Source organism: Pithys albifrons, chromosome 1, assembly GCF_047495875.1.
Source record: "Pithys albifrons albifrons isolate INPA30051 chromosome 1, PitAlb_v1, whole genome shotgun sequence".
Lineage (NCBI taxonomy): Eukaryota > Metazoa > Chordata > Aves > Passeriformes > Thamnophilidae > Pithys > Pithys albifrons.
In genome coordinates this window covers 26,377,320-26,513,749 of record NC_092458.1, presented here as the reverse complement: position 1 = coordinate 26,513,749, position 136,430 = coordinate 26,377,320, and the positions used below count along the sequence as shown (strand labels likewise).

The 136,430-nt window shown below is 40.1% G+C and overlaps 4 protein-coding genes across 7 annotated transcripts in view; 2 read left to right on the top strand and 2 right to left on the bottom strand.

Annotated features, from left to right (window-relative positions):
• The first annotated feature begins 14,987 nt into the window (after positions 1-14,987).
• On the top strand, positions 14,988-39,923 carry TUBGCP5 (tubulin gamma complex component 5). 2 transcript variants are annotated; one of them, XM_071547951.1, is made up of 24 exons: positions 14,988-15,228; positions 18,302-18,355; positions 18,437-18,545; positions 20,525-20,621; positions 21,219-21,329; positions 21,885-21,964; positions 22,615-22,750; positions 24,292-24,409; positions 26,014-26,103; positions 26,808-26,901; positions 27,207-27,453; positions 27,564-27,766; positions 28,400-28,515; positions 29,820-30,088; positions 31,007-31,205; positions 33,257-33,445; positions 34,039-34,221; positions 34,487-34,571; positions 34,675-34,795; positions 35,478-35,656; positions 36,050-36,175; positions 36,752-36,840; positions 37,714-37,814; positions 38,907-39,923. In XM_071547951.1, the coding sequence occupies exons 1-24, from the start codon at positions 15,068-15,070 to the stop codon at positions 38,951-38,953; spliced, it is 3,204 nt and encodes a 1,067-aa protein (XP_071404052.1). In that variant the 5' UTR covers positions 14,988-15,067; the 3' UTR covers positions 38,954-39,923. The 2 variants fall into 2 exon arrangements, with proteins under 2 accessions (XP_071404052.1, XP_071404059.1); XM_071547958.1 differs by lacking the exon at positions 21,219-21,329.
• Positions 39,924-46,738: 6,815 nt separating this feature from the next.
• CYFIP1 (cytoplasmic FMR1 interacting protein 1) lies at positions 46,739-123,964 on the top strand. Of its 2 annotated transcripts, none has more exons than XM_071547909.1 (31): positions 46,739-46,922; positions 65,322-65,445; positions 66,033-66,122; positions 67,494-67,571; positions 68,598-68,699; positions 70,858-71,039; positions 72,359-72,455; positions 72,589-72,717; positions 73,097-73,201; positions 73,374-73,465; positions 74,698-74,815; positions 75,494-75,616; positions 78,021-78,146; positions 78,436-78,602; positions 80,379-80,526; positions 81,925-82,072; positions 83,758-83,914; positions 84,489-84,585; positions 84,935-85,011; positions 85,105-85,213; positions 85,789-85,908; positions 88,525-88,724; positions 94,887-94,974; positions 106,774-106,917; positions 108,448-108,538; positions 116,286-116,416; positions 119,041-119,113; positions 120,256-120,350; positions 121,479-121,717; positions 122,617-122,764; positions 123,220-123,964. In XM_071547909.1, exons 2-31 carry the CDS (start codon positions 65,329-65,331, stop codon positions 123,382-123,384), a joined length of 3,756 nt encoding a protein of 1,251 aa, XP_071404010.1. In that variant the 5' UTR covers positions 46,739-46,922; positions 65,322-65,328; the 3' UTR covers positions 123,385-123,964. The 2 variants fall into 2 exon arrangements, with proteins under 2 accessions (XP_071404010.1, XP_071404002.1); XM_071547901.1 differs by lacking the exon at positions 81,925-82,072 and adding an exon at positions 82,376-82,529 and having other exon boundaries at positions 46,740-46,922.
• On the bottom strand, positions 101,187-105,247 carry LOC139668364 (fibronectin type III domain-containing protein 9-like). Of its 2 annotated transcripts, XM_071547941.1 has the most exons (3): positions 104,712-105,247; positions 101,697-102,427; positions 101,187-101,666 (listed from the first exon to the last, which is right to left on the bottom strand). In XM_071547941.1, exons 2-3 carry the CDS (start codon positions 102,298-102,300, stop codon positions 101,635-101,637), a joined length of 636 nt encoding a protein of 211 aa, XP_071404042.1. In that variant the 5' UTR covers positions 102,301-102,427; positions 104,712-105,247; the 3' UTR covers positions 101,187-101,634. The 2 variants fall into 2 exon arrangements, with proteins under 2 accessions (XP_071404042.1, XP_071404035.1); XM_071547934.1 differs by having other exon boundaries at positions 101,187-102,427.
• A 2,568-nt stretch (positions 123,965-126,532) lies between the features above and the next one.
• NIPA2 (NIPA magnesium transporter 2) overlaps positions 126,533-136,430 on the bottom strand; it is a 14,162-nt gene continuing 4,264 nt past the window's right edge. The window contains exons 2-7 of the mRNA XM_071547921.1: positions 132,146-132,206; positions 131,562-131,784; positions 129,887-129,943; positions 129,029-129,119; positions 128,334-128,494; positions 126,533-127,503 (exon numbers count right to left, since the gene is read on the bottom strand). Coding sequence (XP_071404022.1) covers positions 126,866-127,503; positions 128,334-128,494; positions 129,029-129,119; positions 129,887-129,943; positions 131,562-131,700 — 1,086 coding nt within the window. The 5' untranslated portion in view covers positions 131,701-131,784; positions 132,146-132,206 and the 3' untranslated portion in view covers positions 126,533-126,865. The remainder of the gene's footprint in view (positions 127,504-128,333; positions 128,495-129,028; positions 129,120-129,886; positions 129,944-131,561; positions 131,785-132,145; positions 132,207-136,430) is intronic.

The following is a 136,430-nucleotide window of genomic DNA, read 5'->3' as shown; positions in this document are numbered from 1 at the left end:
TAAAGAAATCAAAAGGGCCTCTGTGTATTGTCCATCTATGTCAGAGAGGACAAATACAGCAGAGGCCAAGAAATCTCTTGGTGGGCACAGAGGAGACAGAATACTATCACACTTCAGGTATGTCCAGGTGGGCAAAGAGGAGATGGGATACTATCACACTTCAGGTATGTCCATTCCCACTTACACTCAGGCATAACTTCAGTAATTTACTTGCCTCTTCCAGCCAAGTCACTTTTTTTCTGACTGATGAAGAACAGAGTCCAGTGCTTCTTCCTTTTTAATCACCCTTTATATAAAAGCAATCTGTTTCTCTTTGTATTTCCTTGAAAAAACTTAATTTACTGAATACACTGAGCAATATTCCCATCTCAGATGTAGCTTGTGCACTTAACCTAAGTAATTGCTTTCTGGCAGCCTTCTCTAAGAATCTGTTCTCTCTTTGATAAAGAGAGAGCATACTTCCTGTTCATGTGAGGAAGTTTCCAGTATTTTTAATTATAAGTGTCCCACTGGGTTCATACCCTTTCTCTGGAGGATGCAAGCTCCTCTTCCTGCCCCCAGGCAGGCTCTCTCTGACTCCCGCCCACATGAGAGCAGATTCAATAAAAGAGACACATATCTTGGCCTGTGCAGCATGGGCTGGGCCACTGCTGGGTGTGTCCTGGAGACCCATCTTCAGTAAAGCAAAGCACTCCTCAACTTCTGTGTGCTTCCTGCCCTCTCCCACCTGCCCCCACCCCACTATCTGTTGTTGGAATATTAACTTCATTATGCTTTGTACACAAGGGTTCAATTTCTGCATTTGTTTAAATGACCAACTCGAGGTTTTTTCATAAGAACTTCAGGTATCAAATTGTCTCAGCTGTGAGCTTCCTTACCTTAGTTCTATGATTCTCAAAAGCTGCCCCAAATTTATTGCAATTTTCTTCTTGGTCAACAACTTATTTGCATTGCTGCCTGGTTTTCTTGTTTTTCTTGCTCTTTGTTACCACCACTTTTCCTCTTTTTTTTTTGTTTTGGTTTTTTTTTCTGTTTTGTTTGGTTTGGGGTTTTTTTTGGTTGGTTGGTTGGGGTTTTTTTGTTGTTGTTGCCTTTTCATGTTTTATCTAGCCACTATTACACTGGCTTCTCTCCTAGTCTGACTAGCTTAGAAGGCAACGCTTCTTTCACAGCTTCTCCTTGCACAATTTCCTTCCAGAAGGTAGCAGGACAGAGTCTAATTTAAGCCTGTGGGGCTTAATACCTAGGTGTGAATAGTGGATATTTGTTAAATTGCTCTCCTCTGAAGTCAGGCCAGCTGAGCTATTTCCAACTCCTACTGAAAGTATTTACCACGCCAGGTGACAGTTGCCAGATGACCAGATGAAAAGTAATATAAACTAAGAAACTAGCAACTAGATACAGAAAACAAACAAAAAGAAACAGAGCAACCACAAACTATCGGCTATCTGTATCCGGGGTGATTCCCAAAGTCCTCTCCTTGTTTTGTTCAGCTAAGAGCTGCCAGGACATGTCTGCAGCTGGTAGGAGGCAGGAGCTGATTCCCTTGACAAGCTGTATGCCCTGGCACTATCCCCCAAGCTACAAGCTGCTGTTTACAGCAAAGCTTTTCTCATGAATTTCTTTGGCACACTGACGATTCAGCTGAATATAAATACACTTCTGGAGACATCCTGTATCCCACAGTCATGACACTTCAGTACTAAACACAGTACTAATTTATGACTCCCCAGTTTGTGAATCACCATCTCAGATAGCATTAGCTTGTGATGTGCCACCACACTTTGGAGAGTCCAGGCTGGCCACCTGGCGTGCCCTCTCTTAGTATCAGCTTACCAACAGACAGGTCAATTACCTTGTGCAAATGTCTCCGTTTTGACAAAGAGGTTAATTAGAATGTAAATTATGAGAATTCAGGCACATGAAGTTTCTGTACTGCAGGCCTCAACAGCTACTTATTTTACAACCATTTCAACGTGAACAAGAAATATAGCTGCTAACTAGCTTTAGGCAACCAGTAATCGTGATAAGTTGGGGATTGCTCCAATTGCAGCTTGTAGGTTCCTGTGTTTGCTGACAGAAAGACAACAAGTTTGAAGTGGCTTGTAAATTTGGAAGTGATAAAATGAGGTGTTCTTCCTTTAAAGGATTAGAGTCTCATCCCATTGTTATAATACAGAACTAAATCCAATTAAATTATCCAGGTGTGCCAGCCTCAGAAGGAAATTAATGCATATGCAACCAGGAAGACAGGAATGACTCGTCTTCAGACAAGTTAAGTACTTGTATGCCTTGTGGGACCTAGAGGAGTAAAAGTTACTAATGTATACCCAAGAAAAACCTGCAATATGCTCTGGAACCTACAACCCTTTTACAGTTTTCTGCTGTTCATGGTAATGAAAAAGGTGTTTCAAAATTCTTAGGATATATCACAGCAAATGATGGCAACACTAGCCAGCTTAAAACCTTTCTCTGAAACCTTGCAGAACCAAACATTTGCTCCGTTAAAGTCCATAACTCTCAGAAGCTCTTCACCCATAAGCATGCTAAGACAGTATGTGAGCAAGAGAATTTTTGTTATATAAAAATAATCACAGCTAGAAAAATTTTGCATAAAAAGTAGCAGAAAAAAATAGACATTAACTTTGACAGAAGCTCATCCATATCCAGCTCGCTTTCTGTGATTTCCAGATGGCATCCATATTATCACTTGTTATGGAAGTCATGTTGATGGTGTCCTAAATCTGTCTTTCAATTGTCTTGCTGTGCTTGATGCTGATGTGGGCTTGTCCTAGTTAGAATTCTTGATGTTGTAAGAAGCACCTTCTCTAAGGATTTTCTAGGAGCATTTTCTTTGGAATACGTCGATCTTTTTTAATAGACATGCTAGTGGTTTTCCATGTCCCCTCACAAAAAAGTATGAAGTCTGCACTGAAAGCATATATTTCTGAGAGAGCTGTTCTTAATTTATGAAGGTGGTTTGTTGCTTAGATATTCATTTCTCATTGCCTTTATAAATAAGTGAAACTATTTATTTCTTGTCCTTTCTGTAATATTTCTCTATTCTTTCAGGTGTTTTGGAATGCATATGGCAATATATTTTTATTTTTTTACTTGAGGAAGAAATATCTTTTGCTCTGAGTAACAATTTTAACAGATCAGGGCATATAATGAAGATAATCCAAAGAAATCCAGCTCTTCATTATAGTCAACCTCTTCATGGCTAGCAGTGCAGAAACAATACTGCAGTTAGGGTGAGGTGTGTCATACTTCTAATTCTGGAAAAGTTAGCAGTGGCAGGTGCCAAGCTCTGTGAATATGGCTTGAGTCCAAGCTAGAAAGTTCTACTTCAACTGCCATGCAGAGCTCATTGCCTTAGTCCATATGGAAACAGTCCATAAGTGGAAGGGCATTATGTAATCACACATCACCTCTATGAAGAAGCACCTCAGTATTGTATTTCTGGGCTCCTTGTAGTGCTGTGCTCCCTAGTGCAGCTAGAGTGTGGTCCAGACACATCTGCATGAGCTAGGTGTAGAAATCTAGCTGAACCTAACAGGTTCAGGTTATTCAATTGGGTTCAGAGTCATGAGAAAGTCCCTACATTGCCTCTGGACTTTGATCCCCAAAGCAATGTAGTTATACTGTCTGGTACCCAAGCTAGTAAGACATGCATGAAACCAACCTGTATGTCTGTCCCTGTACCTGCAGCACTCTTCTGTGTCAGACCAATAGAAGGTGGCAAGCAGACTATGTACCTTCCATCCATTCCTGGTGGCCTGCTTAGCTGCTCTATACAGAGCTCAGGATATGTTTTGGGAACTGCTTGTATCTTTGCTTGTTTTGCACTCATGAAGCTTGCTTCAGTCTTCTCTCTTCTGCTGCTTCCTGTTAAGCTGTTTTGCTATTGCTGTTATTTTCCTGGCTTTATCAGTAGTTCTCTCATGTTTTTACATCTTTTGCTTTTCACAGTTGCTGTTTTGAAACTAAAGCAGCTCTTCAGATGCTGAAACACTGAGTGTTTCTGGTTTTTACTGGTGAGCTACTGAAGATGTACCTGTTGTCCCTGTTGTTCAGTGAGCCTCCAATGACGTGCCACTGTTAAGACTGTTCGGCAGCCAATAGGGCATGTACATTTGCCAGTAATCGTTAGATTTTCTAGAAATGTGTTTTTGAAACACAGTCCGGAGAGTTTCAAGGCATTTTATATATCTGTAAGTAGAGCTCCATGAACCAAAAGTGTATTCACACAGCAAAATCTGACTTAATCATTCGCCATTTTGATTGGACTCAGAAGCAGTCCAACATGCCCAAGATTTTATTATCATTATAATTCTGCATTAAAATTGCTACCTAGGAACTATATATACTCCCCAAAGACCTCAAGGAACACAGGCTGTAGCAAGCTATAACAAGAACCTTCCCCTTTATTGTTTCTAACATGGGTTTTCATACTGCATGTTTGCTTTTTACTTTTCTCGTCTAGAAATAAACTTTCGTAGTTCTTTCACTGAGTGGTTGTCCCTGAGTCAATGCTTGCTCTGCTTCCAACAGCACTGAGACAGCACTGCCAGATTTCTGTCACAAAAATTCTTCAAGTTAACAACAGTGATTTTTGATGTATAGTTTGCTCAGTTTGGGCCACCTGCTAATAGTAATTTTAAGGATATTAAAAGTTCTCTTTTTACCAGACATTTAGCCAGTTTCTCTCCTTAATTTCACATTGTTCAATTCAATTTTCATTACTGGTCTGATCTAAAAAAACTTTTCAGGACCCTGCTTTCTTCTGTGTTTTGAAAAGGCCATTGCATTCTTCAGATAAGCTGATCTTGTGTTGAGGCCATCTTGGCTCCCAATATATCTTTCAGCAGTGAGACTTGTTTTATGCAATGGGAAAGACTCTAAGGGTAGAGGTGGCTTGGTACAGATGAAAACATTGCATCTTCCCAAGCCACAGAGCTACCTGTGGTTTATCACTTGGCAATGACCTGCTAAAAATATTATTATCCATTCCCAAATCCTTCCTCCTTGATTGTGTCTTTTTTGGGAATGCTGGGAGAAGTCATGGTGAGCAAATTCTGGTTAGTCTCATAACTCTCATGGAAAACTAAAAGTAACCAGATAAACATTCCTCCCCCACCTCTCCCCACATTTATATGCTTGTGATATTTCAGTCATAGATCAGCTGGATTTTGCTGGGTTTAGCTGGGACAGAGTTAATTTCCTTCAGAGCAGCTGGTTTGGGGCTGTGTTTTGGATTTGTGCTGAAAATGGTGCTAATTACTCAGGGATGTTTTTGTTATCACTGAGCAGTGTTTATACAGAGCCAAGGCCTTTTCTGCCTCACACCCCACTCTGACCCAGAGCTAGGAGGGGGGGACACAGACAGGACAGCTGACCCCAACTGACCACAGGGATACCCATACCATATGGAGACATGCTCAGCATATAAAGCTGGGGAAGAAGAAAAGGGGTTTGTTTGGAGTGACAGTGTTTGTCATCCCAAGTCATAGCTAGATGTGATGGAGCCCAGCTTTCCTGGCTGGAGATGGCTGAGCAGATATCTCTCTGATGATGGGAAGCAGTGAATGAATTCCTTGTCCTGTTTTGCTTGTGTACATGGCTTTTGCTTTACCTATTAAACTGTGTCCATCTCAACCTATGAGTTTTCAGAATTTTATTCTTCCAATTCTCTCCCCATTCTACCAGGGGAAAGTGAGCAAGCAGCTAAGTGGGGCTTAGCTGCTGGGTAGGGTTAAACCATGACATAGATGAAGATTCCTATTTCCCTGATCACCTAGATAAAAGGGCTAGTAAAACCTTCATAATTTACAGTGTTTATGCTAGCTTAGCATCTCCAGAGGGATGTATTTGCTAAATTTAGCAAAATAAAGCAAATGTTAATTTTTCTGTAAAACTGCAGTTATGATCCAATGGAAATACCACTTTTTCTATAGTGATGTACAGAAGCTGTGAGACTAAACTGCATGCAGCCACGAATTTCATCCCCACTCAGGCAAAAGGTCTGTGTGACATGTAAGTGTGGTATTTGATGTAGATTATTTGATTTTAAGAGGAAAACTCATGAAGGATCTTAGTCTCCAGCACAGTTCTTTGTACCAAAAAGAAAGTACAGAGTTCTGCTTTCTTGAACATACAAATAATCAAACAAATTGACACAGTTTTCATCACCAAGCTCCTTCCACCAAGCACGCCACAAATATCTCTTCTCAGGGTTGTATGGCTAAGTTTGCTTAGACTTCTCTGAGCTCTGACTACCTTTTTCACCACCTGGACTATCTCTCATCCTTCCAAATGTCACTGGATCAAAACAGGTCTTAGAATGCCCATGGTAATTCCTGAGAAGCTTCTGAGCAGCTGTCATTTTCCCTTCTTTTAGGCAAAGATTTTATCAGTGTTTTGGGTAGAAAGCTGTCTTAATCTTTGCTGCCAGCACAGGTAAAGGAATCTGCAGTTTTCTTGCAATTATCTCAAATGAAAAATGAAGATTGCTTCCAATTATTTCAACTTGTTTTCATCTAGTTTGTAATCATATTAAATTACCAGGTTTCCCATGATTTAGCCTATTATATATCAATTACATAATTTTCTCTCTGTTCATTAGAAATGAACTGTCAGCGTCACGGAACTATGGAATTTACAGAAGCTGAGGATCTCTCTGGAGCTCTTTTCTTCCCAGGTGAATGGCTGAACATTTTTTGTGCTGTGATGCATGACCTGGCAAGCTGTGCTGCAGTTCTAGCAGTGAACCTATAACTTATAATGATATGGAAAAAGCCTAGTGAATGTGGAACAGTGCTAGAAGATAGGAAGGGGTCCATGGCCAGTCATAGATAGGGGTAACAATGGGTACAAAAGCACAGGATGGCTGAGGTTGGAAGGTACTTCTGCTGGTCAGCTGGTCTAACCGTGCTGCTCAAGCAGGGCCACCTGGAGGTAGTTTGCCAGGATCATGTCTGAATGACTTCTGAAGATCTCAAAGGATGGAGATTCCACCACTTCCCTGGGCAGCCTGTAAGAATGGCTTGTTTCCCTTCACAGTAAAAAAAAAGTAAAAAATGTTCCTGGCATTCAAAGGAGCCTCGTGTTTCAGTTTGACCCTGTTGCTTCTGGTCCTGGGCACTCCTAAGCAGAGCCTGTCTCCGTCTTCTTAATTCCCACCATCAGGTACTTACACACATTGCTAAAATCCCCCTCAAACTTCTCTTCTCCAGGCTAAACAGTTCCAGACACCTCAGCCTATGTTCATAGGAGAAATGCTCCTATCTCTTGATTATCTTTGTGGCCTTTTGCTGGACTTCCTCCAGTATGTCCATACTTCACTCATTTTGGGAAGCCTAGCACTGGACCGAGCACTGCAGGTGCTGAGTAGAGGGGAAGGATCACCTCCCCAAACCTGCTCATAACACTCTTCCTAATGCAGCCCAGCACACCCATTAACCTTTTCATGGCAAGGGCATACTGGTGGCTCATGTTCAACTTGGTGTCCAGCAGGACCCCCAGGGCTTACTCTGCAAAGCTGTTTTCTATCTGGCCAGCCTCTACTGGTGCCTGGAGTTGATTCTCCCCTTCACACCTGCTGAATTTCAGAAGGTTCCTCTCACCCCATTTCTTCAGCTTGTCAAGGTCCCCTATGGATGACATCATGACACTGTGGTGTATCAGCCACTCCTCCCTATTTTGTGTTATCAGCAGCTTGCTGAAGTTGCACTTCCCCATCATCTAGATGGTTAACAGAGATGTTGACCAGGACTGGATCCAATATTGACCCCTGGGGTACACCGCAGGTCACTGGCCTTCAACTAGGCTTTGTGACACTGATTATCACTTCTGGGCCCAGCCATTTAGCCAGTTTTCAACCCACTTCACTATCTGCTCATCCAGCCCATACTTCAAAACCTTTTTTATGATAATCTTATGGGGAACAGCCTCAAAAGTCTTACTGAAGTTCAGACAGACATTATCCACTGTTCTCACCTCATTCACTATGCCAGCACACCTTAATAAAGGTTTGATCAAGAGATTTTGAAAGTCAGATACTTTGCTATTTCATGGATCGAAGAGTTTTACAAAGAAAACTTATATGGCCAGATTCCTTCATAAACAAGAGAAATCTACATTTAAATCTGAGGATATTTTGATGGTCCTCAAGACCCAGAGATAAAGGGTTTCTTTTTCTGTAGGAGGGAAGAAGCTGTTAGCAAACTCTTGCTTCTCTATTGAAAAAGTGACTGCATATCAGAGCAGCCGACAAAACCAAGCAACCATAGCACTACACAAGTTGTAACATTTCTGCACATAAGAACAGTGTAACAACACACTTCCAGAACGATCTGTCATGGGTGGAAACTTTAATCAGTACACTGACAAGGAAAAGAAAAATCGAGACAGTTCTAGAAGAGCAAAGTATTTTTAGTTGGAAAGGGTACAATAAAAGAAGAAAGCATTTACTTTAAAAAAAAATTAAGTAGCATATGGTAAAACTGTCTAAAGAACTTTAACGAGTGAGAAAAATGAAGAAAGCAGAATCAGAATATAAATGGCTGTGACAACTTCCACAAATTTTAACACTTGCTAGCATTTGTGAAGGTCAAGCTTACTTCCCACAGAAGATTAAAATAATGGTTCCTCAGCCTAATTCACAAGCAGGTAAGAAAACTTGGGGCCGGGGCCATTCCACTCATATTTTGCAATTATATTTTTGAAGGAAATTGTACTATATCCAATTAAAAAATCAGAGTAAAGCATCATTTCAGCAAAGAGGCAAAGATCCATTTTTGCTAAGCTACAGCCTGGCTGTTGAAGTGTAACTATTTAGTAAACACTTGAGATCATAGAATTATAGAATATCCTGAATTAGAAGGGACCCATAAGGATCATCAAAATCCAACTCCTGGCCTGGCACACGACAGTTCCAGGAATCACACCATGTACCTGAGATCATTGTCCAAATGCTTCTTGAACTGCGGCAGATATTTCCATATTCTAACAATTTGCTGTTCATGGTGAGATGGTGATAGTTGAGATACAACGTGATTTCAATGTCCTATGACTGGGTCTTCCATGAAACCAAACAGCACAAGGTATTACATCTCTACCGCTACTGTCCTCATGGGATGGATCACATAAACCCAAGCTGAACCTCATACCAAATTGTGCTGGTTTAAAGCTAAACCAGCAGGAATAATGAACCCATCACAAGAGAGATTATAACTCAGAGTTACAATTCAATAAAAATATTACAATAAATACAAAAGCACAAAAAGAAAATGGTTTTAACCACAAAACCCAGAAGCGCAACCCAGGACCCTGGGGCACAAACAAAATGGTGTTTGTTAGCTCCTGTCCTGAGACCCACAGGGTTCCCCTGAGTCCAGAATAAAGGAGGTGAAAAGCCTGTTAGTACAGAGGGTGGTTGCACTCTGGCTGAGAGTGGTGGTCTCCTCCTGTTGAGGTTCTGGTCCTCCTCTGTGTTCACTGGGTGGTTCCCCAAATCCCCAAACCCCCAAGATTATATACCCTCAGGTCCAGGTGGGAGCACCCAGTACCTTCCTCAGGGCTGGGAATTACACAATTGGCAATCTCACTCTGTGAGTCATGGGGTATTTTGGAATCATTGATGGCCCATTAGCAGACATGACACCTCAGGCTGCATGTGAAGGTGCTAATGACTTTCTGGAAGGGAGCTATCACAGCTCTTATCTCACAGGTTTCTTTCACACCCAGCTCACAATCTGAGGGGTTAGGTGTGCCCTGGGCAGCTGCTGCAAATGGTCCATTGTTAACAGTTCATGGGAAATGGCATGGAGGGTTTAGAATATACAGCTTTGGTCACACCTACACAGTGATAAACTGGTCCCACCTGCTGAACTAGGACACAAATCTTTACTGGTCTTGTACAAAAATGTGTTTGATCTACAGTTAATGATACTCTCAACTAAAGCCCTGAAATGCCTACTTAAACACATATCGAACTAACAGGAAGTATGAACCATTACAAAATGTATACCTAACAGCAGTCTCAGGAGTTTTTTAAATCTGTCCTACATTACCTTCAGTTGTGAAACTCCACCAGATGAATTGAGAGTAAGAAGCTATAGTATACTTCAATAACGACTGTAGTAGAAAGTTATCAGATGACCTCCTTCCTGCTACGGATAAAGATCAGGTACATCATCTTCCTGTTGTTTTTCAGAGGCAATTTGTTGTAAATTTTAATGTAAATTATGAGCTTATAGCCTCCTCTGGTATTCAGTCACCTGAATTGATTTTTGCATGACCATATAAAAGTAGGTCTTACTCTTTCCTAACAATTCAGCATATCAGTCCCATATACTTTAAAGTTGGTGTCAAAGGGAATTAAAGCCACAACATTTTAATGATAAATAACAGTGTTCTGTAATGCCCTTCAGCTAATGATAACTGTTTCTATAGATACACTGAAAAGTTTCAAAAGACCACCTTAAAATCTTAAGCACTTCTTTAAACATAGTGTTTTAAATATACTGTCCAGCTGTTTTGTGGAATTTACCCAATGCTTTGTTGGTAACAGAGATGGCTGATGGAAATGCTGGGAGACATGACTGGTCTTATGCATGAATGATGAACCTCCCATATCTGGCTTATCTAATCATCCCCTGCACTACGGCCATGCCACCCTGACACCCAATCCTGTCAGATCTCGGAAGTAAAGCAGGGTCAGCCCTGGTTAGTACTTGGATGGGAGACCTCCTGGGAATAGCAGCTTCTAGTCCTGAGAACTTCACTGTCACTGTCCAAGCTCGCTCGGCTGTGGCAGATGAACCTTAGGAGTTAAAGGGTGGGGCCAGTTCTGTGCACACTGTGCCTCACCTAAAAAATTCACTGCACAGGCTCGAAGGGTAGAGCCCTTCCCAAAAATCTTCATTCATGAAGCCTAGCCAGGATGATGAATGGTCCCCTGAAGCCTGATGTGTTTCTCCCCATGCATTCCTTCTCCAGCCATAGAACCCTGCTTAACAAATTGACTCATCAATGAAATTGAAAAGCAGGCGAGCAGTTGTCTGCTCAGAGCAGTTTCTCTAAAGGACACACAGTTCAGCTAAAGATTTGCATTGCAATTCCTCTTCCAACATGTGACTAGACACAGGTGTTTATATGACATTACAAAAAGGGACACATCTCCCAGATATGACCTAATACAATGAGCAAGGAAGATTTTAGCTGAAATACCTCTAGTTCATAGCAGTGTGACCTGGAAGGACAGCTGAGTGGGGAGATATAGTTACCACCTGAAAATCAAGGAATATAAAGTAAACTATTAATCTTCCTGGCCTTAACTGTTACTTAAAAAAAACCAGTTTAAGTCTACTTTTAGAGAGGGCCTTTGTGCTTTCTCCCTCCCCCAGCTGAAATCAAATACCAAGCCATGCTACTGAAAACTGGTAAAACAAAAATAGAAATGAGGCTTATGATCAGGGAAAAAAGAAAAATTTGTAGTGTTAAAGCCTTTTATGAGTGAAGCAGCGCAGATGTTATACATTTGTCCCAGCCCTTGTATCCTGTTTTGAAAACCAGCCACAGATTTCTGATTCACCAGTCACAGAAGGTGTAGTTTCACTGCCTGGGGGTTTCCAGTGCCTGGAGTGTGGTTCTTCCATCACATCTTGACACCTCCAAAGGAATGGATCAGTGAATTGATCAGGATTAAAACAGCAAAACAGAAACATAATAATAGTCCAGAATAACCTGGACTATTCCATAATTTGTTTCACTGTGCTGCACCATAGACAGCACAGCTTGAGGGTGTGGTGTGAGGGGGAAATGCACTTGTACGAGGCAGTCGGGAAGCAGGAAACCTTTCAGACAGTGCTGTCGTTAAAGGCCATGTTTCATGATCCTCAGTTTGTCATGAGGCAGCTGTTGAGATCTAAAATCCTTCTCACTGCAAAAATCTTGCTCTTTTTTTTTAAATTTTTTTCCTGAAGTGGTGTTGAAATAGGTGGCTGCCAGACTTCTCTCACCACAAAGAATGCAGGTGAAACACAGATGCACTTTTCGTGCTGCAAAGCCTGCAACTTCCCCTCTGAACAGCGACTGAAGCGGTAGCACAGGTATGCATAAATATATAGGAGACAGGTGATAACCACAGTCACATGGAATAAAGAACACTTGAAGTCTTAGTATATAGAAATTTTGTTAACATGCATTCACAGGATTCCACTTACTAGTTACAGATGGAGAGTCCATTGGAGTGTCTACTGACTGTGCAGACCTTCAGTTAACACCTAGGACAACAAATTATCATTTGGCTACATCAATAGAAGAGTAAAAAAAAAAGTCTGCTGCCAGGAAACACAGACAACATCAAGAGGAGATTTAGGAACACCATTAAAGTTTTATAGAATTTTTCCTCTGAATGTTTATTAATTTAAGGATTTATAAGAAAGGTCCTGGAGCAGAGCCTGTCTAAGCTCATGTTTATGCTGAGCATCCTTCCTGCAGGTACACTGAGGTTACTGCTTTCTTGCAGTTCTGCATCTCAACCCTAAGGGATGATGTAGCATACCTGGGTAAAAATGTACTTGTGCTTCTTGGTACACCATCACTTATAAGAATGACAATGTTGTTTTATACTAAGCACTATATTTTTACATAATTCTTCACATCATGTTGGTGTATTAAATATATTTCAACTTTAAAAGGGCATTTCTGAGACCTTCTTCCTACCACTCCTCCTGACCTACTGGATACTCCTTTCATTGTGCCAACATATTTCTTAATTGAGAAGACGAATAACAAAAAACTTGGCAGGGTGGATTACAGCCCAATAATTGCTGATGAGATCAAGCAGGACAAAGCCCAACACTGAAGGACAGGACAACTGCAGCAATGCAGGGATTATTACAGGAATTGGACAGTAACACCTCCTTCTCATGGACATGGTTAGTTTCTTTCCAGAAGGAATCTCATGGCCCAGCTGTTGTCCCTGTAGCTCTATAAAAAACACACGGAGAGACAAGAGAGCTTTAAGCTGCTCAGCAAAGGTTTAACGTGGAACTGGGACAAAGTGGTGTCCTGGCTGCACTCTCGGGCCCTGTGCACTGCACATCCACTGTTGGTGGTTTGCCCAGCTGTGCTAGAGCAGGGACTCAGCCAGGGAGGAACACATAAGCCCTTATTTCCATGGGTATGAATGTATGCATGGCCAGGCTTCGCGAACGAAGATTTGGGAAGGGCTCTCCCCATGTGGGTATGTCCTTCCAGCCTGCACAGTGGATTTTTTAGGTAAGTTACAGCGTGCGCAGAACTGGCCCCATCCTTTAACTCCTAAGGTTCATCTGCCACGGCTGAGCAAGCTTGGACAGTGACAGTGAAGTCCCCAGGACTAGAACCTACAGCCCCCGGTACTCCCAGGAGGTCTCCCATCCAAGTACTAACCAGGGCTGACCCTGCTTTACTTCCGAGATCTGATGGGGTCAGGTGTTAGGGAGGCATTTAACTGCCCTATTTCCATGGGTAATAGTCCCTTAAACATTATAATCTTAAACTGCACCAAGGGAGGTATTAGGTTGGGCATTTGGAGGAATTTCTTCACGTAAAATGGGAGATTAAACATTGGAATGGGCTGCCCATGGAAGTGGTGGAGTCACCGCCCCTGGAGGTGTTTAAGGAAAGACTGAAGGTGGCACTTTGTGCCACGGTCTTGATTTAAAGAAAATCTAAATATTCATAGTAAAGCATAGTTTTATTATGGCCTGGCCACGTCCGGGGTCATGCAGGGGGCCCATGCCTTCAAAGTACATGTCCACCAGGTATATAAAATTCAGCCCTTATAAGCAGTTAGCTCTAAATATTATCTCTTACAGGCACTTTATAGATTTATGTAATGGAATTATACATTTTGTTGTTTGTTTACTGTAAGGTTGTTTAATATTCTTCACCCCCTCTTTGTTCAGGTTCTGCTCCCCCTCTGTGTTAGAAAGTACTTCTCATGTGCTTCGAGCTGCTTCTGCATTCAAGCAACTCTTGGTTGCACATGCTCAAGTTAGCTCTAGTTCTTTATTTTAACTGCCCACCGCTTGGGCTGGCCCTACTTACAAACACATTTTGCAAAGTCTCAGAAAACTTAAGCTAATAATAAATAACCTATTTCAACTTTTAAGCCATATTATTTTGTCTTTGTTTCTGTCTGGTTGACAAGGTGGTGTTGGTTCATACTCTGGACTCCATGACTTCAGAGGACTCTCCCAGCCTAATCAATTCTGCGCTTCTGTGATCCATCAGTAGTTGCCAGTGACTGATCGCGAGTGGTTACACCCTTGTGGGGGCGCTTGGAAAGAGAAGTGCCATTCCAGTGCCGGGGGTGCTGCAGCAGTGGGGCTGTCCCGGTCCCCGAATGTCCCGCAGGGTCCCCGAGGGAGCGGGTCCAGAGAAGAGCAACAAGGCTGGTGAAGGGACTTGAGCACAAGCCCTGTGGGGAGAGGCTGAGGGAGCTGGGGTTGTTTAGCCTGGAGAAGAGGAGGCTCAGAGGTGACCTCATCACTGTCTAGAACTACCTGAAGGGAAGTTCTAGCCAGGTGGGGGTAGGTCTCTTCTCCCAGGCACTCAGCAATAGGACAAGGGGGCACGGGCTCAAGCTCTGCCAGGGGAATAAGTTCGATATCGGAAGAAAAATCTTTACAGAGTGAGTAATCAGGCATTGGAATGGGCTGCCCAGAGAGGTGGTGGATTCCCCATCCCTGGAGATTTTTCAGCTGAGACTGGACGTGGCACTGAGTTCCATGATCTAGTAAACGGACTGGAGTTGGACGGAGGGTTGGACTTGATGATCTCGGAGGTTTTATCCCAACCCAATAGATTATATGATTCTATGAGTGTCCCGCATGGCCCTTCCGTGTCCCTTGCGGTCCCCGCTGCTGTCTCCCCTCCTGCCCCTTCCCCTCCCGGCGCCGTCCGCACTGCGCATGCTCCCATCGGGGAAGCCTCGCGAGAGGCCGGTGCGGGTGGCGGTGCCTCCCTTGGGCTCCGGCGGGTCCGTCCCGCCCTTCCCGGTCCCGCCCCGGCCATGGCGGCCCCGCCGGCCTCGCCCGCGCCCCGCGGCCGCTTTGAGCAGGAGCAGGACCGCGCCGTGCGCGCCCTGGTGCGCTGCGTGACCGGCATGCCCGAGGAGCAGCTGGGCGGGGAGCGCTTCCAGGCCGCGCTCAGTTTCGCCTGGTCCAATTTCAGGTCAGCGGGAGCGCCGCGGGTGCCGGTGCCGGCGCCGGTGCCGGCGCGGGGTGGGCGGGCCGGGTCCCGCCGGGCGCCGTGTCCGGGCAGCGCTTGCGAGTGTACGCCAAGGGGCCGGGGAGTGATGCTCCATAGAATCATAGAATTCATTGGGTTGGAAAAGACCTCCGAGATCATCAAGTCTAACCCTTGGTCCAACTCCAGTCCGTTTATTAGATCACGGTACTCAGTGCCATGTCCAGTCTCAGTTTAAAAACCTCCAGGGATGGTGAATCCACCACCTCTCTGGGCAGCCCATTCAATGCCTGATTACTCTCCCTGGAAAGAATTTTTTTCTGATACCCAACTTAAATTTCCCCTGGCAGAGCTTGAGCCCGTGCCCCCTTGTCCTATTGCTGAGTGCCTGGGAGAAGAGACCAACCCCCACCTGGCTAGAACTTCCCTTCAGGTAGTTCTAGACAGTGAAGAGGTCACCTCTGAGCCTCCTCTTCTCCAGGCTAAACACCCCCAGCTCCCTCAGCCTCTCCCCATAGGGCTTGTGCTCCAGTCCCTTCACCAGCCTTGTTGCTCTTCTCTGGACCCGCTCCAGCCCCTCAATATCTTTCCTGAACTGAGGGACCCAGAACTGAACACAGTACTCAAGGTGTGGCCTCACCAATCCATCACGTTTAAATCTTGGTCTTTTAGGAGTTTTCTCTGACCCTGTAAAAAAATGCCTTTCAAAGTCTGCATTTAGGCGTCCTGAGTATTTTTTGTTGGCGGGAGGTAAGTTATGGTTGTATTTTATGTAAGGAGCAAGTAAAGAAGATTCCACTAAATGGAGATAAAACTTCTGGCCCAGAATGTTGCGTTGGTTATGAGACAGATTATCAGTCTGCAGAAGAGGATGTGTTTGGTGTTTATTTGAACTTGTCAGAAACGTGGTCATTATTCTCCTGTAACACATGTTATCTGTAGCCCTTAAATTCTATCACACTGCCCCCTAAAGTGTCCTCACTCAAGTTTTACACACTGTTTTACACACAGTTTTATCACAGTTACTGTTTCAGTCTTTTCTGTCAAATTGAGTTGGACTCCACCATCCTTGTGGGCCCTTTCCAACTCTGAATATTCTGTAAAATCTGTGAAACTTTTACATGATGTATTTCCAGCTATCCACACTGTTGCTAAGTGCTGCTTCTTTGGAATCTTCTGTGCTTGCCTAAGTTGGTGCAGCAAGTACCTAATCCATATAAATAATTCAGCTCTACATTTTTCATGCTGATGAAATCCGTTGTGGGGGAAGCAATAGCATAACTACCTTGCACCTGCGAATCCTAACTACTGATAGGCTCAAATAAAACTATTCTAACATGCAGATCTCACCCTCTGTTTTGGTCACCCAGTTGCTTGTGTAGCTGTGTGCCCTTTCAGATTGGGGAGTTGCTGGGTTTGTTGTTGTTTATTTGTTTGTTTTTAAAATGTCAGGAAAACAGAGGGAGTGGTTCAGAGTGAACAACAAACTTTGGAGAGGGAGAGTTGAGAAGAGCAAGTGTTTTTTGTGCCATAACTACTGTCCAAGAAGTGTGCATGGAACGTCAGCCTGAGATTGTCTAATACTGTATTTCCAAGCGCTGAGACCTTAGATTGTAGCAGAAAGTCTGTTTAGTTTCAAGCTGGTGAAACTTGTGGCCTGTATTGTTAAGTCTGATGATGTTTCTGTGTTGTGGTTCTCAGATCATCTGTTTATTTTCATGCAGCATGCTAGTCCTCTTTATTCACAATGTTTCCAACTTGCCTAAAAAAATTGGTAAATTTTTTTTGTGTGTGTGTTAGGGTCATTAATTAAAACTTTATGTAATAGACTAAAGAATTTTCACTCATAACTTCCCTGCAGCTTAAGTTTTCTTTTCAATGCAGATTCTTGGTTTAGTTTTTTTACTGTCTTTCCAGTGTGAGGTTCTAAATCTTCCAGTTCATGTATTTACCACCATTTTTATTTGAACTAATGATTTCTTGTGTAAACTAATGTGCAGTAATAAATTAGATAAGCTGTGTTTTCTTAACCTAAATGTCAGCTACTTGATCAGTGTTACATTTTGTCATACTTTTATTCCAAATCCTTATACAAAGCTGAAATCAGACTAATGGGTCTGTAATTAATGAAGTGTTTCTTTCTTTAACATGGGCCTATCCTTATCTTCCAGTGATACTTATTAAAATTTCTTGCTATCTGCCCTGCAGTTTCATTTTCTAGTTCATTAGTTTGACATTGAGGTGACCTTATATTGTCTTTCCAGTTTTAGTCCTTTTAGCTTAACTTTTGCTCATGATTCCCATCCAGTAGTTTTCATTTCTATCTGTGGTCACAAGTTTTATCCCTGTGTTCTATACAGTTGTAGCTGCAAAAACTACATTGATGGCACACATGTGGAATGTCCTGACCTTGTGCCCACTGCTGTCACATCTTACTCCCTGGATTTTTTACTGTCTGTATCTGAAAAACCTCTTCATAGCCTAACTTATTCTCCAAAGTCGATCTCACCTTTCATGAGTTTTTGTTTTGTCCCTATACATATACCTTTGTTAGCATATCTGTCCTTATTTTAATTAAGCTCTCTTTTCTCCTAGATGCTCTTTTACGCTATAAAAAGCAGCTTCTTGCAGGTTTAGAGGCCTTCACATGTGGCTGGTTGTTCTGCCTGTGCCAATGATGCAAGTCCCAGATAATTTTGGCGCCTTTGACACAAATGCATTTGACAACACAGTTCTTGATCTCCTTGCTCCACTTGACTTAGCAGACAGCGTACTTTAATTGTTTCGTTAGCTGAGACTGCAGTAATTTTCCATACAGCTTAATGTGCTGGTTAAATGTAACCTGCATTCAGTTTCTCCATTTTTCAGGTCAAGTGTAGTTAATCCTTCTTGAGCTGAGAGACACCGAGATTAATTTTTGTTGACACTTAATGCTGTTGCCAAATTAAATGTGCATTATTAAAACAGAAATGTTGTCTTCATGTGTGTAGATCAGCTTTATTTTCTTCCTTACTTAAGGTTCCTTTTAAACATATTCTAATGCAGATTTCTTACACAGATTTCACCGTTTTCTTGATGTAAACAGTCATAAAGTAGAGAGGACAATAGAAGGGTAAGTTTTATGCCTATATGTTAATAATGCATTGGTTCTCTTTTTTTTGGAAACATTTTTAATACTATTTTTTGTTATTAGGATACATGAGAAATTGATAATTCATTCTGACCTTGGAAAAGCTGCAAGCTGGAAAAGACTAACAGAAAAATTTCTGAACTTACCACTGCCGAGTGTTGAAGAAACAAAGGTATGTACATTGCAATTGCTGTGCTCCTTTTTCCCATCCCTCTTGCATTTGTACTGACAGTGGGGCTTCAGTTGTGATGTTGTGTTGGAAATTTCAGGCGACTTAGCAGTTGGGCTTTGCAGTTGCTGTTCAGGTCATGGATTTCCAGAAATGAAAACACATTTATTGCCCTTTCAGGGTTTCAACACGTGTAGTTTCATGAGTTAAAAGAACATGATCTTACTGCAAAGCAGATGTTTTAGGGTCAGCATTGTACAAATGCTGTAGCTAAAGTCTGGGTTAATCTAGCTTCCCATGTGTTCTGAAACAACAAAAAATTGAGCAGTTCTCAAAAGAAACCCATTTTTTTAACCTTAAGTAATACATGTGAATGTTTTGGTTTTAGTGTTTCCAGCTGGAGAACTCCTGTCCTGCAGCTTCCTTATTGAGACTGTGTATATGTTTAATCAGCAATGCTCTTTGTGTCAAATCAGTTTAGGTTATGGAGCAGATAAACGTGGCAAAAGTTGTCTCACTTGGTATTTTCCATTGTAATAATGAATTTGATCTTCAAGAACTGAAAGCTCCCACTCTTGGGAAGTTTAAGCTTGTGATTTAAGCGGTGGTGCTCCATAGAATGATTCTTTCATACAGCTGTGTGTTCTGAGTTGCAGTCTGATTTTACTTCTACCTGAACTGACATTTTACCATTCTTTGCACTGTTTTAAATTCCTTTTACTTTGTGGGGAAAACCCTGGAACCCTCAATAGCTTACACATATCTTCAGTTATTAAAATGTACTCTCTAGATTTTTGAAAAGGTTCCTTTAATTACGCTTGTTTTGAGACTAATAAAATTAAAACCAACCAAACCAACCCAAGCAAGCACTTAACGCTTGAATGTTGCAACTATCTAAGGTGTTTTATTTATTCAAAAATTCAACCAGGGTATGGCTGGAGATAGATAATATCTCATATTTGTGATGTTAAATGCCATTTAGTTTTTAGCAGTGACACATAACTGGGAAGATTATTGGTAAGTGAAATACCAGCTCACACCTGTGATTCTGCCAGTGACCTACTAGTTTTCTTTGACAAACACTTATAAAGTCAGTAATGCTCGGTAGGAACTTACTATAATCCATATATAGTTAGGTGAGTATGATTCTGTTTTAACAGAAATTTGAATTATTTTTTCTAAAATGCAAGTGGATCTCATTCGATAAGAGCTTTCTAAGTGTTTTTGTATGTGTCAAAGTGCGTAGGATGTGAATAGCAGAATCTCCATGTGTCTGGATATGAAGTCGTTGGCAGAAGAGCTCTGTAAGTTTTGTATTAGGCTAAAGAAAAATCTTTCTATAGTAAGAAATGGTTGTACAGATTGGTAAGCAGATTTTAGGGAACAGCATAACACAAATCTCTGGACATTACCAGTGTTGGCACAGTATTCTAACCTGATTGAAGGCCTCTGTTTCACCACTGCATTAGTGCAACTCTGGAATTGACAATTCATCCTTTTAAGGATTTGTGTAGATTTTCAGATGTGAGAAGATAATGTGAGCATAATACTAAAATGTAGTGATTTGAGTTAACTTGATTTCAGCCTCTGTTTGAAATAATCAGCCATGTGAGCAAGGGAACCTGAGACTTGGTTTCCTGCAGGCCCGTTGCCGGCATCCATCCGGCTCATCCACATTAATGTAGCTGTCCATTATCCCTTGTTCTGTGACTTCTACTTTCTCAGTACTTGCATCTTTTCCATATTCTCTGATTATCAGTTCAGTAAGAGGTAACTTAGACTGTGGCTACTTTTGAGATATTTGCATACTGATTGGCTAATTAGTAGACAGGAGAATCACATGGCAGATGTTATTTTTGTAATGCAGAACTGGGGATTGGGAGCTAATGGGTAGCATTCATGCAGATGATAAGCTGAGTTTTTTTCCTAAAATCTTTCAGACTACTTACAGACTTGCTTTTTTTTTTTACTGTGTCTTAAAGACAGATACACACTATGCTATATTGTCTCTTCTGTTGTGTTTGTCTGAGTCTCCATCCAACACCACCTATGTGCAAAAACCAAGAGTCAAAGAAGTGGGTAAGTTTACAAGATGTTTATATGGCTAATGAAAGATGCGGTCTGTTAATGCAGTCTGATAAGGACATTTTTCCTCTCCATTTTATCATCTCCTTCACTTCATGTTGCTTTATTGGTTGTCTTCTTTATAATTTATGCATTTAAAAGAGCTTGCAAATCCTTTCTATTCCTGTTTATGTTACATCACCTAGTTCAGTTTTCCAGCCATTGAAGTACCTTGGGAACTCTCTTTGACTTGTACCGCTCACTTACAAACGTTCTCCACCTGTTCAGTGGTGCTTCCGTGCTCAAAGACAGACAGTGCTTTCTATCCCGAGTCTCTGTCTTGCACCTCAACAGTAGATCTGTTGAAACAGCTTTGGTAATGTAAATTCCTGTGGTGCCTATATAATCAAGGAAAGGGAGATACATTTGCAGGTTTCCAGAGGGAGATCCCAGCTGCGTGCTTTCTAAAGTAGGGCTTTTTCACTCAGTGCCTGAAAATGAGGCTTGCGCTTAAGTTTGAGTGGATACCATCCCCCATTTGTTTACAGTGTTGTATCATAGACTCAAAGAAGAATATTTCAGACTAACCTAAAGACAATCTTGCATCTTAAGATTCCTTTTTGAATGATCTCTGCACATTCCCTCGGCGGTGTTTTGAATGCACTTTCAGCCCATTCCAGGAATGTGAATATGAAGAGGTTATCTCAAACAACACTAATTACAGTTGAGTAAGCTTCATGTTTAAGATATAATATGTTGTAAGTGTGATTGTTACTTTTAAAGTATTACACATCACATCATGGATATGTGGTGTCTTTTTGGAGAGTAAGACAGTCCTTGGTTTATGTTGTTTACAGTCCAGGATCCGTGTGCATATGTAAATTTTACATTTAGAATGTTTCCAATGAGCTAAACGAGACTAGTCACAATAAATGATGTGTTGCACTCTTGCATGTTTTTCCAGGATTAAAGTGTAGGGTAGTGTAACATAATACAGATAAATGTGCCAATGGCACACTGTGTTTCATATTTTGAGTGTGTAAGAGATAAAATTGAGAATTAATGAGGGATATTCGTGGTGAATGCGTCATGATTTACATGACATGTTGAAAGTGAATAACCTTGTTAAAGGAACAGGGATGTAACCTTAAGTGGAAGGGAATGCCTTTTGTTTTAGCTTTAGGGTATCAAGGTAATTTTAACTTTGGAAGTGTTTTAAGAGGAAAAAAAGTCAGAGTTATGTGATACTCATTATTTTTATATCTACACTTCTCTTAGAAAAGGAAGAAGAATTTGATTGGGGAAAGTACCTGATGGAAGGAGAAGAAATTTACTTTGGTCCAGGTGCAGACACACCAGTAAGTAATTTCTTAAGGTAAAAACCCCAAACTGTATAAACTAGTTTGAAGTATGTTAGAGACATGGTTGAATTGTCCTTGTCTGTGTGCTCTGCATGTTGATTCTTTCAGGATTCCCCAATACATTGCTTAATACAATGAAATACACAGACACCCAAGCGGAATAACAGTAATACAAACACTTTTGTTTTTCACAATGTTTTGACTTAATTCTGCAGTTTAACTGGCTGCTTCTGCTGACCCCTGCCTCCACCTGATCAGCACTTGCTGTAGTTTTGTGATGTTTTACAGATCTATGTTACCTGCTTATTGATGTTACATACAATTTAAATCAGTGTCTGTTAGATAGTTATGTTAGTCTTAGTGTCCTGTATTTATATGAAGGAAAGAAGACTGAGGTATGTTATATTCACAGACTATTCTGAGTTGGAAGGGACCCACAATGATCACCGAGTCCAACTCTTAAGTCAATGGCCCACATAGGGGATTGAACCCATGACCTTGGGCATTATTACAACCAAGTTTTAACCAACTGATCTAATCTCAGGGGCAAAGAATAGAATAGTTTATGTTTGACTTGAACAGGAGCTGAATATAGATCTGTCTGCTGTGTTGTACTGAAGTGTACTGGGGTTTGTTGCACTTCATAGGATTCGTCTGGAGAAAGTGAAGAGGAAGAAGACACTCAGCCCTTGAGCAGGGAGGACTCGGGGATTCAAGTAGACAGGACACCTTTAGAAGACCAAGATCCAAATAAGAAAACAGTACCTAATCTTTCCTGGAAAGGTTAGAATAAGCTGTAATTCTTCTAATATAGTTATAAATACTCAAATTTATCAAGCTAACGCAGCTTTATTTGTTGTTCTTTAGTGAGGTATTGTGTTTTAGATTTATAATTGTAATGTAAGGTGCAACTTAATGTTTACTACTGATGGGTTCTTTTTACAGTAAAGAATCAATATGGAAGGTTTGATCTGATTTCTGTTATTGCTAATGGAGAAGAACTCTGTTCATTTCTCTGGAAATATACGCAGATATTCCAATATAGAAATGAAAACTTATACAGTAAATGTAACATGTATTGTTAGGGATATAATATAAATTTTTAATATTAACTATGAGAATGCTGAAACAAAATTTTGTTGACAACAGAATTAGTTCACTCAGTTCTAGGTATGAAATGCTTCTGAAAAGAATAGTTTTATGTAATAAATCACTAGTGACTTACTCTTGAATAACTTCAGGGCATATTAAATGTTGCTGTATATTTTTTTCATAGAATATTACAGGACACAGGTTGCCTTGTATATGACAACTGCATAACACATAAGCAATACCCGTCTGTCTGGGATTAGGTAAAGTTCTCTTAAGAAAATCAAATTTTAGGTAATGTATTAAATGCCTGATAAAAAGGAACATATGATGAAGTTGATGATTTTGGCAGTTTATTTTCTAAAATAGCTTGGTTTTGTATATAGCATTTGAGAATTGCCTGAGACAGAAGTACCTTTTCTGAGAAAAATGTGGAAACCTTATTAATCTCTAAGCTTATAGAATTATAGTATATCCTGAGCTGGAAGGGATCCACAACGATCATCAAAGTCCAACTGCTGGCCCTTCACAGGACCATCCCCCAAGATTCACACCATGTGCCCAAGAATGTTGTCCAAATATATCTTGAAATCTGACAGGCTTGATCCTGTGACCACTTCCCTGAGGAGTCCGTGCCTGTGCCCAACCGCTCTCTGAGTGAAGAATCTTTTCCTAATATCCAACTTAAACCTCCCCTGACACAGCTTCATGCCATTGCCTCGAGTTATGCAGCTGGTCACCACAGAGAAGAGATCAGTGCCTGCCTCTCTTCTTCCCCTCATGAGGAAGTGTAGATTTCAATGAGGTCTCTTCTCCAGGTTGAACAAACAAAGTGCCCTCAGCTGCTCTTCATAAGACTTTCCCTCCAGACCCTTCACCATCTTCATAGCCCTCCTTTGGACACTCTGATAGCTTTATGTCTTTCTTTTATTGTGGTGCCCCAAACTGCACACAGTACCTGAGGTGAGGCTGCACCGGCACAGAGTAGAGCTTATTTTTCAAGACTTTTACAACTCTTAGGAGATGTGGCATTTCTATGTAAATTAATTTGTGCATGATGATACCATATATATGAGCGCAGTAAAGTGTAAATAGTTGTAAATGGTAATTCATTTGAAACTATCTGTGACGCTGCAGCTGAGCATTTATGCTTTTATTAATAACCTCTTCCTGTGTTTTATAAGCATTTCCTGCTTAAATAGAAGTACCTTACTGAGTCTCACATGTTTCGACAGTCGCTGAACCTGATGCACGCAGCTGGCTGGAGCAGCATGTAGTTCCTCAGTACTGGACAGGAAGAGCTCCTCGCTTTTCCCATAGTTTGCACTTGCATTCCAACCTGGCTGCAGTCTGGTAAGAAAAATAGTATCACTTACATATTCCTTTTGGGCATACAACGATAAATACTGACTTTATTAAACATCTTTACTGCTGGAAGCATAACAATAGCTATTACAATTAACTTTAAAACAGAACTAAAGGGATACAAGTTGATAAGATGAGCAAATGAGCTGTTTGTTGAACAAATAAGCTCTTTATTAATAGATTCTTTTAAAAATTTTTATTAAGTGTCTCATGTCAGAGAGAGGGTTTTCATCTTTCAAAGAAGGAAATCCTATTGTTGAATTTTGTTTGGCTTGACTCTTACAAAGGTCTCTGAGGAACTAATTAATATAAGTGAGTTGTAAATGCTCCTGAAAATAGTGAGTTCCTTCAAGTTTTTGTTTGTTTTTGGTGTCTCCTTTACAAAGTTAGTTTTAAACACAGATTTTATGTGGGAAAGGAACATAGACCAGTATAGTGTCGTGGTCTGCCATGGTCTTGGAAATAAAATGTGAATTAAAAAATAAAAAAGCCTGTGTTATGGGTTTAGCCAGGTGGGCCTAAATTTAGGTTTTAAAGTTCAGACTAGGCCTGAAATTGTCAGCTAACTTGAGCTGGGCTGAGCTAGCTAACAGCTGACTTCTTCTAGCCAATAATATTGTATTCCATACCATATTACATCATCTCAAAAGGGGTAAAATCCAGTGTGTGGGAGTGGTTTGGGTAGTTCTTTCCTGTCCCAAATTCTGACTTATCAGTACTGCAGTAATAAAGTTCATTTGATTTGTCTTTTGTTTCCTTAATTTAGTGGATCTCATAATCAAGAGTTATTTTAGCATAAGTTGGTTATCTAGCCACTTATGAATCCAAATTTGCAATGACTGTTAGAAAATCGGTACCACAAATAAAACAACGCTGTTTCTGCTGCAGTGTTGTTAGCAGATGTATATTATATATATATATATGAGAGATATAACCAATATTATTTAATTTCTACTTTCAAATTCTGAGCATATTTACGTAACTTTTGCCACTGATTACATTAATGAGTAAAAATACTAAAAAAGTAAATAATTGTTCTATACTTTGCTAAAATACGAAAAGTGCTGTGGAAGGTTTACAAAGAATTACATAAGACTGGATTATAAGAGAAAGTTCTTAGGTAGCTATGAAAGTTTCCATTTCTTAAGTGAACTCTTAGGCTAAAGTGTCAGTGGGTTAGGGAAATTGATATTTGACTTTTTAGCTTAGTGTTTTTCCCAGAACGTGATGATAACTTTCCAGAGCATTGAATGAAAAATAATTGAGTAATCAAAGATTGAAAATTAGAACAAAACAAAACACCAACAAAAAATCCCCAATTTAAATCTCGTACTTCAGGTATTTGCTACTTAATTGCTTGTCTTGCTATGTAAGACTATATGATACTTGAATGTTTTCCATGGTATCTTGCTTAGTTATTTGAAAACAAACTGTGCTTTTGTTCATACACTTAAAATGTCCCCATAAGCTTTAAATCTATTCAGATATGAGTAGAACGAAACAGAAGATCAAGATTATTGCTTCATTCTTCTTTTCAGGCGATTCAGCTCATATTTCAGCCATTAAATTGTTTTTGTTTTCTTTTTTCTAAGGGATCACCACTTGTACACCAGTGATCCTTTGTATGTGCCAGAAGAGAGAACACTAGTCACGGAAACTCAGGTTATACGTGAAACTCTGTGGTAAGAGCAGCATCACAAAGCTTGCACTTCAATTTTTAGTGTTTCTGTCAAGAAAATGAGAGGTCGATCTCTGAAGACATGTCTGAGGAAAGAATTATTTCTGAGCTTTTAGTTTGCACTGTTTCTAACAATAGAGATGCTGTATATGTGTGTCAATCATTCATATTTGAGGCACTGGAACAGGTTGCCCAGAGAAGTTGTGGATGTCCGTGGAAGTGTTCAAGGCCAGGCTGGGTGGAGCTCTGAGCAACCTGGTCTAGTGGAAGGTGTTCCTGTCCATGGCAGGGAGGTTGGAACTAGATGATCTTTAAGGTCCCTTTTATTCTGTCATACACAAAGAAGAAAGTAGCTTAAAACTTCTTGGTTGCATCTATTCTTCAAGTCTAATTGTTGAAAAGAACTGATTTGTTCTTATCCTGCCCTTACAGATTTTTAATACAGTGTCCAGTTTTAGAAAGTAGGTTGAGTCATCCTATAGCTGGAAATTATCTCAACTGGAAAGAAACTTTAGGAAATTATGACTCAATGTCAGTGTTTTGTTGTTCTTGTTCTAGCAACAAGTTGCAGTACCAATAGCATCATGCTTGATCTGTGGTCTCCTCTTATTCAAAGAAACTTTAGGCAAGAGAGAGCTACTTCTTTTTTTATATATAATTATAACTGCAGTAATAGGGAAAATTACTACTTTTTTGTTTCTTTTCAAGGCTACTTTCAGGAGTGAAAAAGCTTTTTATATTTCAGCTGAATGATGGAAAAGTGACTGTGCGGAATGATATTACTGTAACTCATTTAACCCATGTAAGTTGTTTCTGAATCTCAACTGAATATATCTGTCATTAGAATGATGGAAATTGGGGGAGTAGGAAATTAAACTGCTTGTGATAAAATCACATTTCTATAGTTGCATTTTGGCTAAATTAAGGGCAGGTGGCTTAATAAAACTGAATGGGCTGTTCCTGTATCTGGGAATGTGATGAAGTGGTAGTGATTGCAGAATTGTATAGTGATTTAATTCATAAAAATAATATCATAGTTCACATTTTCAACTTTATAAAATACAGTTTTTATTAGATTCTAAAAAGTATGATTTTTTTTTATTTTAGAACTGCCTGAGATCGGTATTGGAGCAGATAGCAGCATATGGTCAAGTTGTGTTTAGACTACAGAAGTTTATTGATGAAGTGTTGGGACACAGCCCAGAAAACATAATGCATGGAACAGTTTCCACTCCGAAGAAGACTACTGAAGCCCCGTTCAGAACCTACCAAGCTTTTATGTGGGCTTTGTATAAATATTTTATTAGTTTTAAAGAAGAACTTACTGAAATTGAAAAATGCATAATCAACAAAGGTACAGTGCAAGGGAAGTTTTGTAAGAGGGGGACACACAAATTGGCAACACTGATAAAATATGCTTTTCTGTTGGATATTATTTTTATACATCTTGGGGTTTTTTTCCAGATAAAACAGTCACACTTTCAATAGTGATAGATAAGCTGTCTCCCAGACTGGCACAGCTGAAGGTACTTCACAAGGTTTTCAGCACAGGAGTAGCAGAAGTGCCACCTGACACTAGGAATGTTGTACGAGCATCTCATCTGCTTAATACCCTCTACAAAGCTATTCTTGAATATGACAGTGTTGGAGAGGCATCTGAGCAAACGGTAGGGGAAATAATTCCTTCCTTATAACAGAACAACACACTAGATTTAGTAATTAATGCATTATTGTTTTCTGACATGAGTTCACTCCCCCTGGATGAAATTGGATTTATGAGAAGATCAGCAACAGTGGTTTTTAGGACCGAGGGGGAGACCTGTGGAGAATCAGAGGCCAGGAAGCTGTTTTGAAAGAGGGAACTTGAGAACAACTTTCCCTGCTATTTCTACAGCTGCATAATTCAGTTAATGCTGAAATGCAGGGATTTGGATTTTTACATTAACTTGCTGATTATGCTACTGACAGTATAGTCCATGTCATTGTTTTCATGTTGTTTGTGTTATGAAACGACAGAGTATTTTCTGACTGTCCCTCACTATGAGATGTTAGAGTGAAAAAATGCTGCTTGGGTGTAACTGTGATTACAAAAGTAACAAGGAGAAGCATGAACAATACAGGCTTCCAGTACAACTACTAAAGCTGTCATTTTTAGTGTAATGTTTTATCTTTAAAATCCTTAAGTGTAGTTATGTATATCTTATGAACTGTGATTGCACAATTAAAAGGTTAGGCTTACTCATACTGCTTTGAAGCTTAGAATAAAAACATTCAGCTGTTTCTTTTTCGTTTGAATTCAGGTATCCCTTTTGTTCTCTCTCTGGGTTGAAACTGTGAGGCCATACTTACAGACAGTGGATGAGTGGATCATCCATGGTAATTTGTTTGATCCTGCAAAGGAGTTTATTATTCAGAGGTAGGGATGCTGATACACACATAATGCTCTGCAAGTAAACCTGTTGTAAAACCTACGGTAAAAAGTCAAAATAAAAGTAGCTTTTCACATTTGTCATTTTGCTGAAGAATTAATTTCTTAATCATACTTTCATAACTTGTATCTAAGTTCTCATTAGAGAAATTACAGTAGATAGGGAGCTCCACCAAGTATTGTTCTAGAAAAGAAATCAATTCTTTGTTCTTTTCTATCTATTGTAAATAATGATCAGGCTGACTCTTCCTTTTACAGAAGTCAGCACTTTTTAAAAAGTAATTAACTATTTTTCAAAATCAAGATGTGCAAAAATTACAAAATTTACTTTTTAAATCTTCTGTTAATCTACAGCTGTTAGGAATCAAATGCTATTTAGAATTAAAATACTCCTTGCTTCCAACCTGTGGTAAAGTTAATATGGCGTCTGGAGTTACATCCTAAAGATTATTTGAGCTGTTAATTTTTCTTCTGTATACATGCTACATTTTACTGGTCCCTTTTTTGATAGCCTGGAGTGGAAAGGAAACAGAAATTAAGAGTTCTGGTTTGTAATTACAAATCCATTTTTTCCTATCTGCCAAACTTAATTGAATCTTTGTCTGTTAACACATGTCATGGTGAACATGAAGTTAGTCAACAGTCTAGTACTGTTGTAGTAAGTCCTTAGTAGCTGATATCTTTAACATCCTTATTATGTTCTCTTTTTGTGCTTCTACAGTTGTGTTTTCACTGCTACAAACAGGGCTGATTATTTGTATATATGTTTCATTTTAATTATCTAATTTAGGTGGGTTTTCATCTGTCTTCAAAGACCAAATCGTGTATCTGATGTAAACAAGACAAAAACCCAAAGTGCATTACAAACTGGGTTTCACCTACTGTAGAATTTTTCAGCTTTCCCAGTATTACTTGCTTCAGTTTTGGGTTTTAAATAAATCTACAAGTCAACCACTCATCATTTTGACATTAAGAATGCACACCACTGTGAATAGTTAACTTCCTGGACAAATTTAATTATAATTACTCTATTTGCCTTGTGGGGTTTATTTGATTGTACAATAGTTTTATCTCCTGTGAGATGATTGTTACCCTGCCAAAGCTGTCATCCATTTCAGAGTGTCTAGATAGTTTGTGATGTGAATGAGCTAATTTTATATAATTTTAAAAGTGTTTCATAATTGTTCTAAGAGAAAAATCAAAGCATAGAACAAAGATGATATTTATCTTCTAGTAAAAAGATTTCATCTTTTGAAAAGGAAAATACTCAACAGCTTTTTATTTCTTTGCAGGAACAAAAATGTTCCAGTTAATCACAGAGATTTTTGGTATGCTACCTACACATTATATAGTGTGTCAGAAAAAACAGAGAATGAAGAGAAGATGAGCGATAATGCCAGTGCCAGCTCTGGCAGTGATCAGGCCCCTTCAAGCAGACAGCACACTATGGTCTCTTTTCTGAAACCTGTGCTAAAGCAAATTATCATGGCTGGAAAATCCATGCAGCTGTTGAAGAATCTTCAGTGCAAAGATGGCTCTCCACAGCAGGTTGCGTCAAGAGGTGAGATGTCAGATTAAACACTACCATGCTTTAGGCTAACAATAGATGTGTGTCTTTGGTAAGAGGGTTCCCCTGGCTTTAGAACAATAGAACACTTCAGTATCAAAGTTGATGACTTCAGGTCTCATGGAAAACATTTTTCAGTGCAAACAAGTGAAAACAGCAAAGTGAATAAACTTGAGAGTTCTGTTTTCTTTTTACTGCTTTAAATTTTTCTTCGCCTTTCATATGCTTGCAAAATAATTTTTTCTTTTTTATGAGACAAAACCAGCTTGTATGTTCTAACAGGAAAGCTGGTGTTTTTTAATAATTATTTTCCATTACTAAGGTGTTGAGTAATTCTGACATAGCATGTGGAAGTTTATTTTTTTTAAAAGCTTACTCATAAGTAGATGAAAGATGTTTGGATCTCGAGGATGTAAAACATAATACAACATCATAACCAACATTGGGGAGGTTTTTGGCTTCTTTTTTTAAAGGAAACAAAATAATTTTTTTCATTTTGCTGCTCCTTGATGTCTAAAAGTTGAGATAGTTAAATTATGTTAGAGGCTCAATTGGGTTATTTCCCCCCTTGGTGTGAGAGTATCATCTGTTCTAGTGAATAGAGTAGGGTTGTTTCTGGTGCTGAAAATTAACTGCCTTTGCACCTGAAGTAAGAAGTCCTTTATCTCAGAAATATTTCATATTTGAGACACCTATTCTGCAATCCATTTGAACATGTGCATGAGCTTAGCATTGGACTAGTGCTATCATTTTAAATATGTATTTGAGGGTTGGTTTTTTTCTGAATAGTAGCCTAAATTTTCTATTTTAAAAGTTACCTAGTGAGTGTTGGACTGTGGAGTTCTTCTTTTAGTTCAGATGAGGTTTTCTCATAGAAGAAAATCTTACTGCAGAATGTGTTTCCCAATCCAGATGCTGAACGGAAGAGTTTATACACCATGTTCTTGGAATCGGTGCAGTCTCGCCTGCGGCACGGGGAAGAGCCTGTTCCTGATACTATTAGAGAACAGCAGGCCACAAAGCAGAGCCTGATAAAGATGCAGTCCATAGCTGAAAGACACTTGGAACTGGATGATGTCCATGACCCACTGCTGGCTATTAATTTTGCCAGGTAAATGAATGATCCTCCTGCTGCGTATTTGAGAGCAGTGTGCTGTCTGGTGACATTTGGCAGACCACATTTTCATTGCTGCTGAAAAGCAAGTGTGCTGGTTTAAAGGCGAACCAGGAGGGGAAATGAACTCGCCATGAGAGAGATTATAAGTCAGAGCTAAAATTTAATAATAATATTACAGTAAATACACTGACACAAAAGGGAAATTGCTTTCAACTCACAAAAACCCAGCAGTATAACCCAGTGTCCTGGGGCACAAACCCAAGGGGTTTTGTTAGCCCTTGTGCTGAGACCCCTGTGGCTCCCCCAAGTCCAGAGCAAAAGGAAATGAAAAACCTGTTAGTGCAGGCGAGGGCTGTAGTCTGGGTGAGAGTGGTGGTCTCCTCCTGTTGAGGTCCTGCTGCTCCTCTGGATCCGACAAGAAGTTCCTGAGGTCTTCTTACCCACCACTTATGTACCCTCAGGGAGCACCCAGTCCCTCCCCCTGGGTGGGGACTCACACAATGGGTGATTAACTCTGGGAGCCAGGGGGTATTGTTGAACCGTTGATGGCCCATTTGCAGCCACACCCCCTCAGGCTGGATGTGAAGGTGATAATGACTCCCTGGGCAGCTGCTGCTAATAGTCCATTGTCCTTGGGGATTGACTAGAGGGGGTAGAATACACAGCTTTGATCACCCCACACACAGTGTTAACTGGTCCCTCCTGCTGAACTAGGACAGCAAGCAAGTGCACAGTAATGAGGAGCACCAGCAATCAGTGACAGAAACTAAACAGGCACTCCCCTTGTGCTTAGTTAAAGCAAAACAATTAAAATCAGTGAAGAATGTGCTACTCAAAATTGGTAGCATGGAAAGTCTGAGTAGTCTTTATCATAACAGACTTTTAGCAAGTAAGTGGTTTAACAGTGAATGCTATTGTAAAATGTGAACTTTTAAATGAGTTTGATTGGAATTTGGATACAAAGGCCTTGATTTGCACCAAGTATGTTCTCAGAAGAATGCAGCTTCATTTGTGCGATGCTTAAGTCATCCAGCTGTAAAAACCTTCCAAAATTCCTGTTAATTGCATATTCTTCATTCTTTGTGATAATGGAAGTCCTATAGAGGTTATAAATGTCTTGAAAATTAGCTGGATGTCGAACTCTGAAAATCTTATTTATTTTGTATTTACAAATAAGAATTTATGGTTTTCCTAAACACTGATTGCCAATATACATGTTCTTGTTTCAGTCCTAGGAGGAAGTTGTGTAAAGAAATCATAATTAAGACTATATTATTTCCCTTGTTCATTGGGACTATTCTGTTTGTCAAAACTTCTATATTAATTAATTCAATGTCTGAATCATCCATTTTATCAAGGCAATAACTGCTATGAGCTGGGTTTCCTCTAACAGTGGGTTCAGCTGGCAAGTGGCTTTTTACAAAATATTATAATAATTTGATCCTTTCCGTGAAAAAACAATTAAATGTACCAAATGTAGACTACAGAGAGTCTCTTCCCATCATAATTTATAGGGACACCATAATAAAGATACCTCAGACCAGTTCTCCATCTGTGGGTTGGTTTTGAGGTTCTTTTTGTTTCGTTTGTTTGTGGTTCTGGTTTGGGGTTTTTTGTTTGCTGTTTTGTGGTTATTGGTCAAATTTTTACTTTGTTTCTTTAATTTTATTTTTCTTTCCTGGGAAGCTCATCTGACTCCTCTACATGCACAACAGAGTTTTAAAAGTTCTTAGGAAAGTGGTTTTGTTTATTAACCTGTATGATGTTTGAACTTGATGTTGTTCAGAATTGTGCCTTAAGCACTTGTGATTATAACATGCTGTCCATTTTGGTATTTTTGTGTCTGGTGATACACAAACAGTATGATGGGTAAGTTAATAGGCTTGTTATGTACTCTAGTTATGAATCAGTTTTTAGTACTTTTGCACCATATATTTTAAAGCAGAGGATCCAGTATGGATTAAAATCTTTGAAAGTATGGCATTGTTTTATATAATGTATGAATAATGAACCTTCCTCCCTAAGGAGTTTGTTTTATTTTGAAGACTATATTTGGAACAGAGTGACTTCCACGAGAAGTTTACTGGTGGGGAAGTGTCTGTGGATAGATCCTCAGAATCTGTGACCTGCCAGACTTTTGAACTGACCTTGAGGTCTTGCCTTTATCCGCACATAGACAAGCAATACTTGGAATGTTGTGGCAATCTGATGCAAACTTTAAAGAAGGATTATAGGTAAGAAAGTAGATTTGTTTATCTTTTTTCCTTATTACCAGTGGTATACCATCACTAAAAGGAGCAATTTTATGTTGTGTTTCTACTCCAATTTGATAACTGACAATAAAATCATTAAGGAGAAAAGGGGCATCTAACGTGAAAGACTCCTGGGTGCAAACTTGGTCTAGCTTATGTTGACAGCAAAGCTATCATTTGTCATCAGTGAATGTTCAGTGGGGAAGTTGTTTCAAACAGTACTGCTTAGTAGTGTTGTCATTTTAAGTTCTAGGGAGAGGGACAGGATTTCTAAACTATGCTGTTTCTGAGAATTACCTGCCCTGTAAGATGGCTGAACACTGCAAGCAGGCCTGTTGAAGACAATGGTGCTGTTTGAGCTCACAGGGAAAAATGCCTTGGTTATTTTATTTGAATGTGTGTGAAAACTCTCTGAGGCTTAAACAAAGCATTCCCTGTGGACTTTGTTACTTTTGTGTCCCATGCTGAGTTCTTATAGTGAAGAGTATTTAAGATTTTTGTTTCTGTAACAGTTGTGGTTTGAGTTCACTTGTATGATGAGACTGAGAAAATGTTATATGTTTGTTCCTGTTTAGACTGGTAGAATATTTGCAGGCAATGAGGAACTTTTTCTTACTTGAAGCTGGAGATACCATGTATGACTTCTATACGTCTATTTTTGACAAAATTAGAGAAAAGGAAACTTGGCAGAATGTTGCTTTCTTAAATGTTCAGTTACAAGAAGCAGTTGGACAACGCTATCCAGAGGACAGTGCAAGGTAAAATGCAAACCACACTTTTGTTATGTTTGTTTCACACTTACCTATATTAATGTACTTAACTTGCATAGCACAATACTGATTATTGTGTACTCATTAAAATAATCTGTTTAATGAAGTTTTGAGCTGTTGTCATCTTTTCTGCCCAAATCCTCCAGATGAAATCAGATAGTTGGTATTTTGCAATAAGAAATAAAAACTAATAAATCTAACTACTAATTTAAAACATACTCTCACCAACGACATCACTTGTTTCCTTGCATAGGTTGTCTATATTGTTTGAAAGTGTTGATACAGCAAAGAAGAAACTCCCTGTCCACACCTTAGATGGTCTGACACTGAGTTACAAGGTAGTGAGTTAATATGGTTATAGTTCTTATTCTGGAACAGATTTGAAGTGTTGTATTAAAATGACTTATATTTTCCGTCTTGATTATCCTCTCTTCTTCTTAGGTTCCTTGGCCTGTGGATATAGTTATAAGTTTAGAGTGCCAGAAAATTTACAATCAAGTTTTTCTGCTCCTACTGCAAATAAAGTGGTCCAAGTATAGTCTGGATGTTTTACGATTTGATGGTAAGATCCTCTTCAGTGAAAGATACTCTATAAATAAACTTGGTTTGTGTTCTAAGGATATAAATAGTCTTCTGCTTTCTGCAGTAAGTAGTATAAACTAGTTAGAATTTTGATTCATTCTATGAAATAGTAATTTCTATTAGCATTGCAAATTAGATATGTTAAGCTGGGCATGTTTTTCACTTTTCAGCCTCAGGGACAGCACTATGCCTGCATTCCCTTGGTTTCTGATTCAAGTCTGTTTAGTTATGTTGGAAACTTGTTACTTCATTCTCCAGACCTTGTTGCTAAAGAAAGTCTGTCTACCACACCCTAATGTTTTGCTTTATGTATAGTCCAAGGTTTTATGAGTAATACCTTTGCAGACAAGAAAACAAGATGAAATAAACACTCTGAGATAAACTGTTTGGGGATTACAGAAAGACATTTCATGGTCTTTCCTTCACCAGGTTAATGTGTATACTCTTCCTGTCCCATATAAAGTGGATACAGACTTCATGTCTTAAAAGAATAACTTAGAAAGTTGATGGGTTCCTCTGTGATTTGAACATCAGTTAAATAATTATCTTCCTAAAAGTATGTGGGTTTCTACTGTTTAGACTTTATGGGTATGACTTTGTGCTTAAGTCTTTTCCCAAAAAAAGCAATACTCTTGATTTTTTTTCTTAATTTTTTTTTTCAGAACTAGTCTCTGCTGCAGAAACCCCACAGGTTAAGGAAGGAACTTCATTAGAACAAGGAACACTTCCTCTATTTGGACCACAAACAGAAAGTATAAAACAACAAATACATCGCATGTTCCTCTTAAGAGTGAAACTTATGCATTTTGTTAACAGCTTGCACAACTACATCATGACAAGGGTTTGTTTCCATCACAATTTCCTTTATATTAAGAACTTGTAACTGGAGATGCAGTATTAATTTTCCTTTAAAACATTAAAAAATTAAGGAAAATTAAATGCAATATCCTCCTGCAAAATTATTTTGAGCTTGACATGTTTCAATTTTAACTTGGCCATTTTAATTCAGTAATTCTAAAAAAATATTGTATTCCTGTTTATATGAGGAATGTTTTTGTGTAGTAAGAAGAGCTCGAAATTTTTGCTGTTGATTGTAATTTGAAGACTGATTGAAAAATTCGAGAGGGAAAAGCAAATGAATCACACAATTTCAGGCTCTTAAAAATATATTGGAAGAAAGTCGTAATCAGTTGTGTGCAACACTGAATTTAATAACTGTGGTCATCTTTTTAAGATTCTTCACAGTACGGGCTTGGAGTTTCAGCATCAGGTAGAAGAAGCGAAAGATTTAGATCAATTGATAAAGATTCATTACAGATATCTATCTACAATTCATGATCGCTGCTTACTGAGAGAAAAGGTGGGTAAAAATCAGCATATTTGATATGTTGAGTTTAGCAGAACAAGGAAGTAGTTCAGTACTAATTATGCTGTCTATTTTACAGTTCATACATACTAAGCAATATATTGGTAGTCTTGAAGAAGTGGTAACTTTTCCAGAGTTAACACAGAGATCCAGTTTCCCTTACTGGTCTCAGCTCAATTTGGTCAAGGGAGAATAAAAAAATTAAATCCTTTATATTGGTTGGTACATGACTCATTCATTGCTAAGAGATGGGAGGTTTTGTTCAAGCTGAGGCTTGGCAATGTAAGGAGGATTATACATAGTGGTATGGGCAGGAATGGACGATATAGTATTTTAACTTTTGATTCCACATCCTGTCTGTGCATAGTCTGTATCAAAGTAGTCAGATGCAAAATGAATTGGAGAACAAATGCAAAACACATCTTAAATTTGGAAGAATCATGTTGAACTTAGGAGACTATTTTACAGATCAGATTAAATGGCATGTGATACCTGTGTAGTGCAGCATAATAATGAACATTATTATGCTTAACAATGAATTTTTTACTTGTTCCTTGTGTTTTAATTTAGGTGAGCTTTGTGAAAGAAGCTATCATGAAAGTGTTAAATGTAGTGCTGATGTTTGCAGACCGTTGGCAGGCCGGTTTGGGGGCTTGGAAGTAAGTACACCTGCTTACAATCCTACATGGTCATAATTTTGAAGCTCTGAGTATGATTTTGTGCCTAGAACTGCACATGGCACTGTAGGTGAGGCCACACGAATGCTGAATACAGTGGGATAATCACCTCCTTTGGCTGTGCTGTGTTTGACGCACTCCAGGATGGGGTTTGCCCTCCTGCCTACCCGGGTTCCCTGCTCACTCGTGTTGAGATGCTGCCCACTAGCATCCCCAGACCCCTTTCTACAGGGTCACTCTCCAGCCTGTTTATACTTCTGTTTGTGCAGCCTGCTGCTTGAAGGAGGAGTGATTGTGGGCAAGTCTCCAAGGTGCTGTGTCAGGCACTTGATACATGGTTCTGCAGCCAGCTGGTGTGGACTGGCTCACTTCATGTTTTTCAGGACTAATTCTTTTCGGCACAGATGCTACCTAGAACTTGGAGTCCACTCTCCTGTGGCATTAGGAAGTTGCTATTTTTGAAGTGCTTTTCTCATTCCAAGTGTCAGAAATAATTTGTGACTGCCTGTTAACAAAGACTGAAACTCAGGGCATGTGGTTCTGTGCTCATGGATATGACAGGAGAAAGTTATAGCTGGTGTAGTGTCATCTGTATCATCTTGGGAGAGGAGAAAAAGGAAAGGAGTGATTGTTGTGAACTGTGTCATCTCACTTGACTGACGAATGCCAGCTAACAGAGTCCAAAGTGGAATTCAAGAGATGTCTGATAGTAAAGCAGTAACTGAAATACTGTAAGTTCAAGCCTGAATTCTATGTAAAGGGTACTTTTGCCATTTACTGTGAAATTTCAGTCATATTTTGAAGATAACATAGTGACTGGTCTGTTAAACATTCCTCTGTTAAACTGTTCTATAGGATGGAATCCATAGAGAAGATGGAATCTGATTTTAAGAACTGTCACATGTTTCTTGTAACCGTTCTCAACAAAGCTGTCTGTCGAGGCTCTTTTCCTCATTGTAAGTCCATTAAGCTTTACACACACCTGCACTTATACAAGTTTGCTAGGAATTTATTTATGTTTTAGTCTGTGTTAATGTTTGCCAGTGCATCTTAAATGTCATTTTGTGAGTTATTCACAGAATAACATGAAGACTTATTTCTTACTAAGATGAAGTCATTATTTTTTTAGAGTATTTGTGCCAAGTTTTTTATGACAGGTCTCTGCAGTTCATCTGCTTTCTTGATGAGGGGAAGCTGATGTAGCCAAGCAAGTGACAAGCAGTTTTCTAAACTAATGAAACTAAGTTTTGGGGTCATAGTAGAGCATGCTTCTTGTTATTGAATGACAGCTTTGATATATCTTGAGCAGATAAAATTTTAGTGTTATGGTGCCTCAGCTGCAACTGCATAGAGCTGTTTGCTCTGCCCATCTGTTGGAAGTTACTTCCTTGGTAGTAGAAACAGCAGAAATTGTTTGTCTGTCCTTCTACTTACAACCTGGTATTAGCTTAAATTGTTAATCAGTGCCTGTTTTGTGTTAAGGGGGCCACTGCTCAGTGAGGTGAGTTGGAATGTAGATGTACATTCTAATAGGTTTCTAAGCACATCTACAGATGGTGTAGGAGACATGACTTAGTGGTGGACTTGGCAGTGTTAGGTTAATGGCTGGACTTGATTTTAAGGATCTTTTCCAACCTAAATGAGTCTGTGATTCTAAAACAGGTAATATCTGACATCACTGCTTACTAAGTCTACAAGAGCTTGTCTGCAAGAACCATCCGAGAAAGGCTTGTTGTATGTGACCCCCAACAACCTTTAATTTATTTGTGTGTGTGTGTGTGTACAACAGAATTTCAGACAAAGGATCTAACTTCTTACTGGTTCTTACCACGTGAAATAACTAAGGGATAACTGATGGTGAATGTGGTGAAAGATTGTCTAAACTGTCACAGACCCATGAAATGTCTTACTCTTTTAAGTCCTGAAGTATTACAATTGAAAAAACAAACCAGTACCTTCGTTTTTAACAACGGAATTGAATATTGCAATAAGTATTTGCAGACTGCAAATGAAAATATTAACTACTTTTTTGTGGGTTTTTTTTACAGTGGAATCTTTAGCTTTGTCACTGATGGCTGGCATGGAACAAAGTTAATACCTGAGTGTTGAATTAATGAAGAACTGAAAGCAGTATTTATGTTGAAATTTCCATGTTAAAAAACTGTAAGCATTTTGCAATTCAGTTTAAAATGTGTATAGCTAAATGGTGCTGTGTAAAATATTTTAAAATGTAAATATTGTACAGATATTTAAGTGTATTGGTTGTGGCAGTGTATGTATATGCTTCAACATCAAAAAACATGTATAGTGTAAAATCCATTTCATGTAAACAATCTTACTTAAAAATGCATTAAATATATTTCATGCTGAAAGGAGGAGTTATTTTTTTATTTAATTATGAGTAATTTATGATTTACTTTTTCCATTTTTCAGCTGTGAATAAGTCACAGGGCAGCATGGAGTAGTCTGACTCAAGTCTTAGTGTTTGGAAGGTTGGTTGAATTAATTATTGGCCTTTTTTTCCTTTGAGAAAAGGCTAAGCAGCATGCATCTTACTTGCTTAGTGGCTCTTAAGAACACTCTAAGAAGACTGTTAAAATAAGCTGATGTAAAAAATACAGGGTTCACTTATCAAAATGGGTTATAGTAGGACATAAAATACCAGAATTTTTTATGTTAAATGTTCAAATGCTTACTAATATTAGTGGTAACTCTCATCAGTTTAAGTCATCAAGAAGACAGTGTGTAATATATTAATTTTAACTGTTGGATTGTTGAGATGTTTCAGTGGTGGTCAGATATGACTTGACCTTTATCCTCCTTCTAAGCTTTTTGCACACAAACTTTGCATTTATTAGCTAATCTCTTGTAAAGCAGTAGACTGTGATACAGAGGGTACGTTTCTGGAGAACTAAATGTGGAACTTGTTCTGCACAGGATGGCTTGCCCTGTCTCCTTCCCATTAAAGTTTCTCTGTAACTCTGGCATGGGTACACCTGCATTAAAAAAGATAAAAATCAATCATAGCTATTTACCTATTGATTTATTTGAATAAATAGAAGATTTAATAATTAGAGTGTCACTGTTGTGTGTGTTTCTGCTGAAATTCAGTCAGTAACTTAAGGTTTGAGGCCTGTTTCTGCATGGTAAATGAAGTATGTTACTACAAACTGTGAGACCGTGTGGCTCATTATAAAACTATTTTTTTTCAGCTGTAAGCTAATAATTACTTTATATGAAACTGAATATTTTGGTTCTTGTTTGAACGGGAGATGTCAGAAGATTCTTCCAAGTTAAAGCTGTGAAATGTTTTCAGGAAAAGAATTTTTTAAAAAGTGTAACCCTGAGAAACTTTCTGCTGCCCTGTAACATGTTCTTTTTGGTTTAACTGAGTGGAAGTTTGGCTTTAGAGAGTGTTATGCTTGTATTATCCCTTGCTACCGCAAGACACACATTTCCAAGTGGATGTGTTTTGTGGGAAGTGGACACCTATTAACCAAAGTAATTTGTACTTCCAGTTTGCCGTGACTGGTTCTCATTTGAGATTCCATATTACTTATTGCTAGCAGACAGTATGTCCATTATTAACTGTTTCTTGCTCACTCAAGAGTACAATTGAATAACATCCCGACAGTTTTAAAAGGCATATTTGTACTCGGAGTTTCAGCACTTCCATGCACTAGTTCATTACTTTTTGACTATCCATGTGTCTTGTACTCTCTGCTCTTAAACAATTGAATGCGGTTGCTTTATTTTTCCTTTCTATACAGTTGTTACCTTCAGTGAAATTGCTGCTTTTCAAAGCCTTACCTTGAATTATATTAGCCACATATGGGAGGAAAAAAAATCCTTCAATCCTTTATGTTGTTGAAACAATAATTCCTGGTAAATCCCTTTGCAGATTTTACTTATTTTATGTGAAAGACCCTGTTCAAGTAAAAGATTTTGCTGTTTCACCTAATTTCCTGCTTAGGAATTAATAACCTTGCATTCTGCAGAGAGACTTCTGTGCACCCTGCAGATGAGTGGTGCCTGCATGCCATTTATTGATTCAGCCAGCTTCCAATATTTGCACATCTGTCATCACAAAAGCAGAGTGGAAGATCTAGCTCTGGCAATGTTTCCCGATTCTAGTCATGGACATTTAATTTTCTGTGTGTCAGTAGTACTTGACTGACAAATCCCTTTGAATGAATCCATCTGACAGCATTCCTTTTTCTTTAGAACCACAGAAAAACAAGTCCTGTCTTTCAGCGGGCATGCCCTGTGATGCCACCAAGACCTTTTCATCAATCCCCTGGCAGTTGTTAAAATGCCTGTTTACCTGTTTGGAAAAACAAAAGGGTTTGGGGAATCTGGGGGTATTTTAGCTATTGATCTACTCAAATTTCCTTGTATCATTTTCTGTTTTCTTACAGACCAGTGTTGTTACTTTGATTCTGACGCAAATCCCTTCCTTCTGGACAATTTTTGACCTTGTTTTCAAATTTCTGTTTTCATCAGTTACTTCTGAATTGATTTGAATCTTAACTTTTGGATACTTTTCCTCTTTGTTGGAGGAGACATAGCATTTGAGTATGCTTTACTTGCACATCTGGAATTTTAAGTAAGCAATTCCAGAAATGCTAGGAAAGGTTTAATCTATTGCATGTGTGTATTGATTTGAAGGAGTTCCATCATAGTCTATAGTTTTGTAAATTGTTGTGTCTAGCTAAAAGAAAGCATAAAAAAATTGCCCAGCAAAGCAGCGAACTTTCGAAGCTAAGAGCGTGTAAAATTCTTTTGAGAACACATTGGATTATTGGATACTGTCACAGTTTCATGTATTCTTCATTTGCACCTTTATTTGTTCTCTTTTGCTTCTGAATGCAGTCTTATCAAAGTTGCAGCATAGAAGCCCTTATCTATCTGACTCGCCATTTTTTTTTTTCCTGTGGGCTTCTGTAATTGTTAGGCCATGTTGTAGCACAGGTTTAGTAAATTCTCCAATGCTTTCTTTGCTGTTTAGTTTCAATAACCCCTAATTAACCACTAAGTCCTTGAGAACCTTTGCTTGTGTCGAGCTCTTGATATCAAAAAGTTAGCAACCAGTTGTTGATTGCATGGTTTCTGAGGTAGCACAGATTAAAGATGCCAACACTGAATTGCAGGCTGATTAAAAATATAAAAAAATCCCTCTGATGCTTTTTAATCTTAGTAACTATAAAGATTGGCAAATTTTTTAGCTTTCCTTATGTACTCCTTTGCACACTTACCGAAAAACCTTTCCTCATTGCTTCTGTTGGTATTTACTGGATGGTGTAGTGGTTTGTTGCTGCACTCTGTATTTATTGCTGGGAAGGATCACACGTGTGGGGGCCCAGAGAGCTACTGAAGTTACCAGCAATAGAGGGGCAGGGCTGGGGTGAGGAGTGAGGGGGCTGAATTGCCTAACATACATGCCCTGATTTCTGTACTGATGTCCTCCTGCATGAGCAAAGTGGATATTATTTACAATAGAATCAAGAAAGGATTAAATGCATGCTAATGTCTGTAAGGGAGTTGGTGGGTAGAGTGGTGCGGTTTGGCAGCAGGCTTGGAAAGCAGACTGGTGGACATGGACCTATTGTACACATAAAGAGTTGAATCTCAGAGTTAGCAAAGAACTTTGTCTGGCGTTTCAGGGAGCTGGAAAGCAGAAGTAGGAAACCGTGCTTGCTCAGATCCATTTCAAAAAGTGTCATTCAGCACTGGGAGGGAAATTGGAGCCAGAGAGCTGCACGCAGCACGTGTCATCATGTGCTAATTAGTATTTATGAATATGCAGCATGCCTCCTGTTGTCAGCTGTGCTTTTGGCACCACATGTGCTCTTCGGGGTAGGAATCTGGCTTTTCCTAGAGTTAAAGGTAGGTATGGGTGACGAGATCATTGCTTTTATGTAAGGCCTTGTGAAGTGGAGGGCTCATGGTAGGAGTTACATGTTTAGGTAGTAGCTGGCCAGGCTTCCTGTTAGGGGCAGTTTCTCACTTTCTGAGCTGGCTGCTCGTTGAGACCTCTGCTGCTTTATGCTTGGTCTCTTCTGCTTCAGCTCTCCCAAGTGTTGTGCCTTGGCATAGGTGCCTGTCTCCTGAGAGCTGAGACAATGGGTTTTCTCTGTAGTGTATAAGCATGTAATGGTTTTGTAGCCTTCCTATGCTTTTAACCTTTTGCCATGTCTAACATGAAGTCCATGATGCCTTCTTGTCCAGTTCTTTACAACATGGACAGATGGCTGAGGTGTTTCCATAGGTTGGATTTAATTTTTAGACTGGTTTATAGACAATTATCCAATTTTTTCTTTGTAGTTTTGCGTGATGCCCTATTCTTGGGATCATTGCAACCACTGCCTGTCATGCTTTCATAACTAAATATCTTTCTGTGTGTCAGGTCATGACATTTTCCGCTGTTATCTTTCCTCCCTCTGACAATGAAAAATCTGTGAACTTGGCAGGTAAAAAAAACAGCTAGGTATGCTGTTAAGCTTAAATACCAAAATATCTGCAAACCCAGAGGGTAACATCAGCATTTCAGACAGCAGACAGCCAGTGGCAGAACCATAAAATTCCTGTTGAAGCCCTTAGGCTGCCATGGAATTAAACTCTTCTGTGTATTCCTGTGGGCTTCTGGAAAAGTCTTTCTTTCGTTGCTTTGGGGTAAATACTTAAAAGCCTAAAGCAGGAAATTAAAAATGAAGTGAAAATAGTTGGAATTCAGGAAATAGACCTGTGTCTGACTGTGGCTAGCATAGTACCTTGAACAAAGGCTTTGTCTACAGACAATTGCATTAAGCTTGTTACTACTGTATTGTCTGATACTTGTGTTGTTTAGGTGTAGGGTATGTAAATTGCTAGAGTGTGATACATTAGTGCTACAGGCCTTGCTTAAGATTGTTGACAGGCATGGGTTAAAATCAGGTTAAAATAAATTCCAGCTGAGAAAGGGCAGTTTGAGATCCTAAGTTTAGCCATTGGCCTCATAAAAACCACACCTAACTTCCAGTGGGTAGTATATCAGTTAATGTCTTGATTGGGAATACACAGACATTCTATCTTTAGCTAGACCCAGAAGGTCTGTGGTCAGTGTGGCAGGGATTATTGAGGTAGGTGAATACAGGTCATGGTGACTTGCCGAACATCCTTAATCAAGAACTGTTATTGCAGTACTTAAGTTCCACTAAAGGAGTCATGAGGGCATTACAGAATTAGATCAGGCAGCCATTAATGATGTGAGATGGGCCCATTTAAAATAATAAGCCTGCCATATATTGTATGAGAACATAGACATCCAGATGGTAAAATGTGATTGCCCTCTAATTCCTATATCAAATACTAGGAGAAGCAACACAAATCTTGAGTAGCCGTGTATCACAATCAAGATTTTTTTATATGACCTTATGGGTTGTTATAAAGTGCAGTATGGAATGCTAATAAAAAGCAGATTGCTCTAGCAGTGGGGAAGCAGCTCTTTCACTCAGTCATTTACTTTAGATGGAAATGGCAAGACCTGGGGCATCAGCCAGTCCTTAGGACAAGCTGTTACTGCCTGGACAGTACATGCTGGTTGGCAGCCCTCTCGCTTTCATGCAAAGCAGCTGCTCCTGGCACCAGATGGCTTTTGGCAGGTATGGGAGCTGCAGTGGCAGTCTTGCATGGAAGAGAATGGCAGACTGAAACATTGCCCATCTGGGGGCAAGCTGCTGTTGTCAGATCTCACTGGGAGCATTCGTCTTTGCTGTCCTTGCTGCCCTGTTGTGGGCCAATAGCAGATGTCTCATTGCTGATGTAGGCCGAGTGGCTTCATGAACACAAGGCTGTTCTGAATTTGCACTTGCTCTGGACAAGGAAACAAAACCAATCCCGTATGATGAAGGTGAGTTATTCTTTACTTTAGCAAGCTCATTGTCCCAGGCAGAGTTTGCAGACTAGGGCACAGGATGGGTTGCACTTGAGAGAACCACCTACCATTTTAGAAACTGAAGCGTCCAGCTCTGGTTGTATTTCACAGTTTTGTCTGAACTAAGAAGTTAGAATGATAAGAAGCTGTAGTGGTTCAAATTAATTCTTTTGGTATGAGCATTCAAAGTGATTATGAAAATATACAGACAGAGAGGAATAGCAGCCATGTTCTAGAAAATGAATTGTTTCATAGAAAACTGTATTGTAGTACTGGGAAAAAAAATGACTCTGAAGATGTGTCAGTGATAAAATGAACTGGTAACACGAACATTTGGCAACAATGCGTAACTTCTTCGCAAGCTGTGGAAATTATTGATGGTATGGAAAGGGTGGAATAATTGAATTAGAGCACAGTTGAAATACTGAAAATTGGGGGTTTAGCACCTTATCCCTGTGTTTCAAAGGTTTTCTTGGGAAGGCTATTACAAAAAAGTTATTTAAAGAAACTTAATACATTGCAAACTTGCTGGAAAGAACACCAACAAACAGTAGTTGAAGTAAAGGACTAATTATTCTATTCTCAGCACAAAAACCATTAGTAGCACAGTGTCCCAGGAACAGCTGTTGAAAACAGAGACATAAAATTGCTTGCTACAGCTCTACTGTGTAATTTAATGATGAGTAGAGAGGATTTTCAAGAGTAAATAAAATGTTGGATGCAACTTTAAACAGCCAAATACAAGCAAATAGACTGAGGAAAAATTGTTTAGGAGCTCCCATGCTCTTGGGTGACTGTATCCCCTACACAGGGTAGTTTGTGGATTCTGTCTGCCATAAAATAGTGGATGGAAAGAACAATCTTGGCAAACTTTAGTGAAGAAGAGCTGGCAGTTTGATTTTGTGGTACAGCAACAATTCATGAGATGGAATCTTGACGGAATGAAAAGTAAAACTGAAGTTTAAATGGGACAACACTACATGGAAGAGGTAAGAAAACTTTAAAATGAGAAAGCACGTATGCTTGTGCTTTCACGAAAAGTAAAAGTGAGAGGTTGGCAACAGCCTGGCTGGTTTTTTTATGGTTTTGATCTTAATGAACTGTGGTTATTTCACACACAAAACCCACAGGCATGAGCGCCCTCTGCAGGACATTTAGAGGTGACCTCATCACTGTCTAGAACTACCTGCAGGGAAGTTCTAGCCAGGTGGGAGTTGGTCTCTTCTCCCAGGCACTCAGCAATAGGACAAGGGGGCACGAGCTCAAGCTCTGCCAGGGGAAATTTAAGTTGGAGATCAGGAAAAACTTCTTTCCAGAGAGAGTAATCCGGCATTGGAATGGGCTGCCCAAAGAGGTGGTGGATTCCCCATCCCTGGAGGTTTTTAAACTGAGATTGGACGTGGCACTGAGTGCCATGATCTAGTAAATGGATTGGAGTTGGACCAAGGGTTGGACTTGATGATCTCGGAGGTCTTTTCCAACCCAATCGATTCTATGATTCAAAGGGGCTTCGCACGGTATCCCCTTTGATTCTTTAGGGTTAGTTCCCTCGTTCTTATTGCTGGTCTATTTCCCTCGCTCTCGCTCCCAAAACTGTGAGCCGGAACAACCCCCGTGCCCTGTCGGTGCCGACCGCGCTGCCCGCGGAGCGCTGGTTCCCCCGCGGGGTGCTGGGGCGGGGCCGGGTGCGGCCCCGGATTGTGTACAAATAAGAAATATGAGTGGGCACCGTCCTCCTGGGCGTGGGTTTGTGATCCTGGAGACACATTTCCCTGAGCGCAGGGCGCAGAAACAGTCGCTTTCGTTAAAGGCAAAGCAGCAGTGCGGGACTCGGCTCTGCCGCCTGCGGCGTTCCTGAAACGACTCCCGGCTCCTCGGGAGGAGAAGAAGGAGGAGGAGCCGGAGCCAGAGCCTGCCGGGGGCGGGAAGGGGCGGCAGGTTTGGGATGAGGCGGGAGGAGGAGCTGGAGCGGCAGGAAGGGTGTTTCCCTGCGCAACTCCCGGCTGAAGTGACTCAGACAGGAAACTCCGTGCCAGGCGCGGCCCAGGAGCGGAGCCGCGGGGCCGAGCGGAGCCCCCGGGAGGGCGGACGGAGGGACAGGCCCTTCTCGCCGCCGGGAGCGCCGTTCCCGGGAGCAGCCGGCGGCGAGCGGGTGAGCAGCGCTTCCCGGGGCCGGGAGCGGCTGCTCCCGCAGCGGGGCTGGGTGGCTCCTCCCCGAGCACGGGCGCTCCATCGGCGGGGCCGGGCGGCTCCGCGCCCCCTCTCGCTGGGGACCGCGGGTCCCACGCGCGTATTTTGGGTTATTTATGCCCCCTGCGCGGTGCTCGTTGCTCCCCCCGGGTCGGGAGGTGCCGGGGAGGCTCGAGCGGGGCTGGGCGGGCGGCCTGCCCTCGGGGGGCTCTCACGGGTGCTCATCTGGAAGCCATCCCAGGCTTTTCCTTCTGGGTGTAAGGTTTGGTTTGCTCTCTGGTGCGTAGCCCGTGTGTCTGTAGCACTGGTGTGGTCGGAGTTGTGCTTCCTAGGCTGTCCTGGGGCGGGTTGGGTGTGGAAAAACGCTAAAAAGCTCTATGCAAGTTCATCCCACTCCTCAGAGGAAGGAGCTGATATACAGAGCCTATCTAAGGACATGGAGTAACTTCCTCGTAAGGAAGTTGAGACTTACCGAGTTAAAATAACTGTGCTATAGTGAAAGCAGCAATGTAAGCTTGAAAATCCCTAGATGGATGGTGTGGTACCCCATTCCTCCTCCCTGATGAGCAAAAAATGAAGACAGGTACACACCTCATCTGCGTGAGTATTCCTGTAGTTCATCAGCATCTCTGCTAATCCTTTTTGCCTCTCAGTAGGCTTTCATTGCCTTGATTTTTATTCCTGCGCCGTTTGATGGCAGGTTTGAGTAGCATTTAGACATGTAAATAGTTGTTTGTGCCAAGAAAGTTGTTAGGAGGAAGTTGTCTTTGTGGGATGTAGCCAGTCTGCCTGAAGTGCTGGCTGGAGAGCGTGTGTATTGGAGGCGAAACAAAGCTAGCTGGAGGAATTTCTTCTTAATTAGAAGGTCGTACCAGGCTTTGCTGTAAACTGTGGGAAATGGAAAGCTTAGGCTAATGAGTGACTCCAGCCCTTATTACATTCCAGTTACTTATTTGGCATAACTTTATTATAATAAGCTTACTAAACATACAGCCATGGAGTGTTGTTGGTTAGTGTGTTTTTCACGATGGAATTTCTAATAATACTGTAATTCAATTCTGCTATCTCTGTATTACATTTATATTAATTATACTTAAGCTCTTTTATGGTCGTACAGAGAATGTCTGAGCTATGTGCTAGAAAGTGCATTGCTAGTCCTTACTTAACTTCTGATTCTTGACTTCATAAAGTCCCTCTTTTACCTTTAAAAAGTCCTATTTTTATTTTTTTAACATTTGTAAATGCAGAGTTTCTTCTGATCTCATGTAAAAGGCTCCTTAGGCTTTCCCGGGCAAGTGGCTTGTGAAGTCTGGCTGGTCTAGGCATCCAGTTGTCTCTGTAGTGGCCAGGAAGGAAAATGAGGCCTTTGGAACAGTGTACGGCAGAAAGGCTTAGTCCCACTATCGTCAAAGCTTGCTTGGCTTGCCCTTTAGGAAATGTACAGCAGTCTTTCTTTGCAGCAGCTTAGTCTTATTATTTTTGTTGTTTTAATAGGGGCTATACAATTGGTGGAATATCTCTAATTGCTTTGGTTTTCAGATTGTCACACCTAATTTATTTATTTTGAGAATAAACCTCTCAGACCCCTAGAAAAGTACCCAACTACTCCCATCCCTTCCAGCTGCTCTGCTGAAGATGGGCAAGGCTTTGTTTTGTTTAGTCGTCTTGGGTTTGTCAGTTTCTCTGGAGGATCCTGATGAGGAGAGTTGGTGTTTGAAACGTCCTCAGCTCTGTTAACTTAAAATTGCTCCCTTAACAGATACCACAGTATTTACAGTGGAGCCGAATTACGTAAGTTGTTAAAAAAAACCTAAAAATCTGTGTTATAAGAAGGGGAATGTTCCTCAAACAATCCAGACTTTTCAGTTCTTAACTCCTGAATGTGTGACTTACAAAAAAGCTGGTAGCCCCTTAGTGATGTACCTGTAAGATATCCAAAGCGTTCATTAACAAAATTCTTGTTTCTTCAGCTTACTTTAGATGGAAATTTTCCCCTGTGCTTAAACCAACAAATTCTCTTGATCTGTTTTACATACTTTTATAGTGTAATTAAATAATTACAGATATCTGTTCCAGCTACATGTTTTATGTTAGATGCTGTCTGATATACACCTTAAGTTTTGGCTAGTACTTTGTTTATTCATGCTTTGAAAGAGTTGTCTTGGAAGACAGCTTGTTCCCATGAATAAGTTTTAAAATTTTGTCTTAATTCTCTTGTCAGAATCATCTGATTTTTATTTTTAATTTTGTTTCTCAAAGATTTCCAAGATACTCGGGTTGAGGTGGAAAATTCAGAGTGGTTGGAACTGAGCTGCAAGGCTGGAACAAAAAGATGGAACAAAAAATTCCCACAAAAGTCTTTTTTGTGGATTTGGTTTTATTCATCCTCTGGTCTGAAAGCTGCTAGAATTTCTTGCAATACTATACAAGAGAAAATTAATTTTAGTGTAATTTCCACACCTATTTATGTACACATCAAGAAGGTTTCATTTTACAGTTGTTACTCTGTAGGTTCTTAGGGCAAGTCCTTCAAGTGGTTCATTTGCTGTATCAACAAGTAAAGTAAACTTGAATGTTGGGCAGCAAGTTTTACCCTGCTGAACTGGAAGTCAGCTGTGCAATTGACTTCACTGCTCTTGAAACAGTGACTGTGAGTTTCTGAATTTCCATTGTTTATATATTTTGAAATATTTTTAAATAGCTGCAGTTACTGTGGCAAGTCCCAACTTAACAGGCAATCATGCTTGAAGCAAATTAGGTGCCTGTTTACCTGGGGATGCTGCAGGACTTGACACAGCCCAAGCGTTGAATGGTCAGTGAAGTATTTCGGGTGGATCCATCCATGTGTGTGGGAACGTGATTCATTGAAGCAGTCCTGAACTTCCCTGGGACCTTGTTCTCAGGGATGAAGACAAAGAGGGAGTAGTAAATGTAACCGATTTGGAAATGATATTAGAACATATACCTTGTTACAAGTGGCCTCTGACAGACCTTATTCATAAAGGACTTTTGTTAGTTTTTAGCTACATTCTTATTTGACCACACAACAAATCGAAGCCTGTATTTGTTAGTTTTGTGCATGTCTATGGAACTGAGACAGCAACATGAAAGAAGGACATTTCCACATTGTGAAATATGACTATATACCTACAAAAAATTACTGAGAACTTAATAGTGCTTTATGTTTTAAGCTACAGAGTTTAGTTTAGGATTCTTTACTGCCCATTTGCCCTTAGAAGCTGACGTTTGTAGGGCTCAGGGGCACACTTTGCTGTGTAATACTAATAATGGAAAGTCTATTGATTTGCTTTGTTAAAGTATAATTCCATTAATCCACATCACTGCCTTTCTAGTGGTCAAATTAATGTATGATGCATGGGTGAGATTTGCTACAGGAAGACAAAGGGTGCAAAATAGCAGATACTCTTTATATCTCTTGGCACCAAAAATGTTGGAATCTTTTGTGTAGCTCCTTATCCTTTGTAAACACACTGGCAAAAATCCTGAAGCTTGTTTTCTTCCTAAGACGTAAAAGATTTTCTCTGTGTCAGTATGTACTGTTTAATCTTTACCTCTGTTATGTCTATAAAGATATGTGCACTTATCAATATGTATGTTTGGAGAGAAAATCCCTTTTTCACACAATTCAGTGTTTTTGGGGAATGGCAATCTCAGACTCCTAACTGTAAAATCACTTATGGTAAAGATGGGTATGGCACTAATAATTGTCAGGCGTTTGCCATCTCAGTGGAAACCTGCCTTCCCTCAGGCTGTCCATCAGCAGACAGCAAGTGAATTTATAGCTGTGTAGCCTTTCTACAGAAGACCGTTGTGGGAGAGGTGATTTAAGGTTGTAGGCAGCAGAGCTGAGAGCAGATCGGGATGGGGGTGTTGAAAGGGGAGCCCATCTCTCCAGGCCTTCCCAGCTGGGAGATGGTGATGGTCCCTGCTCCTGAGGGTAGCTAGGAGCAGCACTTGTGCCCTGCTGCCATGTCTCTTCTCCACAGCTTCTGTACCTGTTTCATTCTGCCAGACCGTTGCTCCGCCTGGCAGGGACCCCAGTGTAACATCAGTCTAATGGTGAGCTCAGGAAGGGCTCTTGGGCTGGAAATCCCTTCATTGCTAAATAAGCTGCTTGCTGGGCACCCCCTGTGTGGGAGATATCCAGCCACGTGTGGATTTGCAACCCTCTGAGTCATGCTGTGAGGTTCCCATTAAACTGTACTCAAAGAGAGAAGTAAAGGTGAACAGTGGAAATCCTTCAGTTGTGTGGTTGTTCTGTGGTTCTGTGTGTGTGTTGCAGGGACAGCTCCTCTGGCAGAGGCACAGCTGAAAGTGAGTGTCCTCCACAACAAGGGGGGTTCTACCTCTTAATTTCAGTAAAGCTTTTCTTATGTCAGATAATTGGGTAATGTGTGAGGAATTGGCACTACACTTCTTGCTTTCATTAGAGGTAAATGCCAGGGCAGCAGGCTGTGGTGCCCTCCTTTTCCTGGCTAGTGAGTGCTCTTAGCTTAAAAAAGCAGTTAACTCATGGAGTGAACTTGTATGATTTCTCCTTGCATGAACCATATATTGGGAGTTTTTCTCAGAGTAATGGCGTGCTTCTGACCAAACCTCTCACAGAGCTGGTTTCTGCAGCCCTATTTTCAAGGAATGTTGATCTGGAGGTAGTAAAATGACCAAGAAGCTTTTTAAAGCCAATAATTGCTCATTTGGAGAACAATAATGTCATTCCCTTTCCCTTCACTGAAAGGCATCTTGAGTATTCAGGCAGTATAGACTTATGCTTACTGGATGGCACCCTCTACAAATGATTAGTGGAGTTGAGTCTCAGTGTTGTTATGAATTAATATAGAAAATGTTATTAAGTAAAAGAAAAAAATGAAATGGTGCTTTTGGTTTTAGAAACAAATAGATTTAAGAACCAGTTCTATGGTTTTGTGTTAGGACATGAATCCTGAGAGTTGATATGCTAAGTAGGGATTCCAGCTGTGCAGATAGTACAAGATGCTTTTGAGGATGCTTGCTTTATGCACTGCATGTATACAAAAGACTTCCAGGGTTTAGATAAAAATATTGTAGTGCTGTAGGTCACTTTAGAAGGGTTTAATTCTGAGAGGGACACGGACACTTTGTTGGCAGGAAATAAACATGCTGTTGACCTGAACTTATTTATAGTCTACTTTCACAACTCTAATTATTTTAAGTGGGCTCAGTGCCATAAAATCAATAAGGAGAGTACACTGAATTAGACATTCTAAATGTGAAGTTCAGGCAAACTGTCATGACACGAAGTTCAAGATAGACATGGATGCTTATCGGATGATATCGGAAGTAAAGCTTTGGATTAATTTTGTGGAAACTGCATATTTTCTTGTATAAGGTGTTACAGAGGATAAGCTCTTTTAGAGGAAAAATAGAGCTTAAGAAACTATAAGCTATTTACTTATTTCTGTTTTCTCTTCTACCCTCTCCTATAGTATTTCCTTTATTTTTTGAGAGAATGATTACATAATGAATGATTCTTATCTGATCCACCCTTTTCCCCCAGAAATGCACATACTGGTACACTTTTTCAGCAGCTTCTGAAGCCTGTTATGTGTGTTTGTTTGTTTAATATTGAAATTTTGCTACATTTTACACAATTCTTGTGCTAATTTGGATATTAAATAAAAAGCTACTGTTAGGCATGGATAATACAAATTTGCCTAAAATCTCTTCCAACTTATTTTTCAGATGAAACAAAGCAATTTTTTTAACCAAATGTGGGAGAGTTGTATTGTTGATTTACCAAGTATTTAGAGGTAGAGGGAAGGAGTGTGAATGACAGCAGGCAACCTCTGTTTTAAAGGGTAATTTTTATTGAAGCCCTTACTCACTTTTTAAACTCAAAATAAGACACTGGCAAAGCCAGAGTTTCAGCTGCAGGCTTGCATTGGAAAAAACTCCCTGGATGTAATTAATGCCTGTCATGTTACTGGGGGGCATGTGCTGTAAGATGGAGCTGGATGTGGAGGCATTGTGGGAAAGGGGACTTGGGGGCTTGCCCGTGGCTGGACACCTGTCCTCAGCAGTGGTGCAGTGGGTGTCCTTCCCTCAGGCAGGGGTGTTGCCAAGCAGACTCCACTGAGAAGCTGTGGGACTGACCCTGGAGCAACCATCTCTGTAACTGGGCTGTACCCCTGAGAAAAAAAATGTTGCTTTTCTTTATTCCTCTCCAGTCTTGTGAAATGAAAGTACAGTTCAAGAGCTCACATGCTTCATCAGGAACTGTAGTGATAGGACAAGAAGTAATGGATTCAAACTGAAAGAGAAGACATTTAGGTTAGAGATATGGAAGAAATTCTTGAGTATGAGGGTGGTGAGGCACTGGAAAAGCTTTCCCAGAGAAGTTGTGGATGACTCTTCCCTGGGAGTGTTCAAAGCGAGGTTAAATGGGGCTTTGAGCAACCTGGTCTAGTGGCAGGTGTATCTTACCACCTCAGGGGGTTTGGAACTAGATGATCTTTAAAGTATCTTCCAACTGGAGCTGTTCTATGATGCTAAATAAACAGTTTGTCTAAGGCTGAGGGGTTATGTTGTTGCTTAGATTGAAATCTGAAGACTCCAAACCCTTGTCTTTGTCTTTGTGACTCATCTCTCTCACCCCATTCACTGGGGTGCTCAGTGCTCCATCCACAGCTCCTTTCAGCACATGCACACAGACATGCCCCTTACACCACATACAAAGGGCAGACAACCAAATCCAAGTTGAACAGGCACGAACTGTTTGTGACAGGAGTGTTCCTGCAGGATGAAAGGTGCTGTGTCTGAGCCATGCCAGTCTAGCTCCGTGTGCATGTGCTGTTTTGTCTCCTTTCTGGGGTGATTATTGCTCTTGCTGCTTCCTTTCTCATTCTTTGCAGAATGTTTACACGGAGAGTGTTATCTTTACTAAGAAATGAGAGAGTTTTTCACTACTGCTAAACATGCTGTAAGCTCTGTGCTTCAGTGCTTGGCTTCCCTGCTGAATTTCATCCTTCCTCAAAGCACTGCTGGGCAGCATTGCTTCCTAACACACCCATGCAGCGGCGGGAACAATCAGGAACAGAAGTATGGAGAAAATGCTTGTTGAGGACAGCTGCAGGAGATAACAGCAGCATGGCATGAACGGCAGCAGACTAAGATTAAACAGAGAAGGGGAGGAGTAAACTGAATGAGGAGAAGAACATGTAAAAGAGAAGGGGAGGGAGTTAAGAAGAAATAAGATGAAATGGTGCAACTGAAAGAAGTAGTATCAGTATGAAGAGGTTGAGGCAGGTAAGTGTAGCAAAACAGATCTCAGCACACCAATCTAGAATGAGACAATGCTTAAATCTTTACTTCATTTCAGCCTTAAGAGAGGCCAAATACTGCAGAAGGAGGTTCATTTTGTACATAAGTTTAATTAGTTTGTTCAGAACTAACTCAGCTCTGTAAGAGTTAATTAGTAAATCAGTGTAAACCCCCTCAGCCATCTAGGCCTACCAACAGCAGATTTAAAAAATTTTATATTTGTGACTTATGTCCTGGGCTTCAGACTTAGGTACACAGATACAGCAAACCAAGGAAAATACCTCTGTGAATTCTTGTAGCACAAGTGCCATTGCAGGGGTGGTTGCATGCTGCAGAATAAGTTCATGTGAGTGGGGTGCCTTTAGACGAGATTTTAGAGGCTTAGGCTTCTCCCATACCATCATAATGGATTCTCAAATAAAACAGAATTTTGAAATATGTGCATTGTCTGCTTGAGATTCTTACATGGGGATAGCATTTGACCCTGTATTTTAACATCAGGAAGCTTCATCTCTCCTCCAGAGCTTCAAAATGTGAAATGATGCTGCAGATGCATAGTACTGGCCAGGCTGCCCTGTGAAATACCCTGGTCATTACTTGCTGCATCGTGCAGATACTGCTGCTGTAGAATTAGTATGTGCTCCTGCTGGCTGTTAACACAGTAGGAAAAGATACACTGACTCTTGTGATGACTGGCTAGCAAAGATACCCTGACTCCAGCTTTGTGCTGTGATACAGGAGTGCAAGGGTTGCACCATTTTCTCTACTTGTGGCAGAGTTGTCTTACTGATGCTGTAAAAAGGAGTAGCTAGTAAACTTACACCTGGTGGTAGGCATCAGGAAAGGTGGTTCTGTCCTGCTGTGGCTCACCAGTCTTGATGCTCTTCATCCAAAGAGCCTGAAACTCCCCATTCATAACCTGTTGTGATGATAATAGACTGTCAGGCCTTCCTTTTATTAGAAATGTTCTTGGATTCATGCAGGATGTTGGAAGGGAATGCCTATAGTTACTTGACAAGTGTCAGCGATTATCACCTGAGTCCTGGTGGTGAGTGTGTCAGCAAACCATTTCAGCTACATGACAAAATTGTTAGCAGTGCTGTCCTCCTGGCCTTGGCTGTCCTGCGGCTGGCAGGGAGAGACAGTACTGACTCATTAAAGCATGGCTTTTAGTTTGCATTAATGGTGCTGTTGTTGCTTACTGATACTGTCCAGAATTCACTTTTCCAGGTGATAAGAGTGGTATATCACTGAGCACTTGGACCTTGTTTGCACAGTCATAGCTCAGGCACTGTTCATATAAAGAGGTGGAAAAAACGGGAATTGCTTGTTGTGATGTTTACCTGCAGAGGACAGAAGCTGGACAGGCAGTAATGTGGGTTGCATGAAAAATTCACATATGACTGAACACAAAGAGCTTAAAATTTGGGAAGTTGAGATTTAAAAAAAAAAAGAAAAAGAAAAAGGAAAGAATTTTCTGCACCATTAACCTCATATTTTTCCCCCAATCTGTGCCTGCCTTTGAAAGCCTGCTTTCCCAGGTGCAACCATCCAGTGGCAAGGCAAAGCAATTATTGTGAGGCACACCACCCTGTAGGAGTCTAATACTAAATTAATTGTTTCCATTATGTGTCCATTCTTCTGGGACTGTGATACTGGGTTGGGATGATTCAGTGCTGGAATTTTTGTTTTTCCTTTTTCTCCTATTGAGTCTTTTTTTTATTCTAATCACAGATGTATTTTTGAAAGCTTAACAGTATGTCAAGTCTGTTGCACAAAGGACTGTCAGCTGCTGTTTTCTTTCTTCTGTCTTTTACTTTAATCAGGCAGGCCAGTAAAGGATGTGAAAAGCATTTTTCTTTGCTCCTTTAACTTATGCAAATCTGTTGCTTAGGAACAAAAAGGAGCTCCAGTCCCAAAAGGAACGTCTTAGTGTGATCCACTTGGCAAAAAGGCAGATTGCTGTCCAGAGCACAGAAAAAGAGCAAGCATTCAAACAGAGGAGATCCAGTGTGTTGCTGTTCTGTGAAGCACTTTAGTTGTTGCGCTGTTAAAATGTTTTCTGAGCAGTCTGAATTGATAGGTAAGCAGTTGAACAGCTGAAGTGTTTGAGAGAGCTCTTGGAGGTTTGAAATAAAAATTAATATTATAGTAATTGCTGTGCTGTTCTTGGAAGAGAAAATCCGTTTCTTTTATTAGTTCTTCCCTTTACAAGGACGCTTTGTGACTGGAGTCTCATGGTTTAACTTGAATAGAAACATTAAACAGAATATTGAATCAAATTTTCTTAATAGAAAAATTATTTAATTGATTTTCTGCAAGCCAGTAGCTTAGAAGAATGAGACAATGCAACCGACAGAAGAAACAGAAAATGTGTTGCTATAGGGATAAAACTTAACTTCTGCTGCTGTGCACACCAGTTCTATTCTTGTGGGAACACTGTCATCAATTTCTGTGGAGTTTACTGAGATTGGTCCCAACCCCAGTTCAGCAGGCCATTCGAGCATCTTTTGAAATATATCTTCATTTGAATTTCTTTCCTTCAAAGCATAGGCTGCAAAATGCCTTTGTTTCTCCTTTTTAAAAAATTATATTCTTTTCTTCTCCCTCTTTAACTGAAGTACATAAAATGTTTGTGATTTTCATCATAGAATTCTGTCCTCTTAAGCAGGGCAAGCTTCAACTTATGTATTTATTTATTTCATTCCTGTTTAAAAAACAGGCCGAACAAGTCATATAGATACATTTCAATTAATGGATCGCACACGAATTTCAATCTTCAGTATTCATGCCAGGCTTGAGACTGTATTTTAATTTAAGATTCAAAGATGCTTTTGCAGACTTAAGAAAGAAGAAAGTCATTGTCAAAGGAAGTGCTGTTTAAAGTGCAGACATGCCTCCCTTTTGTCTTATTCTGAGCCTGGGAACATGTACAAGCACTTGGAGATCAAATATGTCTATTTAAAAGCAAAATATGTCCAATGGGCTGCAAAAAGGCATAGGGCATCTCTTCCCAACATAGTTTTTCAGTCAAATGAAACTGTTCTTATCTGCAAAGTCAGAAAATATTCTAAAATGTCTGTAATCCAGCAATTTTTTGTTAATAATTGAAACTCCACCTTAATTATCTCACTCTTTGGCATGGTCCTTCTCAATTTTTTTTTAAGAAATAATTTTTTCCACTTAACATTTCAGTGTTTGAGATCTTTTTGTTTTACGTAGAGCTTATTCTTACCAAAATCAAATCCCTGAAGGTCCCCAAACACCTCTGCTTTCTTGGGCTGTGTTCTCAAGCTCATATTTGCATGTGTTTTATTGGTATTGGATGTAGGTGGTTTCTAGAGCTTACACTGTACTGGGTTTGAGGGTGGTGCCAGTGGTCTAAATCCCAAGGTCCTGAGTTCGAGTATCAGTGGGACCGTCCCCTGGCAGTTCAATCCCTCCCTGCCATCCCATCCCGTCAAATCTCGGATGCTCAGCAGGGTCAGCCCCGGTTAGTACCAGTACCGGGTGCTGTGACAGTCCCGAGGACTTCCCTGTCACTGTCCAAGCTCGCTCAGCTGTGGCAGATGGACCTCAGGACTTAAAGGGTGGGGCCAGTTCTGTGCACGCTGAGCCTCACCTAAAAATCCACTGTGCAGGCTGGAATGGCACACCCACGTGGGGAGAGCCCTTCCCAAATCTTCACTCATGAAGTCTGGCCATAGAATACTCTTCTGGGTGCAGCTGAGCCCCATTCTGTGCAGCAGGAGGTGGAGTGTTCTGTTGTACATTTGCTTGCCCCACTTGTGCAATTGCATGAACACATGGCTGAACGTGCTGTGGTCACTTCTTCTACAATGGGGAAAGAGAGAGAAACTGTACTCGAGCGGGTCAGGCTTTGCTGATCCCAGCTCAGAGCGTGCTGTGCGGCCCCTGGCTGGCAGCTGCAGCTCAGAGCTGCTGATCCAGCCCTTTGTGACTGGGGGCCCCAAACTCTCCTCTCAAGTGGTGGGAACTTGCCCTGCAGTTGTGATGGCCATTTTAGGCTGTTTGTATAACTATCTGCATTATTTAATAGATTAATGCTTCATTTAAACTCTGAGTTTTCTTGGAGCTTGTGATTAAATGAGTGAAATGAAAAGCTTTGGGGAATTTCATAGTTTTTCTGTTTCTTGTTTTGTTGGGGCAGTTTATTGCCTCCCTTGACATTCGATCCCATCAGATCTCGAAAGCTGAGCAGGGTCAGCCTTGGTTAGTACTTGGATGGGAGACCTCCTGGCAATACCAGGGGATGTAGGTTCTAGTCCTGAGGACTTCATTGTCACCGTCCAAGCTCGCTCGGCGGTGGCAGATGAACCTTAGGAGTTAAAGGGTGGGGCCAGTTCTGCGCATGCTGTGCCTCATCTAAAAAATCCCCTGCGCAGGCTGGAAGGGCACACCCACGTGGGGAGAGCCCTTCCCAAATCTTCGTTTGCGAAGCCCAGACATACATACATACCTCTTGTTTTGTTGGTTTTGGGTTGCTGAAATGTGTGCTCTGCTGTCACTGCCATGGGGATGTTCATTCAGGACCAGATGGGACATGCCTTGGTTTTCAACACCCTTTTTCAGAGTCAATCCAAAAAGTGGAATGAATGATTCAAGGAAAGTTATTTCATCCACCCCTTTTTTCATCTACCCCTACTAGCTTGCTGAAGCAGCTTCATGCCGGGGCAGCATAAGGACCCAGCTGAACAAAGGCACTTGTTTTGCTCTCAGACTGTTGGGGACATTCTGGAAATTCAGCTGAAGTTAAGTTGAACATAGTGCATTCTTTTATCTCGTTGTCTCTTTTATAGCTTTATTTTTATCAGAGGTTAATGATAGAAGAAAATCATTGTCACTGAACAGTTGGGCTGCTACCCACATGAGATGACCCTTATCAGCCCTGGGTGGTGAGGTTGGTTGCTGCACAGCCACGTGTGATATTGGTGTTGGGGAGAGACATCATCCATAGATAGCATTGACTGCTCACTCCTCACATCTTGCCCTTGCTGTGGTACCAGCAAAATCCTCATTCATTTCCCACAGAAGTTTAACTTTCAGGGCACAAGATGACCATGTGGTAGGAATAGATAAGAGTTACATCCATCACAGAGCTTTCCAGTATGCAACAGTATGGCAAAAGATTGCTGTAATCTGTCTCCAGGATGTTGCCTGCTGTAATCCACCATGTTTCAAGTGGGAAGACTGCTGTCCTACCACTCTGATGGTCGTGTGAGGATAAAACCTTAAAAGATTTCAGGGTGAGGGTGCTTAGGTGTTCTCAGGGTGTCAACGCTTTGAGTGAGTGATGCCAAGAAAAAAAAGGTCAGCTATGGGATTTAGATTTTAATTATTTTTGTTTATTTGAGGGAAGTTTAACATTGTTGCTCCTATTTCCAAAAAGTAAAGCAAGGATTGCCATAAAGTAAATGCTCCTGCTTACTGTGTCTGAATCTTCTGAAGAGAAGTTGCTTCCAATGTAATTTGATATTCTCTACCTTTTTTTTTTAATAAGTAAAGGACTGAATTATACTGTTTATCTGTTTTCTGTGGGAATGTTCACTTGGCAGTCAGTGCAGGGGACAGCGACAGTTTGCAAATAATTTAAATGGCATATGTACTTGTACTCTCCAAGGACTTACTTCCCATTCTTTTCAAGATACTCAATATACCTTTCACTTTATTTAAAGTGTTTTGTGGTAACATGATACCATCCTTGTTATCTCCCAGTCTTGTGTAGCACAGCCATAAAATCACACCTGATAATTTTAGTGGTGAAGGGCTTTATTTTTCACCATTAAGGTGTAGATATCAAATCCAGTTGTCTGAGGTTGAGCTTTTATGTTGGGAATCAATGTCCTTTTAAAGCTCAGCTGGATATTCTTAAGACCATTAGAGGATGTTTCTGGAGAAGTCTTGGCTAGAGGCTAAAGAGGAACTGTGTGGTAATTTCTGCATTTGTATCAAGGTCTCAGTAAGGCTACAGTTACCTAAGTTCATTTGCTTTACCCATGTTTATTTTTTGACTTGATTGCTAGCTAAAAGTTACATCTGTTGGGCTGTGTGCATCATTGCTGAATATGTATCTCATATCATCAAGCATATCTTTCTTGTTCTATTTATAGGCTGAATGCCAGACTTGTGTTTTGATCTTCTCTTTAGTAAATAATCTGTCCTACTTGACTCTCTCACTGAAAGAAAACTTAGAAACTTGGTTTTCTAGCTACTTAACTCTCTACAATCTGGGGGAATTTTTTTCTTCTGTGGTCTTGAGAGCAGAATAGTGTTACAGTAGTCCTCTCTCTCACAGTGATTTTGAATTTAATGCTCTCTTCTCTATTCTCTGCTTTGCCAGTCCTTGCCTTCTGCATTTTTTATTACTTCTTATGGTCAGTTTTGTATTTTTTTTGTCCAAAACACTTTTCGCCATAATTTTCTTCAGTTCATATTTTTCTTCCAGATGATGAAGCTTCAGGAGGCAAAAAAGGAAGGAGATGCATGCTGTTTTCTGATATGCTTGGAATTAAGAATATTGATCTTCTGCAAAGACTTTGACATTATTCTGTAAGGATGGAGATGTGGAAACGGTGTCTCCACTAGGAGTAACAATTGTCTCCTCTAAATACCAAAGCAGTGTTATGAGCAGGGTGCTGCTTATCACACAGTTGCATGGCTGGGAGCAACAGCAGAGAATTAGGACATTTAAAAAAGATTGACAACTCTTTTTTTGTGAATATGTTTCAATAGTATTCCAGTTCTGAAGTTAAATCAAGATGTAAACAATGCTAAAGGAGAGGAACTTCAAGATCAGTTGCCTTTTTTTGCTAGATTTCTCACATGGACAAAATGTGACAGAGGCAGCCCAGTGAGGTTCTCCCAGCACAAGCTCTTCTGAGCAAGTCAGGGCCACCTGGTTCTTACCTCCTTCAGAACTGAAGAAAAAGAAGGATATCTTAGTTTAAGCTACTCACTGGCCTTGCACTAACGTATTTAAAGTTTCCCTGAAACACCCTGAGACTGATACCTCTGATTCTTGGAGACATAGTGGGACTTGGCACTGTAAGGCTGAAGCTTGTTCAGAGACAAGGATTTTCTTCCTTTGAAATCCAGAAAAAGGAACTGAGAAACAGCACAGATGTTGCTTTCTCCTGCTTAGAAAGCTGGTGTGTGCTCATCAAACACCAAAATTTAGCAAAACAGTTTGCTGGTCTATGTGATTCTCTCTCCTGAAGGGAGGATTTCAGATAATGAATGGTTTTTAGTTAAGTTGTGTATGACCAGGAAAATGTGTTCTTGGAGTACATTTTGACTTTAGTGCTGTGATGATGGGTCATGGCACAAAGATACCAAAAGGTAAAAGAGGATTATTTCAGAAGTAATTCTTACATGTCTTCTACCTGAGGAAATCTGTCCTGGGTAATCTCAGGTAGGGACAAAACTTAAAACACACTGCATTGTAAGAAAGAAAGCAATTCTCACAGTAAATTTGAGTAATTTACTAGTATATCTATAATGATCAGTATGACAGCAGCGTTTTTGTCTATTCTCATGTAGGTAAACTCCTAATCAGAATATTTCTTTTAAAGCAGGTCTTTGAACTTTCATATGTTCTCTGCCAAAAAGGAATCTGTTAAAGTATTATCTCTCCTGTCCAGTCATTTCAATTATTAAATAAGGCAAAGTTTTGCTTCTTAAAGAGGCAAAACTCCAATTTTGTCTTGGGAATTTTAACTTTCTTAAATTAATTTTTCTGATCTTAGGGAGAAAAAACCAATCTGTTTTTTCTAGCCCTTCATCACTGTACATTAGAAACAGCTGTTATCTTTTAGAGCTTGTTTTATCAAGAACAGCAGCATTTAAAAAAGGGGAAAAAACCCTCTTGAACTTCAAGGAAATCTTTCCTGTCTTGGTCCCAGGGCTTTCACATCAGGTAAGGAGGAGGCATGGTCTGTGCAGTGGTGTCACCTGGCTGGGGTACATTGTCTCCTGGCTGACACTGTTGAGTGTAGCCAAGCTCCAGCTGTCCCCTCACTGTTGCTGCTGTCAAACCTCCACCACTTGCTTTTTGGGGGGCAGAGGGGAAGCGTGAATTGCAACGTTTTCAAATGTGTCAAAGCTGGGCAGGAAGGAGCTGCTTCCTCTTTCAGGTCTTGCCAGGTACCAGAGTGCGAAGTTTGGAAGAAGAGGAGCATTGAACTTGGCCACCAAAACACCAGGCCTGTGGATGCTTTTGACAAAATTGCAAAGTGGAGCTGTCAGCGAGCAGCCTCAAAACAAGAAGATGTAACTGCACTGTAAAATTTGTACCCACTGGCTTCTTTTTCTAATTTGAAAAATCTGTTTTTGGGAAATCATGCTGAAGGGATTGGAAAAATGTACCTTCCCATACTTCTTTTCACAATCCAGAGGGCAGCAGGAAGCTTTTGTTTCTTACTTGTGTCTCTGGTCTGATAGTGAGGGTTTCCCAGACTTTTGGTATTAATTAGCTGGCAGTCTAAGTCAGCTGGAATTTTGGTTTCCGTTTTTAAATTATTTTCCAAGTATTAAAAAACAAATTTCCACAGATAGCCTGAACATAGAAAGCTGATGCTGGAGGAGCACTCCTGGCCAACTGCAAAATACTGAGGCCAAAATCATGTAGGTGTGCTTTCTGAAATAGCATGTACGTGGATTAAGGGCCACAGCTTCAGAATATTTGCTTGTAGTGCTGAGGAAACCTAAGTCGGGAGTCTGGCTTTTGTGAATGCCTGAGTCTGTTCTGCAGCAGGGGTCCGAGTCATTGATGGATCATGTTTTAGGAGGAGAAGGAAGATTTGTGGATTGAGGAAAGGATGTCGATACTTTCCTTGCTCTTGGTGACAGCTCCCCTTTAAACAGACAGGTGCAGTAATTTTCGGTGTAGAATGGCCAGAAATTTTTTCCTGTGGGTTTTGGAGCATGTTGTGCTTTCTTGGAGCCAGTGCTTTGTGGCCATTTGCCTGTCCAGTCAGGGAGAGTGCTGTGTGCCCCTTGGTCCCACCACCAGCAAATCCCAGAGCAGCTGCACAACTGGGTGTTTCTGCTTTGACAGAGAGGCTAAGAGCGGGAAAAATTCAAGCTGGAAGGAGCCTCTCAGTTAAACTAACCTATGTAAAGTGTCATGCTGTTTTCTTTTTCAGCTAAAGCTTGATTTATAGACGCTCAAACTCATATATAGAGTACCTATAGATACTCAGGCTCATCTGTAGATGTTCTGACTTCTTCTCCCCATATCCTCTGGGGCAAAACTGTTCAGTTTGACCTCCTTACAGGACTTTTAGCCCATCTGTGGAATTTTTGTGGTGTGTGTTCATTTGTTTAAGGGAGGATGCTGTGGCTTTTGCCAGCCTCTAATTTGAGAATAATTGCATTTCTTGTGTTGGAGCTCGATATGGGTGTAGGCAGGTGTTGTGCAAGCATCCTAGTGCAGGTCTGTCAGCCAGCACTCCTGTCAGTCCAGTTCTTCAGCCTTTTTTTGGAAAGGATCACAAATTGCAAAGTATGGATGTTTCTTTAGTTATTGTAACAAAAACTTAGGCTGAGGCTGGAAGCAAGGTTTGGGCTGGGACTTTGGGAAACAGGCCCTGGCATCTTTCTGTTGGTTGTTGTTTGTAAAGCTGTTGTTGAGCTCTCTCCATATGAGGTGTGTTAGCTTTGCAGCAGTGGCTTGGAATGCAGCGTTGGTGTCTGGAGGTAGAGAGGTAATTTGTTCTGGTTGTTTCCTTTCCTTTGGTTTGGGTTTTGGTTCTGGTTTTTTGTCAGCTGAGCCATTCTTTGGAGGTAATTTCAGTGTGGTTTTCTGCCGGAATTTGTAATTAGACAAGAGAAAGTGAGGAGGCCAGTAAAAGTGCAATGAGTGGTGTGATCACCAGCCTATACCAGCTGTCTTGTAGTGAGTTTTTGTCAAAGGCCCACTGGGATCTGCTTGTACTCTTCCTGTATGTGCACATGTCACGGCTCCACTGGGGTGACACATGCAAAGCAGGGTCCTACTCCTTTGGGATATGGATGCTTCAGTGTTTCTTCCCTCCTGGTTAGAGCCAAGGGCAGTGCTTATCTGTTCCTTTGACCCTAAGTGCATGGTTTTGCTCTGATAAGTGGTGGAAAATATCTTGCAAAACCTGACAGAAAAAGAGAGACAGCTTGATTAGAGGTGTTACCTTAAAAATAATTTTTTTTTCTCCACTGATGAGCATGAGTAGATCATTATACAAAAGTGGGTGACTGAGTTGTTCCACCCCACACTTTCTTCAAAATTTCATAGAATCACAGAATGGGTAAGGTTGGAAGAGGCCACAGTGGGTCATCTGGTCCAAACTCCTTGCTCAAGCAGGTCATCCTAGAACTCTTTGCACAGGATTGCATTCAGATGGTTCTTAAACATCTCCAGTGAGGGAGACTCCACAACCTCGCTGGGTGATCTGTTCCAGTGCTAGCTCACTGGTCACAGATTGCCCTGATTTCTTCCCATTAATGTTCTTGGTTCAAAACCCCACGCACTGGCAGCAGTTGAACGTGTATGACCCTGAGAGGTTTTGGACTTCTCTCCCACTGACTACCCAAAGCACATCCAGATGTCCTAGAACACAAAACACTGGAGACTGCTGTCACCTTTTGACAGCCTGGTCTCCTAAAGATGGTCTGGGTGTAGTAGTTGTGCATAAGGCTTTGAAAGCACATTGCCTCAAAACTGAGTGTTAGAGGTCATCCTTCCCTCTTATTTTGGTGTATTTCTGGTGTGCAGCAGTGGGGGAAGAGAAACATTTCTCAATTCCTAAAAGTAAGGACAAGGCTTTTAGTTCCAAAACTATTTTTAAAACGTGTATACTCAAACCAGCTGAGTTTCTCTTTGACTGTTTCCCTTCCATTATGGTTGCAGGGAAACTTCTCATTTCCCACAGTATGAATAGTTCCCTGCTCTTCATATTACTAATTTGTTTGCTGTGTATGTAGTAACACATACAAAGTTACACGTATGTGTGTATGCATGTCCATATGTACGTATATATTTTTTAACCAGGTGCAAAATGACTGCTCAAGTAACACTGGAGGATGCCTTGTCCAATGTGGATCTCTTGGAAGAATTACCATTGCCAGATCAGCAACCATGTATTGAACCCCCACCATCATCTCTTCTTTACCAGGTATGTTGTCATTGTAAGAAAAAGAGTTTTTCCATTTCCCATTGCTGTTAAGAAAGACTATGTGCTTTTTAAAAAAACCCCAACCAATCCAAACCCAAAGTATGTTAATATTGGCAATTCATATGTGCATTATTTTCATGGAATCATAGAATTGGGTTGGAAGGTACCCTAAAAATCATCCAGTTCCAAATGCCCTGCCATGGGCAGGGATACCCTCCATTAGATCAGGTTGCCCAAAACGCCTTCCAACCTGACCTTGAATATTACCAGGGATGGGGCAGCCAAAACCTTTCTGGGTAACCTGTTCCTCACCACCCTCACAGTCAAGAATTTATTGCTGACAACTAATCTAAACATGCTCTCTTTTAGTTTTAATCCATTCCCTCTTGTTCTTTCACTTTTTACATACCCTTGTAAAAAGTCCCTTTCCAGTTCTCTTATTGGCCCCCTTTAGGTACTGGAATGTACTGTAACGTCTCCCAGAGCCTTCTCTTCTCCAGCCTCACCAGTGCCAGGTCTCTCAGTTTTTCTTCATAGGAGAGGTGCTGCTACCAAAGATACAATTCTGTATTTTCCTTTCTCTGCAGCCAAACTTCAACACTAATTTTGAAGACAGAAATGCATTTGTCACTGGCATTGCAAGATACATTGAGCAAGCCACAGTCCATTCTAGCATGGTAAGTAGATGTTCTAGTATACACTTTTGTATTACTTGGAATAAAGGCAGAGGAATGTGTCTTCTTGCAGTTCACTGTAAGAATTATGTTCACAGAAAACAGGTTACTTAACAACACTCCCAGGAGGAAGTAAGAAGAAAAAATGTGCAGCTTTTCTTTTTTTTTCCAATATATTTAATTTTTTTTAAACTGCCTTTCTTCTTAATCCGCCAGTGTCATTCAAGGGTTCCTTGCTTTCCTTGTGCATTTTCCCAGTGTTCTGGGGCAAGTTAGTTGTATTGACAGCTACTACTGTAACTTGAGTGAAAAATTACCTCCATTCACCCAAATTTCCGCTTTTTCTGTCAATTTAGTGGTGTTGAAAGGTTTTTGTTGGCTTCCTCACTGAGGAGTATGTATGTTAGTGGTTTATGGCATTCTTTTGTGTAAGGTATTCTGTGGCTTTTAACAGTTCCACAACAGACGATAAGAATTCATGCCAGTAATTCCATCTCTGCTGATGGTGTAACGTTTTAGGGATACAGAAGAACTTCAAGGCTGCCACTCTTGATCTGTACTGAACTTGCTATCATTTCATGGCATTCTTGGAAAATGAGGAATAATATGTCTTGGAATTCTAGAAGCCAGTTCACAGTTGGTGAAATAAACAGATAAAGCACTTGGCTACATGCTACTGAAAATTATGTATGTTTACACTAATCCACTTTTAAAATTGTTTGGTGACTCCTTACACTGTTTTGATTGTATGGATATTGTTTTACCTCTCTTTTGCCATGTAAGAAAGGATACTGCTCTGCATATGTGGACTCTTTTGTCCTTGACTATTACACCTGGAGGCCCTGAATTTAAAAAGGAAAAGACACCACCCCATCACCTTCTCCCCTCAGATTACCCTTTTTATTTATACTTATAGACCACAGTGTCTTTGGTTTTGGGAAGAAAGATCAACACAAAAAACATCTGAGGAGATGATAATTTTTGTCATTAGATAAGCATAATTGTTACAGTTGTTGATTAATGATCTGATAGGTATTTATTGGCTTAAGTGGGATGATTATGCAAATTCTCTCCAAATGAGGTGTATATTAAAACAGATGACTGAGAATAAATGGAAATTTTCCCTGTTGGATTGTAGGGAAACTGCACATCCATTGCACACAGTATGTCAGCTGAGGCTATGAATTATGCTGATGTTGTTTTACATACATACAGTATCATATATCATTCAGCTTGCAATATATGTGTGTTTGTACATAAACAGTCTGATAAGAGAAATAGGTTTGTTTGGACAAGGGTATGTAATGACAGAAGGCACAGGGATCTAGCCTTTTTGTATTATGATGCCTAATTATACGAGTGTCTTTCCTACAGAATGAAATGCTAGAAGAAGGACAGGAATACGCAGTCATGTTATACACATGGCGAAGCTGCTCAAGAGCCATTCCTCAGGTAAAGGATGAAAATTGTCCTGTCATGAAACGTATGGACTTCTGTCCTGTTTTATCGCGGAGCTGCACAGATGAGCTTTGTCAGTGAGCTCCAAAATGGAGTCTTCTTTGATTCCTGAATTGTGAAGCTGGGCATGTCATAGCATAGTGTCTTTTAGCACCTGGGAACCAGTTGGATTTTATTTTTTTTTAGTAAGTTGCCTGTAGCAATACTCCATGGGTTTTGTGTCAGTCTTACTGGTTCAAGAGTAGTATAGCGGTAATGTGCTTTAGAAGGAAATCTATTGATTGTGAAATCTGTTTGAGGTCAAAATTTCATTTAAGAGAATGGACCCTTCCCACTCCCCAGTTTAATACTTAAATTCAGAACAGGTTTAACAACTAGTATAATATGTAACAACATTCAGGTTAAACATTTAAGTTTCTAAACGTCTTAGGTAGTTACTTTCTAAATGTCAAAACTATGTAGTGTTTTCTTGGTCTGTATACAAAAATAAAACACTGAGAATAAGTGAGAAGTCAGCTTCAAGTGTCTGGAAATGGCTGTACAGATGCGGGATGGGAAGAGTATTAACATGCATCAGAAGACCAAAGAAATTTGTTAGCATGAGCTGACTCCTTCCTTTGTAAAGAATTTGTAATTCAATCATTTTTGTACTGAAATGCAAGGAAGGCATATCCTGTGGTTTAAATATTTAGAGTAGAAGTCAGGTTATCTGTTTTAATTTCTAATTCTGGCCCTATGTTAGTGCATGATTTTGAGCAAGTGGCTTAATGTGGAAAGAATATTGTTCTAACCATACGGAAATGTTTGACAACTAAATTGCTTCCTGTGAGGTAATAGAAAAATCTTAAGGGTTTTTTTTACATGCAATTAAGGTTAGAAGACTAGCATAAAAAACCAAACCTGGAAATTTTTGTCTTAAGTTTGACTCTTTGGAACGATAATGCCTTTTCTCAGGATCTTAATTTCTGAGGCTTTATCAGGGAAGGTTCCGAGTGTAATAATGTCTTTAATTATCCTCAGGTCAAGTGCAACGAGCAGCCTAACAGGGTAGAAATTTATGAGAAAACTGTGGAAGTTCTGGAGCCAGAAGTCACAAAACTGATGAATTTTATGTATTTTCAGGTAAAAGAAATGGAAACAAAGTTTGTCAGTAGGCTTGTAATTTCACATTCATGTTTTGTATACTGCATATTGTGTGCCCAGATACTGAACCTAGTCATTATAATGCAGAAAAAAACTACTGTATTCTCTCACAGAAGGGCAAAATTTCTAGTGCCTATCTTAAAAACTTAGGCAATCTTCTTAAAGACTTTCAGCATAAAATCAAAGATAATTGTGTGTAGTCCCTATGCAGCACATGGGGACAGAGATTTGGCACTTTGGGAAATAGAAATATAATGCATTTTACATGTATACGTAAAAACTTCTCAGAACAGAAATGATTTGCTGGAGAATTAGGAATCCACAAGTCTGGACAACAGAGCAGCAGGTGCAACTTGGCTATGGCAGTTCATAAATGAGGCAAGCTAACCCAGTTGTTGTGACCTGCCAGCCACCCCAGCTGGAGAATAGCAGTCTGTCTTGCTTTCTCCTCCCTTCTGGCAGCTTGCCATCTATTTTTCAATGGACTGAGGATGTTTCCAGGCATTATTCAGAGCTGGAGCAGCTAGAGCCTGCGAGGGCCAGAGCACACAGGAAGAGGAGGCTGAATGAAATGTAGTATTTCCTGTAATCATCCCCAACCAGGGGAGTACAATCTCCTCTCGTTCAAGCAGAGTAGTGCTCTAACAGCAGAACAGATTCCTATTTACATTTGAAGTTGGTGTCTCTTTTGTATTTGTAATTTCCAACTGAAATGGCCCTGGTTTGGAAATAACCCCTCAAATTAACATGTGCTGGGATGACTTTGAAAGTTGACATGTACGGTGTGCTGTGGATGTTTTTTGTTTGTTTGTTTGAAGGGAATGTACCTATAATCTGCCTTTTAATGCATATACACTTCCTCACTAAAGAGCATGAAATCAGTTGTTTTGAAGGGATTTTAAACTTCACAGAATTACAGAACAGTTTGGCTTGGAAGGGGTCTTGAAAGATCATCTATTCCAACCCCCCTGAAGTGATCTGGGGTATGTTCAACCAGACCAGGTTGCTCAGAGCTCCATCTAACCTGGCCTTTGAACACTTCCAGGGGTGGGGCATGCGTCACCTCTCTGGGCAAACAGTGCCTCACCACTCTCATTGCAAAAAACTTCTCCCTTATACCCAATCTAAATCGACTCTCTTTTAGTTTGAAACCATTACTCCATGTCCTATATTTATTTATACTTTTATATATGGGCACAGTGGCTGGAGAGCAGCCAGGCAGAAAGGGCCCTGGGGGTACTAATTGACAGGAAGCTCAACATGAGCCAGCAGTGTGCCCAGGTGGCCAAGAAGGCCAATGGGATCCTGTCCTGGATCAAAAATAGCATGGCCAACAGGACCAGGGCAGTGATCCTTCCCCTGTACTCAGCACTGGTGAGGCCACACCTTGAGTATTGTGTTCAGTTCTGGGCCCCTCAGTTCAGGAAAGATATTGAGGAGCTGAAGCAGGTCCAGAGAAGAGCAACGAGGCTGGTGAAGGGACTGGAGCACAAGCCCTATGGGGAGAGGCTGGGGGAGCTGGGGGTGTTTAGTCTGGACAAGAGGAGGCTCAGGGGTGACCTCATCACTGTCCAGAACTACCTGAAGGGAACTTCTAGCCAAGTGAGGGTTGGTCTCTTCTCCCAGGCAGTCAGCAATAGGACAAGGGGGCACGGGTTCAAGCTCTGCCAGGGGAAATTTAAGTTGGATATCAGTAAAAAAATCTTTCCAGGGAGAGTAATCAGGCATTGGAATGGGCCGCCCAGAGAGGTGGTGGATTCCCCATCCCTGGAGGTTTTTAAACTGAGATTGGATGTAAAGGAACTGGAGTTGGACCAAGGGTTGGACTTGATGATCTCGGAAGTCTTTTCCAACCTAATCAATTCTATGATTCTAATCTGCAAAGAAGAACCTTGGCTCTTGTGTCAGGCAAACTCTGTGGCAAAGACTGCTGGTGGTACCTGTAGCACACATGAACTACACAGAGGTGGAGCTGAGAGGCCTGTACTGATGCCTTGCTAGTTTTGGGTGCTTTGAACATTTTTTTGCTTCATTGAAGCGCTCTTCACTGAACCTGCTCTAGACACATGATGAAACTTTTTCCCTGGAATTGTCATGGCTTTTACTCCCTGTTTCTTTTCTCTTTTCCCCACCTTAGAGAAATGCAATTGAACGATTTTGTGGGGAGGTGAGACGCTTGTGCCACGCAGAGAGAAGGAAGGACTTTGTGTCTGAAGCATATCTGATCACACTGGGCAAATTCATCAACATGTTTGCTGTATTGGATGAGTTGAAAAACATGAAGTGCAGCGTGAAGAATGACCATTCAGCCTACAAGCGGTAAGTGGCAAGGAGGAACAGGAGCCGGGCTTGTGCTGCCAGGGTACAGGTCTCCCACCAGGTGGCAGTAGGTGCTCTTTTCTGGAAGATTTTCTTCAAAATTACTCTCTTGTGTGGGACAGATAACCTTGAAACTGCAGTTGAGCCGTTGAGTATGTCTGTTTTCTTTGTGCTATTCTTCCAGCAGCAAAAGGCTTTTCTGCCTTTTGATGCCAAGCTTTCAAATACTTATGTCTTGGTGTATGCATATTCTTTGCTTAGTAAAGCTTCTCTTTTTGAGAGGAAGCTGGTAATTTTCTGGTCACTTGTGCTACTCTGTTCTATTCTAGGCATCCACTTTTGACATTTATGGTTGAGAGTTGTTACACTTGTTCTTAGGACATTTCAGCTTTGCTGTTTAAGTGTGTTGTGACTGTGGGTGTAGCAGGGAGGGGAGGGGGTGGGATATCAGTAGCCAAGTTTTGTAATTGAGCTACCAGATGGTATCAAGTATCTTCTTTTGAACACAGTGGTCAAAGCAGTAGAGGAAGGCAGCGTTTATGCCAGCTATAGCATCTATGGTCTTTCATAAAGAAAACTATTCAGGCACTGACTATCCAATTTTACTTATGAAGCTTCTACTTACATGAGATTTAATTTCTACCTCCACCCATTGTATTTGTTGTGCCTGGAGACCTCCTAAACTTACCTGGTTTGCCTTTCTTTTTCTTTGGAAGTATGGTTCTAGAGGTCAAACTCTTGTTTTCTGGAAAGCTGACTTTTTCTGGGTTGTTGTGTTGCTTGGATCTATAGAGGCACAACTGCACCCATCAGTTGAAGAATATAGCCAAAGTCTTTGTGTTTTATTGGACCTTTTAACTAGGATGTAGTGGGGGATTTGGGGTAGTAAAACAGTTTATTTAGGGTAAATTAAGTCCATTTCTGTCCTAGTGAACTTTTCACTGCTAGTTTGTTTTTTTTTACTGTTTTCTTAAAACTCCTTCCCTTTTATGAAGCAGGGTCTTGATGCAGTTTTGAGTCCATAGCCTGTGTTTGAATAATTCATTGTTATAAAGCTGTGGCAAAAAAAGTACTGGCCATGCCTGCCAAGTTCTCTTTCTGCTTTATTCAGGAGGTTGGAGGTGGGAGGTGCACTGAGGCTGACAGTCCTTTATGATGAGTGAATGATTCACCATTGTACTGGCACTTAAAGATGGTGTGGACGACTTACAGTTCCCGTGTCATATCCAGGGATGGGTGTGTTCCTGTTGAGTGGAGATGGGTTTGCTTACAAACAGTCCTGGCCAAGGGAAACACTGTTTTTATTTCTGTTTTTAAAGAGCTGCTCAGTTCTTGAGGAAAATGGCAGATCCTCAGTCTATTCAAGAATCCCAGAACCTCTCCATGTTCCTTGCCAACCACAACAAGATAACACAAGTAAGCTTTAATTGTATTTTTGCAAATTACCTAATGCTTTACAAAACTATAAAAATAAAACTCTTCCCGTTTGGTAGTAGTTCCCTGGGAAGGATAACTAGTTGAGTAATATCCTTTCTTCTTTTTTTTCCAGTCTTTGCAGCAGCAGTTGGAGGTGATTGTTGGCTATGAAGAGCTGCTTGCAGATATTGTGAATTTGTGTGTGGACTACTATGAAAACAAAATGTATCTAACGCCCAGTGAGAAACATATGCTTTTGAAAGTAGGTTTCTTTTGGGTACGAATTAAAAAGGAGTGGTGAGACAGTAGACAGATGTTTGAATTCCTGATTGTTTGTGGGTTTGTTTTGTGTTTTTTTAGGGAACCAGATTAACCAAATACCTCAAATTACTCATTTCCTCCCACACATTGTCTTTATTATATTATATGCTAGATATATTTATAAAACTTCTAATCCATTTTTGTTTTTCATAAATTGAAATTGACCCAATTGAACTGCATTCAATTCTGTGGAATTACATTTCTATGAAGTATGACAGCAGAAAGGAACTGCTACATTTTAGTTTAGATATGTGGCAAGTTTGTATAAAAAGCTTTTGGAAGTCCCTTTGTGGAAAGGTTTGATTTTTTTGCTTTTCCAGGTGATGGGCTTTGGATTATACCTGATGGATGGAAGTGTCAGTAACATCTATAAATTGGATGCGAAGAAAAGGATAAATTTAGCCAAGATAGACAAGTACTTTAAGGTTGGTTAAGATGTGATCTTAATATTTGATTTTAAAGGTAATTTCCTTTGCATTTTAAATATAATTAAATAGAATGAAGATTGCTTTTGGATTATAATAGGGGTATATAATGGTTTTCTTTCAATAAGATGTGTTAATAATTTATCTAATCTGATTTATTCCCTGTGTACAGCAGTTGCAGGTTGTCCCACTGTTTGGTGACATGCAGATAGAACTTGCAAGATACATTAAGACCAGTGCCCATTATGAGGAAAATAAATCCAGGTAAGAGGGAGAAAGAAGCAGAATGGAGCATCTGTGCTGGGAAAAGTCAGACCCTTGATTATTTTCATAAGCATCTGTGGGTCTGTGGTAATTAATGGGATTTTCAACTGGTTGTGTTTTTGGTGTGGCTATTTCACTATTAATGTAATTCATGCAATAGATACAACTGAAGAAACAGACTGCTTAAAGGCATTTCTATGCTACTGAGCTCATGCTTGAGTCTGTGACATTTCTTATCACTGGAGTTGAAAGAAATTATTTTTATCTTATACTAATTTCATTTTTATTTTTTCCTTGAAATATGAAACTTTCTGTAAAAGAAATGAAGGATTTTACTAAGCAAGGTGAGCAGTAGTAGTGCATGGGTAAAATAGGCATGTGCACATTGTACATGGAGAAGCAACTTAGCTTGTCTCCCCCCTCTTTTTGATTTGTTTTGGCTAGGTGTGCAGCACAGCAAAATGTTTGGAAAATGCAGCCAGTTGTTGCATAAGTGGGTCCATGGTTTATGGTTATCGCTTTGTTTTAGTGAATGTTTCTGTGCTGCTCCAAGGCCTTCCCTCCATGCAGTTACATGCATTTAGAATGTTGTGCTTTGCATTTGAATTCCTGCAGAAAAAAAAAAATAACCTGCATGTAATTGCTAAGAGAAAATCAACAGCAATGGGCCTACTGAACTACTAAAAATATGAGGCTACTTAACATGATGTTCTTGGTAGCATGTTTTTTGTGTGCCTCTTGATAATGTGTTAATAGTATTTTATAATGCCTTTTTTATAGTTGGGAGCATATTGTACGCTCTTCGTAGTTAAATAAGAAAAATTATCCAAAGGTAGCTAGCTGTGTCTTACAGCCAATATCTATACTTCTGCCCTACCTTGCAAACCTTTCTGGTCTTGTTCCTAAGTGTATGATGGTTTGTATTTCATAGCAACAGCCTTTAAAAAGAAAAAAAAACCAAAACACAAAAGAAAAATTTCGATTTTTTTTCTAAAGACTTGGAAGAAGTACTATTTGAACTCGGAAGGGCTGGTCATCACTAAGGGATTGTGCAGCCTTAGAGTTAGAAATATGAAGAGATGAAAGACGAAAGGCCTAAAATAGCAGAGAAGGAGGATGCAAAAAGAAACAAACAGAAAAGTAACGCATTGTGGATCTTTCTTTGCAGTATCAGTTGTGCTGTTTGTTGCCAAAACTGATTTATGTGACAATTTTTTTGTCTTCTGAAACAGATGGACATGCACGTCTTCCAGCAGCAGTCCCCAGTACAATATATGTGAGCAGATGATTCAGATCAGAGAAGACCACATGCGGTTCATATCAGAACTGGCTCGTTACAGCAACAGTGAGGTGTGTGGGATTAGAGCTACATGTGCATCTTTCACATCACTCACTAGCAGTTATTGTTAAGTATCTGAAGAAGAAAAAACCTCAGGCTAGCAAAATGACAAAGCTTGGACACTTGAGTCAAAAGAAGCTGGCTGCAGGGCTAGTGTCCGTTCTCTGCATTATATTTGCATTATTTAAATTGAAATAATAATGACACATCATACAAACTACAATGCCGTTCTGCCTCTTTCCCTCTATATTTCTAGGATAAATATCCTAGAACTTTTGCTATGTCTTTTAGAATATGTTGTCTAGCCCTTACTCCAAATAAGTGCATGTAACAGTTTAAATGAAACTAAAAGTTAAGAGATTAGTAAAAGAAAACAGAAGTGCACATGTATACACACAGATATACATATAGAATCTATATAGAACATACAACTGTATATTGTGTATAATTGATGTCTTGAATTCGTCTGCAACAATATTTTGGTCATTAGAGATGTCTTGACCAAAATCTGTGATGTTTAGCTACATAAGTCTCTGGAAAAACAAAGCCGATATTAATGCAGGAGTTGGTAGATGATGCTGTTTTAATGCTTAAAAGAAACCTATGTACAAATTTGGCTATGGATGCTGGATGTAGCATGCTCTAATGTGGATTTGGGTGTTTCTTGGTTTTGTTTAATAATGCTCTAGGTGGTGACTGGATCTGGTCGACAGGAAGCTCAAAAAACAGATACAGAGTATCGAAAACTCTTTGATCTCTCTCTCCAAGGCCTGCAGCTTCTCTCCCAGTGGAGTGCACATGTCATGGAAGTGGTATGTTATCTGGGAAATAAAAACAGATGAAAAAGAGGTGGCGTGGTGAGGTTAGACAGAATAAAATGACTTTGCTTTAAGGGAATGAAAAATGCATGTTGTGTTTTCACGGTATCACATAATATTCTGAGTTGGAAGGGACCCACAAGGATCTTGATCTCTTAGTTCCCTTCTTCCTTCACTGCTTTTCTCCTTCTGCTCCAAACCCCATTCTTAAAAGGAAGGCACATGATGTTCTCAGAGTTTAGGAGTAATGTTGTTGCTTTGAAGATTCAGTAGCTTGTGCAGTCTCACACAGTACACTCAACTTGCTCTATTTAATGGATAGGCTGTTGCCTCTGAACCTTTACCAGATGTTTTAATGTTGCTCTTGATATGTACATTTTGTAGACTAAGATTTCATAATTTTCTTCTAAACATGGTTTAAAATTATATTGTTAGAAATATCCACACTGACATGCAGCTACTCAGGAGGTGATAGAATGGCTCCAATTTGCTCTGCGTAGACATCACCACTTGTTAAATAGAAGCATGTATGGTCTTAACACACAAAAATGGATGGACAGGCTCCCATTGGCTTTAGATTAGGCTTATAGTCAAAAGGAAAGTAAATGCAAGGAAAGGAAAATTTGAGAGGATATGAGAGAGGGGAAATAAAGAACCTTCAGTGCTTTTCTCTATATTGTAATAGTTTATCTTAAAAACAGATACTAGGTAGAAAAGTTACTGTAGTTTTTTCCAATAAGAAGCTGCTTAAGGCAGAAATTGAAGAGGAAGATGCAGGAGTCCTTTTTATGCTGCAGGCACTTAGATGAAAGTTATGTGTTCTAGGAAGGGTTGAAACATGTCTTATTGTATGAGAGAAGCCAGACTTGCTCTGCTTCTGCCTCTGATGTCTCAGGGGGCGTCAAGTAATTTGCACTATGTCAATTCGTGCAGTGCAGTCACAGTGGGCATAGCTAGAGACCCAGTTTCTTTCTCTTCTGTATTTTTAACTGCCTCTTTTAAAAGGTTGTAGATGAGTCATGCTTTTTTCCTGGATTATGCTATTCCTATTTAAATCAACAGTGTATTCTATGTTGAAATTCTTGTTCTCCTTTTCTCCTCTTAAGAGAGGTTACTGTCACCTATTCTTGGCCTCTGCAGCTCCAAGACCGACTGTCTCTATTTCTGTCTTCACAAATTGCTGCATCCAATGTCTCTTCATAGTGACAATCTTCCTATTTTAGTGTATCTCTGAAGAAAGTCTCTTATTCTGAGCTCTGTTTTTATCTTCCTCATTCCAGAACAAACTCTGAGCATCACAGGAGAGTTTGTTGGGATATTCTCACTGCTTTTCTTTGTCTTTCTAATTTATATGGATTCTGAGAAGTACTTCTCATATAAATTCAAGTTAGTGTTCACCTTCTCCCTATCTTCCTACTGAGAATTCATTCTGATACAGAGTATCCCAATTATTTACCTGTCTTCAGGTTCACTCAGTGTCCATGAACCTAGTTACATGCATCACGTTCAGATAAGAAGTTTCAGCATAAGTTTGTCGTTTTCTTAACCTTATCAACTTAATGCCCCTCAAAATACTTCATCATTTTTTAATCGTTTCCCCAGTGTCCTCTATGTCACACTTATGTTGCAGGGTGTGATGCTGTCCTTTGCCATAGGTAAATTAGTACTTTTAATCCATTGTGGCAGGCAAATTTATATTGCTCTGTAATCTAACATTTATCCAAAGATGATGTCAAACAGATCTTACTATTCCCTGAACAAAAACCATCAGAAAGTTGTATTTAAATATGAGTAGGATTTTTCACTTCATGTGCCCTAATGGATATTAGATCAGCCTGATATTGCTCTGGAACAATGAGAACTGTGTTTGCAGTGACTGAAAAGGCAGTATTTAAGAGAAATGCATGCTCTGCAGATCATATTGTCACAGATAATACAGCTATTCCCACACATTTCAGCCTAGTAAACTTAAAAATTACACACATGCACCCAAAAGAAGACAACCCTGTAGTTTTCCAGTTGTCTTTTGAAATCTAAATGTAACTATTTGGCCAAGTAGGAAGCTCATCTATGTGCAGGTCTAATGGATTTTTTTTTAATATTCTGAAGTCTTTCTGGGTTTCTCGTGCTTGAAGCAGAGAAGAAACTTTTGACTATGCCAACATTTGCTCAGTAAAAAGTACCCTGAAGTGCGTTACCTGCTGAGTTTGAATTGCGTTTTTTTAGCTAATATAGAATCACTGGTTTTCAGGAAAGTTTTTTAGGGAAAATATTGTTTGAGTATTTCTCAAAGCATGTTATTTGTGTTCAGATGGCCTTTTCATGTTTCTCAGTCTTTTTATTTTATTTTTTGTTCCCCCATCTTTTTTTCCTCCCTCTTTTGCTGCGTGAACTGCAGTATTCGTGGAAGCTGGTGCACCCAACTGACAAATATTCTAATAAAGATTGTCCTGACAATGCAGAAGAGTATGAAAGAGCAACAAGATATAATTACACTAGTGAGGAGAAGTTTGCTTTGGTTGAGGTAAGATAAATGTTTTTTCTTTTTAGGGATTTTCCAAAGATTAATGCTATACAAAGAAGAATGTTCTCTCTAAGCATTTTCTATACCCATTGAAAAAGACAGCCTGCCCTGTGCTGACTCTGAAAACAGCACATGTTCCTCCATTCAATGTATAGGAGGAGCACAGCAAAACTATTCTTTATCTTTTGTAACTGCTGATTCCCCTTTTCTAATTTTCTGTATATAAAAAGGGCTTTTTGAACAATTATACAGAAAAAATAAGAAAAATACAATTTCCTTTTTTTTGCAGGTGATTGCCATGATCAAAGGTCTTCAGGTGCTGATGGGGCGGATGGAAAGTGTTTTCAATCATGCCATTCGTCATACTATTTATGCAGCTCTTCAGGACTTTGCTCAGGTCACACTTAGGGAACCATTAAGACAAGCCATTAAAAAGAAGAAAAATGTCATTCAGAGGTAGTATTCTTGTTTTCATCTTCTATATTTTTTCCTCCAAACCCCAGTAAATTTGTTGCAGACTTGAACAGTTAAGTCCTACCTCTTTAAGTCTGTGTTCCCCTACTAGTCTGTCTGGCATTGATTGGATATGTATTGCAAGTTGAAGAAGCCTGAAGTTAAAAATAAGTGGCTGCCAGCATGGCTACAGTCAAAGTCCAGGCTGTCTTGAGTGTCTTAGGACTACTTCTGAAAGTCTTGTGTTCCCTGTTGATTATTTTTATTTTAAGAAAATATAAATACAGTAACACTGAAAGCAAGAGTAGTGGTGTTATTTTGAAGAAAAGTTTTACTGTCTACTTTATGATTCCAGTGTTTCCTCTCCTTATGTCTCATGTTTATCCCATTCAATCTTTTCTTTGCCTCTCTTAGCGTACTGCCTTATTTCTCAGCTTCTACTGCTTTTAGCTTATTAGCCTTACACTTCTCTTCCAGTGGTCCATCTGCCCACACTGATTGGTGACATTTTGTGACCTTATTTTTTTGTCCCTAATTGTTTGCTTTTAATCTTAACTAGTTTATCATTTGTTTACTTGCATGTTTCATTGCAAAGCTCTTAGAGGTGAAAGTCCGTGGTTAATTAGGTTTTTTGATAAATGCTCAGACTGCCACAAAAGTAACATCCTAAGCTAAAAATAAATTGCTCCAAATTATCAGGCTTGCACGGAGAGTCCTTTTGTCCTAAGATTTTAATGAAATACAGAAATACTGCTTTCATACCTGCTCAGATTTGAGAGGAGACATTTCCTTGATCATTCAGCATGCCACTGGATATGGCTGGTTGTGTTCCTGACAAGTGTCTGAGTTCCAGTTCAGTATTTGGAGCTAGAAGTGTAAAGCTGTATAAATTTCAAACGAATTCTGAAATCTGAATTTCTTCTTTCATTTCAAGCCAGCATTGTCTCCCTTTAGTTTGTGTTATAATCTGCTTTGGTTTGATTGAATATGAATTAAATTCATATGGAATATATCAATTTATATATTCATGTTAATTTGAATTTGGTTTGATTGAATTTTGATTGAACTCCCCATCTGGAGTACTGCATCCAGCTCTGGAGTCCTCAGCACCAGAAAGACGTAGACCTGTTAGAAAAGGTCCAGAACAGGCCATGAAAATTATCAGTAGGGACAGAGCACCTGTTTCATGAAGGCAGGCTGAGAGAGCTGGAATTGTTCAGCCTGGAGAAGACTCTAAGAAGGCCTGATTGCATCCTTCCATTGCCTTAAAGGGGCTTATAAAAGGAAGGGGAGAGAGGGACTTTTTATACAGGCAGACAGTGACAGGGCAAGGAGCAACGGTTTTAAACTGAAGGGGAGGGCAGGTTCAGATTAGGTGTTAGGAAGAAAATGTTTACCCTGAGGATAGTGAGACACTGGAACAGGCTGCCCAGAGAAGCTGTGGATGCCCCATCCCTGGAAGTGTTCAAGGCCAGTTTGGATGGGGCTCTGAACAACCTGATTAGTGGAAGGTGTCCCTGCCCCATAGCAGGGGAGTTGGAACTAGATTATCTTCAAGGGCTCTGGACTATCCTTCTTGATAAACAGCACGGATGATTACTTTGTGGATGTGTTATTCTTGAAGTTGTTGGTGAAACTTTGTTATTGCTTTGAGTTACCCAAAGCTTCTGATGCTGTTGCAAAGTTTCTGTGTTTGTGGAAGAGCGCTTAAAAAAGTAAAGTGTTCTCATGGGTGCACTTGGATGCATACCTGTCTAAAGTCGTGTGAATTGTGTTAAGTGTTTTGCAGGCCATAAGGAAGACAGTCTGTGACTGGGAAGCAGGTCATGAGCCATTCAATGATCCAGCTCTGAGGGGAGAGAAGGACCCCAAAAGTGGTTTTGACATCAAAGTCCCAAGACGTGCAGTGGGACCCTCCAGCACTCAGGTATTTTCCTGTCTGGTGGTTGTGATGTCTGTCAGCAATTGTTGCATGAGTTGTTTTCTCTTGGTTCTGAACTATTTAAAAATTGCAAGTTTTATTGTGGTTTTTTTAAATGCTAGAACTCTACTCTGATTTATATTTACAAAATTATATATGCTTAACCTGAATCCTCTGTCTGGATTTCTGTAATTTTCTACTCTGATGCATAATTTTCCAAGTGTTCAATCTCTCAATTTGATTTACTGGGCAAAAATATTTTCTCATTGAGCTCCTATTATTTTTTAAATAGTATTTTTGAACTATTTGAATTATTTCTTCTCTGACTACTGGTGTGACTGGTGACATTTTTTTGTTAAATCCTATTATTCAGTAGATGTCTAGTAGTTTTAAAATATGTTTAAAATATAAATGCCTGTAAAATATGGGCAAGTATTTGACTTCTGACAAGATTCCTCTTAGTCTTTATTTATTAAAGATAAAGCTGGTCCCTAAAATCTATCTGGTATGCTGCTGCAGATAAACCAAGAGGTATTTCAACTGTTTGCTGTGGTAGTCATCGAAATCCCATACCTAGATGCTTGTTCTTGTTACAACCGTATAATTATATTTTTTATTTTATTTGTGGATTTGTTTGGAGAGTGTATGGTCTGATATTTAGAGCTCATCTGAGAAAATGAGGTACTGAGCCCTTTGGGTGAAAAATTGAAGGCAATTGTGGTTTGTGAAGACAATCTTTTAATACCTAAAATCTGTGGAAAGGAGAGCATGTATGGATAACAATCTTGGGTAATAAAAAGTGACTTAATTTGTGACTAGATGGGTTTAATGAAGGTTTTGTTTTGATAATTGCAAAAAATCAATTTGATTTCTAATTTCCTGGGGTAAAAAACCCAGCTGAATATTACCACCAGTGTGCTTCTCCTGTGCTTTAAGGGCTTTGCTTCACCTGCTGCAACAGGCTGTTTAGAGTATGTGATTCTGTCTGCTTGTTCTGTTCTTGGGCTGGCACACTTGTCTTTCTCAGCTGACAGGAGGAAGAGAGGTCAAATATATTGATTTTACATAGTTTTTTCTCAGTTTCACGCAGTTCTAAAGTGGCTGTGTATGAACTGGTAATTGGTAATACTTGGAAATCTTTGCAAAATCATTTGATAAGCCAGTGTCTCTGAGCATCCTCTGAAATGAATAGGAACTTTTCCCCATTGCTTGGGGGAGCACCGGATTGCGGTGATTATTCTGGACAACCTTTCTGTATGACCTCCTCTGCATGCTTACTGTGTTGCTTTTCATTTTTAACCAACTAACGTAGTTTCTCTGCTTCTGTTTCCCCTTCTTTATTTACCCATGTGTTTTTATTAACGGATTCTCTTTCCCCTGCCTGCCCTGTCTGTTGGTTTTTAGCTCTTCATGGTTCGCACTATGACAGAGTCCTTAAACTCTGCTGAGCTGTTGAAGCAGCTCAAATCTCTGGGATTGGAAAAGCTATTGCATGTGACACACAAGTTTCTGAGGCAGTCCTACATCTATCCGCCTCTTTTAAACTTTGGTGGTAAGACATTACTTATTACTTTTACTTTTTGTGGTGATGTGAACTGTTCCACTGCAAATGGTCTGCTGCTGAGTGTCAGTGGAGGTCCCCCTGGCATGGGTAGGCATTTGTGCTGGTGCATAGGCTAGTGTTGCATCTGTTCCTCTTGCCTGAAAGGCTTTTATCCACACAGTGCCAGTTTTCAATTTGAAGTGGAGCAGTCGCTTACTGATAGTAATTCTCAGTGTTGCTCAACTAATGTACCATGTGTATTTTCCTTTTTTCCTCCCCTTTCCACCATAATTGTTTCCTTTAATGATACAGCTTTACATGGTGAGAACTATGTTAGAGTCCCTCATTGCTGACAAAAGTGGTTCCAAGAAAACCTTGAGAAGTAGCCTTGAGGGGCCCACCATATTGGACATAGAAAAATTCCATCGCGAGTCTTTCTTCTACACTCATTTGATAAATTTCAGTGGTAAGATATGTAGATGATCAGTGTCCAGCTTAGCATGTCCTAACACCTCTAACACGACCTGGAAAATGTTTCCGATTGCCTAAGTCAACTTACCTTTGGTTTATTTATCAAAAGCCTTGGTCTGTCCAAACTTTTTCTGAAACATGGTATTTAGTATTGTGGTGGGGTTTTTATTTTGACTTGTTACATGGTTGTTTATAATGCGTCAAATTTCCTATTGTTATCTCCCTTTTCTATTTTCTTTATGTATGTATTTATTTAAACAAGGGACAGATAAGTCTGTACACATTGAAATTTTAAAAAGGAAGTGGTTTTTGTGTTTTGGAAGATTTTTTTTTTTGTTTTTGTTTCAAGTGCAGAGGAAACAAATTCTCTGTTGTGGTAAATTTGATGTCATTTCACTACTCTTGCTATTCAGTTAATTGTAATCGGAAACATACTGTCCTAAAGAATTCACCTACTGACATTGAGTGTATCTAGTCTTTGTCATCACCATGCTTTGTTGTCTTTTATTTTTGTTCTGCTACTGCTCTCCTTTACCCTCAGAGAAGGGGAAGCCTGTTAATGTCAGACATAGTGCTGCTGGGGAACTGCACTGCAGAAGGCCTTCAGAAGGTCTTAGTGTAAAAAGTTCATTCCTGTTTTAGTTCTCAAGCCTTCTGCAAAAGAAGGATTGTGCCAAGTATTTTCTGTAGAGGTGGGAAGCACACTTCTGTGCCTTTGACATTGTCCTTAGGAACTTGTTGGTTTAATCCCTACTTCATGTGTCTGTTTGTCATTTCCTGCCCATCTAATCAACAGAAACATGTGGAGTGATTCAGTCCTCCATAGGGAGAAATGGCACTGGTGGATCCAGTGAAATTTTGTCTCCTTCACCTGCTGCTTCCCAGGTTCAGTGTATGGCTTTCTCAGCCCCCAAGTGAGAAATTAAACTAGAAATCCCCTTTCGCTGGTGTACCTAGTTTTTCTGTTTAACTCATAGTCTGGTCCACTTCCACTGTTTTTTTCTGTAATAAGGCACCACTCTGGGGGCCAGTGTGGAGTTCAAAACTCCTTGAAAAAGTCATGGGCTTTATGTTTTGAATTTGGTTTACCTGTTTGGCCTACGTATAGCTCTAGTGACTCACACCTGCTTTTTTTGTTTCACATTGCATCATCAGAACTGCAGTTGTATTGTACCTGATGTATTTTTATAAAAAATGTAATTCTCCCTTATTTATTCTGAAAGAAACCCTGCAGCAATGCTGTGATCTGTCCCAGCTGTGGTTCAGGGAATTCTTCTTAGAGCTGACCATGGGTAGAAGAATCCAGTTTCCCATTGAGATGTCCATGCCTTGGATTTTGACGGATCATATTTTGGAGACAAAAGAGGCATCAATGATGGAGTAAGACCCACTTGTGCTCTTCCACTAAATGATTATTCTTTATGATTGCCATTCTTTATTATGACATTACTGCTTTAGATGGTTTTAACAAGCAGTCATTGAGAAGGTATTCTAAACCTTTATACAGTTTGTCAGTTAAATTTGCCTATTTCCAGATTCTGGTAAGTTTTTGTCTTGAAGTGAGTAACTGGATTACTAAACCTTTCATATAAGTATCATTGCATCAGCCACACATTTTGTTCCCTGAGTGAGTTTTCCTTACTTACTCTTCAAAGATGTGACATAAAATGTGTAGTAGTAAAAGCCTGTTTCCATTTTGATGGAAAGACACATCTAGAAAACTAGTTTTAAACTTCAAAAACTTATCTACACCCTTTCTTGAACTAACAAAATACTTTCTTAAAGGAAAAATGTGATACTTTTTATATAAACCAAAAAAGAAAAAGACCCTGTTTGCATGAACCAGGTGTAAATTACAATATTGGCTGGCTTACACCACCCTGACTGCACCATTCTGAAGAATCATAACTTTTATACAAATGTAACTTTCCTTTTTTATTTTTTTTTCACTCAGGTATGTTCTGTATTCTTTGGACCTTTATAATGATAGTGCTCATTATGCACTTACTAAATTTAAGAAGCAGTTCCTCTATGATGAAATTGAAGCAGAGGTAAAGTAACCTTACCTATTGGAGAAAAATAATCTGTACCTGAGTGTGAAAATGTTGCTAAAGGCCAAGACCTAGATAAGAGATTCAGAAGAGTTGGAAATAACAAAAAAACGGAGAACACCAAGCAGAAGATGGGTAACTGGTTGGGTGATACATTGTGAGGAAGCCTGTAGACCTGTGCAAAATGCCTCACATTAATACTGAAAACTGAATGTCATATTCTCTTGAACTGGGAAATTTCTGTGTATTAATTTTCTCACTCTGTTTGATAAACAATGGGAGGTCTTCGATAAGCCCCACTTTGTTCATTTTGAGTATCTCTAAATGCCTGGTTTTTTTCCCCCCTAAGGTAAACCTGTGTTTTGACCAATTTGTCTACAAGCTGGCAGACCAAATATTTGCATACTACAAGGCAATGGCTGGCAGGTACCTATTCCAGCAGTGTGACCTTTTCTTCACATGTGTCTGCTCTGCGTTGCTGTTTAATGTAATGTGAATGTTTTCTTCCTGTCTTACCAGCCTGCTTCTGGATAAACGGTTGCTTTCGGAGTGCAAGAATCAGGGAGCACCCATTCAGCTCCTGCAGTCCAACCGCTACGAGACTCTGCTGAAACAGAGACATGTTCAAGTGAGTTAACCCCTACTATGTTGTCTTGGAGTTGCTCGGAACTTTTCCAATAGGTATTTGTGTAGGTATACAAAACTCATTCTGTCCTTTATCTTTTGTCATCTAAGCAGCGTAACTGAACATTTCAGATCTGCTTTTTTGTCATATTAAGGAGTAAGTTAAGGAAAAAAAATGTTAAAAGATCCTGTTTTAATGCAAATGTCTCTTGCAGTTAAGCAAACACAAGCCAAATAGGCATGTCATGGGTGGTGGTAGCCTTGTCTTCCCAGTAATGTCTTTCACCAGTTTTCAATATGTGGTTGGCACAATGTCACGAAAGCTTAAAGTGCTGATATAAATACTTAAGTGTAAATGCAACATTTAATTTTACTTCCTTTTGTGAGAAGTGGGATGTAAATTTTAGTACCTCATTTGCTTATGAGTGTAAAAATTTTGTCCCTCTGCTTTGTTTCAGTGTGTTTGGAGTGCAAATTCACAATGTGAGAGTGTTAATCTGTGGAGTCTCATAGCGCTGTGTAGAGTTTGTCTCATAATCTGACTTTCAGTTCAGAACTTCATAGCGTGTTTTTCTTTAGCTTCTTGGTAGGTCAATAGACCTGAACCGACTGATCACTCAGCGCATTTCAGCAGCCATGTACAGGTCAATGGAACTGGCAATTGGCCGATTTGAAAGTGAGGATTTGACTTCTATAGTGGTAAGTGCTGTGTTGCAGTTTTGCCAGATCACTGACACAGCAGTTGTGGTCTAGGTGCTACATTTGTTTTGTTTTAATGTAATTTATTTTAAGTTTTTATTTATTTGCATTGAAAATCATAAACATCTAGCCATTTTTTAAAAATCTTTTTCTTCTACATTATAAATTGGTATTTGTGTTTTAATGGGAGAACCATTAGGACTTCTGGATTTGCTGGAAGTCCTCTATGTATACTTGAAGCAAATAGTTGTACTGTTACTCCCGAAATGAGAAGAGGCTGAATGAAAAACAGACAAACTTGTTTACCCTAAAATCTTAATTAAATGCATATAAATGGGAACTGATTTAAGAAGTCTCATTAGAAAAATAACAAAACTCTTCCTTCTGATGTTTTGTTTTAATTTTTCTGTGAGGATGAAATCATACAATGCAATGGTTAAAGTTTGTCTTGTTTACTAAGTCTACAAAACCTCTTACTAGAGAAGCAGCTTAGGCATTTTCTTAGTCACCTTCACCTATGTCATAAATTACACTGGCAAACCCTCTGTTGCCATTGTAGTGTATATATATATATATATATATAGTGTACTTTATGAATTCTGATGTGCTATGATTTTTATCTCCCCATGCCTCACCCTGCATCTCTGTTCAATGTCTTTGCCTCAGCTGACCCAGTCCTCTCAAGTCTGCTGCTGTACGTGCAGCTGTGCAAGTCCCAGTCCTGTTGAGATAGCAAATCTTGTTCTTTCCTTGGCCGGAAAAACCCCAAACCTACTGCAACTGAGGGTCTTGGGAGTAAAGTGTAGAGAAGGAAGCCATGAGAAAACAAGGAAAATCAATGGTTTTGTGATTTACATTTTTGTAAACGCCCACTTCCACCCATGCTTGTGGATAAATTGCGGATCAAAACAAAACAGCTTCGTGCCTGTTAGAATCAAAATTAGTTTATTTATCCAGGCAGTTTGGTTTTGTAGCATGACAAAAATAATTTCTTTGTGAAGGAAGGAGATCTGACTTGCGCATGTGGAAGAAGAGCATCTGTGCAAGATTGAGGTGTCTTTTTGTGTTGGTTTCCTGATTAAAATGCTAAACCCCAAATTTTATTTCCAGACGGCACGAATTTGACAAGTAAACATGCAGTCAGCAAGAAAAATAACAGGCACATTCAGTTCTACTGGAATGAAAAATAAATTAAAAGTTATGCAAAAAAGTTTACTGTTGGTCTTTCTGTAGTAAGTTTTCTACCACTGACATTTTGTCATGCAGTTAACTACCTTGATGTAATTTTCATTCTTTACTGAAGGTAAATCAAATACTGAGGCTATATGGCCTCTTGACTTTTCGGTGTTGGGTTTTATAACCTTTGAATTAATTATTGAAATTAATATTTCTCACTTATATGCAAGGTTTTCTTAGTGGGTAAGTGAACAGAAATCATCAGTGATGTTTTTCTTAAGTCACAGATTCTCATTCTTTGAGTTAAAAAGTGACAGAACAAAGGTATTGTACCATCCCTTCACCATGCTCCTCTCTTTTTTTTTCCTTTGGTTGGTTGAGTTTTTTGATGTGTTTTTTTGTTTTATGCAAAATCATTTCAACTGAAAACTGATTGGTTTCCTCAGTGAGAAACTGATACTAATAACTTAAGTAATCAGTAATTTCTACTGTTTTCAAATTAAATAAATTGAATTAAGGTATTCACATTTTTCCCTCAAACTGGACTGAATATTGGTATAGCAACCAGGACGTTTTTTCCCTTGAAGTAACTGTTACTCACAGGTTTAAAAGTCGTTTGAAATATGGAGCACTTAAATCAGAGAGCAGTGTGTGAGAGGATGACCAGTAGTTTGATATACATCTAAACGAAGCCACTGGACATTTCTTCACTAGGTCATTGTACAATGACCTTTCAAAGCAGTGCTTGGATTTTTTGGAAGAAGAGATTGTATTTTTTTTGTTTGGTGTTTTCAGTGTCTGACGTCAGATATGGAGTTATTTTCTTTTAAGGAAAGTGCCAGAAATGATACTAGGAATTTCTTGTCAAAAGGAAAAGTATTATGAAAGGCAGTGTTTATGTACAGTTTTGTAGCCTGCAGCTGGTGATTTTGTGGGTATTTCACATTTGTAAATGTCTGATCTGGTCTTCCATTGCATCTTAGTACCTCTTTCACTGGGGTAAACAATGAGAAGGATTTATGGTAAATGTGGTGTTATTCCTACCAGTAGCACTACAACAGTTAATTCACCAGTTAACCCTACTGAGCAGAAATTATTTATAAAGTAGGAAATAGAGAAAGATGCTTTTGGCCTATGTCAGACCCCATTAAATTATGTGGGGCGGAGGAAGAGTTGGCACTTGAGACCCATCTGCAGTGTGGTCAATCTTAATGAATACCCTGAAAGTTTTGGGGAGGGTTTGGTGTTTTGTTTGTTACAAAACAACCCCAAGAGCATTGGTTCTTTCCAGCTCTTATTATCACAGTAAGAGACTGGGGGTGAGTCAGTTGTTCATTTTGACTTATTTCTGCTCTTCTCTTTGGTCAAGGTTATTGATGTACTTTGTTCAGTTTCTTCACTTTGTTGAATACATCACTTTCTTTCCTATTGTTTTTTTAGGAGCTGGATGGCTTGATTGAGATAAACAAAATGACTCACAAGCTTCTGAGTAGATATATGACCTTGGACAGCTTTGATGCCATGTTCAGAGAAGCCAATCACAATGTTTCAGCCCCTTATGGAAGAATAACTCTTCATGTCTTTTGGGAACTCAATTACGATTTCCTGCCAAACTACTGCTACAATGGATCCACTAACAGGTTAGCAAGGCAGCTTTTTTGTTTGCAGCTGTTATTCTACCACCCTCCAGCAACTTCCATCCTAGCAAGTGCTGACAAGTCCATCTCTGTTCATTAAGTGTCTTCCACTTCTAATGTTTTACTGGAAATGAAGTAGCATGAGTCATTTTACCAAGTACTGTTAAATGTACGAAAGCGTGTTATTTGTCCACAGTAGAAATCAAATGTAACCCACAGCATCCTAATTCTGACATTTTAATGACTTAGTTATGATATGCTGAAAAATAGTGTGTCCAAAACCACTACAAAGTGCGTATCAGGAAGATATTTTGGTAAACATGATCTTCGACTGTGAAATGATGGAAATAAAATTATATTCCTGATTCAGCATTAATGTGAAGAAAAGGATTGTTTACTGGAGAAGTGTTAAGTGTTCACTGCAACCACAGTTGCAGCCTTTAAGGACAGTGAGTAATGGAAATAGAAAGAGGAAGGTAGGATCTAAGGTTTGAATGAGGGGGAAGGTGCAGTGTTCAAAATTTTTCATTTATGGGCTTCCTGTCTGTGTGCTGCTTTTAGGATTTGTGTTGCTTTTAGTCTTTACTCAGGTTTTGGTTAAAGCCCCTGAAGTGACAGTAAAGTGATATTGAATATTGAGATGTAGGAAGAGGAGGAAGCCTGTTCTCATTTTTCACTGTCTCCTTGGAGAGCTTTCCCTGTCTGACATGTTCTGTGATGGTTATGTTGTGTTTTAGATCCAAGATTCTGTCTGAACAAAAAAAAAAGGGAATTTTTTTTGTGAAGTCTGAGCCAAAAAACTTCTGTTACGTGAATCTGTTTGCATAGGAAAGTTGAATATGTTTCTGAAGGAGCTGCTGTGTAGTTGATATATCTGGAGATCAATACTGGAATATTCAGTGTGCTGTATTAAGAATCATGTAAACGTAATATTAAAAGAAAATCTTGATGAAATGCTGCTGCTTCACCTGTCAGCTTTATTGAAAGACATTCAGTAGCTCCTATATGGTTTAGTCTGTGTTCATCCTGACTGTAAGAACTGACATACTGCAGGCATCACTTGGGAAGCGAGTGTGAAATGCCAAAAGACACCATCAGGATCCTGTAGTCCCGGTGCTTGTCTGTTTAAAAAACTGTATGCAAGAATTGAGTGAGGCTGATCCTCAAGCTTGTCGGCTAATTAATTCAGGATAATTAATTTAAGAAATGATAAAAGGAGCCAGATCTTAGACAGTCTGTGTACCATGTGTCCGATTTCATCACAAAATTGCTTTGGTTTTAGTCAAAAGCAGCAGTATGGAGAGTATTTATGTGTGTGTTCCATGTGCTAAATGGTGCCCTTTGATGTTTTTGGTGACAGAATAGGAGGTTTTTAGACTTTTTATAGGTCATGATGTCTCTTGCTGCCTTGCTGTTAGTATGAACTTTCAATTGATGAGCTCTCTGATTCAACTGTTCAGATTATTGTGTGTAAATACAGGACACAGTGAGGAGCTGTGTGAGAGCTGCTGGTTTAATTCTTGACTCTTGGATACATAATATCTTGCAGGTAGGCTACGTGTAAACAAGGGAAGAAAAGTAGCAATGAAGGGCTGGAAGAAAGAAATAGTCATGATGAAAAGCAGAGAGGTTACTTGCTGTGAGGATTTGGAGCCAGAGTTCCCAGAAAATGTGTAATACCTGTGGCTTGCCTTGTATTAATTTGACTGCAGCCTTGGTATAAGGGTCCTTCTTTTAAAGTTAGTGGGTTTTAACTTGTATCCGGTACCTTTTCAAGCTCTTTCCCCAACAATGCTTGAATCTGATAATTTCAAATATTGGTAAAAGAGTTCAAGTGTTTAGAAACCCTGCAAATTAGTTCAAAGGCTAAGGCTCTTCATGTTTAAGTGCTGGAACACCTTACATGTTTAATTATTTGGGACTTGGGAATTCTTTTATATCTGATAGCATACTGAGACTAAGCAGTGAGGCTGCCATTAAAAGATTTAGCAGTTTAATAATTACAGTTGCCATATATCTGAAATTTAGTCTTATTAATGCTGGTCAGCTGTACAGCTGTGGCCAGACTCAGGAACAACTGTGAAGGAGGAGTGGGGAGATGAATGAGGGAACCTCTGTGGATGAGCCTTAGCAATGAAACCCAAAGGTGTTTTAATCCACCTGTTGACAATCATGAAAGAAAGATAACCTCTGAATAATGCATGAGCATAGTATGAACTGCAGGTTCAGTGTTGTGGTCAAAGGCAAGTGAGGTCAAATCCATCTCTAGTCCAGTGTCCTGTTGCAGCCCTAACGGGGCCAAGTATGAAAACAAGGGAGGATGGAGGTGATTTTTCTCCCAGGAAACATGCCAGCCTCTAGTAATGATTAGGTGTTTCGGTAAAACAAAAATGGTGGGATATTAGTGAATTTCTGGCCCTTTACAGATTCAATTTTTTTTCCACCATTGCTTTGTCTGATCCTTTTCATAAAGCAACATGAGGTTTTGGCTTTCGTGATTTAGGAAGCTGTGTGCTGCACAGAAAAATACCTCTTCTTGTTTGCTCTGAAGTTGTTGTTCACCAGTTGTTTTTCTGAAAGGGACCATTTTGCACTTGCTGTCTTTTCTGAGCTCTCTGGGGTGTATTGTTAAGAACCTCTCTTATGTTGGCCCTGAGTTGCATGTCTTTCCAAGCCAGAGACCTTTCCACACCAGGAATCTTTGTCATGCTTATGTCTGCATCTGTACTTTTTCATTCTCCTGTATCTTTGTGAAGTTAAGAGGTCTAGGACTGTCCAGAGGATTCAAATGACACAAAGACAACATCCACATTTTTGTTTTTTGTTCCTTTTCCACTCTCTGTACTGTCCCTTTTCTTGCCTTTTTTCTTTACTAAGTCTAGGCTGGTCTTTTCCTTCCATGACAGCTTGTTTTTGGTTAAGGACTAGCAGAGGAGCAAGTGTGAGACAGTTTTGTATTTATTTGAACTGAAGATTTTCTGTGCTTTCTTGACAGAAACGATACAAGTTTTTGGAGACAGTAGTCAGACTAGTAGCTCCATCTCCTCTCAACACTTTACCCAAATCTGTGTTCTCTGGTATAAATTCACTTGTACAGCACTCCTCCAAATGCAGTGTGACATGTTTCTTCCAAGGATACAGACTTGTCACAGAATGAACAAAAAACCAAGCTTTTAATTTTTCACTCTTCCTGCCTGGCTGCCTCTCCCCTTTCCTGTTGCAAGCCCTCTGTCTCTCCCATGCTGCTTTTGAGACTAGTATTCGCAAGAGAACAGCTGTGTCTTCTTGTGTTGCATACACTCTGACAGTCACTGTTCAGAACAGTTTTCAGCCCTTTCAGACACTGCTGGAGCACCTGAAAAGTAGCACTGGCAGTGAAAGCTACTTGTCTTCTGCTACAAAGAGCCAAATGGTGCAGAGATATAGACTCATGCAAAGTAGGGGTGACTGTAGTCAACTACCTTTACCAACCTGAAAAAGCAACCAACCCAACAAGAAGTCTTTTTGCCAAAAGCAAAAGTGATAGCAATGGACTGGCAGATTTCTTTTACTCTTTCATGTGCTGTTTTGCCTGCTGCTCTCTCCATCTTGATGTCCATGTTCAAGAAGGATGAGTTGGATATAACGTTCACTAAAAGAGGAGGTGTAGGGCTGCTCTTAGATCTGGTACACAGGGCAAACTGATTTGAGAAGGCTGGAAGTTAAAAGTGTTCATACCAATTAGACTGGAAAGTGCAGAGGGACAGTTTCTGTAGGACCAGGAAGGAAGGATTGTGATGTCTCATGACTTCTGAGATGAAGCTCAGAAAGTTTATAAATGAGATTGTCTGACCTGGTGCCTGCAGTAGTGGGGTAGCAGATTCATTGACCAAAGTGGTCTCTTTCAGATATCTCCTTAAATAGATTATGGTAATTAAAATCAGAATAATTTAGGTTAGTTTGTGAAGTGCTCACTATGAACTCCTTCCTGGCAGGTATTGCACAAACACCAATATTAATTTGTATGATCCCTAAAATACTTACTCTGGGGGCTCATGTTGTGCTTCTGCAATCACTGTTGCAAAGCTTTGGTAAGCCAGAAGGCTTCTCATCTGCTTAATCTACTCGGACTGCTTACAACCTATGCTGATTAAAATGGATAAATTGCTATGAGATCATCAACACTGATTAAAAATGAAACTGATTATCTTGGAGCATGCTGAAACCTGCATCCAATCAGTATCCAAAGGAAAGGAAAAATTTACTTAGCTTTAGCATTGATACTCAAAGAGCTCCAGTCCTTCAAGGGAGTGTTTCTTGGAGGAGGAACAGAAGGAAGGCAACTAGCAGAATATCAGAAAGAAAAAACACAAACACACTGACAAAGTTTGAAGAACAGTAGGTGATGCTGAACTGTAAAGGTTTCTATATAGCCCTTAGTTTCAAGGGAAGAAATTTCTAAAACCTATTCTGAATGATATATTGGGGTTAGTCACATACCTCCTAGAAGGATGCACTCTCCTTAGCCTGTTGTATCCTTAGCCTTAGGCATTGCCTCCAAGTATCTTTTGCTCCTGTTTCCTTACCCTTGTTCTTCCTCTCTTCACCTCTTTCACCCAAGAAAGTATAAAATGTGTGCTTTCTTCAAATCTTCAAGAAAGCTGTAAGACTGTTTTGCTACTGCTCTTAACCATTAGAGATGGAGAAACCCCCAAGAATGCAGAGGAACACTGGAAACACACAAGAGTTACTTGTGCTTGTACTAACTGGTTTGCTCCCAGACACTAATGAATTGTAACTGAGATATATTCAAAGTATCTTTTTGAAAAGTCTAAGAATTATATTCACAGCTTCCAAAGTCATGGAATGCACCCACTTATATTTTGAAATGCTCTTTTCCTTGTGAGTTTAGTGATAACAAATCAGGTCTTGCCCAATATGCCTGCACACTGAAACACAGTCTTATCTCGAATGCCATGGCATCACTTATGATTTCTTTCACTTTAGAGATTTTCTTAGAGCTTGACAGTTGCTGTCAGTTTTAAAAAGAGTGGGATTTGGAGAGTAAAAAAGGGGAATAGAGTAATCTCTGGGACTGTCATGTGTTGCAGTTTACTTTGAATTCCATCAAATGTTTATATCATCTCTGGTAATATCATTAATGAAGTATCCGCAGAAAACAGATTCAAGTGATCTCAAAAGAGAGTTTTCTGTTTCTGTGTGAGAGAGAAGGGGAGAAACTTGTAAACTGAGGAAATAAAAATGTGAGATTTGTATAAAAATAATACCTATGAAGGATATATTTTTCCTCAAAAGCTGTAAGTGCAAACACTTTCTGGACTGCACCAAGTACAGGTAGTTTTGGGAAGACAGACTAAACTATGTATGAACAAGTAGCTGTACCTAGTTTTAATCAGGTTAAAAAACAGAGAAAACATTGTCCTGAAGTTATAGATTCTCACAAGAATGATTCAGATTTTGTAGAAATAAAACAGTGGAAGTAACTGTAAGCAACATGGTGCAGTTTATACTTGCCTGGATGGAACTATTTTAGATTAGCATAGATTTGTTTTCAGTTAGAAAATGGATGTATTAAAAATTGAATGTCTATGTCCTTTCTAGGAAGCATTATTAATGAATAATTTATTTCATGTGCTGATTAAAATAAAACATATTTTAAACAAAACCAGATCAAGACGTAACTGTATCTTATCAAATTATACTGTATTGCAAACTTCCGTTCTGAAACCTTTTCCTTGGTCCATTTGTTTTGCTCACTTGTCGCTCAGATCAGCCTGTTCTGATGCAATCATTTGATGTACACTTCTTAAATAGCTGTTTTCCCTCTTCATTGTGCATACACAGCTTTGCACCACTTACCTAGAAATCCTTGTTTTAATCAAGTTAAAAAATAAAGTGGCCATCCAACTTGTAAACAACAGAATATTTTGGGACTTTACACACCACTAGAAGAACAGTAATTGTTGAACTGCACTGTGATTTGTGTTCATGCTTTTGGGCAATGCAGGCTGTGTACTTCCCCAGTTTCTGCTGGGGCTGAAATGCTACCAGTCTGGCTTTGATTTTGTATGCAGACAAAAGCAGTATAGTACAGGGAAGGTGCATTAGGTGCATGCCTACTAACCTAAGTATAATTAATGAATTCCTTTTTTTTTGTTTTTATAGATTTGTTCGGACCGTGCTACCATTTTCTCAGGAGTTTCAGCGAGATAAGCAGCCTAATGCACAGCCACAGTATCTCTATGGATCAAAGGTGGGATTTAATCCCCTTTTCATTTACCCTTTGCTCATGTTTAAAGGTATTTTGTGTGTATTTTAAATTGGACAGACACTTTTTTTTGGACTTTCCTGTGAAGCTCACCATATGTTTCAGCCAAAGTGCGAGTGATTAGTCTGATGGTTAGTCTTGTCTGTCATAGCTAAATATAAGTCCTTCTCTCAATCACTTTGCACTGCGCAGTTGCTAATAGTGGCAGAACAGATTCAAAGAAAAGATTAATTACTCATCTGGTGAAGTGAGAACCGGAGCCCATCTTGAGTGCAGCTGCTCCCTTGTTACAGTGATCAAGACTGAAGTAAAGGGAAAAAATAGGTATGGGTTCTGACCATCTTAAGCTATCAGATCCCAAACTGCTTAAATTATTTTTTTTAATGTAGTGTTCCTTTGTCATCTTCAAATCAAGGACCTCACAGTCATTGTGATGAAATTGGATTTCGACCATCTCATCTCCTGCATTAGGGTCATCTTTCTTGCATTGCAGCTTTGGAGGGCCTGGAAGATTTATGCAACTTTTCAGTAGAAGTGTACATGATATGCAGTCACGTGCTCAGTGCCGTGAAGCAATCCCCGGTACTAAGGCTGGAAATGAGTTTTTGTGAGTGACAAGTTGGCACAAGAGAATAGTTGTAGGTTTTCATGGGGCTACCCAAGCAAGGACAGTTAACCTGTATTCACAGGACCAATGCTATGCTCATGTGTGATAGATTTGTTCTCCCTGATCACTGCAGTTTTATTTTATTACACTTTAGAGTTATTACCTGAGTTTTAATGGCAGTTAAAGGCATAGCACATTAACATAATCTGCGTTTTTAATATTCAGTCTGAAATACTGATCTATTTCCAACAGCAGTAAATATCAGCAGTGATATCTTCAGCAACTCATTTAAGATTATTTAACAATTTGTTACTCAATATTTTGCATTGTTGCCTTGAGTACCAGGGAGGTAAATTGAAGCATGGAAAAGATAAATGAAAATAAAGAATCAAATTAGAGGACTGACAATAAAAAAGCTTAAAAAATATTTATTATTCTTTAAGATTATGTACTCAGTTATACTTGTAATTTATGCAAGTGTGCTGTAGGTGTCATGTTTGGCTATTTTCATTATTTCGTGCTTATACATGAATATAATTAGTTCATGTCTTATTTTTATTTTTCTGTACATCGTATTCTAGTTATATGGTGCAATGTCTGCCCAGCAATGTAGTTTTTGAGAGCTAAACAGATAGCTCAGAAGTTACAAATTTCAGTCCTAAAATATCTGCTGCATTTGTAAAACTTTCATGCTTTTAAGTGTGAAGGAGGTGGAAAAGGATTCACATGTCTTAATGTGAAATGTAACAGCTGATTGTCTAGTCCTGTGAATAGTGTTTTGTATATTTGGTCTCCAACAGGGAACAGTAAATTATAGGAAAGTGGGTTTTTCTTACATTAGAGTTATTGTGTTCCTTACTATTTTAGGAACTGACCAGATGCAGTTTAGAGGAAAAAACCCACTGAATTTCACAGAGATTGCTAACTTAATTTATTTAAGTGATGATACAGTGGGGTGAGTGACAGAGGATTAAGTGAGGAATGTTTTTTTTAATCAGGTTACATTATTAAAATGAGTTTACTAATCTTTAGTCTGAGAGCTATATATTTTCAGAAATCTTGATTTTTCGGTATGAGCAGAAGCAATTGAGGAGAGTCTTACTGGCATTTCTGGAGCAAATTTCATAACTAAATATTGCTCATATTAGCAAATATTCCTGACTCTGTGATTTTAAACCTTTATGGGACTATATTTTCATTCTTGAATCTAATGTAGTTTGAAATTGAGGATATCTGAATGGAATTTTTTACATTTCTGCTGTATATAGCCAGTAACAGACAGACATTCTTACACGATAGAGGCTGCACGTTCTAGTGTGTGATGATTCCATGGTATTATTCTGTGTAGGCTATGACAGTCTTGTTACATGACACACCCTTTAATGGTTATGTTGTTAAATTGCCTCCTGACTGGATAATGCTAAGTAGACGTTCATTTTTTTTAATTTCATCTTTTTTGGGTTCTTGAACTTTTTAAGAGGTTCAGGTGAGCACATGGCATTGATCATATAGCCAAGAAATGTGACTTTTCCATATTGGACTTTTTTGTTGCCGGGTGGTTTGGGATTTTTTTGGACATTTTTGAGTTTTTGGGTTTCTTTAGCAAAGCATGGTGTTTATGGTGCAAGGTTATGGAGCAGATAATCATTGGCTGCATGGCCGGGCCCAGAGAGTGCTGGTGAATGGAACTGCATCCAGCTGGCGGCCGGTCACCAGTGGTGTTCCCCAGGGTTCAGTGTTGGGTCCAGTCCTGTTTAACATCTTTATTGATGATTTAGATGAGGGCATTGAGACCATCATCAGCAAATTTGTAGATAATTGGGAGGGAGTTGGGAGGGAGTGTTGACCTGCTGGAAGGCAGGAGGGCTTTGCAGAGGGACCTGGATAGGCTGGAGAGATGGGCTGATTCCAATGGGATGAAGTTCAATAAGGCCAAGTGCCGGGTCCTGCACTTTGGCCACAACAACCCCATGCAGCGCTACAGGCTGGGCACAGAGTGGCTGGAGAGCAGCCAAGCAGAAAGGGACCTGGGGGTACTAATTGACAGGAAGCTCAACATGAGCCAACAGTGTGCCCAGGTGGCCAAGAAGGCCAATGGCATCCTGGCTTGTATCAAGAATAGTGTGGCCAACAGGACCAGGGCAGTGATCCTTCCCCTGTACTCTGCGTTGGTGAGGCCACACCTTGAGTGTTGTGTTCAGTTCTGGGTCCCTCAGTTCAGGAAAGATATTGAGGTGCTGGAGCGGGTCCAGAGAAGAGCAATGAGGCTGGTGAAGGGACTTGAGCACAAGTCCTATGGGGAAAGGCTGAGGGAGCTGGGGTTGTTTAGCCTGGAGAAGAGGAGGCTCAGGGGAGACCATATCACTCTCTATAACTATCTGAAAGGAGGTTGTAGCCAGGTGGGGATTGGTCTCTTCTCTCAGGCAACTGTCAGTAAGAGAAGAAGGCATGGTCTTAAGCTCTGCCTGGAAAGGTTTAGGTTAGAGATTAGGAAGAAATTCTTTACAGAGGGAGTAATCAGGCATTGGAATGAGCTGCCCAGGGAAGTGACGGGTTCTCTGTCCTTGGAGGTTTTTAAGATGAGGCTGGATGTGATACTGCGTGCCATGGTCTAGTAACCACAGTGGTAGTGGATCAGGGTTTGGACTTGATGATCCCAGAGGTCTTTTCCAAGCTGACTGATTCTTTGATTCTATTCTATTTAGGTCAAGTCAAGGGTATTTTGATTTTATGTGCATCTGTACAGTTATACATGCATGTATTGTACTGTAACGGCTAAACGCTTTCTATAGAGAAGCTTTGCATAAGCAATGTGCTTGTTTAAGAGCAATTAAAGAAATTTTTAGTTTGAATCTCAAAGTACTCACATATTACCAGATATTTCTAAATGGATCAAAGCATTCCACCTATACTAATGTGTGTTGATGTTTAACATAGACAGTTGTGACAACATTTTCTGTTGCATCTAAAGTTTTCTGAGCGGTATCTTCATCCAATTAGCTAAACAAAACCCCACAGATTTCTTCTGGCTGATATGGAAGCAGAAGCTGTCAGGTGGGAAGGAGCTGACCTGCAAAAGCTTCTCAGCCTTTTAAGTGAGCTGGGGTGTTTTAAAAGTGATTTGATCATGGTCACTGAAATTCCTTTGCTCATGTAAGGTGAGTGTAGGGTTAATGAAATTAATGTTAGCAGGTTGAAATTTGGCAACTTGGAGTGGGTGCATAAAATATTTAATAATGTACGTACGTATAAGATAGAGTCTCTTCTGGGGATTTGAACTGACTTTGCATGTTAGTTAAATACCTGGTTTTATAGAGGTTGTGTAGAACAGAATTTAAGAGCTTGCTTTCTATCTTATTCAGTATTTTTCATGTTTGTATGTCTCCTGTATTTTGTAGATGCTAACTCTTTAATTTTGTGAAAAACACCCCTTTGGAAAGATACTTCTCAATGTGAATATAATGGTTGTTATCTCCTGGTGGTGCACAAATTAACATGGGTTTGCATTATTTTGCAACTTGTTGGGCAATCACTTAGAATGTTTGCCCCTTACTAGATGACTACTAAAACTGGACAGAGAACTACCAAAACACAGAATGGCCAGAATGAGCCTGAATGAATATGTAATAAAACCTTCTGAGCAAGAGAGAGTGAGTCATATAGTTCTGTGAGCGTGTGATGATGTGAGTTCTTCAAAGCTACTGGGGAACACAGAAGACACTTTGTATACATCGCTCATTTGCAGTGGGTGTGAGATTGCTTGTGAGATAAGTGTTTATCTAAGAAGTGCACAGTAAACTCTGTGGGTGGAATGGGTTTATATTTAGATGAGGTAAATCCCTTTGGGAGCACTTGCTGGTAGCTCTGTGCCTTCTCAATCCGATCCAGACGTGTCTGTTTGGATATATGTGTTTATGTAAAATAACAAAATTCATGCAGTGAATTGCCTCAAAACTGCTTTAAGACTGAACTGCTCCTTGTTCTCAGTGTGGTATATACATGTGTATATAACACAAATGTATGGAATATATATATTGGACTGCCTTGTAAAGAAACAGAGATGCAGAGAAGTAAACAGGTTTTCAAGGGCCCAGGATGTTAGTAGAGATGAGGATATACGTCTCAACTTCATCCCTTTAACATTGAAATCTTCTTTGATGAAAATCTAATCAGAGAAGTGTTACCATTAATTTGATTACAAGATAATTTTAAAGCCACCCCTTTTTGGCAGTTAAACTGCAGTGTGGGCTTCATGCTCTGAATAGTTTCTCAGTGTCTGTTTCACGAAACACCCTCATTTGAAACAGTGGTAAACTGTTGTCGTTCACAAGTTTGAGAGTGATGTGCAAGACAAATAAAAACGCTGTCAGCTGGAGAATATGCTCTGTAAGTGCTGGAGAACACGTTATTTCTAACTTTGCACAATAAAGATGCCTTTTGAAGTGTTTTCTAAAAGTAATACTCACCTCCCTTCAGCACATGTTTCTGTGTGCCGTGCTTATCCTAGTAAAAAAAAAAGTAAAGATGCATCAAACTTATGCCAGCTCGTGTCTTCCTACCACTATGAGAGTTGATGCCTTTCACATGTTGTGGGAATTGTTGTCAAAATAGAGTAGCTGAAGAGATCCACTACCTGCTGTGAAATATTCATCGAGCATTCTCTTGCCAAAACTGTGCACTCCTTAACTTCCAGGGCACAGTGGAAAGGGGTGGCAGCTGCCCAGCTTGCAGTTCTCCAGCCTTTACTGGTACAACCGAGCTGTGTCAGTGAGAGCTGACTACACTTAGACATTCATACCCATAGCAATTTAAAATGCCTGCAGTCACAGTGCACCTTTGTTTTCTAGGCATAATATATAGCAGTACTAAGATTTATTATGTTTTTATGGGACACAAATGCACTGAAGAGATTTAAACAGGGTGACTTACATGCATGTGAGACAAGATTTGTCATGTTGTGAGGGTGAACAGATTTCTATGCAAAGAACCTTGGCACTTAGCCATGAAGCTCAAGGCAGAGAGTAAGATAATCGGCAGGTTTTCTTGTTACAAAAGTAAAATGTGTTTTGGCATATTTTTACCATCTCACCACCCTTCATTACACAAAATGTACTGTGCAATTGGAAAGAAATTTGCAGCTGATTAACGAGTTTTATCGTTAAAACTGAAAGGGAAAGAGAGAAGGAATGGCCAGGAGCTGTCTCCGAATTCCAGTTCCTCTACAGGGAGTCACTGGCCTGTGGAGCACAAGGTAGCTTGTGGTAGGAGCACAGGAATGCAAAATATGATAACCCAGGATGTTCCCTTAATTAGAAATGTCCTTACAAAGTCACTGTCTTGCGTGTATTTAGACTGAGGGAAAACAGACAGATGAAAGGATACCATTAAAATCCTGGTAAGTTTAGCTTACAAGCTGAGGCTGATCTCAGTGCACCACGGTCAGTGCAGTACGTAATCTGACTGTAGTTGTTTGTACTATGGGGTTTGGGAAACAGTTGGGTTTGTAGGAGTAAAACTTATTCTGGCAAACCAATGTGCACTCTGTGTGTATGTTCCAGTTGCCTGTAATGTAGCAGTCTGGGCTGCCATCTGAAAACTTCTACTCGGTTTTATTCATGCTAGTTTAAAAAAACGCAAACAACAAAACAAAAAAACCCACCCACAAAAATTCTCATGGTCACTTTTGATTAATTTTTACATTTGTTTGCTAAAGAAAAGCAACTGAAAATCCCCCTGACATGTAAACCCATTATTTGCTACATGCTTCATTCTAAATTAATGGAATGTGACTGAAGTGCTCACTTCCTAAGAACATGAACCTTTGCTTCTGAGTACCTCTGGATGCATGTAGGTTGTTGGAAAGGGGTGTGACACTGGAGGTACAGCTGAGAGCACTGCGGTGAGCAGTTGGAACTCCCTGTTGTGAGCACTAACAGTGCATGGGATATGTTGGAAGCAGTTGGGATGTCACATGTGGTAAAAATCTCTCTGACAAGAGGTTTCTAATTTATAGCAGAGCACTGTTGTGTTACTGGGACTCATTCATGATTTTTGGAAGTCGACATGACAGGCTTGTCGGAGGAGGTCTCCTCCGACACAGGCTCATTGCACACTGCAGGATTCTCTATGATTGTGGCCAGCTGGATGCCACCTGGATGCTTTTCCTCAATGTCCTGCATCACTTGTCTCTGTCTGCTGAACTCCTCCGAGGTGTAAGCCACACTTTTGGTCCATGCCTCCCCATAGTCTTGTTTGGAGGTCCTGTTTTGCTCTTGCAAACGCTCGCGTCTCCTGCGGCACAGGAGGTGCACGCAGCCGTAGAGGAGGATTGCAGCAATGATGAGGAGCAGAACGCTGCTTGTGAGCCAGATGCCCAGTGCCAGCTCTTTCTTGGTGTTGCTTGCAGATGCTGGGTCTTGCTCCAGCGTGTTAAACACTCTGCACTGGTCACTGGAGGGGTTTGCGGACTGGCAGGTCACACACATGATATACCTGGTTAGCGGAGTCAGGTTTTCAACAACAAAGGAGGAACGACTGGTGGGCACCCTCTCTTCCTTCTGAAAGCTCTTTCTCGAGTAGCTGGATAGCATGCTGTTCCAGTTAGGGTGGTACATGATGCTGTAAAAGCTGTCAACACAACTGGCCATTTTTGGCCAAATTACCATTGCTGTGTTTCCTGTGATGTTTTGGATGGTTATTCCCATCAGGATGTTGCTTGGATGTCTTTTTTTCTCTTGGTGCTAATCTCCCTGTGGAAAGGGAAGATGTTCTTTGTAGGTAACTAAGAAGCTGCAGTGCTGAGGATGTTGTGTGGATCTTAATTGTAGTGCTCTGTAATTTAGGAATGGAGTTTATTAGGAAAGTAGGCTCTTATCTTTAGTACTGCACTGTAAATAATGGGAGATGAAAGTTCATACAATGTGAGGTATTTTAAAATGTGTGTTTCTCTTCTAAGTGAAAGGATAAACATAGAGAAATTCAACCAGAGTTGCTCCTGTACAAATGACCAGTTGTATCTATTTCCATGAGAGACAATTTTTGCAGAATTTGCAATCAGGGAGTCACTTCCTTTCACATTTTTTCCCCCATGTGATTGTAAAAAAATGCAGTAGTTGCTTTGTTCTCTAGTCTGAGTATCTTAAATTTTATGTTAAGTGTCAAGAGACGGTTGTCAGTAGAGGATATTGAGGGATAAATGCCTCTACCATTCACAAGTCTTCATTTTTGCCAGTCACAATCAATTGAACGACTAAACAGTATGTGGAAACTTCACCAGATATTATTTTATGTCCAATATTTTACATTAGTTTCTTATTCACGAATATGAATACGAGAACCTCTCCTATGCAGACTGACTGAAAGAGTTGTGGCTGTTCAGCCTGGAGAAGAGAATGCTTCAGAGAGATCTTTACAGCACTTCCCAGTACCTAAAGAGGGCTGAAAGGACAGCTGGAGCGGGCAGATAGCGATATGACAAGGAGGAATGACTTTAAACTGAAAGAGGGTGGATTTAATTTAGACATTAAGAAGTTCTTTGCTGTGAGGGCAGTGAGGCACCGCAACAGGTTGCCCAGAGAAGCTGTGGAAGGTGTCTGTGCCCACAGTCAGGGTGTTGGAACTAAATGATCTTTAAGGTCCCTTCAACCCAAAATGTTCTGCGATTCTATGATACTCTCCATTTTTTGCTGGTGAATTGGCACATCTGTAGCTACTGCGGCTACACTGCGGCAGTGGCTCTGATGACTGTACGTTGGTGGTATCAGGATCACAACATCTAGTCTTGGTGCTAGTCAGCCTCTTGGAAAACCTTTCTTAAGTTTAGTGAGAACAGCTTTGACTATAGCATACCTCTCAGGAAAAGTAGTGGTTTTTTTAAAAAATTACTGATACTCTTTTCTGTTCTAAGTTATTTTTGTGTAATCCCATAGTCTGTCTGCCCTGAGTTTATACTTCACCTCCTCATAATAAAATTCATTACAAAACCTGTCAATATTTTGAGATTCTCAGTATGTGTTGCCACTGTAAATAGTGAAAGGAAAAGATCTATTTTCTGCAATTTTCCAAACACATCTATAAAAAGTATATAAAAATAGCCAGTGGGTATTTTCATGTGTTAGGTTTTTTGCTTTTATTGTTGTGCTTTGAAGAAGAGCCTACCTCAGCAATTTAATCTGATTCTCTTCATTTAATCATCTGTTTCCAATGGCACTCATTTGAAAGTTTTTTTCTGCTTTGAAAGTTTCTTACTTTTAAAATGAAGATAAATAATCATGACAATAACACTGTATTTTGTTGTTTATGACTTCATTATAAAAACTAAACTTTAATTTTTTTTTGTGATCAAGTTCAAAATGTTACATCTCCTGACTAAATAACTATTAACTATTGAAAATGCTCTTAAGGAAGAAAGCTTGTAAGCTTTGCTCATAACATATTCTGAAATAATTCTGTAATACTTGTATTTTACACTAGGTAGGAGACTGGAAAAATATGCATTATTTTAGTGGGATTTTGATAGTGACATTGCATTAATATTCTGTGCCTGTTTATGTCACGACGTATGAATGAAAATTGTTGCTCAAGGGTTTTGGATTATACTTACTGGGAAGTGGGAAGAAAAAGGATGTATGTTTATTTTACTTACAATGTAAAACCATAGATATGACTGATCTGGGTAGATGCTGCTGTTCTAATTGTGTGTTAAGTGCACCCTTTTTAATACAGAAACAATATAAAGGAACTGAGTTTGCTATCAAATAAACTTATCAGACAGACACATTTTGGCATCTACCCAACTACTGCAGATACTGGAATTGGGTGCGTTAGTAAGATCAGAGCTATTACTTTCTCGGTTGTCTTCTCTTTGGCTGGTAGATCCCTAGTACTTAAAATTATATTTTATTTATTATAGAACACTTCTTAACACAGTCTAGAAACAATAGTTTCATCAGTTTAATCCTCACAACATTTTGTAAGTAGATTGTTTGGACTATACTTAAAAAACATACATTTCTAATGTTACAAAACATCAGTTACTAAAAGACACATAATTACTGACATGGAAATGTTTGGAAATACTATTTGATGTTTTATGGATCATAAAGTCAGTACTTACCGTCACTTCCTGATGGAAATTCCAGAACAGAATTTTCATATGGTGCTGCTGCTCTGAAAATGATTTAGACACCAAGTTTTCTGTATCCCTTTCCCCAGGAATTATTTCCTGACTGATCTATGTTTGCCAGTTTGCTTTCTCTTTCCCTCAGATTCCCTGGACTGAATTCTCATTGCTTGGTGATTTCAGGTTTTTCCTCCGATGCTGCTGGTGGCATGGTTTCTTTGTCTCTTCCACTTAAATTCATGCAAGAGCACATCTTGTCTAAAGATGCTGTTGTCTTGCTTTTCAAAGGCTATACAGGAGATAAAAAAAAAATCTCTTCCCCACTCTGTTGCTTGCCTGCCCTTGGACAGTGCCTGAGCATCCCTGTTATATGCTCTCGTGCGTGGACCAGTGATGCTGTGAGTGATTAATGTTAGCACTTAGATGACATCAGCAGCTAACAACTCTTTTTTTTTTTTTAAGTAGAGGAGGGAGCAATTATAGATTAAAAAATAATGAACAACAACTTGCCTTCCCTCCCTCTCCACCTCCACTCCCCTTTTGTTAGTGGCTCCTTCCCTAAGGATTTTATGCTTTTGTGCCTCATGGGGGGGAAGTGGTGATAGTGTGTAATGGTGTTTTCTAAATCCCTTGTCACAGTTCAGAAAGCTCCACTAATCCAATGTTTACAGTGGACCATTTTAGGTACTTCTCCATTAAAGAAAGATGTATTTTTAGATTGGCTATCTCCTTTTTGTTATGTATCTGTGAGTTTTTGAAATACTGAAATCATGTTTTTGGGGCTTGCTTTTCTATGACAAGTTTTTGCTGTCTGGAGAGGAGTTCCCTCCCCTGAACGTCACAGCAGTAAAAGGCTTTAACTTACTGAAGTAAAATTCTCCTTTTGCTAAAGCCGAAATAGATAGTTTGGACACATTTGTTGTGGAGACCTACCTGACTGGAAACCTCAAAAGCAAAAGAGGGTATCTCATCTTAGGGGCAATTGTACAAATGCTTAGTCTATCAGGGCATTGATCTGCACATACATTCTTAAGGCTTTACCAGTTCTCTCCACTGTCTTTGCCCTAGAGCCTTTTCTGTATGTGGAGAGCTATGGAAATGCACAGGTTGTGCTAGAGGGCAGGATCTGTGTTGAAGGGAATGTTCTTCCTGGGAAATTTTCTGTAACAGCTGTGTGTGAAGTTGAAAGTCTAACAGTATGCTCTTTTCCATGTGTGTATTAAAGAGAATGAAACCGTAGAAAATAAAACACAACAGTGCCTTCTGTAAGATAGGACAAGATTCCCTCTTAGAAGTAAATTTCAGAGTGTTAGGAGAACAACCCAGTTGCAGAAATAGAGGATGTTAAGTTAGCTAACTCTCTCTGATCTGCAGCTCAGCAAACAGTTCTTAAATCCCCACACAGCATCAACCTGTACATCTGTGTTCACTTTCACAGAAATAAATGAGAATATGGCAAAGCACCTGGTTCTATTTATACAACTTTGAAGAATTTCCATGAGGTTGCATCCCAGACTTAGACTTGTTTTGATCTTGTGTACAGCTAAGGGGTTTGAAAAAGACAGATTCATGTTAATTAGTTTCGGAAAGCAGTAACTGCAGAAGGTTGGGGGTTTTTTGTAGTTGAGTACTCCGAGACTTAATTCAATTTTCTGTTCATACTAGGTGTCTTAACTTCTTTCAAGATGTTTTGTGCATAAAATGGATGATACAGGAATAGAAACTGTGCTTTAAATACAGGGATCTAAACATTGGTATTGACTACTCTTTTATAGTCATGTAAATAAAAAAGTACAAAAGAGAAAGTGTTCATGGTAAATGGAAGATGTCTAGTGGGGTAAAAAAGGTGTTTACAACTTTGTCTTGGTAAGACAAAGATTTTAGTTAAAGTTCCTGTCTTGCAAAAGGGAAACTTCGTAATTAAACTTCCTGGAGAGACAGTGGGATACACAGTTATTTTAGTTTTAATATGGTTTAAAACACACTTTAAATAATACTATTATAAAAGCACAGGCAGACGAAGTTTTCTTTAATCATATCTCTTCTCTTGTTTTAGGCTTTGAATCTGGCATATTCCAGCATCTACAGCAACTACAGGAATTTTGTTGGTCCCCCTCACTTTAAAGTCATCTGTAGACTTCTTGGATATCAGGGCATTGCTGTGGTGATGGAGGAGTTGCTGAAAGTTGTCAAGAGCTTGGTATGCTAACTGTCTTTAATTTTCTGATATTCCAAATGGCTTCTGAAAACAAAGCGAAAGTAAGATCTTGGATAAAAAATAATTAAAAGAACTGCCATTGAGGTTCAATATAAACTGTGCTTGACAGTACCCAATGTGCTGTGCGAGCAATAGATATGCCACAGTACCCTGAGCAGTGTTTTGAAAACCATGGAATCTCCATTGGAAATTAATTTAATTTGTGGAGATTTATGATGTTAGGGCCTAGACAGATTCTGAAAAAGTATGAATGTTTCAAAATGGTTGATTTCAACTTAAAAGCTAAACTGTAAATTTTCTTTTTTCAAATTTTTTTTTTTGAGAACAGCTGGGTTGTGCTTTCTGCTTTTTGCCTAACTTCAGGGGTGCCACTAATGACATTATTAATAGATGGCTCCTTAATAACAAGCAAGGTTTAATCTACGTGCTTGATTCAGCCGTGGTGCTCAGACCAGATGCTGAAGATGTTATCCATACAGCCTGGCTATCCTGTAACTAGGAAGAGGTTGAGGGGCTGGCTGATTGCTGTATTATTGGTATCTATATATACAGCCATATTGAATTGCAGTTAATTTAAGCCAGAGAAATTGTCTTTTCCTCCCTATCCCTGTTGCTTGTAAGAAGCAGGCTGCCAAAATAATCTGACTGTGCTAGGGGAAAGCTGTAGCATTCATAATTGCACTTCAGGCACTTGACACATTTGGCAGTTTGCTTACAGTAATTCCCACAATGTTCTTAGTGCATTTTTGGTGTTTTAGAAAGGCTGCAGCCTGTTTGAAGAAGTGCTGTGGTCTAATCTTCAGTGAAAGAGGAAAACATGTATATTTTCCAGGGTTTGGGTGTTGGTTTGTTGTTGTGTTTTATAAGTGATTTTTTTGAAAATAACTTAGTGGTAAATCATCTCAATTCATTAAAGGTGACATTGAACACTTGGTCATTTTTAAGGAAGGGTAAAAGGCCTGGGTTAAGGTAACCTGCCAATACCTGATGCAGATGCTCAGATGTGGGGAAACAGATAGGAGGTTCTAGTGGGAGGAAGACAGACTGACTGTAGGCTGGGAACTGTCTCTCAACTGGTATGTCCAGAATAGCCAGTTTGGGCAGTTGCAGGCATACCTGATCATAAAGTTTTTGCTCTTGTTGCTTTTGAAAGCATTCAAATGCTTTTTGAATAGTTTTGAAAGAATTCAAATGCAATTTTTTTACTAAAAACCTGAAAGTTAGTTGGAGAGTAGAGACAATCTACAAGAAGGGAACATGTTTTCAACTTTTTTACCTTCCTTGCCTTAGCTGTTGTGCCACTCTTCTTGTAACAAAAGGTGGGTAATGCCATGTGAAGGAAAGTGCAGTTCTATTCATCTGAAATGTTGCTTTTTTAAATATGGTGACTGGCAGAATTAAACACAAGATTTTTAGAGCTGCTTCAATTCATGTATAGTTTGAATGCAATTTGTCATAAAGTTTTTTAGTTCAATAACACTGACGTGCTTACATACATCTGTTTTCTCTTAGTTACAAGGGACGATTCTTCAGTATGTGAAGACCCTAATGGAAGTGATGCCTAAGATCTGTAGGTTACCAAGACATGAGTACGGCTCTCCAGGTTAGTTCGTGTTTGGTGTTACCATAGCAGCCTTTAATCAGGGGATACTAACCACTGTCTTCTGGATCTTCTATACATCTGCCTTTCCCTCCCTCTTTTGTCTCCTGATAATCAGCAGTTAGTCTGGCTTTGGTGGTTTGGTTTGGTTTATTCCCACAAGAAGAATCACTGAATGCTGGGCTTTCTGAAATTACATAATAAAGTTTTGATACTTCTGTGCGTAGGGTGAAAGGATGATAATCTGTATATAGACAGCCTCACGACATAATTGATCTTGAGCTGGGATGTTCACAGTAGTTTCTATTTCTAGTCTTTCTCATAAGTGTGTTGAGCTTTTCTCTCTCCAAGTTAGCCTCTCACATTTTTTCTGTTTAAATGTCCAATTTAGATAACCCTGATTCACTAGAACAGCCTCTATTCCCTCTTCCTTTCCCCATACCAAATGTAAGATAAAAGGAGTGATACTGCAGAGAGGCAAACTGGTCCTGCCAGAATAGTTATGTCTGAGGCTTGTGTGGGGTGCATCTTAGCTGCTCAGCAGGAGGAGTGACAGTTGCAGGAGAAGAAATGGCTTTGAAAGCTGCTTGCCACTATGAAGAAATAATTGGCTAATTAGTATTTATCACATTGTTCACTGAAATTTTGAATCTGCTTCCCCCCTTCAAAATATTCCTCCTCCACAACTTCTAATTAACTCAAATTAATCCTTCCATGTGCCACCCACCTCCTGAGTTTATTTTTCCAGAGTCGCTTACTTTTATTAAATGCCACTCCAACTGGAATGAGGTTGGTTTTTTTCTGCTCCCCACAGCTTGCTTGACGCTCATTACCAACGTTAAATGAAATTGGTCTTACTAAGTGTTTCCTTCCTGTTTTTCTCCCTGGAGTGTAGAAATGGATGAATCATGATAGTTATAGCAGTGTAAAAATAATGTATCTGGGACTTTTATCCATTCATTAAACTCTTACCACAAAAGCAGTAGGTATTCTCAAATATAGATTGTGCATCACCAGGGTCTGTGATGCTTCAGGTGACTTTAGGAAGCTCACAGTCTCCTGCCAGAAATCCTCACCTGTAAGGACTAAGTATTTGGCAGGAGATGCCCAGGGACTTTAGGAGAAACCTATTCTAATGTTAAAAGGCAATCCATCCTATAGGAAAGGCAAAACTTTACTTGTGCAATGGGACCACACTATTTTGACCTCATATTTACTTTTCCAAGAGAAATGCCATATGATTAGACGGAGATCATAGCAACTGGAATGGGACTGGATCTCAACCCCCCATCTGATTCTCTGCTCCTTCACTGCCCCTGTTCTTGTCAAGTTTTGTCTTGACACATGTGGTTTCCCAATTCTGAACTATTCTAGCAGTGGACACATAATAAGTCCCTGTAGAGTCTCTTCCAAGAAGTGGCAGAGACAGCCTTTATAGCACTGTCATGCTGCCTCTCCTTTTCATTTCAAAGATGCCAGCCAGAAAAGGCCTGCGGAGTCTTCGGGCACCTCCATTCCTCTCTCACATCATGGGAGAATTGACTTTTGCTCTCTGACACCTCCCCATCATGGAGCTGTCTGCCCTTGGAACAGCTCTGACTCATAAAGGAAAATGTTTTCTGTGTTGAGGATGTGGTGTAGATTTTAGCCCTCATCTGGCATCTGGAGAGAAACTGCCAGACTGCAGAAGGGGCTACTCAAAGCCTGCTTGATTTCAGTCACTGTCCTCTCCTTTCTGTGCTAAATTGTCCTCTGTACCTTTTCCATACCTTGTTTATCTGTTTTGTCACAGAAAATGCAAACCAGTATACACCAGCTGTTGTCTGTTCTCTCTTCTGCCTCCAAAAGCTTCCTCAGAAGTTACTGGTTGTAGTAGTAAGCCTGAGTGCTATGGGGTATGTCTGTGTGCTGCTTCTGTTCTTTCATAACAAATCATTCAATCACTTCTTTACAACTGGCACTACCTACCTACACAGACCAGATCTGTGATTCCAGTCCCTAGATCAAATATGTAGATTCTCATCTATCTTGATGTAACATGCATTTTATCCATTCAGAATTAATTTCCTCAGTCCATTCTCCATATGCTAAGTGATTTAAGTATGCTCAGTAAGTAAGCCTCTAGCTCTTTCATACACTTTGGACTTTTTATTTGGAGAGCTTTGTTTGGACTCTGCTGATTGCAATTCCTTGAGCCCTACATAATCAGCCTTCTAGACTTGTGGATTTCTAAATGATTCATTCCTGCTGAAAGGAGCAGGGTACAGGGAGTGGCACCAGAGTGGTTCAGGACTCCTTTTTGCCAATGGGTTTGTTTCCATAGGAACAGTCTGAAGCAGTGGGGAACTTGCTCATCTTGTAGTCATAAAAATATTTGTCTAAAAATACATTAAGCATAAGGATTTTTAAAGGGACCTTTGAAAGTTGCTGAAGCTCTTAAAGGAATATTGGCCTTATAAGAGTTTAAACACAAAATTTCATCCTGGAGGTAACATTTTTTCTTCTATTTTTGAGTATTTGACCGTGGCATTCTTGCTTTTGATTAATGAGTATCCTGCCATTCTGAAGTGTCACTGAATACCATGAGAAAAGTAGTTTGTCATTTCTGCTGCGAGATGAGGCTTTTGTCACTGGTATACCATCCCTCCAAAAGAAAGTTTTTTAAAAATTTAGGAGTTTAGCAAGATATAAACTTGATGAGAAAGTAACCTAGTGTATTTTTAAATAGCATTTCTGTATTTCTTCTTTAAAAAAGCCCAAACCAAACCAAATAAACAAAACATTCAAAGATGGTGCAGGACAAATATTTGTTATCCCAGGCCACGAGCTCTTGAAATCCCATGTGTTCACACCAAAGTTTGGGGAAACCTCCCAGTGCCCCCCATGCTGCTGGCTGCTGTGTTCCCATCTCTCCCTGGGCTGATTGTGTAGTTGGCAACACCTTGTGAGCTGCTTCAGCACAGCAAACTGGCAAAAAAACGTGTCCTCCATCCCTTCTTTTTTTAGAATATTTCAGATCAGATTCCAAGAGGAACTGGAGCATGCCTGAGCTGGGAAGCATGGGGGAGGGCAGTAGTTGGCTGGAGGCTGCTGGGTAAGCACCACTTGGGATGTAGCAGGAGGGTTATCAATGCTTCCTGTTATCCCAGGTCATTGATCAAAATCAGATGAGTAGGAGAATAAGTAAAATGGAGGCATGATGGTTTAAGTGCTTACTGGATGAAGGGAATGTATTCATAGGTTTGTCTGAAACCTGTCCCTTGGAGGAAGATTTCTGTTTTGAAAGACCTACATTACTTAGATGACTGCAAAAGGGCAGTAAGGACTGCAGAAGATCTGCAGTACAATGAGGTATTTCTTTCTGGCAAAATAAACACAGTGCACAGGCTCCATGGTCATAATTCCTGGATATGTCTGTGTACTTAAACCTTATGAATATTTCCACTGAAAGGAATGGCAGGACCATCAATATGCAGAGTTTATGATGCCTCTTGTGAGCCAAAGAAGTATTTGGAGCTAGTGTTGAAGATCTGTATGAAAGTGAACATAAAGGCCACTATAGCACCTGGTTTCTTGGGAGCTGTTTTGCTATTGCAGATTAGTAGATTTTATTTCATAATAGTCAAGTCAGTTCTTTGCAGAAAATAACTCAAAACACAAGTAGACCAAGAATTATATTAAAGATCCAGTTTGTTTTAGTCAGAAATTCAGTTCTAGGAGTAACAGCTCATTTTTATCCTAATCTTTTAGGTACCAGAATTGTTATAAGCTCTGGAACATGTTTGCTATCAGTCTGTAGGTGTGAACAGAGAAATGAAAGGTGACCAAAGTGAAGGAATCCAACCAGCTTTGCGTTGCATGTGTTGATTTGCTCTCACTTCCTAAATTAATTAGTGTACAGACTGCACAGATGAAACTTGGCATCTGCTGTTTGAGTGCTGTTGAGATAGGATTTTGGAAGTAGAGAGGGAACCTAATCCTTTATTAATGTTCTGTACTTTACTGGATCTATTTTACATCAACAGTCTTTGCTTCTGTTGAGATGTGTGTAAATCAGAAGCTGGGATTATAAGATCAATTATTATGGCACCTAATGTCATCCCATCTGCAGGAATAGAAGGATTTAATTAAAATTGCTTTCTTGAAGAGAAAGAGTGAAAACCTTGATTCATTTCCCTTGCAAAATTCTGTGGATATATAACTAACTCAGTAACTTATGACTGCACATACAAATAAAAAACTGGGGAAAGGAGGAAAGTTGTGTGCAGTTAAATGAAATTGACTTTCCTAAGACACTTGTTCTTTTTTCTGGGCTTCGATAGGCATGTGTATTCTTTCATAAAGATACAGCTCTGTGTACTGTTCACAGAAGTGTAATTAAGAATGCTATTGCTCGAACATTAATGAAAACATGATGATGTATTTCTACCACAGGACTCCATTGTGGAGCAGATTGTGCTTTCATCAAAAATAGCCTATGTAGCTCTATAAACTTTCATCTATTTTGCTGGTAAATCAAGCCCTTGATCTAAAGGAAAGTAGTACACAGATAATGGCAGCATTTGGAACAGCTGCATGTTAAATAGTGGCTGTCAGATTCTCAAAATAATGTCACAATTTGTTCATGAATGCATGTGTGTGGGTGTGCATATTTATATGTCCGTATATGGAGACTGGGCCTTTGGGTGAAGAAATAAGGAACTTTCTTAAGGATTTTGAGAGGAGCTCTGCAGCCTGGAGTGGCTGTAAAAGACAACATGTAATTTTTCCGGTATGAACCTCAAGCCTCTTTGGCTTCTACTATTCTGCCGCTTTTGGGTGGCTTTTGATGTCTTGCTTTGGTGTCAGTCACACTTTCAGTATGAATTCCTTGTTGCTGGTCACACTTCTCTGTGCTGCTCCTGGTTTCTCTCTGCCATCCTGCTCCTTTGTATTTGCTGTAGGTGACATGAGTTACTCTCAGAATTTCACTGCCCATGAAAAAAATTTCTCGGCATCTTTCCAGACATCAAGCTTTTTTCTTAAATTCCCCACAAAATCCACAGGCTAGACAGGGGTTTGAGTGAAGTCTGAAAACCCTACTCTTTTCATCCCTGTCGTGGCCAATGGTTGTTTCCATGTTGCAGTAGCAGAATTGCCCTTGCTGTTCTGCTCAGCTTCTGTTTCTCTCCAAGTTGCTCTCCACTCACCATAGAAGCTACAGCAAAAAACATCTCTATGATTGTCCCTGTCGCCAATATCCTCAGATATTTCTCAGGTAGTGCTTTCTTGGAATGGTGACTCGGATGAAAAGTTTACAGTTACTCACTGTGTTTCAGGGAGTCTTCCAGCCCTTCTCTTGGTTCACCATCAGTCTCTGTGTACATGACACAGATACTAAGCACTGGTAGGTATTCTAGTTCGATTTCCTCTATGGCACAGACTTAAGTCCAGGATGACATGATAGACTTTTGCTTCCAGAAAGTCTTGTATGAGGAAAGTATTTGACTTGACTTCTAGCAGTTCATCCTTAGAAGACCTTTCTTTCTAGTCATGGAAACCCTTTCATCAAAAAATATAAAGGAAAATATTAGTGTAACTGAAACACTGTATTGCATGGCCAAACAGCAAATGAAGATTTGGGCAGGGCTCTCCCCACGTGGGTGTGCCCTTCCAGCCTGCACAGTGGATTTTTTTAAGTGGCATGAAATTTTTTTTTTGTGAAAAATTTCCTGCCTTTTCAACCTCATCCTTAAAATACAAATCCCAGTATTCAGCACCACAGCATCCCATTGCCATGGTGGGCAGGGGTGTTTGAATGACAAACACAGTTGTTCACTGCTCCTCACACACCTGGGAATTGCGATCGGCCTGTGTTCTGCAGTGCTGAATGAACACTGACAGCCTTTTCCCGAGCCTTTCATTACGGAGTCCCTGTGTTACGGGGAGGAGGGAGTTGGTGATGTGCTGGCATGACTTGTTTGCTTTTTAGCTAGATGTAAATGTGTTTCTTTTGAATAAATTAAGCTCAGCTAGCACTCACTGTGTCTGACCTTTCTCCATTAGTTTTTCGGTTCTGTTTTTCTACCGAGTCACAGAGTACCAAAGTTAGGTCTGAAATTTATCTCCACTGAATATACGTGGGAACACTCATTTACTGCTAATTTTCTATTGACAAACACTTCCTTGAGATATAGCAGAGCCAGCCCCGCATCCCCTTGTCATGTACTTTACTGATGTTATGTGTTACTAATTTTAATGACATAAGGCTTTTTGTAGAAATGTGGGGGTTAGCTACACAGTTTTCTCCTTCACTGTATGTTTTCAAGTTTCTCTGCTGAATTTGAGGGGTTTCCTTGGAATAGATAAGTTGTAGGCTGTATTTTATATTTGCATGCTCCCCTCAGCCGTTGCGTTACTGGGTAGATATCAAAGTCTAATCTGCTGTATGGGAAGTGTTCATCAGTTGTGTTGACGAAACACATGGGAAGGTGGTGAAGGGCATCTGTGTCCTCTCTCCTTGTCTCCTCTCAATTGCTTTAGGTGCAATTGGGTGGAGATTTATCTGACTTAATTCACTGCAATGGAAATGAACTGCCATATGCAAGATGCAATTTGAAACCTTTGTATGATGCATTTTCTTCTAAGTTGAGGGTTTTGGTGGCTTTTTAAAAGGGACAGGCTTACACAGACAAATGGAGAAATGCTGGTAAAAATCAACTTGTAAAATGCTGAGGGGCTGTCCGACCTGCTGTAGTTCTTTATGCTTTCTCTCCCATTCTGCACATCCCTTTAGCCTCTGCGGTGCTAACAAGGTTGGGTCTCCATGGAAGCTGCTGAGCTCATGGTTTCCTGGGCTTGTCTCTATCCAAGGGACTGCACAACATTTCTGGGGCTGGAGGGTATGGATATGGAAGTCCTCCAGCATGTTATGCATCACTGTTGTTTGGGAGAGGTTTGGTGGAAAAGTCAGATGTTTGTGTAAATTGTATGGTTTTGAAAATCATAACTTTAGCTGTTATTTAACAGCTTTTGGCAAAACTTTGACAGAAATCGTGTTCTGATTATGTTTGTCAGCAGGATCTGACGTACCTTTGTTGGCACAGCTTTACTTGTAATCTCTGTATTTAATTGCTTTGTGGGATTGCAGATCACCTCTGGCCCTGTGGCGCCCTCAAAGTCATACCCTGTATCTTTAGCTCTCTGTCATCCATGCAAATAGCAGCTGTGAATTGAGTGTGTCGGGTGGTGAAGCAGGTTGGGGAACAGAGGTTGGAACAGGACTAACAGCAGACAAGAGCCCAAGCTCTCTTCTGCTCCTGGGTATTTTTTTTCTTACCTCTTACACTGGCTCCATTTTTCATGATGTATGCAGTTAAAACGGTAAGCCCCTTACTGGCTTAACAATTTATAACCTCTGATTTTAGTCCATTTAAATCCTGCTAATTTCAGTTTCCTCTGGGCTGCACATCTGGAGACAAAATTTCATGTGCTGATACATGGAGAGAGAACTCCAAACCTGCACCCTCGGTTAGTTTGTCTAATACAGTGTATGTATGCACATTTGTGCAATCTTTGAATAGGCAAATTGGTTAGAAAATCGGAGTATTTTTGAAGCAGAAATTAAAATTAGCCCTTGTCTGTGTGACTTATCCACCTGCAGTATCTTTTGTCTGCTTTCCTGAGGTAACAAGTGTGCCTGTTGCTAGATTTCATTCTGGCTCCTGAGGGTTTTTTTATTTTTTTCTTTTTCCTTCTCTTTTGATTTCAGGTATCTTAGAGTTTTTTCACCATCAGTTGAAGGACATTGTTGAATATGCAGAACTGAAGACTGTTTGCTTCCAGAATTTGCGGGAAGTGGGAAATGCTGTCCTGTTTTGCCTCCTCATTGAACAGAGTCTGGTAGGTGCCTGCTGTGCTAGTTTAAAATCCATCTGTCTCTCAAAATGTACTCTCATATTTTTGTTACTAACGTCATCAATAACAAGGTTGAAATCTGTGAGTTTGCTATTACTGATGGGCAGATGGGTAGAATCAGTTCCCTGTGCTAATCTCTTACAGTCTTGCAGGGGCTTTCATGTCTGTGAGACAGCAGTGATGCCTGACTTCGCTGCGTGAGAGACACTGCCTCTTGTACAATACATGAGGGTCTAATATTGTGGTCTTCACCATAAATTATAATCACATATAGTGCTGCTGCATTCAGTCACAGGGTGGCTACTCTTTATGTCAATGAGTTGTGTCTTGTACTGTTATATTCCTCTCCTGCATGATGTTCCTGTTCTCATCACATCCTTGTACATCCTCCTTGCTGCTTGGATGGCTGACAGTGGTGCCTGCTCTGGCCGACACTCATCTGTCCCAGTGCGAATGAAACTGTGAAATGTGTCCAGGCTTTCAGCTGATTCCAATATATCTAGATTCTGCCTCACACCGTGCAAACCTGTCCACTGTTGAAGGCACAGTGCTACAATTGCCCTTTATTCCTACCTCTAGTTTTCTTTTCCCACTCTTCTTCCATGTTAATATTTTTTACTATTCAAACTAAATGGCCAGCCTTATAATTTCTTTGTTTTCAATGCTTTTGGGTGCCTACAGAGGGAAAGGTGGGCATTGGTAAATGGACCAGAACAGCAACAGGTGTGCTGCCTTCCCTGCCTTTACCTGCGTTGTGCCACGGAGACTTGGGTGGGGAGTCTGTTCCTGCTGTGCAGGCAGGCACTCTGCCCAGGCTGTGCAGGCTCACAGCGCTGCTGAAGTTGGACATCACGTAGAGAGCTTTGCTGACTGCAAACCAGCCACGTCATTTCCTCAGCAGGCTGGATGGGGGCCTGCTGTTGTACAAAAATAAACCTTCTCTAGGGTCTGTTAAAGCTATTGATGTTAGATAAGGTAATGAATACATGCTGTTCCTCAGAGTCCTGCTCGTGATGTTAGACGATCCCTTCCATGTGGGGGAGAGTAATTTGAGGACCAGGTGACAAGCAGCAAACCTGTATTCAGTAATGGCATAGCTGAAATAGAATGAGAAAATGGATTACTTTGGATTCGGGCTCAGTGAGTACCCAGTAAACAGGCCAGGCAGGTGAGGGCCCTCTCTCCCTCCTGGGAGGATTGCTTGAGGGTATTCCAAAGTGAAGGGGCGGTCCCGTGGTGTAAAGGAGAGCACTCCAGAGCACTCCGGACTCTGAATCCCAAGGACCTGAGTTCCAGTCTCAGTGGGGACCGTCCCCTGGCAGTTCAATGCCTCCCTGCCATCCCATCCTGTCAGATCTCGGATGCTCAGCAGGGTCAGCCCCGGTTAGTACCGGGTGCTGTGACAGTCCCGAGGACTTCACTGTCACTGTCCAAGCTCGCTCAGCCGTGGCAAATGGACCTCAGGACTTAAACAGTGGGGCCAGTTCTGTGCACGCTGAGCCTCACCTAAAAAATCCACTGTGCAGGCTGGAAGGGCACGTGGGGAGAGCCCTTCCCAAATCTTCATTCGCAAAGTCTGGCCACACATTCCAAAGTGACAGCAGTGTGCAGGTACCCTCTTTGGGACACTACATAGGCTACACTTTCTAGTTGTAGACCTGTGCTCACTCCTCTTGGTTTTGCCCTCAGTCATGCCCCAATGTCCTTTCATGTAATTCCATATTTTTCAATTCTGGTCATCCATCGTAACTAATCTAGACTTTACCACAGTGCAAAGTGTAATTCTGAGTACATCTCTGCTAGTGGGTGGGTCTTGTTCTTCTTAACTTCCTAACACATGCACTTTCCTGGTGTTGACGTCAAGGAATTAGACCTGGAAAAGGCACATGAACCCCAGTATGCTGGCCTTACCTAGAGCAGAGCAGATGAACAACTCCTCTAATATTAGTATTGAAGCATTACAAATTACTACAGCCTCTGCTTCAAAAATTAGGAGAATGTCTTAGCAAAGTCATTAATCTTCTTCTGGTTATCTCTGCATTTTCTCTGCATGTACAGAGCAGCCAAGAAACAGGAGACATCTGTCTTCCTTTCCTCTGTCCCTAAAGATGTAAAATACCTCCTAAGATATAGCTCACTGCTGCTGCCATGTGTCTCAGCCTGCCTGGCAGGGAGGTGCTCCCACCACAATAAGCTCCCACTAGGATCATGGGTTGTGGCTTTGGTAAAAATAACCAAGCAGTGAATCATTTTCTTCCCCTGTTTGTCTGCACAGGAGCTGTCTGCCACTTTCCCACCAAAATTACTCATTCTGCATTAGTTTATTTAATAAATGCCCTGCCCTTTATGAACTGTCAGCAGAGGGTGGGAGGAGCGTTGCTGGAGTTTCTTTGGGAATTCAAGGTAACCTGGTGAAATCAAGTTGTCTTTCGGAGTGATCCATGAGGAGAGGGCTGGGAGCAGCTCCCTGCAGTGGTGGTGGAGGCTGGCTGCCCTCTGGTGTTCCTGCAATGGCATCGGCCTGCATTTGGGATCCCACTGCGGGCTGTGGTGCGGTTTGGGGATTGAGTCTTCGGTCCTAAATGCCTCTCGTTTTCTTTTTGTTCCAGTCCCTAGAGGAAGTGTGCGACCTGTTGCATGCGGCACCATTCCAAAATATCCTGCCTAGGGTCCACATCAAAGGTATTAGTGAAGTGAAAATACCTTCCTTGGTAATGTGTTCCACTTTCCTTGCTGCTGCTGCAGTTTTCATGACTCCACCACTGATAGTTACAGGACAGAGGTAACAGACTGAGGCCTCTTTGCCTGGCTGAAAAACAAGTGTTTCTTAGCAAGGCTCTGTGCAAATTACAAGAGGAAGAGGAGGAATGCCATGACAGGGAAAGGCAGGATGGATGCTCAGGGCAGTATTATCCTGCTTTGTGGATATGGTGAGAGACTTTTCCAAAGCTGCAGTTTAGATTATAGAATTGGCAATTAAATGGGGTAGATTTGATCACATCCAGTGCAGGAACTCTGTCTGCAAATAAGTAAAATGTAAGTGGTCCTTGGTCCCAGTAGCTTTTTCACATCCTTTTTACTAAACTGGGTATGTAGTAGTGAATATTTGCAGGATTGCTTCCTTTGGTATCTGTTCTTCTCCTCTTTAATCACCAGAAAGTGACGTGTGCCCCTGCCCCCTCACTCCCAATCCTCTCTTTTTTCTGTGTTGCTCCTCTCTCCTTTCTACTTCATTTCTCATTGCCAGAGCAGCTGATTCATTCTGTGCGGAGAAATCCCATCCGCTAGAAATCTTTGAGAGTATTTCCAGCCTAACAGTAGCTACTTGCATCTCTGCATAATACTAACCAGACCATTGTAAATGGTGTTTTCCCATTTGCCAGAGAATGTTTCCTACTTGCCAGTGGTGAGGGGGTGCCAGCAGCTTTTCTAGCCTTGCTGTACACAAGATTCCATCCTCATTATACCTCACCTTCTACGGACAAGCATTTTATGCATAAGGACAATTTAGTTGCCTTAGTACAAGTGGGGGTCAAACATGTCAGCAGCAGCAGCATAAACAGAGCCTTATATTCTTCCTAGAATTTAGTTAAATGTATTCTACTAAAAATCCTTCTTACTGTATGCACAGTAATGTAACATTTTAAAATATAAATGTATATTTTTCTAAAAGCACAATGAAGATTAACCAGCTAGTTAGAACTAAAATTACCCATAAAAATGACACAGTTTTCTTCCTCACTGAATAAAGGTTGTGTTAAAATTAGAATTTTCTTGGTTAATTGCAATTTATCAGTTCTCTTTTTTTTTTCCTTTTCTTTCAGAGGGTGAAAGACTTGATGCTAAAATGAAGAGACTGGAATCAAAATATGCTTCACTACATTTGGTTCCTCTCATTGAAAGACTTGGCACACCCCAGGTAATCTCTCTCATTTAGGTCAGAGGGAATTTAAGAAATTTCTGAGCACCACAAAGCCTGTCCTGATAGTTCTGTCAGAACTTCAGCTTGCACATCCAGCTCGTTCACACAACAGGATTTTTGTTTTTAGATCCATGAATTTGCTGTATCTGTTAAAGCTCAGAAGTTTAAAACATTTGAGACTGAAGGTGACAGGTTTTGGGGAAAATGCTAATTGGTATGAATGTTGCTATGTGATACCCTCCCAGTGTAAAGTCCAGCCTGGGAACTACTTGCGCAAATTTCACCAAAACCAGTTTTCCTGTGCACATGTATATATATGTTTTAAAAACATTTTATTACTCTTTCAGCCACTCATTTAGAAACTCTTGGAAAAGGAGCTGTCATTTGAGTTGAGCGCTCCTGGCAACAATGACCAAAGAGTGCGTTCTTGAACTGCCTTTGCAGCTTCAGCACTATTTCCCTTCTCTCAGTGTGTGTGGGCCATTAATCCCCTGCTAACTGTAGCAGTTTACAAGCGGTTGAGATATGAATAGTAGAAACCAAGAGCAGAAAGGTCTGAAGCAAAGTTCAGTCTGCCTCGTCATCGGAGGTGCTGCAGTTCAGTAGGTGCCGCTGCAGTAGGAGAGCTCGGTGTGATGGCACGAGATGGGACAGGCCCTGACAGCATTGCCTCCTATGGATTTTGTCTGAGCCTCTTTCTGCTCTCTTTGGAGCTTTCCAGTCTGTAACAGCAGCAGTAAGGGAGATGTGCAGGAGAGCGCAGGCCAGAGCTACTGCCCATAGTAGCGGCAGAGCACTGAACTCGTTGGGTTTGCTTTATGCCTCCATTCAGACAAAGAATTCTTTAAACTTTCCTGAGACAAGTCCAGGACTAGCTTCCTGCAGTTGGTGTCACTTACTTTCAACCCTCTCTGCTCGAAAAAGCTGCTCCATTTTCTATGCATGTTTTTTCCACTTGTATGAGTCCCAGGTTAGTGGTTGCTGACCTCACCTGGGTCAGGAGATATTTCTCCTACAATAAACCAAATGAAACTGAAAAATGTGTTGTATTTATTTTTTTAAACTAAAATCTTGTGGTCAAAGTGGCTTTTACAGGAATTTGCCCTTTGTTTCTCTCCACTTCAGCAAATAGCCATTGCAAGGGAAGGGGACCTGCTGACCAAAGAACGCCTCTGCTGTGGCCTCTCCATGTTTGAGGTTATCCTGACGAGGATCCGCTCTTTCCTGGATGATCCCATCTGGCGTGGACCCCTGCCCAGCAACGGGGTGATGCATGTGGATGAGTGTGTGGAATTCCATCGCCTCTGGAGTGCCATGCAGTTTGTCTACTGCATCCCTGTGGGAACACACGAGTTCACTGTGGAGTATGTACTGCCAGCTGCCAGCAGTCCACCTGCGGGCAACAGTGCTTGGCTTGTCCTCCCTGTCAGGGGTGGTGGGGCTGGGACGGAGGCATTGGTCTGCCTGTCTGCAAGCGCTCAGTGCAAAAACAAGGAAAAAAGCTGCCATCACTGGGAGGGACTCATAATCCTTGAACACAGATGCTATTGTTATCTTTTTAATGAAAATAACCCTGTGTTTTAAGTACTACCAGTGTACAATGAATGATCCCATGACAAACAGGCCCTAGCACATGTATTTCAATAGGGGTCATAGCCCTACAGATGCTCAGCTTAAATAAAATAGCAGAACATTTGTGCATCTATTTCTAACAAGTATTTCTTCTCTGAATTATAAGCAAGAATGAGCACTTGGAATTTAACATGATTAACATGATTTAACCAGGAACTTTTGTTTGTTCTTGGTTTTGTTAATTTTGAGAATATCCTTATTTTGAACAACTGTTGAGCTATAATGTGCTCTTCACTGAGCAATTAGAAAACAGCATAGGACATTTGCTTCCTTTAATGCCTGCAGCCTGAAAGAACAGAGTGGTGTTGAATTGCCACTTTGTTTTCTTTGAAAGAGTTGTTTCTGTTGAAAATTAAATGGAATGCCATAGGAGTCTGGTGGGGAATAAATGTTTCTGGAGTAAGTCTCCATTATGTAGAACTTGGAGGGGCTTCTGTTTTTTTGTTAAGCATTCATTTGAATCACCTGTGGTATCTGGAAAGAAAATTAATATACCAGAGCTTTTGCTTTTTAGATTCATGTCTAACATACTTACTATTTAGTGTAATGGCTGATTACCAAGCGTTTCCTGTAAATATGGTTCTGAACATGTAGGTGAAACCTGCTCTGTGTGGTGTGTTTCCTATTTCAGGCAGTGCTTTGGAGATGGCCTGCACTGGGCTGGCTGTATGATCATCGTGCTCTTGGGACAGCAGCGTCGCTTTGATGTGTTGGATTTCTGCTACCACCTGTTGAAAGTCCAAAAGCACGATGGCAAAGATGAGGTTATAAAGAATGTGGTGAGTTGAAAACATCTGTTCTCTATTTGCCATAGTAGTAAGGAGAGCAACAACTCAGAGATGTTTGTACTCAGATGCAGCGTAGATGTAGCAATGGTTTTCTAGAATGAATGGCCAAGAATGAGGGCACCAGGAACTTCAGTAACAAAAGATTAGGGCATCAATACTGGAGTTTGAAGACTGGTCAAGCAAAATTCTGTCTTGAATATGTGAGATTTTCTTAATGCCTTCCATCTCATGTATGTGCATACAGATAATGACAAGGCTGCTGTAAACTGAACTGTCAGCCGCACTGTCAAAAAACAAAACATGCCTTGGAACTTCCACTGTCTTAGCACTCAAAGGGAAACATTTGTAATGTTGCTGGGAGAGGTGACAGCATTTGCTGCTTTTCTGTCTAAGGCTTTTCATCTCCAAAGCTAATTCCTGTGTGTCTGTTTTTTTGATGTTTGCAGCCTTTGAAGAAAATGGTTGAGAGAATTCGCAAGTTCCAGATTCTGAATGATGAAATAATTGCTATTTTGGATAAGTATTTGAAGTCCGGCGATGGAGAGAGCACTCCTGTGGAACATGTGCGCTGCTTCCAGCCACCTATTCATCAGTCCCTTGCCAGCAACTAGACTTCCCACCTAACGATACTTTTTGCACCTGTTTAGGCTAAAAGTATGAGAAAAAAACCCCAAGAAACAAAACCCACACCTACAGTTTTAAGGAATATTCTCATCTGCATTTTTTCAGTATGCCTGTGCCATTTGAGTGGTGCACTGTCCTCTCCAGTCTCCAAGCACAGTAACTGTATACAATCCATACTTATTTTTCTAGACTAAAATTTTATACACTTTGATTAAAAGCCTGTAAGATTTTTGAACTCTCTTTGCATTCCTGTCCCAAGATGGCCATTTTAGACTGGACTGGTATAATTTTCCCTTGAAGCTATCAAAATAATGGCTGTGGAGGATAAAAACTGCATTCTGTAGAAAAAAAAATTTTAGAAATCAGTGCATATTTGTTTGTATTAGAGCCTTAACTGCTTAATTTGCCTTTATTAAAAAAAAAAGAAAGAAAATCTGAACAAAACAAACTCTGCTGGTGCTTTGTGAGTAATTTTTCTAGTCAGTTGATTATTTTCCCTCTTTGCAAAACTATTCTCTGAGATCTGTATGGAAATGAAAATTAATTAAAGTGTTTGTTTCAAAGTTATTTAGCATGGGGATGACCAATAGTATTCTGATCTTTTTAAAAGGCAGTAGTTTGATTGATTATCATGGGGACTGTTTACTTTTTCCTAATGAGAGCTCCTAACACAATTTATGTTTTGGTTGGCAATACATACCTGTGTACATAAACATGTTTACAAGTGATAAGGAATTCCTGCCTACAGCAATAATCAGGTGAAATCTATCCCAGTACATAAATTCTAATGATGTTAATCATTATTTACATATGGAAAGTGTTTATTACACCTGCTGTATTATGCAAACACCACATCAGTAAAATTGTTTGCAAAACTTGGCAACTATAAAAGTTGAATTTTAAAGCAACCTGTTCAGCCAAAAGTAGTAACTCCTGCTTGGCATAATCCAGGATTGTAGCAGTTTGTCAGCTGGCTGTTGGGATCAACCCATGCCAACCATGCTTCAAGATGGTGAGAACAGACAGAGACGGATAATTCCATGTTCTACCCAGGATATGGATTTCTGGAGGTGTTACTTGGTTAGTGTTTCTAAGCCATAGCATGAGACCAAGAATGCATCCCTTTGAGAACCTGTTTTTCTCTCTTCCCTCTGACTATTTCATGGTTAGGTTACAGCTCGTCTTTTCTCCTGCTCAGCTCTTTCCAGATGCTTCACAGCCAAGGGTACGAGTCCAGTAATGGGTAGAAATGAGCCTCTGCCACAGGGAGTATGCAGGAGATGAGGAATGTTTAGGTATGGGGTGGCAGGAAACTGGATTTTGAGGAACAAAACTAACTTAAAATTCCTAAGCTAAACAGAGGCCAAAGATTTGCCAGACACTCTATAAACAAGTTTCCACTGTCACAGGTTTTCCCAGGACATCTGCGCTTGAAAGCTGCTGTTCTGTTCTGGTGTCTGTTGTGGTGAGAGCACACAGAAGGCTGCCCCGTGTGGCAGAGACAGAAGTAAGAAGCACCTGTGCTTTGCTACACCAGCTTGTTGCAGGATTTCTTTTACAAGGTGTTTAACAGATGATTTTCTTTAAGAACTAATTTTTAGTTCTCAGAAGACTGTGGTCAACCAGTCTTCCTTGTGCTTCAGGCTTTAATTAAGTACATGAACAACTTTCCTAATTTGTTGAGATAATCATTCATTTAGGGATGTCTCACACCTGAGGCTTTGGCTTGGCACTCTGGTGCAGAAATAGTTAATTAATAAAGCCTGATATTTTGTTTAAGGACTATTTAAAAATAACTAGTCATGATGTGAGTACAGTAAGTTCTAATTCTCACTAGTTAACTTTTAGCAGTAAGAGAATTGGTCTCTAACATCTTAAAACTACCAGCATTAATACATACTTTATGATCACTAGAAAGTTTAAAAGGGTTTAGACATCAGGCCTAGGAATTTTCAACAGCATTAGACTTGATAGCAGTTAAATCCTCTTCACCTGGTGTAACTTTCCTGTAAAAGGAAAAATGCAGCAAGGTGCCCAAAAAGTGTAACTTTTTAGTATTTAATTAGTTCTCATCAAAACCAGTGGGTTTGGAGCCAAAGTGCCCATCAGCAGAGAAAGTAAGACACTAATGGTGCTTTGATACTGTAAGTGACAACCAAGTTCAGGGACTCCTTGGCTGTTTGACAGCTGTGTGATGTTCTCCCTCCCACTCCCTGTTTCTGTGCTCTTCCTTGAGCAAGCACTGGAGGGACGTTTTCCCCTGAGTGCTGCTGATGTGATGTCCCTTACAAGAGGTAGAAGTTCAAAGCCTGTTCTTCAGCCAGAATTAAAGAACCTTTTTCTTGTTTGACATCTTTGGCCCTCCTGTGTCTTATGACACATACCAAAGGAAAGCATCAGAATTTGTGTCATGGGTGGAAACTGGTTTTTTTTCTGTCCTAGAAAAAAGGCTTATATACTCTTAAAGAGTAAGCACTAAAACTGACAACAACCACCAGTAACCAGTAGTCTCCATTCCAAATATTTCCAACCTTTATATACACGGTAGAAATGTTCTTATAAAACTTCTATCACTAATTTTTATTTTCTGCCTTTACTCCCATGTACCTGCCTTACCCCTTTTTTAGGCAGTGATATTATGTTCCAATTTTTTTGTCCCTCTCAGTGTCACAGCCAGTTACTGCAAACAAACAGCAATTCTGTCCAAGCAATTCTGAGTTCAAGCTGCAACATCAAGAACAGAGAGCAGCTCTGCAGAGCCAGGGCAGTGTGGTGCAACACAGACAGAACCCGACTTCTTTTACAGAACAGGGAATAGCTTTTTTTGGCTACTATTGATGACTCTACTATGGCATGGCAGAAGCCACAGCCTCACCCACTTAAGCAGAGCAGAAGCTCCAGCCAATTATTCTGATTTGGTAAAGCTGGGGTGTTTTGATGCCAATGCAACAAGTTTTACTTAAGCAGTATGTTCAAAGGATCAGTTGTGCTGGGCTGTAGCTTTCCCTTTCCTCTTACAAACTAGGATGGAAGCAGTTGCTGCAGCTCCTGTTTCATTATGGTTACAGTCACTCTGTAGCCAGTCAGGGCACAAGTACAAAGGATCCAGGTTCACTGCAACCTTTTTACCACCAATGCAGAAATAAAGCCATTTATTTTTGATAAAATTGTCATTAGTGCAATACATCTTAAAAACAAAAGAATGAAATTAAAGTATTTACACATAACTTAAGCAACAAAACCAATTGTGGTCTGAGGTCATTTTAGTACTTTTTAAAGTAAAAATAAGGCAAATAAAAACTGCTTCAGTGTTCTTTATCCAAACTAATTGAACTTAAAAATCAACGATTGTCTACACATACTGTTAAAAAGTACATGAATTTCCAGACAAGATCAGACATTTCACAGGAGAAAAAAAAATTCCAGAGTTACAGAATTGTTCTTTTTTTAAGTAACATGTAGTTATTTTCAGAAGGCTGACAGACTTCCATTCCTCCTGGCTGAGAGACTCTCAGTGGACTGCATTTCACTTAGACAGGCAGAACTTTCTTCATCATCATTAAAGCTGTTGTATGTGCTCAGCAAAGTGCCGTTTGCTGCTCTGTCATCCTTCCGCAAAGAGAGGGGGAGATTTGCTAGGGTGAAATTAACATCTTTGAAGGCATGCAATAAAAAGATCCCCATAATAATAGTCAGGAAGCCACTGAAGGTGCCAATAATGTCATCAGCCGCCATGTGTTGCCATTCCTTGAAAAGGATGGCAGAACAAGTTAAAACAGATGTTGTAAAGATTACATAATATATTGGAGTCACTATTGAAGTGTTGAATATATCCAGAGCCCTGTTTAAATAGTTGATCTGCGTGCTCACACAGACAGTAAGGCTTAGCAGCAGAATCCAAGACAAGGGATGTTTCAGCACTGGTTTTCCCGCAAAAAGTTCCTTTATAGCGATGCCCAAACCTTTAACACAGGAGACTGATAAGGCTCCAATTACAGAGCAAATTGTTATGTACACGAGAATGTTGGTCTGTCCATGGCGAGGTCCCACCACACATATTAGAATTAAAGACACAATGACAACGAGTGTTGCGAAGACCACAAAACCTGTGGTTGGGGGAAGAAAAAAAATCTTGTTATTTATGGACACTATCAAAAGCATCTGAGGGGTACTGAGAAAACATGTGTTAACAATTTGACCAACCAATTAGCCCTCCATTATCACAGTTAAAATGATTTTAGAGTGAGCTAGCCAGAACAAAGAATGAACCTCAGGCATGCTATATTACCTTTACCAGTCTATTGGCAAGACAGCTGCAGGATTAGATTGCTAAACTGCATTACACACAGACTCACTGAATGCAGATGCCACTGGATACAGTCTTGAGTCTGAACTGACTGTTTTTAGGGACCCCATTTTCAATAATCAAGTCAGTCCTTAAGAACAGGTTTTTAATCTCTGTGCTGGCTACGTCCTTGTGTCTAAGATGGGGATGGCCTTTGTGTAATTAGGATTTTGCAGATGTGCATTTATGAGCACCCCATCTTCCAGGTAAGCATAACAGCTCGTCTCCAGGATTTCACTTCTCAGCAGACACACCACGACACCTACTTTTTCACTTTAAAGGACAGCTCAAAGTTGGGCTTGGAGTCCGAGACACTTCAATCAAAATTTATAAAAGTTTCGTTTATCCACCTGTGCTGCTGCATTTATTTAAACACTCATATCAGTGGTTCACAGCAAAACTCTTCGTTCAAAGCTAGAGAAGTATCACACAAGTCCCCTATGGAATTATGTTACAGAAGTCAAATCTCTGCTTCTTTCGGATAACATGTAGCAGACACAGGCTGCCTTCCTGAAACTTGAGAGCCGCAGTAATGAAATGATAATAAAGAAATGATGCGCTGTGTACATACCAAGGCGGCATTTTACTCACCTGGATCACCCAGCTTGTGGGACATTTCATCCAAAGTTTCTACTTCCTCCTCTTGTGGAGCATGAATTACCATCACAGTTGATCCCAGTATACTTAGCAAACACCCTATTTTTCCATGTAAATTAAGTTTTTCATTTAAAAAGAAGGATGACAGAATGGCACTAAGAAGAAAAAAATGCACCAACAAACATGGAATCAGTAATATTCATTTGCTCATCAACTTATAGGTTGCTTTGACTGTACAGGTCTCTTGCATACACAGTGTACAGCTTAAAATTAGCTACTAGTTATTTTCTATCTCAAGATACTTGCTATGGACAGAACTACCTGTTAGTATTTGGCATCCTCCCCAGAACTATTTTTTTATGCTGCCTGTGAAAAAATGCTCTAAGAACTTGCAAAACTAATTTTAGAAATTCAGGAATGAAAACACTGCTCTTGAATGAAATCCCAAGTTCTTGAAACACAGAGGACAGTAGCTTTTCAGAGATGGAAGTGTCAGTGCATGCTGGAACCCTTTTATATCATGGTCTCTACATATTTGGAGAGACTTAAAGTTACTCCTGATGTTTGTAAGTACTGTTTATTGTTAAGAACAAACCACATTTATTACAGCATAGTTCTGTGACATATTTCTAAATAAATGTTTTGCTTCTCTCTCTCAAATCACACTGCTTTCTGTTAGTGTTTCTTACCTTACAAGAACACTGAGAGCTCCTAAAGGAGTCACTAATGTAGCTGGTGCAAAAGCATAGGCAGCAAAGTTAGCTACTTCGCCAGCTCCCACTGCAGAAGAACAGTAATTAAAAAACAGGGGTTAGGCTGTCACACGACAAACCTGTGACTCAGTGCAAGTGTTGGTGTAGACACAGACATGCAGGAAGGGAACAATGGAAGATTCTATTGATAGCATTCAGCCAGCAGTACTAGCACCTACACCCCTACCCCTCTCCCCCACTATTTTTAAAACAGGCTGTGGAAATGCAACAGGTATTGGAATTAATTCTACCAAATCAGAAGGTGTTTTATTTTAGTGTCTGTGTTCTACTTCCCAGCCTGCCAACTTGATTCACGAACTTCTGCATGGAGCAATCAGCAATACCAGGATACAGCACAGCACGTACAATAAGCCAGTTACCTGAATACAGCCAGTAAGCTGAGAGCTTAAGCAATGAAAAAAAGTTCAGAAAATAGACATAATCCCAAAATATGTTTCCCTCTAAGGAACCCTATATATCTAAGCACTTCTCTGCTCAGACAAAAACCAGAATGTATGTGGTAGCAAAGACATGCAAGACCAATGTCTGCTTAGTTCCACTACAGAAAGAGGGCAGTTAAATTAAAGGAAGAACTTCTGGTGTGAGAGAAGTTATATTAAAATCATTAGACCTGCACCCATCAAAACACCAGACAGCATTAACAGACATTGCAGAATCCCAATCCTGTTCCTTTTTTTATAATCTTTGCTGCCATTTGTGGCATAGTTATTTATTAAAATTATATCATGCGGATTGTATTTTTGGCACTTAGATGAATATATTTTTGATACTTACTTGAAAGAAGTCCAGCCCACCACAGCCACTCCTTAAGGTATGCATGACCACCTTGACCTAAAATTGAAAAATGTTTGCTACTCCACTAAAAAGATACATCAACGCTCCATGACTAGTAACACTCATGACATAAAATCACTTTTGCAGCCCATGCCTTTAAAAACATGGGCAGTCTTTTGATACTTAGGCTTTCTAGGCAGAGAGATTGAGATCAAAGCACCTTCAATTTCTGACATGCATGTGCCTCCTACAGCCTACTCTAAAAACCAGTTATTCCTTTTGTATTAGAAATGGCACTGATGACCATATACGCATTGTTGTGAGAAAGAGTTCTTTCAACTCACTGTATTGACATGAAAAGCCAAGTTACGGTGTCTCTTAGTAAGACTGTCACTCTGTGGAAATCATACATGGCTTATGTGGTTGATTACATGTGAACATTATACTTTTTTCTCATTCCAAACCAGGGAGAATGAATTATGTATCTCAAGATCAACCATCTTTTAGAAGCAAAGGTGACAGGTACTGAATTAAAAGCATTCAGAGTCAGCCTTCTGCATGATCTGAGAATGCTGCAACCATCCTAACTAAATCTATCCTCTCTCAGTTTAAAACCATTGCCCCTTGTCCTGTCACCACAGGCCCTGGTTAAAAAAAAAATGATCTCTGTTATTCTTATAAGCGCCCTTTAGGTGCCCTTCTCGTCTCCAGGCTGAACAACCCCAACTCTGTCAGCCTGTTCGCACAGGAGAAGTGTTGTATCGCTCTGATCATTGTCTGTTCTCTGGACTTGCTCCAACAGGTCCGTGTCCTTTCCATGCTGAGGACCCCTGAGCTGGATGCAGCACTTCAGGTGGAGTCTCACCAGAGCGAGGAGCAGAATCACCTCTCTTGACCTGCTGACCACACCTCATTTGGATACAATTGGCTTTCTGGGATTGACTTTCTGGGCTGTGAGAGCACAAATTGCTGGGTCATTTCCAGCTTTTCATCCACCAGGTCCTTCTTAGCAGGCCTGCTCTTGACCCCTTCATTCCCAGCTGGTGTTGCTCCTGGGGGTTGCCCCAGCTCAGGCCTTGTGCTTGTTCCTGCTGAATCTCATGAGCTTTGCACAGACCCACTCCACAAGCCCATCCAGGTCTCTCTGGATGCCATCCCCTCCCTCTACATCAGCTGCCCCACTCAGCTTGGTGTCATCCACAGACTCACTGACAGAGCACTCAGTACCACTGTCTGTAACACTGATGAAGATATTTAATAGCATTTCTCCGAGTATGAACCCTGGAGGGACACTGCTTGTTACACTCAATTACTACACGTGATTTTTAGGTTTCCAAAACAATCTCTTGACACTCAAACATCATTAACTCTCCTAAATTTCAGTCACTCAGGAGCACAGGTATAGTTAAGAGTGCTGCTTCCAAGTTCAATTTGCAAGTACAATGTCGACTTAACTGACACATAAATGACAAGTGTCCCCAGAGGGCATTACATACAAATTAAATATCACACACAGGGTTAGGGGTATCTGACACCAGAGGACAAACATATCAGCTCTACGGTTTAGGTTTCATATACAAGTAACAAACAAAAAAGTCAAAACAAGATCATTAGTTTAGCAATCTGTTAAATAGCAAAATCTGAACATCAGCAATTCATTAAAAGATGTATTTACCTGCTCTCATGGAGCCTTTCCTGGCTAACCGGAGGAGACCTTTCTTTTTCAGGATGAAACTTCCTCCAATGAAAATGCTGGAACTCATAGCCAACACCAGACCAATACAGAAGTCATATCTCCCACGAGTCTGGCTCATCTCGTAAACTACTAAACACTGTCACATTGATCAATGAGGAGCTGAACTTCTGTTACTCAACACAAAATGATGCAACACTGAAACCTGAGCAAAATAAACACATCAGAATTAAACTGGTAGGAATATTCTGTACAGGAAAATCTTCAACAGCTCACGTGACTGGTTCTCCTGTAAATGGTCTCAGTGCTAACAGCATTAAAAAAAAAAGGCAATCCTTGACGCATGTGTAAGCCTGCACCATGGATGAGTAACTAACAAGTCTGAACACAGAGAAGGAAGGGTTTCTGACCTGGCATATAAAAACTGAAACCCAAACAAACAGAAGTTCTTTCAGAAATGTTAAGGAAAGCTTATAAATATGTGATTTATTTTTCTTTTCACTGAGTACACAGATCTGTGGCTGGCACACCATGTAACTGATGATACTGATCAAACAATTACTTACGTTGAAATCAGTTTGTAAGAGAGTTTGAGAACAGTCACAGCATTTCTTGTACATAAACTCCCTAGAAAAACAAAAGAAACTATTAGAAGGGTGTTTAATGATACAGTCATTTCCATAACACTAACAAGCCTGAGACATGCATGCACATGCAATAATTCTTTAAAAAACAGGAAAATCTAGCAAGCAATAAGACATTTGTTTGTTGGATCTCTATTACAGAGTTTCCCGTACTTGAACCAAGTATCTGTTTCTTCAAAACCTGCTTTCTTTCAATTCTACTTTTCCCTGTACTTTCATGCTTCTGACTTTGATTAATTTGCTATATCCCTAGGAGAAACCTAGCAAAGACCCACAGGTAGGTAAACATCAAAACTGAACACAGATCCTCTTACTTGCATCCAGTGAGGCTGTGAAAAAGTAGGGGAAAACAGTCCCATTTAATAAGCACTCAACTTGGCACTATTCAAAATGCTGCAAGAGCCACAGTTCAAAATATTCAAATGCTCTTCCCTTAATCCTTGCATAGTAATTTTTAGTATCTTATTTTGTAGGAGAAACTAAGTAAATGATCTACAAGAAAGTGCTTTCATTTTCTAGCAACTTTTAAAAACAAACTAGATTTTTGCATGATACAAAATCACCTATGGAACAAAACAAATAATTATTGTGTGAGACAGACCAAACTCAGCCACCGCACCAACCGCAAAAAATATTCCCCTGGTTTTGAATTCAAACAAGACCTTCAGTCCCCTGAAGAATAAAGGGATTTTTTAATGCAAGGAAAAATATCAACAGACTTCTGTGACTGTTCTCTCTACCACCTCTTCTAGCACATGTAAGGCACACTCTGTTCAGGTAATTCAGCTATGAATGTTCTTCCAGCTCCAGCTGGTGCAAATTGTGACACTGATACAGCAACACCTGGGGGAAAAGAGGCTGCTTTTGCTAAACTTTTAACTCTACCACTTTTTTCAACAGTTGTTACTTTAGTTATATTACTAAAGGAAGTACTTTTACTAAGACAGCTATCTATACTTTTTTTTCCTTTTCTTCTTTCACTGGCTTGCATCTCTTCACCTGCACTGACAGAGGTAAAGAGCATCACTTAGTTCCATCCTGACATCTGCCACCCACTGCATCTCAGAGACAAGAGAGAAGCACAGGCTGCTTTTCTTTGCAGCAAAGGAAGAATCTGATTGCAGAAGAATGAGGAAACTTGTAAGCTAACAGGCAATTTTATTAATTTAAACTTAAAAAGGATGCTACAGTCCAAAACTAGCAGTTCTCCTTTCCCTCATATCCCTAATACACTAAAGAGTTTTTGATGCCCTGTCAACCACTTTGTCAAACTTGTAAATGGCTCAAATTTTAACCACTTCCATTACATTAATTCAGGTAAATTACAGTTAGCTCTTCTCCTCAGCTTTATCTGTCCTTACAGACATAGAATAATAGAATAATAAAATCATAGAATTGATTGGGTTGGAAAAGAACTCCAAGATCATCAAGTCCAACCCTTGGTCCAACTCCAGTCCACTACCAGATCATGGCACTCAGTGCCACGTCCAGTCTCAGTTTAAAAACCTCCAGGGATGGGGAATTCACCACCCTTCTGGGCAGGCCATTCCAATGCCTGATTACTCTCTCTGGAAAGAAGTTTTTTCTGATATCCAACTTAAATTTCCCCTGGCAGAGCTTGAGCCCGTGCCCCCTTGTCCTATTGCTGAGTGCCTGGGAGAAGAGACCAACCCCCACCTGGCTAGAACTTCCCTTCAGGTAGTTCTAGACAGTGATGAGGTCACCTCTGAGCCTCCTCTTCTCCAGGCTAAACAACCCCAGCTCCCTCAGCCTCTCCCCACCGGACTTGTGCTCAAGTCCCTTCACCAGCCTTGTTGCTCTTCTCTGGCCCAGCTCCAGCCCTTCAATATCTTTCCTGAACTGAGGGGCCCAGAACTGAACACAATACTCAAGGTAAGTCATGGCCAGTCCCATTTCTGACTGGGCTGGACTGCCATACTAAGGTTTACACAGATTGTCTGCAGTTGCAGACAAATGTCACACAGTCATGGTGAACTCAGCCTCTCTCAGAGGAGATGTGGTTCCCTTTGCATACAGCACAGATAGAAGTTGCATGTGTAGAACCAACGTGTACAGCTGCAAGGTCACAGCAATACCATGCACCAGAAGCCTTTCACTTCACAAAATTAGCAGTATAATTCTAACCCTAAGACTTAGTAAAGAAGAAGAACTAATGTGTCCTCAAAAATACAAGCAAGAAAAATTATCTTCGGAAATGAGAAAAGACAATGCCATGAAATGAGCAGTTTCTGGAATAAATTGGGCTCTCATTTTTCTGCTTCAGGACATGCCAAAGTTGCTGCATCCCAGCAGTCAGGGCCACTACTGGGTTACAAACAGGGGAGAAGCCAGAAAATGTAGGAGTTAAACAAAACTGGCAGAAGTGGAGTTCTATAAAGGTTCTTTAATCAAGTTCACCTCTGATTTTAACACAGAGAACATTTCACCCACTCAGGGCATGGAGGAATTCTACTTTGCTGATCTGATCTCAGAGGAGGACAAAGAGATGAGACTCTCCTATCCACAGAAGCTACAACATTTACAACACCTCCAAAAACCACTTGTTAAGGAGCTGCCCTTGGATCTGCTGGTATCATGAGTCATAACTTTCAGCACACAACAGTGCAAGGGCAGCCTAAACAAGGAACATATACTGGGTTTGATGGTTAACAAACAGGGAGAAATGGAGAAATCTGGAATGTAAAAGATCCTGTGGGACATAAGCAAATCCAGATTAGCCACAATTTTTGTTTGTTTATTTTCAAGATACAACCAAACAGTTTCACAAATGCTGGGAGGACACAGACTCTGGTCTAAAACACAAAGCAACCCTTCTTTGACTCTTTGCTTAAAAGTGCCTTTCTCCCCAAAGCAGCACAAACACAGGACTGAAAGATGTTACATTTATTGTAGCAAGTAAGCTCTCTAAATATTCAGAAACACTAGAAGTGGTGTAGTGAGATGAAACAATAGTTTATATTTAAAAGCAGAACAGCATAAGTATGTGGGAGATATCATTCAAAGAAAATCAGAATTGCTTCCACAAGCCATACATTGTATGGCATCAATAATTAGAGTTGGGAAAGGCAGACATGGGAGATTGTTCCAACTTTACCTATTTGGACACAAGCCCTCTAGAGTTCAGTAAACAGTCTTATAAGACTTACAAGAAGTAATTTAAATATATGCTACACTATTTAAATGCCAGAATTCACAGTTTTCTTATCTAAAACCTGATCTTTTAAACTGTGAACAGGATGATGTCACTAAATAAAAAACTACCTTAACAGGCCATTTACTTAAACCCTTTGCCACTTAGCACATCATTCACTGCTGCTTCTCATTACAAATAATTCAGCCAAGCTTGTCCCAGGAAATAGTTGCAAAGGAAACTTTACAAACACGGTAGCCATGCTTTGATGCTTTTAGGGACTCTCATTATCTAATGATCTTCACTTAGATCTTCATTTTTACTACCAAACCCATTGTGTTTGTCCATTCTTGGAAAAGATACAAGTCCCTTTATCTTTGCACCCACATCCCAGGGTCACTCTGCCAGCTGGATCTTGGCACCTCCTGCTGTGCCACCCTCTGGGTTCTTTCCCATTGGCTTTTTTTAAATGCAACTCCCAAAGGTCCATACAGTGCTTTAGCTTGAGTTATTATTACTTTCACACATCTAGACTGTTATTTCTTCTTATGCACCCAAAATGGGTGGTTTCCTTAGCCCTTTCTCAGCAGTCACCTCCTGTTGACTTATCTTCAACTTCCCTATTAATACAACCTCCTACACTTGTACAGCAAACTATTCCTACCTGGGTACAGTATCTTCTATTCACTCCTATTAAAAAAAATCTCTTTTTTTTTAGAAATGTTTCCTGAAAATATTCACCTGAGGTTACATACTGTCAACCTTTTCCTGCTCTGTGTCATTGATTATTTCTTTGTCTTTCCAGCCAGATCACTCACATTAAACAGCACAAGGTTCAGATATGACTCATATGCAAGATTTTTAAACAAACGCCTGCTTTGGCAAGACAGGTTCCTCCAGGTACAGCCATTCTGCAGCTTTTGAACTGTTCTGTGGTATTTTATTGTAAAATCTGCTCTTTTAATAAAGCACCTTTTTAATGCCTTCCTAGGCACAAAGCTTTTCAGGAAAGAAAAAGGGGTTGAATCAAAACCTGCTTTAACAAATACACGTTGA

Bases quoted from the DNA above. Each gene is read 5' to 3' on its own strand.
- TUBGCP5 (XM_071547951.1), top strand. From the start codon at position 15,068: ATGGCGGCCCCGCCGGCCTCGCCCGCGCCCCGCGGCCGCTTTGAGCAG. The intron at 20,622-21,218 runs GTAAGTTTACAA...TTGCATCTTAAG, and splicing joins ACCAAGAGTCAAAGAAGTGG to ATTCCTTTTTGAATGATCTC. The intron at 21,330-21,884 runs GTTGAGTAAGCT...CACTTCTCTTAG, and splicing joins CTCAAACAACACTAATTACA to AAAAGGAAGAAGAATTTGAT.
- CYFIP1 (XM_071547901.1), top strand. From the start codon at position 65,329: ATGACTGCTCAAGTAACACTGGAGGATGCCTTGTCCAATGTGGATCTC. The intron at 75,617-78,020 runs GTATGTTATCTG...CGTGAACTGCAG, and splicing joins GTGCACATGTCATGGAAGTG to TATTCGTGGAAGCTGGTGCA. The intron at 120,351-121,478 runs GTAATCTCTCTC...TCTCCACTTCAG, and splicing joins AAAGACTTGGCACACCCCAG to CAAATAGCCATTGCAAGGGA.
- LOC139668364 (XM_071547934.1), bottom strand. From the start codon at position 102,300: ATGGGAATAACCATCCAAAACATCACAGGAAACACAGCAATGGTAATT.